The following is a 144,179-nucleotide window of genomic DNA, read 5'->3' as shown; positions in this document are numbered from 1 at the left end:
GCATTGATTGGCCGAATTCTATACAGTGTACAGTGTATAGCATTCAGCAAATCAATGCTGGTTCTGTAGCAGGCTCGTCCTTGCTAGTCAGGAGAGCTGGCAGCTTACTGTTACGAGGGACCACATCAGTCTCCATTGTGTTCCGATCTTAGACTCTGCCTCCTCATAGACGAGCCTCCGACATATCCAGCGTTGATTGGCCGAATGCTGTACACTGGCCAATCAACGATGGTCAATGCATTCCTATGACAAAAAAGTCAGCTCCCTCGTAACAGCAAGCTGTCAGTTTTCCTGACTAGAAAGGATGAGCCTGCTGTAGAACCAGCGTTGATTTGCCACAGGCTCGTCTTTGCTAGTCGGGAGAGCTAGCAGCTTGCGGTTACGAGGGAGCTTTACTTTTTATCAGCGCAACTGCAAGCGCTGTGCAGTTAAAGCGCACGGACCCCATAGACAATAATGGGTCGGTGCACTTTAACTGCACAGCGCTCCTCCTAAACACTCTCCTCCTGCTACTCATGGACTTGGTGACTCTCCTTTAGTTGAATAGTGGTTTCCCCTGAAACGAGCATTTTTTCCCATAGACTATAATGGGATTCGATATTCGATTGAGTAGTCGAATATTGAGGCTTTACTCGAAACGAATATCGAATCTCGAATATTTCACTGTTCGCTCATCTCTAATTACCACTATACAAAGTAATGGGGTGGCCTTATCTATAATATGGGGTTCAGTTCAGGGCACTTTACTGCCCCATGACTGTTTGCATCCAATATCTTAAGGTAATTTTTGGTAAGGAATGGCAAGTGCCATGATAGGATAAAGTTTGATACCTATTTACCACTGGGAAAGTGTTTATGCAAGATTTTACACAGGAGGGTTCCTGAGGAATGTGTATTGTGGTGGTGGTGGTGGTGGTGGTGGTGGGGAGGGGGAGTGTATTCTAGGGAGTTCCCCATACACATTATAGTGTCCTCTAATTGCCCCCATATATTATTGTGCTCCTCCAGTTCCCACACTGTATTGTAACTTTTAGATCCCACACAGTAAAGTAACACACCCAGGTCCCATACAGGCTCTCATATGCTATAGTGTCCCCTAAGTTAACACACATAGTATAGTCCCCTCCAGGACCCACACAGTATAGTCCCACAAGTCATACACACAATAGCGGTAAGTTCAACAGATGTTACTATTCACAGCTCCCTTAACTCCTTGTTTTTTTTTTTTTTTTAATACCACTGATGTAATCCAGGGAGGGGGAATTGTAGGAGCGATAAGTGCTGAAAATTGCACTCACCTCTGATTCTTGGGCCAACCACAACCAGATCACTGCTCTCTGGTATCATCATTTAGGACAGAAGTGGACAATAGGGTTATCAGGGAGGTGGTTTTAGCATCAAACTTCCCTTTGCATATGTCCCAGCTGGTATGGGAAAATCCATGGTCATGGAGATAACATGCACAAGTTGCTGCTGCAATGTTGATACATTACTGTAACAATGTAGGGTCGGAGCCCATACAGACACTATATGAGAGACACTCTATCATTTTTGCAGGGAGTTTTCCTTTAGGAGATTGTTGAGGATGTATAATATTTATTCTATGAGCTTGCTGTATATTTCTATCCTTTGTGATGTTTGTTATCTCATTTAACGTTACACTCTACACATCTCACACTATTACAGCAGTTTAATTACAACATGGCTGCGAGAGTCACTAATATTGGGGGAGTTAGGATCTGGAAGCTTCTAAATGCTTACAAGCCTCCTTCAATTCACTTCACTAACAGGTAAATGTTGCCAGGTTCTGATGTTGCCCGAGGCAAAGTGACACGTGGAATCACTGAAGCAGGATCATTGTCTTCGTTCTCTTGTGTTACTGTAGAGTTACTGTTCTCATGTATTATTAAAATATATCTAAGTTTCAGCTGAGCCCGTGACTCTGTATTATTTTTGCAGATTTACAAAGTTTTTGGGAAGCATAGCCCTATATAAGCTATTTGTAAAAGTAGGTTGTGATCTTTGCAAGTGTATAAGAAATACCAAGGAAGCTTGGCAATATAGAAGTTGTGTAATTGGACTTAACATGGAGCATGGGATAGATAAAAATTAGATGAGCTCATATAAATACAATTAAAGTGACACTCCATTTCCTTTCCTGTAAAATCTCTGGCATGAATTTTTTAGAACTCTGCAACTCCTTCAACTTCTTTGCTCTTCTCTGTCTGACAGTAGATAAAATAATGCAGAATAAAGCTTGGACGAAGTATTCGATAAAGCATCGATATTTAATTGAGACATAAATTAAAAATCTGAAATCTTTTTGGGAAAGTTTTTTCCAATTTTAATTTGTCTGTTGGGGGTTAAAGCACATAAAATGGCTTGTGTTCAGTCCAATATAAGAACCACTTGCAGGTACAAGAGATGAAGGGATATTTATTTTAATTGTTACACAGATGTCACAAAGTTTAACTTGATACGTAAAGTGGAATATGGGAACATTGTCAGGTTGCTTGGGGTCACACAAACACACTGGTTCAGGAGGAAGATTTAGGGGAACTTTTGTTCCCTTATTCTCCTGATTGTGCACGGACTTACAAAAATTGTCACTGTGTATAGAAGTTAAAGGGATTTTATTATCTTAGGATTTCACCTACCATTTTGTCTTCTCTCCCCTGCACTTCCTGGTCTTCAGCTTGCATGGAGCACCTGCTTGCTCTAACTTGCCCAGTAATCCCTGGATTTACATTCACAGATAACAGAGATACTGCTAAAAAAATGTATCTAGCCCTTATCAGTAGTTAAAAGGTGAAAGTCATATGCAGTGAGAGTGACAGTAAAGAGAATGTATACGGCCACGAGTCATCAACCTGACCTGGAAGCAGGACTGTAGCCTAGGAAAACAGCTGTAAACAATGAGTTGAAATTTTTTTCTAGCAAATCCTGCCTTCCCTGACCTCGACTTGCTAAGATATCTCATCCCTGTGATTTGGTGTCATGTACCAAAGAGGGATCACTTAGACAATACTCTCTGGAGAAGCCTTAAGTCAAATTAATTCATTGACCCAGAGGGTTCTCATTAGAGATGAGAAAACTAGTTTGGATCAAACTGGACTCCACCTGTATTTTTCAAAAGTTTTGGTCTCAACCTAAACCTGAAACTTTATGGGGTTTGTTACCCACAAATCAGTATTATATTCTGTGGTCTCCAGAGGATACTAAGTGGAGGTCTAGTTGAGGTGCAGAAACATATTTAGTCAGTAATAATTAGTTATACTCCCATTGCATCACTTCTTCTAGGTTCTCTAGCAGTGCCCGACAGTCCTGCTTCCTCCTCTTCCAGGATCAGACAGCTTGGGATTACCACTAAAGCCCAATTACAGGCACAGAGATGGCATTGCGCTTGTGTCTAAGAATCCTGACATTGGGGTGTCCACGTGACCAACGAGGCCCGACATATGTAGAGAAATAGACAGATATAAGATACATAATACATGAATGTAGAGCAGTTGGAGAACTTTTAATTACATATTAATTAAGCCTCATTTTCATGAAAACCGAGCAACAAGCTTTTGTTCCGGAGAAGTAGGAACAGGTGGCCAAAAACTACTGACAAAAGAAAGAACCACAGGAAACCACCTTGAGCCTACGACCCCTCCTACACAGGTTTTTATCTTCATAGACAATGTTGGCTCCATTGATATTAAGAACACATAATGAAGGTTACAAGAACAAGTAAACAAATTTAAAAAAATAAATAAATAAATAAATTTGAAAAAAAATCAAATATCCAGTTGAGAGATCATTCTGTACTATGTAACAGTATCTGCAATTTTGGGGCCATTCTAAATAATACAACAAAAAGAAAAGAATTAAGAAAAGAAATCCATAAGCCACACTTATAAATCAAAGCTTTAATTTACCGCCTGTGACCAGCGTAGTAAACATCTGTGGAACAGCAGGATATGCATTCCATTAAGAGCTGACGGTTGTACGTAAAGCGCCTTCCCACAAACGCTCTCCTCTATCTCACAGAGCCATCTTTACAACACAGTAATGGAAAGAATTTTGTGCAATGTTGAAATTTTCCTTTGCTGACAAAGAAAGCAATTTGTACATAGCTGTTGTCTGTCACCCCGAGAGAGAGGTCAACGCATGTAATAACAGCCCTCGGAGAACACAACAATGCCTCTACTAATATGATGGCCGATTCCAAAGTAGCGATGCATGGAAGTCATTCATGGTTAAGTATAGTTCTATAAATAAACTCAATGCCACAAGTTTTAAATCTTTACCTTGATTTCTGGTTTAGAAAAATGGTGCACAACATGTGGTCAAGGTGTCTGTCTAGTCTAAAGAGGAAGCAATGATTGGTACAGAACTTGGATGGAGTTTCTGTATTATGTAGACAGTGGGCAGTTAAATACAAAAAGTTACTTTTGAAGACAACTTGTCCATACTGCACCACAAAATCGAGAAAAAAAAACAAAAAACATAAGCAAGGCTTGAGAACACAAGTATTTCATTTTCTCTATGTATGATTTAATATAAGATAATCCTTTAATAATCCCATCATGAGGAAGGTTCAGTGAGTTACATATGGGATTGTTTAGGATAAATGTCAAACCCAGAAGGGCCAAAGGTTGTGTAGAATTAAAAAAAAAAAAAAAAAAAAAAAAAAAGAGTGATACTTGCCTACCACTGATTCCCTGGTCAGAATGCCCACTATTCTCTTTGGTTCTACTGGCCTCAGAGGTCACATGTTGTTCCTAGTGACGTCACTAATGAGACATCACCGATACCCAACATATGACTGCAAAGGCCAGTGATTGGCCCCAGTGGTCACCTAAGCCTTTTTACTTATGGCTCAGCCAGTTCTTTCACCAGAGTCAATGGGGATACAACAACCAAATGGAGGATTGAAGGTAGGTGCAGATCACATTTTTTTTAATGTTACACCACCCCCGGCCCTCTGGGTTCATCATTTATTTCAGACAACTCCTTTAACACATTTTGGATACAGATGTATCCTATTCCTCTTGTCAAAACATATTTTTGTGTTTGAATTTGTGTTTATCCATGGACTAAAGATGAGAAAGTTTTTTTGAAAAATTCATGACGTTGCTTTGTTTTGAAAGAAACTTGATCAGTTGAAGTCTTTAGACCCCATAGACTATAATAGAAGGTCCAAGGGAGGTGTGGGAAAATAAACACTGATATTCATCTTACCTCACCTCTTCTGGGCTCCCTAATGGGTTCTGCTGTTCTTTACTGGGCATCCTCTCGCCTCTTGACTGACAACAGTTCTGAGGCCTGTGATTGGGCTTCAGTGATCACAAGGGGTGTGTCATGTCATGCCACTTATGTCAAAGCATCATGATCTTGGTGCACCCCACATGACTTCTGAGGACCAATTACAAGTCTTAGTGGTGAACCAGAGTACTAGAATGTGAGGAAATGCCCAGGAGTGTCCAGCACCATGGAATTAATATAATAATGTAGATCCCCATATAATTAATATAATAATGTACAGCACTATGGAATTAATATAATAATGTACATCTCTATGGAATTATTATAATAATGTACAGCACCATGGAATTAATATAATAATGTACAGCACCATGGAATTAATATAATAATATACAGCACCACATAATTAAATAATAATGTACAGCACCATGAAATTAATATAATAATGTACAGCACCATGGAATTAATATAATAATGTACAGCACCATGGAATTAATATAATAATGTAAAGCACCATAGAATTAATATAATAATATCAACACCATAGAATTAATGTAATAATGTACAGCACCATGGAATTAATATAATAATGTACAGCACCATGGAATTAATATAATAATGTAAAGCACCATAGAATTAATATAATAATGTACAGCACCATGGAATTAACATAATAATATACAGCACCATGAAATTAATATTATAATGTACAGCACCATGGAATTAACATAATAATATACAGCACCATGAAATTAATATTATAATGTACAGCACCATGGAATTAACATAATAAAGTACAGCACCATGGAATTAATATAATAATGTACAGCACCATGGAATTAATCTAATAATGTAAATCACCATAGAATTAATATAATAATGTACAGCACCATGGAAATAACATAATAAAGTACAGCACCATGGAATTAATATAATAATGTACAGCACCATGGAATTAATATAATAATGTAAAGCACCATAGAATTAATATAATAATGTACATCACTATGGAATTAATATAATAATGCACAGCACCATGGAATGAATATAATAATGTACAGCACCATGGAATTAACATAATAATGTACAGCACCCTGGAATTAATATAATAATGTACAGCACCATGGAATTAATATAATAATGTAAAGCACCATAGAATTAATATAATAATGTACATCACTATGGAATTAATATAATAATGCACAGCACCATGTAATCAATATAATAATGTACAGCACTGTGGAATTAATGGTGTTACATAAATAATAATAATAATAATAATAATAATAATAATAATAATAATAATAATAATAATAATAGTCTGTTTTTTTTTTATTTTTTTTATGTAGATTGTGAGTCCCACATAAAGCTCACAATGTACATTTTTTCCTGTCAGTATGTCTTTTTTTTTTTTTTTTTTGGAATATGGGCTGGAAATCCATGCAAACACGGGGAGAACATACAAACTCCTTGCAGATGACCCATGTTTCTTATGTGGTTGAATGGACTACAATGTTCCATCTGCTGCCTCACTACTGTAGCTCTAGCCCTCAGTATATTCCTGTACTTATCCCCCCGTATAATGATTATTTCCAGGCCATTATTGACAGATATAAATACTGCAGTATAAGTCATCTTCTTCTGAATCAGGTTTAATATTGCAGTTTTCCTGGTCAGACTAAGAGGTTGTGATTCTTAGTATAATATCAGTTCATTATAATAATTAGTTCCGTTGCATTCCATATATAGATTATGTGCCCTGACAGCTTGGGGCATACAGGGCTCGATCTCACACTCTATGTCTCTACACTTATAAATGGCTTTAAATGACTGGTAATACAAACAGTAGGGAAATATAAATCTGCCCTCCGGGGTTTTGCCAGCTGTGGTCACACACAGTGTAGATAATAAAACCCATTAAAAGATACCTTGGCTTATTGCTAAGAGAAGAGGCATTTATTATGTAACTTGGAGAATGATTCGGAAGTTGTTCTGTCTTTACATAGGGAGGTATGAAGGTAAGGAGGATGAATTGGATTTGTTGGCTTGCTGTTTACCTCGGGTGTTACATCATTACAATTTCACTCCAATATTAAAAATTGTGCTCTACATTATTAGTCTTCTTTTGTTTTAGCAATGCGAACAGCGCCAATATCATCTGGCAATAATAATCCAAGAAAGTAATAAAGAGAAGGTCCTCAAGGTTCTCATTCCTACAGCAACTATTAGTTCCAATGTAGCAAAGACCATCTTTTCAGTTTATTTCCTTTTGTCTCTTTGCACAATATCCTGTTTAGTTCCATGGACAGCACTGTAGTTCAACAACATGGATGGCACTCAAGTAGATTAGCACCATGGATAGCATGGTAGAATTTAGCACCATAGATAGCTCTGTAGTAGTTCAGTACCATGGATGGCACTATAATAGTTCAGCGCCACGGATAGGACTGTAGTAGTTCAGCACCATGGACAGGGATATAGGCACAGTAATTTGATTTAGGGCTTTGGACAGTGATGTAGTAGTTCAGTACTACCGTGTGTGCACTGTAAAAGTAGTTGAGCATGTGGACAGCTATGTAATGGTTCAGTTCAGGACGATGGACAATGATTTGGTAGTTCAGTGCTATGTACAGTGGAAAATAGTTCAGTGCTATGCACAATTATGTAGTAGTTCAGGACCATAGACAGGGGTGTAGTATGTCAGAACCAGTGGTTCAGCACAATGTGTACAACACTGTAACTGTCTAGACATGGACATTGTTGTAGTATTTTAAGCTCATGGACAACATTGCAGGACCATTTAGAAAGCTGTAGTAGTTTACAGCACATGTTTAGACATGGACCGCACTGTAGTAGTTCAGATCCATGGACAGTGATGTAGCTGTCTAGGATTATGGACTTTTTATTGTGGCCAGGTGAACCAAACTCAAATATATATATATATATATATATATATATATATATATATATATATATATATATATAAAAAACAATGATATAGACTGACCAGATTTTTCACATTCCTTAACCAGCTGTGACAGGTTGTTTACATGCCCTATATACACTATAATATTAATATAATCCTAACAATAAAACATGAAGAAAACTAATAAAGAATAATAAATAAATAATATAATGAATAATAAATAAACAATTCACGGAAGTTCCAAACTTATAAGAAAAGTAATAATAATAGTACATAAACATGTCAGTAAACAGTGTCTTAGGAGTAAAGCAGTCTAGCACAGTGTACGCTACTAAAGGGTCACTTATAACTGGTAAGTGTCATTCAGAGAACATAAATTTGTAGCTTTGCGTTTTGATTTACGCCTACACATTAAGACATTTCCTACAGGTTCAGATGTGCAGTATTTACACTTCTCGAGACTCCTCCGAGGCCATTCAAAGCTGCATAACAATATAGTAGATTGTCAAAGAAGAAAAATATAGAAACATAATAAAAGAATCCGTATAAACTTGTTGTTAAGGTTGTATGTCACCCACGCTTTGATGTATCTCACCTCACTATCATCTGATATTCAGTGTATACAGATACACAGATCACCAGAGCCCATAACAGAGAATTGTTGAATTCTAGTTTATATTTTGGTTTTAGGATTAAAGCCTCATTTCCTAAAATACACAGATACACAACTGATTTATAAACGTCGATCTCAACATTCCGAAGATTCAGACCCAATTAACTTAATAAGCCAGGAAAATGCCATTTCTGCAATAATATTCCACATTTGACATTGCATAGGGCTCCACTTTCTTGTCAGGGCAAAGAATGAGATGTAGATAGTAAAGTCCCCAGTGCAAAGATTCCATGGTCAGGGATGCACATCAATGCTCAAAAATTGGCCACAAAATCCTATTATCCTATTATCCTAAGTATGGAACCATGAATGTAGCAGAAACTAAAATAAAATTAGGTTTTCTTTCATTCCATGTGCTGTAGCATACGACACAGTTTATTGGGATCTTCTGGATGCATTAAAGGGGCTCCATCATTGGGAAAAGTCACTTTTAACTTAGCACATACTTGCATAGCTTTTAGAAAGTCTATATCACACGTACCTTTTGTATGTAAATCGCCTTAGTGGTTTTTGCACCCCGGAAGTCTCATTGTGCACCCTCTGCCTATTCTTTCCTATGTATGTGTACAGCACAGGCTGCTTCCTGCTTGCACACACACATAGGAGATAATAGCAGAGATGAGTGCTGCTGGGAACTTCCTGTGCTGGCTGGAAGCTAATTAGCATATGAATAAAAATGGGCTCATTCAAAAACAATTTACATACTAAAGGTACATGTAAAATAGCCTCTCTATAGGCTATACAAGGATGTGATTAGTTAAAAATGATTTTCCCAAAGATAGAGCCCCTTTAACAGGATATATTAATAGAGATAGATAGATAGATAGATAGATAGATAGATAGATAGATAGATAGGTCTTAGCACACTTTTTAATTAAATTATCTGCTATGACAAGCTAATTAGAGCTGAGAACATTTTTCAAAAATTTGATTCAGGATCTTTGCAGAATTTTCCTAAACAATTTGATCCAAATTCATTTACGGCGACTTGCGTTTAAAAGCATCTATTTCCTGGCTGCAGAGAGCCTGTATAGTGGTGTAGAGTACTGTGTCTTGCTGTGGTTTTTAGTGATGTCCCACTAGGGGACCTGAACCAGCATTACACTGATCACTGGCTTAGTACTATAGACTGTAATACACGTGTATTGCAGTCTATAGAGGAAGTCAGCCTATGGAGATGCATATGATGACTTCCTCACTTCTGGGCATGATCAACCCGGTACTGGGAGCTATTAGAAGCCCAGGGTCAATGGCCAGACCCCGAGCTGCAGAAGATGCATATCAGGGGGAGATCAGGCGGTGCCAAGAGGGACATATAGCATGGCTGAAATCCTTGGATGCCTTGGTCAAGTTTGATCATAGCATCAAAAGGGTTAAAAGCTGCAGAGGTTATGGAGCAGGGTGTTAGCTTTCAGTTACAGCTAACACCCACTCCCAATGCCATGGTTGACTGCAAACAGATTAAAGAGCTATGACATCACAGGGCTGGCTGGCTCTGATTGTCTACATGCAAGGCATTGGTGATGCTCCTGCATTCCCAAAGTTCCTTGCCCCATGTCCTAACATCTGCAGCAGCCATTTTAAAAAAAATGTGATTCCTTACGACAAAGCATGAGGAAATCCGGATTCAATGCAAATTTCCTGAACTTTGGATCAAATTCCACTTTGTCAGCTTCGATTCGCTCATCTCTAAAGCTAACCTCATTCACATGAGAACATACACTATACAGATATATCTCTCTTGGGCTTGGATCTAGGACTACAAAGTGAACTCAGGGCAAGAATCTGAATATACTGTATTCTAATTAAATTAGATGGGAGGAGTGTGAGTCCAACATGGAGATAACCACCCTACAGTTATATACATAGATAATGACTATAGTAGTAATGCAGGTTAAACTACATAATCTGACAGCTTGCATAGATAGATATTAAATAGAGATACATTAAGATATATAGATGGTTAAGGAGATATTAGATACAGAGATAGATGAGAGATAGATAGATAGATAGATAGATAGATAGATAGATAGATAGATAGATAGATGATAGATAGATGATAGATAGATAGATAGATAGATAGATAGATAGATAGATGATAGATAGGAGATAGATAGATAGATAGATAGATAGATAGATAGATAGGAGATAGATAGATAGATAGATAGATAGATAGATAGATAGATAGAAGATAGATAGATAGATAGATAGATAGATAGATAGATAGGAGATAGATAGATAGATAGATAGATAGATAGATAGATAGGAGATAGATAGATAGATAGATAGATAGATAGATAGATAGGAGATAGATAGATAGATAGATAGATAGATAGATAGATAGGAGATAGATAGATAGATAGATAGAGAGATAGATAGATAGATAGATAGATAGATAGATAGATAGATAGATAGGAGATGCTTGACTGTTCTAGAGAAGCCTGTGTCTGTATTCCCCCCTGGTGACTTATAGATGCACATCAGGTCTCTGGTACCCCTATATTAAACCCTATAATTTGCATTAGCCACAATCACCAGTAGTGTCAGAGTCATATATTTCCTCCATTAATATTTAAATATATGGACCCCACTCTGTACATCCGTAATGTAATAAAAGGTAATAAAGAATATTGTCCATACACCAGGCTATGAAACCTACTTTTCCCCAGCTTTCTTTGACCTCGAATGAGTCTATACATTATGAATGACTCCGAAGACCATAATTCAGTTTCTTAGAAACCAAAAATTTGTTATGTGATTTATGTGACTACATGTAGAACTGGAAAAAGCAATAAAATTACTATGGAAATACAAGCCGTATATGTTGGTTTCTTCCTAATAGTACAGATGGTGTTTGTCTATGAAAGGTCAGTGTAGTTTTCCATAGAAACGAGGCAACTGCTGCAATATGTGAGCCTGTGAGAGAAGACAACATATGCTGGTCAAACACCACCAGGATAATTAATAAACATTTACTTGACTACAGAAGTGAATATATGTTTCAGGAGCTGAAACATATGCAGAGGATTATGTGGTGTCCCTTTCCAATTGCTTATTTTTGTAGGATTTACATTGTGACTATACACTGGTCCATATTCTTGAGGCAGGTTGATGTATGTTTTGGTATAAACTGCCCTAATCTGCTACAGTGTAACAGCAACATCTGCAACAAGAAGTTCAGGACACATTCAACTTACAACATGGATTCAAATAAAATTGGGACTCTGTGTAAATGTCAAGAAAACAAGAACACAAAGATCTGGAAGTCACACAATAGTGTTTAGAGCACATAGCAGAAGGTGAAAGTCACACAATAGTGTTTAGAACACATATCAGAAAGTAAAAGTTACACAATAAAACATGGAACATATACCAGAGGGTAAAAGTTACACAATAGAACATAGAACACATATCAGAAGGTAAAAGTTACACAATAGAACACATATCAGAAGATAACAGTTACACAATAGAACATAGAACACATATCAGAGGGTAAAAGTTACACAATAGAACACAGAACACATATCAGAAGATAACAGTTACACAATAGAACATAGAGCACATATCAGAGGGTAAAAGTTACACAATAGAACATAGAACACATATCAGAGGGTAAAAGTTACACAATAGAACATAGAACACATATCAGAAGGTGAAAGTTGCACAATAGAACACATAAGTAGGGGAAACTTTACACCCCCATTGTTTGGCTCAGCTTCTAACAAAATTTTAGGGTCAATTTTGTTGCACAGTCTAAAATGTTGCCACATTGTCCCACATTGGCCTCACCCAGAAAAAACATATATAAAATAGAACATGTGCAAAAGCAGGCTATAACATTGTGGAGGGTCTGAAGCATAAAAGAGAGACTTTGAGGACTTAGAGTATATAGACTTGTATAACCTCGTGACTGAATTTTTTACATATGTTACAGGTATGAATAAGATTCTGGAGCAAATTATTTTGAATAGAAAACAAAACAAAACATGGCAATGGGAATTGAATGGGACACCACAACGACCTAACACAGATGGTGAAGAGCGTGCTACCTTAAAGGTTCTTAGTTTTGCTTTGGGGTCCCTGCCTTCTGTGTACACCTCTATGTCCTTCTACTGTATATTCTCCATCAGTAGACCTGAGTGATCTGAGGCAGAATGGTTCTTAGGGTTGTTCTGACTGACAACCCTGTGGAAAGGATAGAGGTTTTTATCACATATGTAACAACCTGTCAGACATGGGTCATCAGTTTGGTGAAAGGGGAGAAATAACATGACAGTGGTCACTACAGTATATCAATCTCCATTAGATACTGTATGTCTGTATTACACATGAGCACACACCGCCTCTGTACATAAGTGTTGACTCTTACTATTTGTATTTCTATATTTCTATGAAATGTTGCAACATTGTGTCCAATAATTCTGTGTCAGCTCGAAGCCATTGTCCATTACCACATGGATGAAGCTTCACCTCCTGTTTTAGAACTGGTTTGTAAAGTGTCACATCTGATTTACTATGCACCATGTACCTACAGGATCCTCTGAGTATTTTGCCTTTGTAGGGGCATATCTGCTAAACTCGTGGAAACATTTATTTGATAGATTTCTATGTTACTGTCACCTTTTATTGTAAAGCACCATACAGAGGAATAGTTTGATGCTCCCGGGTCTCCAATGCAAAATCTTTAACAGGGCCTGAAGTCTTTTGAGTTGTAAGAAGGAACGTTGGATCCCCTTAAGCACCAAACTGCTACCTCTGCACCACAATAGTACCTTATATTCTTAGTGCCATGACCTAGACCTAAATGCATGGTTTGGAAACATGTCAGGGAGCTGTAGGTTTTATGAATTCATGTCCACAAGGGTAACCACACTGTATGCATCTCAAGTCAAAGGTTGGGTAAAATGGTGTCCAGTGTGACTCTAGTTCTCAGGGGTATAACTAAAGGCTCAAGAACCCTGGTGCAAATGCTCAGCTTAGGTCCCCTGTCCAAGTTATCCAGCCAGCACTCAGCCATGTCTCGTCCATACAGTTTAGTAGCATTCCCTTCCTTTCTCCATAGTCACCATGAAGACCCCACAAAGACATGAAGACATATGAAGGGTTCCATGGCGGCTCTGTAGTTAGCACTTCAAACTTGGAGCACTGGAGTCCTGCCAAGGACAACATCTGCAAGGAGTCTGTATGTTTTCCCTGTGTTTACGCGAGTTCCCTCCGGGTACTCCAGTCTCCTCCAAAGACATACAAATCAGGAATGTAGATTGTGAACCCTATATGGGGCCATTGACTATCAATGTCTGTAAAGTGCTGCAAAATATGATGGTGTCATACAAGCACGCATAATAAATATGAAGACAGTACATGTCTGTGTACCTCATTGTTCCCATCACCTGGCAATGCACCTCTTGTAGAAATCTTTCCCCCTTCCCTGACTCCCCTTCCGAACCCTTCCTTGACTATATATTGTTGACCAGATGCTTTTTTTGCTAATAAAAGTTTATTTTTTTCTCTTCTCCCAGTAGAAGGAAGGAAGTATATACTTACTATATGCTGGGAGCTGAGGAGTATAATAATCTTTTGTGGCGAACCCAAGATTTTTGGAAAAGTCAATGCAGCCATATCATTAAGAATCGGTTTGCTCATCTCTACTGAAGAATAAATCCACCACTTCCTAGCACACTCTTATATCGTGCTTCATTCAGAGCCTTGTTTGTTAATGCATTTAGTAATTGAATTGGCTTCTATCAAGAAGAAAAAAATCTACATTTGACATCTAAAGCGAATCGAAAGAAAGCAACAATAGCCGAAGAATAATAAAAATAATAATAACAGCAATAATATAAAATATTCTAGATACAATCAAACCTCTTTAAGCCACATTTCAAATTCATGAATATTTTTTGTTGGAATTCATTACCCTTGATATATTTTTTTTCCTCTTTTGTTGGCATTATGCAGACTGTATTCAACCAGCACAAAAAAAAGCAGTATTCTTCATATAAAAGCAGAAATGAGTCAACCAGATTTCTCTATCCTGCTGACTGGGGCTGCAGAAATTCAGCTGGCTCATGAATTGTTTTGGCTTCAGATGCATTAGACACCAGCAGAGAGGCAATATGGGGCGAAAACTTATTAGTCAGGCAAGGCTTTCACGCTAACAGTTAATTTGAAATAAGGGGAAAAAAACAAGATTCCTTAATGTAACATGAGAAGTGAGAGCTCGGCCGGCTCGTACGCCGGTGTACGTCTGATGCCCATATTCTGCATGCAGCGGAGGAAACAAAGGAGCGGTGGGCTGAGTCCCTTTATGGAACAATTAATGTAGATCTCTCCAGCAATTGAGCAGCCAGCCTCTGTGTTAATTGGACAGCTTTAATTTACCGCCTGACGCTTGGCTGCCCTTGCCCCTGGTTACAGATGCCTCACAGCAGAAAACTTACACATTTCCATTCTTTCTCCGGCATTGTTTCCAAAAACAATATTTTCTCATTTTATTGTTTTATTTTTTTAAAAATTTGAATTTAGAATTTTTTTTATACTTTAGTCTTTGTTTTTGAAACAATAAACCGATGATGTAATGGCTTAATTAATAGGAATATTATTCGTTTCATTTGCATGAAATTTGCTGGCTAGACAACTTTCTCCCACCAGGTGCTCTGGTGTCCTCCATAGAGTGGAAAACATATGGATAGGTTAATGGGCTTTATACTGATTTGGATCGAGGGGTGGAAAAAGAACACGGTTACAATTTTCAGCATGGCATGGTAAGATAGGAACGTTATAATATAGATGAATACATGAAATTAGAAAAATTGGACGAAAAATAAAATTTTAGATTACTTAAACTTTTACTTGTATTACTTTAAATTGACATTGGACACTCAGTAAAGTTCATTACCAACTTTTTCAAAATTTCAGGATTGGTCAAACTTGAAATTTTTGGGTTTGTTTTGAATGAATCCACTAAGGTTTCTTAAGATCCTAAACTATAAGCGAAGGGCATAGAGGGTATGTAACAATGTAAAAACACTTGCTCACCTTTTCTGGGCTCCACCATGGCATCCTTCAATGTTCTAGTCTTCTTCATATCTCCCACCATGTCTTTGGAGGACTGCGATTGGGCTCCAAAGTCATATGGAGGTTGTTGCTGTATTGTCAAAACAATATATGTCTATGGTGATGCTATTCCACCATGTAACTGCTGAGACTCTATCTTAGACTTCAATGATGACCTGTGGTCTGGTAGTCATGGTGGACAATTCAAAGAAAACTGAAGCACCATAGGAGGCCATGGTGGAAATCTTAATGGAGGACTCCATCCATGCTCAAATTGGTCAGTGGAGCAGATGGCAAACTTTTTGGTCAGATCATATCCCAATGGGTGGCATGATAGTGTGGATGTAGCAACTATTCTCAGCCAAGTTGTCCAATGCTTGCTTCTCTGCAGTATCATATTGTAACTGTCATGACACAAGTAAAAATAAGATTAAAAAATTCTCCAAAAATTGTAGTCATGGCATTTTATTGAACATTACATCAGTATATTCACAGCAATGCAATATCTCCTCTAGAGTCAGCACTGGGCACCACATATGGACTTTGCTCATAACATACTGACTTGACTGTGAAAGATATGGATTCAACAATCATGACCCGTGGGGCCAAACCATCAGATCTCATAATTTTGAAACCAATCTTATCATGTTCTTCTGCAAGACGATTGTAGTAATGCCTCCAGTCATGCATTAGTATCGGCCATGTGTATCCATCCAGAGCGTTGTCCACACATCCATCACAAGATCTATCTCTCCTTCCCGTATCTATTACGAGTTACACGCTGCTCTCGTCTTGTCATGCCGGATTGTTTTCTTCAATTACTTAGTAATTAAATTTAATTGCTATGATGCAGTGCAGCAGATTGCGGGGCGGCAGGCATCGCTTGCTGATAAGAACCACTGAGGTCCATTTAGAAAAATTTATTGTGGATCTTTATCTATTCCTCCTTGGAGCAAACAATATCTCCATGTAATTAGCGATAAACAATCTAATTGTCCAGGGCGATTTGCATAAAATCCATTAACGAGCATGTATGTAAAATAATAGTAGTGTAATAACAATCTGTAGTGCATCCAGCGTGTGGACGTAGGGCAGTTTGTATATGGAAATGATATTCTTCCAGTAGCCCCACCCACATATGAACTATATAGAGCTTAACAAAATGCTTTAGGACTCACAGGGTCCATTACAAATTTTCCATAAATCTCGGAATTGGTGATTTTTGAGGTTCATCAACCTTGAGCCTTTAAAACATTATTATACCTTGGGGTCTTTTCAGACCTCAAAGTATAAAATGAGAGACTCAGGGGAGGTGTGAAAAACTTATAAGCACCTCCTTCGGACTCCTTTGCACCTTACAGCCTCTTCTGGCCTCTTGAGTGACATCAGCCTCCTTGGAGGATCAATGAATCATGCAGACTACACTGACACCATGAAGCTTGTATCAGAAGAGGAATGTGTCTATCTCATGGGAGGTTATGGACTGAGAGTGACATAGTGGAGGGATCAGGGTCCCCAGCAGCACAGAGTATTTCAGAAGAGAGATGTGGTAATCTTGTGGGAGATACTAAACTGAGCATTACAAGATCCTCAGCAGCCTAAGGTATTTCAGAAAGGGGTCCATCAATCTTATAGAAACTAATCCATTGAAAGTTACATAATGGAAGGAGCAAAGTCCACAGCAGCACAGATTACTTAAGGGGAGGAATGTTCTGATACTGTGGGGATACATAGTGGAAAGTGTAGGGTCTAAAGTTATTCAGTATATTCAGGACTATCCTTTATGTGATGTAAGGGGGGACTTTGGACTAGTAACCCCGGTAGTAACGATGTCCCAATAGGATTAGTAAGTTCAAATCAACACAAGGCTAGGTTCACACCAGAATTTCATTTACGTTCGGGTATTCCGTCCCCGAATCTTGCAAGCAGAAATTTCTCTTCTCATTTTTTGCCCAAAAATCAGGTGGAAACCCAACAGACCCCATTATAGTCTATGAGGTCTGTGGGTTTTTGCAGGTACCCACTTGGGTTTCCATTTTTCGGATCCCTAAATGGACCTAAAGAACAGAAACCCAAGTGCAGGTGTGAACTTAGCCTAGTAATAATAAAGTAGTAAAAAATAATTTAGTAAAATAATTACATAGAGACTCTGGCCACATTATTTGTTCCACACCTCTGCTATATTCTATATCTATATGTTTTCTTTCCTCTAGGAAAAAAAAAATGTCAGGACCCTTTGGCATTTTTAAAAGTTTCCGTTAAACCTCCCCTGGGCTGCGACCTTCACAGATTTTAACAGTAGGTTCTCTTGAAGTATCCTTGCCTTGAAGGATTTACGTGTTCAGATGTCCTTTGACCCATGAATTAATGCTCAATGGCTGGTCTAAAGGGGAAGAAAAGCTTTTCACATCCTTCCTATTAGTGCCAGATGCTGAACAAAGAGCGCATCAGGGAATTATGTGACAACCTTAAAGATACTTACTAACCCATAAAATACTGCAAGTGGGGATGGGCAGCTGGAAGATGTGCGCTTGGACAATCTTATTTTAAAGAGTATTTTAGCTGTGCGGAAAGAAAAAAAATAGCAATTAGTATGTGATAGAGGTGACATTAATCCAGAGCCATCGAATGAGTAACATAAATACAATTACAGATGATAGAGAATACATAGATGATAACACGGAGCAACTCTTGACCTATATAAGTATAAAGTGTGTTTGGTAAAGAATAGAGATGAGCGAACAGTAAAATGTTCGAGGTTTGATATTCGTTTTGAGTAGCCCCTCAGTATTCGACTACTCGAATCAAATATCGAACCCTATTATAGTCTATGGGGGGAAAATGCTCGTTTCAGGGGTAGGCAACGTTCGATCAAATTATACTTACCAAGTCCACGAGTGAGGGTCGGGCTGGAGTCTTCTCCTTGCAGCATCCCCGCGGCATTTTCCAGCTCTTCAGTCACTCTGCCAGGCATCGGGCCTGGGCAGAGCCGACTGCGCATGCCCACACTACAAGCGGACATGCGCAGTTAGCTCTACCCAGGCCCGATACCTGGCAGAGTGAATCAAGAGCCGGAAGACGCCGCGGGGAAGTTGCACGGAGAAAACTTCTAAAGGTAGGAGAAGAACCAGCGTTGATTGGCCGACTGTATAGCATCTCTAGTAGAGATGAGCGAACACTAAAATGTTCGAGGTTCGAAATTCGATTCGAACAGCCGCTCAATGTTCGTGTGTTCGAACGGGTTTCGAACCCCATTATAGTCTATGGGGAACAGATACTCGTTAAGGGGGAAACCCAAATCCGTGTCTGGAGGGTCACCAAGTCCACTATGACACCCCAGGAAATGATGCCAACACCTCTGGAATGACACTGGGACAGCAGGGGAAGCATGTCTGGGGGCATCTAACACACCAAAGACCCTCTATTACCCCAACATCACTGCCTAACAACTACACACTTTCCACATTCAAAAAAACCTCTATCAAAGTGGGAAAATACCTGGAAACCTTCTTTACTCCCCAAATGGATGGACACAAACCCCAATTTAAGCTCAACAAACAGTAACAACCACCCCTTTAAATCACGTTCCCCATGACAACCACAAATGGAATAGGCAATGGGAATTCCAAAAGCCCTCACCCTTAACTGTCATTTTGAGTGTGTGTGATATGTGGTAAGACCTTCCAAAATTCACTTTTCTAGCCCTTAACATGAGCCCTTCCAAACAAAGTTACATGACCTTAAGCTGAGCTACCAGCAGAGATTGAGGCCCTTGGCATGAGTAGAGCCTTGCACCAGCAGTGTTTTTGGCACTTAGGGTGAGTTGAGCCTTGTACCAGCGTGTGTCCCTTAACATCAGGCGGGCCCTAAGTTCTGCGCTTTGCACAAAAGTTCCACATTAACTAGGCTGAATGGTACAAAGATTAGTAGGCCCGAGAACCAGGAACAGGTCTTGCAATGGCTGTCGGATAACGCTTAAAGCACATTGTCCACCAGCCAGGCAGCCTCTACCTCCTCTTACCCAACAGTCTTGTCCTCCTTCCACCCAAAATTCCCAATCTTCCCAGAACAATAACCCCAACTGTCCCTGCTCCCCAGAGCTGTTCTCCCTTCCTTTGACTGTACCGCAACCTGCCCCTCCATTTCGCGATTCCACGGACCTAACAGACGAGTATCTGTGTCCAGATGCTCAAACACTAGAGTCTCCTCCATTCCATCTCCGGTCGATTTGGTGGCGGATGACCAGCAACCCACCCTCATCGACGACGATGAGACGCAGTTGCTGTCAGGGCAGCCAGTTGACATGCGCATTGTGCAGGAGGAGGAGGCGAGACAGGAGTTGGAAGAGGAGGTGGTGGACGACGAGGACACCGACCCCACCTGGACAAGGCAGATGTCAAGCTGGGAAAGTAGTGTGGATGTTGAGGCAGGTGCAGCACCAAAAAGGGTAGCTAGAGGCAGAGACATGTCCAGAGGCAGAGGTCAGCTGCTTTGCCGAAGCCAGGCCAGACCCGGAATGTCCGAAGATGTTCCCTTTGTACCCAGCCCAGAAAAACTCTCCCATCGAGGGCACGTTTCTTGAAGGTGTAGAGTTTTTTCAAGGAATGCGCCGAGGACAGATATAGTGTCGTCTACACAATTTGCCTCTCGAAATCGAGTAGGGGCCCTGAGAAGAGCAACCTGTCCACCACTTCAATGCACCGTCATTTGGAATCCAAGCAATGGAATCAGTGGCAGGCAGCAACGGCAGGACAAACGTCGCCCGCCGTTCATGCCACTGCCTCTGCTCACAGTGCTGGCGATGCACTCCAGAGGACGAGCCAGGACATCACTTCATCTGCCTCCGCCACTTTGTTGACTTCTCCCTCATCCTCCCCTGTTTCTGTCTTATCTCCTTCTCCTGCACCATCAAAGGCACCATCAGGCGCTTCTTTACAACAACCCACCATCTCTCAGACATTGGAGCGCCGGCAGAAATACACCGCTAACCACCCACCCACGCAAGCCTAGAACGCCAACATCGCTAAACTGCTGGCCCAGGAGAGGTTGGCGTTCCGGCTTGTTGAAACTCCCGCCTTCCCGGACCTGATGGCAACTGTGGCACCTCACTATGCCGTCCCTAGCCGTCTCAACTTCTCCCGGTGTGGCGTCCCCGCCTTGCACCAGCACGTGTCACTCAACATCAGGTGGGCCCTTAGTTCCGCGCTTTGCTGCAAGGTCCACTTGACCACCGACACTTGGACAAGCGCCTGTGGTCAGGGATGCTGCAGTGCTTATCTTTAATGACAGGCAGGGTGAATGTGGTGGAGTCTGTTCCCCGGGTGCAAACTGGGGTGGCCTATCTCCTCTCCCAGGCCAAAATTCATGGCAGGAGTAGACTGAAACCCTACGACGCTGCAACCTCCACCACAGCTACTAGCGGCAAACGCTAAAACACTGGTGTGGGGAGACGTCAGCAGGCGGTGCTGAAGCTCATCAGCTTGGGGGACAGACAGCACAGTGCCTCCGAGGTCAGGGATGCCATCCTGGCTGAGATGGCATTTTTTTTTCCCTGCTACACCTGGGGCCTGGCATTTTTACGCCTGTGATAATGGCTGGAACCTGGTAGCGGCTCTGGAGCTTGCCAGCCTCCAACACGTTCCATGTTTGGCCCACGTCTAACCTAGTGGTGCAAAGTTTTTTAAAAACATACCCAAATGTACCGAAGCTACTGTTGAAAATGCGGCGCTTGTGCGCCCACTTTTGCAAGTGCACAGGAGTCGCTGCTAGCCTAAAAACACTCTAGCAAGGCCTACATCTGTCCAAACACAGGCTGTTGTCCGTCATTCACACACGCTGAAACCCTACAATACCATATCTTGAGCAGGGTGTGTGAGCTGCACAGACCTTTGATGGAGTTCCATCTACAAAACCCAAGGGTTCCTCAAAGTCAGCAACCAAAGTTTCTGCACCATGAGTTTCCAGGGGTGGCAGAGTTATGGCTAGGGGAAGAGGCATGGATAGGGATGATGTCTAGGGGCAAAAGCAGTGTGGATGTGGAGGCAAGCTAAGCAGGAAAAACTGGGGGTACAAGCTAAGGCATGGACTGGGGTGATGTCTAGGGGCAAAAGCAGTGTGGATGTGGAGGCAAGCTAAGCAGGAAAAACTGGGGGTACAAGCTAAGGCATGGACTGGGGTGATGTCTAGGGGCAAAAGCAGTGTGGATGTGGAGGCAAGCTAAGCAGGAAAAACTGGGGGTACAAGCTAAGGCATGGACTGGGGTGATGTCTAGGGGCAAAAGCAGTGTGGATGTGGAGGCAAGCAAAGCAGGGAAAATGGTGGCTAGAGGCAAAGGGATGTCCATAGGCAGCAAGGGCAAAGATGCAAAACTCTCCCGTTTCAAGAATTTTCCTGACTTGTTTCCCCACAAAACATTCCTGGGAGGAGGGCTGAAACACCACCCTCCTCCTCCTCCGCTGTTAGATTGACCCCAGCTACGAGCTGAAAACGCTGCAACACTGGTGTGGGGAGACGTCAGCAGGCTGGGCTGAAGCTCATCAGCTTGGGAGACGGACAGCACACTGCCTCTGAGGTCAGGGATGCCATCCTGGATGAGATGGCAATTTGTTTATCCCCGCTGCCCCTGGGGCCAGGTTTTTTAGCTTGTTGGAGGGCTCTGGAGCTTGCCAGCCTCCAACACGTTCCATGCCTGGCCCACATGTTCAATGTAGTGGTGCAATGATTTTTAAAAACATACCCCAAATTAGCTGAGCTAAGGGTGAAAGTGCGGCACTTGGACACCCACTTTCCCAAGTCTACAGTACCTGGAGCTAGCCGCAATACACTCCAGCAAGGCCTACATCTGCCTGAAGCACCTACTGTTGTGCGAGGTCACCACACGCTCTAACCCTAGATACCGTATGTTCAGCAGGGTGTGTGAGCAGCAGAGACCTTTGATGGAGTACCAGCTACAAAACCCAAGGGTTCCTCAGAGTCAGCTCCCTCACTTTCTGCACCATGAGTTTCCATGGGTGGCAGACTTATGGCTAGAGGCACAGGCATGGATAGGGGTTATGTGTAGGGGCAAAAGCAGTGTGGATGTGGAGGCAAGCTAAGCAGCAAAAACTGGGGGTACAAGAAGCCGGTGACATCATCACTGACAAGCACAGCTGTCTGTCAGCTGACAGGCTGACTTTCACCAAAATGAACAGACAATGGATAGACTCATCATATACATGTCAGTTACATGACAAATTTAGTGCAATTTGCAAGTCCAAGATGGTTTGGAGATCTGCGGAGAGGAATCTCACCACCTCTTGCGGGTGCCATCATTTGGAAGGCAAGCCCTGGGCTCAGTGGGTGAGAGCAAGCGCAGGATAATCGTCGTTTGGCCTGGCGGCCACTGCCTCTTCCACTGTTGACAGGGCTGGCGCTGCAGTCCAGACCAGGAGCCAGGACACCTCCACATCTGCCTCTGACACTTTGGGGAGTTCACCCTTATCCTCACCTTTTCCTGCCATTTCTCCTTTTGCCCGCGCCATCATGCGCCTCTTCCCAGCAACTCCCCATCTCCCAAGCCTTTCATTTCATGCTAAAGTACAGCGCAACCCACCCACATGCCCAAGGCTTCAACGGCCTCATCTCAAGAAATCTGGCCCAGGAGATATTGGAATCCCGGCTGGGGGACACTCTGCCCTTTTTGGGCAGAGTGTCTACTGCGCCACCGCACTGTGCCGTCCACACCAGCACTTTCCCCCAAACATGAGGCGGTCCCTAAATTCAGCGCTTAGCCCTAAAGTTCCATGTGACCAGTTACGAATGGACAAGTGCATGCGGACAGGGACGCTACCTTTCAATTTGGGCACAGTGGTTGAATGTAGTTGAGGCGTGGACCGGGTCGCAAAATGTGGTGGCCTGACTTGTCTCCCCACACAACATTCCTGGGAGGAGGGCTGAAACACCACCCTCCTCCGCTGTTAAATTGATCCCAGCTACGAGCTGGAAACGCTGCAACACTGGTGTGGGGAGACGTCAGCGGGCCGTGCTGAAGCTCATCAGCTTGGGGGCCAGACAGCACACTGCCTACAAAGTGAGTCATGCCATCCTCGATGAGACGGCAATGTGGTTTTTGCCACTGCACCTGGGCCCAGGCATGTTGTCATGTGTGATAATGGCCGTAACCTGGGATTGGCTCTGTAGCTTGGCAGCCTGCAACATATTCCATGCCTGGGCCACGTTTTTAACTCATTGCTGCTAATCTTTTGAAAAAGGTACCCCAATGTTCCTGAGCTACTGGTGAAAGTGTGGCGCTTGTGCGGATAGTTTTTAAAGTGTATAGTTGCCGCTGCTAGCCTCTATGCACTCCTACAACGCCTGTACCTGCTGGAACAACGGCTGTTGTGCGACGTCTCCACACTGCTGGCACTAAACATATCATGTGTTGAGCAGAGTGTGTGAGCAGCACAGACCTTTGATGTAGTTCCAACTCCAAAACCCTCGGGTTCGTCAAAGTCAACTCCCTCAGTTGCTCAACCATGAGTGGCCATGGGTGGCAGACTTATGTGAAATCCCATCCCATCCATTGCACTGGACACGAAACATTAGCATGCGCTCAGCACAACTTCGGATATGGCAGATGCGTTAAGCAGGGTGCAGGGTACAACACAGACCAGGCCCGAGCACCAGGAACAGGTGTTAGAAATACTGCAGCATCTGCCATTTCCTTCCAATTTTGGGGTTTTGGACCCCCCACCGACTTGTCTGGACCTAAGTGGGGATCATGAGACACAGTTGCCATCAAGGCAAGCTGTGGTCATGTGCGGTTTGCAGTAAGGGGGCAGTGCGCAATTGGAAGAGGAGTTGGTGGATGACGAGGCCACCGACCCCACATGGACAGGGGTGATGTCTAGGGGCTAAAGCAGTGTAGATGTAGAGGGAAGCTAAATCAACAAAAAACCTGGGTAGAAGCAAAGGCATAAACTGGGGTGATGTTTAGGGGTGAAAGCAGAGTAGATGTGGAGGGAAGCTAAGCAGCAAAAACAGTGGGTAGAAGCAAAGGCATGCAAAACTCTACCCTGTTGGAAGACTTATTCCTAGGTCTGGAACACGTTAATGGCCCCCCTGGACAAATTACTGCCACTCAGGGGCCTAGTGTCACCAGGAGGGACAAGTATAGGCGCATGTTGTGGGAATACCTGGCCGACACCAGCTCTGTCCTCTCCGATCCCTCTGTGCTCTACAGCCTAAACTTATTTTCTCATCTTTGTTTCTGAACTGCACATCTCTTGCCTGCTTCCTTTGGGATCTTAGAAATGGTGGTCCACTTCCACAGATGGTAACTTCAATAGACAGTGTAACGGGAGTAGCTGAGGGATCGCTGTCTTAACCACTTTTTGGCACAAAATTAACTTCCAAAGCCAAATATGGTGCAAGTATATGATGGAAGGACACCTACACACCTATCTCTGACACATTGGGGAGTTCACCCTCATGCGCCCTTTTGGCCTGCACCATCATGCGCCTCTTCCCAGCCACTCCACATTTCCCAAGCTTTTCATTGCAGGCAGAAGTACAATACAACCCACCCCCATGCCCAAGCCTGTAACAGCCTCATCGATAAACTGCTGGCCCTGGAGATGTTGGTGTTTGTTTATGCTTCTGGAGACCCAGGCCTTCCGTCAGCAGATGGCAGCTGGGGCACCTCCCTATGCTGGGCCTAGCCGTTACTACTTCTCTTGGTGTGCTGTCTCTGCCTTGCGCCTGCATGTGTCCCATAACATCAGTCGGGCCCAGAGCTCTGCGCTTTGCTGCAAGGTCCACTTGACCACCGACACTTGGACAAGCGCCTGTGGTCAGGGATGCTGCAGTGCTTATCTTTAATGACAGGCAGGGTGAATGTGGTGGAGTCTGTTCCCCGGGTGCAAACTGGGGTGGCCTATCTCCTCTCCCAGGCCAAAATTCATGGCAGGAGTAGACTGAAACCCTACGAAGCTGCAACCTCCACCCCAGCTATTAGCGGAAAACACTGTAACACTGGCATGGGGAGATGTCAGCAGGCCGTGCTGAAACTGATCAGCTTGGGGGACAGACAGCACAGTGCCTCCGAGGTCAGGGATGCCATCCTGGCTGAGATGGCATTTTTTTTTCCCTGCTACACCTGGGGCCTGGCATTTTTGCGCCTGTGATAATGGCTGGAACCTGGTAGCAGATCTGGAGCTTGCCAGACTCAAACACGGTCCACGCATGGCCCACGTTTTCCAACTTGTTGGTGCCATGTTTCTTTGAAACCTACACCATTGTGCCTGATATACAGGTCAAAGTGGGGCCATTTTCGTAAGTGAGAACTAGCCTCTGCTAGGCAGAAAACATTCAGAGCACACTCCTCTCATCTTCGCACCGTTGGCTGGCGGAGGAAGACGAGGGGGTTGGAGTGGCATCTGATGTCCCTATCCCACACGAGGCTAGAGGGTGCACTTCAGTGCATCCCATTGCTTCACCACAAATGGTGTGAAGGGGAGTGGAAAATGGAGGAAATGGGGAGTGACCCTTACAGTTGGGGCCAGCAAAGGCATGCCAAGTAACACACTGGCACACATGGCTGACTTCATCTTGGGTTGCTTTTCAACACATATTTCACATCATGAAGAACAAATAATACTGGATTTTTTCAAGCCTCGAACCCCGGTCTAGGTCTAATGTCTGTTCCTTTCTTATATTAGGGGAGAGGGAAAAAAAATTACTTCAGTGATACGTTTAGCGTACATAGACTGACTATTAATGTGTATCCCACTTAGTGTTGTTAGGGTTACACACCGTCACAACCTGGCTAAAGCTTCTATAGCTGTTAATAAAGTCAACATAACTTTACGGTATCCAAAAAGACAGCTGGTACCGACAGAGAGCAAGACAAATGTCACCCAAAGCTGTGAGCTCTGAACACCCACAGTGACTTTGGCGTCATCATCATTATAAGGGAGTGGGTGGTAATAAATAACTTGGCAGTGCCTAAAACCCAAAAAGCTTATACAACTATATTTACATTAAGATACACAAATGAAACTTTTCAGTAGCATGTCATGAGACAAGCTGATAAGCTCTTCCTTTGTGCAGTGCTATTTGAAAGTTAAACGCTGCCATTATTTTAATTCTGGAGAAGGTGCAGACATTAGATTTAGAACATGTTGTCTTCATTGTCCAAATCCTCTATATAGGTAACGTGTTTTTCGGGCCGAGATGTCTGAGAACGAGCTGGTGCAGCACTGACAACCTGGGTGAATATGGCAAGAGCCTGAGATGTAGGGTGAATGAATCCCCAAATTATTTGTGGAATTCCCAGTGAGACAATGGCACTGTATACCAGTATTAAAAATTGTGGGTGCACATAACCCCCATATATTCTTTGAATTCCCAGTCAGACAATGGCACTGTATACCAGTAGTAAAAATTGTGGGTGCACATAACCCCCATATATTCTTTGAATTCCCAGTCAGACAATGGCACTGTATACCAGTAGTAAAAATTGTGGGTGCACATAACCCCCATATATTCTTTGAATTCCCAGTCAGACAATGGCACTCTATACCAGTAGTAAAAATTGTGGGTGCACATAACCCCAATATATTCTTTGAATTCCCAGTCAGACAATGGCACTGTACACCAGTAGTAAAAATTGTGGGTGCACATAACCCCCATATATTCTTTGAATTCCCAGTGAGACAATGGAACTGTATAGCAGTAGCAAAAATTGTGGATGCACGTAACCCCCATATATTCTTTGAATTCCCAGTCAGACAATGGCACTATATACCAGTAGTAAAAATTGTGGGTGCACATAACCCCAATATATTCTTTGAATTCCCAGTGAGACAATGGCACTGTATACCAGTAGTAAAAATTGTGGGTGCACATAACCCCCATATATTCTTTGAATTCCCAGTCAGACAATGGCACTGTATACCAGTATTAAAAATTGTGGGTGCACATAACCCCCATATATTCTTTGAATTCCCAGTCAGACAATGGCACTGTATACCAGTATTAAAAATTGTGGGTGCACATAACCCCCATATATTCTTTGAATTCCCAGTCAGACAATGGCACTGTATACCAGTATTAAAAATTGTGGGTGCACATAACCCCCATATATTCTTTGAATTCCCAGTGAGACAATGGAACTGTATAGCAGTAGCAAAAATTGTGGGTGCACGTAACCCCCATATATTCTTTGAATTCCCAGTCAGACAATGGCACTATATACCAGTAGTAAAAATTGTGGGTGCACATAACCCCAATATATTCTTTGAATTCCCAGTGAGACAATGGCACTGTATACCAGTAGTAAAAATTGTGGGTGCACATAACCCCAATATATTCTTTGAATTCCCAGTCAGACAATGGCACTGTATACCAGTATTAAAAATTGTGGGTGCACATAACCCCCATATATTCTTTGAATTCCCAGTCAGACAATGGCACTGTATACCAGTAGTAAAAATTGTGGGTGCACATAACCCCAATATATTCTTTGAATTCCCAGTCAGACAATGGCACTGTATACCAGTATTAAAAATTGTGGGTGCACATAACCCCCATATATTCTTTGAATTCCCAGTCAGACAATGGCACTGTATACCAGTAGTAAAAATTGTGGGTGCACATAACCCCCATATATTCTTTGAATTCCCAGTCAGACAATGGCACTATATACCAGTAGTAAAAATTGTGGGTGCACATAACCCCCATATATTCTTTGAATTCCCAGTCAGACAATGGCACTGTATACCAGTAGTAAAAATTGTGGGTGCACATAACCCCCATATATTCTTTGAATTCCCAGTCAGACAATGGCACTGTATACCAGTAGTAAAAATTGTGGGTGCACATAACCCCAATATATTCTTTGAATTCCCAGTCAGACAATGGCACTGTATACCAGTATTAAAAATTGTGGGTGCACATAACCCCCATATATTCTTTGAATTCCCAGTCAGACAATGGCACTGTATACCAGTATTAAAAATTGTGGGTGCACATAACCCCCATATATTCTTTGAATTCCCAGTGAGACAATGGCACTGTATACCAGTATTAAAAATTGTGGGTGCACATAACCCCCATATATTCTTTGAATTCCCAGTCAGACAATGGCACTATATACCAGTAGTAAAAATTGTGGGTGCACATAACCCCCATATATTCTTTGAATTCCCAGTCAGACAATGGCACTGTATACCAGTAGTAAAAATTGTGGGTGCACATAACCCCAATATATTCTTTGAATTCCCAGTCAGACAATGGCACTGTATACCAGTATTAAAAATTGTGGGTGCACATAACCCCCATATATTCTTTGAATTCCCAGTCAGACAATGGCACTGTATACCAGTATTAAAAATTGTGGGTGCACATAACCCCCATATATTCTTTGAATTCCCAGTGAGACAATGGCACTGTATACCAGTATTAAAAATTGTGGGTGCACATAACCCCCATATATTCTTTGAATTCCCAGTCAGACAATGGCACTATATACCAGTAGTAAAAATTGTGGGTGCACATAACCCCCATATATTCTTTGAATTCCCAGTGAGACAATGGCACTGTATACCAGTATTAAAAATTGTGGGTGCACATAACCCCCATATATTCTTTGAATTCCCAGTCAGACAATGGCACTGTATACCAGTAGTAAAAATTGTGGGTGCACATAACCCCAATATATTCTTTGAATTCCCAGTCAGACAATGGCACTGTATACCAGTATTAAAAATTGTGGGTGCACATAACCCCCATATATTCTTTGAATTCCCAGTCAGACAATGGCACTGTATACCAGTATTAAAAATTGTGGGGGCACATAACCCCCATATATTCTTTGAATTCCCAGTCAGACAATGGCACTATATACCAGTATTAAAAATTGTGGGTGCACATAACCCCCATATATTCTTTGAATTCCCAGTGAGATAATGGAACTGTATAGCAGTAGCAAAAATTGTGGGTGCACGTAACCCCCATATATTCTTTGAATTCCCAGTCAGACAATGGCACTATATACCAGTAGTAAAAATTGTGGGTGCACATAACCCCAATATATTCTTTGAATTCCCAGTGAGACAATGGCACTGTATACCAGTAGTAAAAATTGTGGGTGCACATAACCCCCATATATTCTTTGAATTCCCAGTCAGACAATGGCACTGTATACCAGTATTAAAAATTGTGGGTGCACATAACCCCCATATATTCTTTGAATTCCCAGTCAGACAATGGCACTGTATACCAGTATTAAAAATTGTGGGTGCACATAACCCCCATATATTCTTTGAATTCCCAGTCAGACAATGGCACTGTATACCAGTATTAAAAATTGTGGGTGCACATAACCCCCATATATTCTTTGAATTCCCAGTGAGACAATGGAACTGTATAGCAGTAGCAAAAATTGTGGGTGCACGTAACCCCCATATATTCTTTGAATTCCCAGTCAGACAATGGCACTATATACCAGTAGTAAAAATTGTGGGTGCACATAACCCCAATATATTCTTTGAATTCCCAGTGAGACAATGGCACTGTATACCAGTAGTAAAAATTGTGGGTGCACATAACCCCAATATATTCTTTGAATTCCCAGTCAGACAATGGCACTGTATACCAGTATTAAAAATTGTGGGTGCACATAACCCCCATATATTCTTTGAATTCCCAGTCAGACAATGGCACTGTATACCAGTAGTAAAAATTGTGGGTGCACATAACCCCAATATATTCTTTGAATTCCCAGTCAGACAATGGCACTGTATACCAGTATTAAAAATTGTGGGTGCACATAACCCCCATATATTCTTTGAATTCCCAGTCAGACAATGGCACTGTATACCAGTAGTAAAAATTGTGGGTGCACATAACCCCCATATATTCTTTGAATTCCCAGTCAGACAATGGCACTATATACCAGTAGTAAAAATTGTGGGTGCACATAACCCCCATATATTCTTTGAATTCCCAGTGAGACAATGGCACTGTATACCAGTAGTAAAAATTGTGGGTGCACATAACCCCCATATATTCTTTGAATTCCCAGTCAGACAATGGCACTGTATACCAGTAGTAAAAATTGTGGGTGCACATAACCCCAATATATTCTTTGAATTCCCAGTCAGACAATGGCACTGTATACCAGTATTAAAAATTGTGGGTGCACATAACCCCCATATATTCTTTGAATTCCCAGTCAGACAATGGCACTGTATACCAGTATTAAAAATTGTGGGTGCACATAACCCCCATATATTCTTTGAATTCCCAGTGAGACAATGGCACTGTATACCAGTATTAAAAATTGTGGGTGCACATAACCCCCATATATTCTTTGAATTCCCAGTCAGACAATGGCACTGTATACCAGTAGTAAAAATTGTGGGTGCACATAACCCCCATATATTCTTTGAATTCCCAGTCAGACAATGGCACTGTATACCAGTAGTAAAAATTGTGGGTGCACATAACCCCAATATATTCTTTGAATTCCCAGTCAGACAATGGCACTGTATACCAGTATTAAAAATTGTGGGTGCACATAACCCCCATATATTCTTTGAATTCCCAGTCAGACAATGGCACTGTATACCAGTATTAAAAATTGTGGGTGCACATAACCCCCATATATTCTTTGAATTCCCAGTGAGACAATGGCACTGTATACCAGTATTAAAAATTGTGGGTGCACATAACCCCCATATATTCTTTGAATTCCCAGTCAGACAATGGCACTATATACCAGTAGTAAAAATTGTGGGTGCACATAACCCCCATATATTCTTTGAATTCCCAGTGAGACAATGGCACTGTATACCAGTATTAAAAATTGTGGGTGCACATAACCCCCATATATTCTTTGAATTCCCAGTCAGACAATGGCACTGTATACCAGTAGTAAAAATTGTGGGTGCACATAACCCCAATATATTCTTTGAATTTCCAGTCAGACAATGGCACTGTATACCAGTATTAAAAATTGTGGGTGCACATAACCCCCATATATTCTTTGAATTCCCAGTCAGACAATGGCACTGTATACCAGTATTAAAAATTGTGGGTGCACATAACCCCCATATATTCTTTGAATTCCCAGTCAGACAATGGCACTATATACCAGTAGTAAAAATTGTGGGTGCACATAACCCCCATATATTCTTTGAATTCCCAGTGAGACAATGGCACTGTATACCAGTAGTAAAAATTGTGGGTGCACATAACCCCCATATATTCTTTGAATTCCCAGTCAGACAATGGCACTATATACCAGTAGTAAAAATTGTGGGTGCACATAACCCCCATATATTCTTTGAATTCCCAGTGAGACAATGGCACTGTATACCAGTATTAAAAATTGTGGGTGCACATAACCCCCATATATTCTTTGAATTCCCAGTCAGACAATGGCACTGTATACCAGTAGTAAAAATTGTGGGTGCACATAACCCCAATATATTCTTTGAATTCCCAGTCAGACAATGGCACTGTATACCAGTATTAAAAATTGTGGGTGCACATAACCCCCATATATTCTTTGAATTCCCAGTCAGACAATGGCACTGTATACCAGTATTAAAAATTGTGGGTGCACATAACCCCCATATATTCTTTGAATTCCCAGTCAGACAATGGCACTATATACCAGTATTAAAAATTGTGGGTGCACATAACCCCCATATATTCTTTGAATTCCCAGTCAGACAATGGCACTGTATACCAGTATTAAAAATTGTGGGTGCACATAACCCCCATATATTCTTTGAATTCCCAGTGAGACAATGGAACTGTATAGCAGTAGCAAAAATTGTGGGTGCACGTAACCCCCATATATTCTTTGAATTCCCAGTCAGACAATGGCACTATATACCAGTAGTAAAAATTGTGGGTGCACATAACCCCAATATATTCTTTGAATTCCCAGTGAGACAATGGCACTGTATACCAGTAGTAAAAATTGTGGGTGCACATAACCCCAATATATTCTTTGAATTCCCAGTCAGACAATGGCACTGTATACCAGTATTAAAAATTGTGGGTGCACATAACCCCCATATATTCTTTGAATTCCCAGTCAGACAATGGCACTGTATACCAGTAGTAAAAATTGTGGGTGCACATAACCCCAATATATTCTTTGAATTCCCAGTCAGACAATGGCACTGTATAGCAGTAGCAAAAATTGTGGGTGCACGTAACCCCCATATATTCTTTGAATTCCCAGTCAGACAATGGCACTATATACCAGTAGTAAAAATTGTGGGTGCACGTAACCCCAATATATTCTTTGAATTTCCAGTCAGACAATGGCACTGTATACCAGTATTAAAAATTGTGGGTGCACATAACCCCCATATATTCTTTGAATTCCCAGTCAGACAATGGCACTGTATACCAGTAGTAAAAATTGTGGGTGCACATAACCCCAATATATTCTTTGAATTCCCAGTCAGACAATGGCACTGTATACCAGTATTAAAAATTGTGGGTGCACATAACCCCCATATATTCTTTGAATTCCCAGTCAGACAATGGCACTGTATACCAGTATTAAAAATTGTGGGTGCACATAACCCCCATATATTCTTTGAATTCCCAGTGAGACAATGGCACTGTATACCAGTAGTAAAAATTGTGGGTGCACATAACCCCCGTATATTCTTTGAATTCCCAGTCAGACAATGGCACTGTATACCAGTAGTAAAAATTGTGGGTGCACATAACCCCAATATATTCTTTGAATTCCCAGTCAGACAATGGCACTGTATACCAGTATTAAAAATTGTGGGTGCACATAACCCCCATATATTCTTTGAATTCCCAGTCAGACAATGGCACTGTATACCAGTATTAAAAATTGTGGGTGCACATAACCCCCATATATTCTTTGAATTCCCAGTCAGACAATGGCACTGTATACCAGTAGTAAAAATTGTGGGTGCACATAACCCCCATATATTCTTTGAATTCCCAGTGAGACAATGGCACTGTATACCAGTAGTAAAAATTGTGGGTGCACATAACCCCCATATATTCTTTGAATTCCCAGTCAGACAATGGCACTGTATACCAGTAGTAAAAATTGTGGGTGCACATAACCCCAATATATTCTTTGAATTCCCAGTCAGACAATGGCACTGTATACCAGTATTAAAAATTGTGGGTGCACATAACCCCCATATATTCTTTGAATTCCCAGTCAGACAATGGCACTGTATACCAGTATTAAAAATTGTGGGTGCACATAACCCCCATATATTCTTTGAATTCCCAGTGAGACAATGGAACTGTATAGCAGTAGCAAAAATTGTGGGTGCACGTAACCCCCATATATTCTTTGAATTCCCAGTCAGACAATGGCACTATATACCAGTAGTAAAAATTGTGGGTGCACATAACCCCAATATATTCTTTGAATTCCCAGTCAGACAATGGCACTGTATACCAGTATTAAAAATTGTGGGTGCACATAACCCCCATATATTCTTTGAATTCCCAGTCAGACAATGGCACTGTATACCAGTAGTAAAAATTGTGGGTGCACATAACCCCAATATATTCTTTGAATTCCCAGTCAGACAATGGCACTGTATAGCAGTAGCAAAAATTGTGGGTGCACGTAACCCCCATATATTCTTTGAATTCCCAGTCAGACAATGGCACTATATACCAGTAGTAAAAATTGTGGGTGCACGTAACCCCAATATATTCTTTGAATTCCCAGTCAGACAATGGCACTGTATACCAGTATTAAAAATTGTGGGTGCACATAACCCCAATATATTCTTTGAATTCCCAGTCAGACAATGGCACTGTATACCAGTAGTAAAAATTGTGGGTGCACGTAACCCCAATATATTCTTTGAATTCCCAGTCAGACAATGGCACTGTATACCAGTAGTAAAAATTGTGGGTGCACGTAACCCCAATATATTCTTTGAATTCCCAGTCAGACAATGGCACTGTATACCAGTATTAAAAATTGTGGGTGCACATAACCCCAATATATTCTTTGAATTCCCAGTCAGACAATGGCACTGTATACCAGTAGTAAAAATTGTGGGTGCACATAACCCCAATATATTCTTTGAATTCCCAGTGAGACAATGGCACTGTATACCAGTATTAAAAATTGTGGGTGCACATAACCCCAATATATTCTTTGAATTCCCAGTCAGACAATGGCACTATATACCAGTAGTAAAAATTGTGGGTGCACATAACCCCAATATATTCTTTGAATTCCCAGTCAGACAATGGCACTGTATAGCAGTAGCAAAAATTGTGGGTGCACGTAACCCCCATATATTCTTTGAATTCCCAGTCAGACAATGGCACTGTATACCAGTAGTAAAAATTGTGGGTGCACATAACCCCAATATATTCTTTGAATTCCCAGTGAGACAATGGCACTGTATAGCAGTAGCAAAAATTGTGGGTGCACGTCACCCCAATATATTCTTTGAATTCCCAGTCAGACAATGGCACTATATACCAGTAGCAAAAATTGTGGGTGTATATAGCCCCAATTCTATTGCTAGGGGACTTGCAGGGTATTTCTGAGGTGAAGGTGGGGGGGCACACCGTTGGAACGGGGATTTGGGGTGTATATATGGGGTATACGGGAATACACTGTCAGTGTGTTCCATTCAGGATCCTGGGAAAGCTGGGTTGCGGCGATTGAGCCCGTCAGTGCCACGTTACACTGACAAGCTTCTCCCTGGAATTGAAGTTATATGTAAGCCCAATATATTCTTTGAATTCCCAGTGAGACAATGGCACTATATGGCAGTAGCAAAAATAGTGGGTGTATATAGCCCCAATCCTATTGCTAGGGGACTTGCAGGGTATTTCTGGGGTGAAGGTGGGGGGGCACACCGTTGGAACGGGTATCGGGGGTATATATCGGGTATACGGGAATACACTGACAGTGTATTCCATTCAGGATCCTGGGAAAGCTGGGTTGCGGCGATTGAGCCCGTCAGTGCCACGTTACACTGACAAGCTTCTCCCTGGAATTTAGCTCTTATAAGAGCTGTTGGTTGTCTTCTCCTTCCTATCCTAGCCTGTCCCTGCCTACCCAGAATCTAACCCCTAGCTAACTGGACGGAAACCTCCGTCCCCGGTGAATTGCAAGCTCAGAATGACGCGAACCTGGGCGTCGCTGTTCTTTTAAATTAGAGGTCACATGTTTTCGGCAGCCAATGGGTTTTGCCTACTTTTTTCAACGTCACCGGTGTCGTAGTTCCTGTCCCACCTACCCTGCGCTGTTATTGGAGCAAAAAAGGCGCCAGGGAAGGTGGGAGGGGAATCGAGTAATGGCGCACTTTACCACGCGGTGTTCGATTCGATTCGAACATGCCGAACAGCCTAATATCCGATCGAACATGAGTTCGATAGAACACTGTTCGCTCATCTCTAATCTCTAGTAAAGAAGTAAATATAGACATGTTCTAAAATCTTGTAGAAAGCCTTCCCAGGAGAGTGGAAGAAAGGGGGAACCAGTCCATATTGGTGCCTATGGATATAGCATAGGTTGTCATTAAATGTGGACATGTCTTTATATTTTCTCTGCATGCTATATATACTTGCCATGTGGAGAAAGTATAAGGACATGTCCACATTTTATGACAACCTATGCTATATCCATAGGCATCTATATGGACTGGTTCCCCCTTTCTTCCACTCTTCTGGGAAGGCTTTCTACAAGATTTTGGAATATGTCTAGATGTAATTTCATTCTCTATATTTGAAATAAAAATCAATAAACAAAAAAAACCAAAAACAAATTAAATATCCCCCATGTCCAAAAATACCCGGTTTACAACCATATATAAATATTTTTTCCATGCGGCAAACGCCATAGCAGGGGAAAAAATCAAGAGCCAAAATTATTTTGCCTCCACTAAAACAATTTCAGTAAAAAGCAATGAATACATGAGACATTCCCCCAAATAGTATAAATAAAGAGTACCTCTGTCTCCACAAAAAAAAAAAAAAACATTACCTTATGCATGGAAATATAAAAAAAAAAATTACAGGTGTTAGAATACAGCTCCAATAATTTTTTATTTATGTATTTTTTTTTTCAAAGCTTTGAATTTTTTTAAGGGGTAAAATATTTAAAAAATGATACATTTGGTACCCCTAGAACCATACTGACCCATAGAAAACACGTGCTATTTTGGCTGCACATTGAACACGTAAAAACAAAGACTGTAAGGACTTTGTACAAACACAGTTTTTTTCCAATTCCACTCCATTCAGAATTTTTTTCAGCTTCCCAGTACATCAAACAGAATATTAAACAATACCATTACATAGTACAGTTTGTCCTGAAGCATTAAGCCCTCATATGGCTCTATAAATGATAAAATAACAAAGTTTTAAGCTTTGGAAGGTCAAAAAACACAATTGAAAAAATATGGGTTGAAAATGTTTCTGCTGCTGACTTTCGCCTGAAAAACTTCTAAAGTTCTTAGCCAATAGGTTTCTCTCTTCCAGCTAATTTGTGGTTGACTCTTTTGTTACTAGGGACATATGTCCCTAGATTCATTACATGGGCAAGATGGATAGACAGTGAGGTGAAGGGGGTGGTTTCTTTCTTCACACATAGAATGCAGATGGGAGGGCCTGATTCTCCTCACAGCCGCACACATGTCTGAAAACGGCAAGGAATGAACAATCTCAGCATCTCACAGCTTATAATATGAGAAAAAAGTCTTTTATGTATTTGTATCTAATTCTGGCTGCTTGTGTAGTTACAGATGGGATAATGTTCACAGCCAGAGGCTAAGACTGTGAGAGGCTGTGCTCGTAGATTTTTTCCTTTGTCATGCATACATGGTAGGTGATAGACTGTAGTGAGTATCTTCATATATCTACTCTATTATATTTGTAGTTCATTGTTCCTGGATCCCTTATATAATGGTCCTGGGCTTTTCTCAGTAATTTGTTTACTGTTGTACAGTTACTCCTGGCAAAGTTGCATGTAAATAAACCAAACTAGTTACAATGGAGTAGGAAGGGGGCAGACTGATTCTATTTGTACATGCCTACAGCCTTAAAGTAAAATGTGAAACATAGGAGCATTAGGAACTGACACATTGATAGGACATCATGTATGAAGGCTTATACAGTCATAGGATGGACTGCCCACAAAGTCACTGCAAATATTTAAACTTTTCATGAAAACTCAGGTAACCTGTAAGTCATATAATGGCATATATGGCCTATAGGGCTGCATTTATCAAGATCAACATTTTCCACAACCCCATCATCAGGCTTGATAATCTCTGACCCACTGGAATTTATGCCTAGTATATGATGTGGTGCAGAACTGAAGACCTCCATAGAAGAGAGTGGTATATGGAGCGCAGAACTTAGATTTAAATAAATTTTGCACAAAAAATCTATATTGAGCAAAAAGTTTGCAACTTTTTATCATGGCTTGTAAACTATATTTATGGCTAAACATGTTTTTTTTTTTTTTTTTTTTTTTTGCAGTAGCCCTTTGTTTCAAAAACTTCAGTACACATGCCAAATGGCAATCTCTGGTAAATGGGATTCTAAGGATTATACTAAATGTAGCTTATATTGTGTACACAGAGCTTTAGTTTAGAGGGAATTTAAGCCCATGAGAGAACAGAAAAGATGAAAATGTCCAGACACCAAAAAGAGACGCTATGTGATCAGGATAAAAGGGAGAGGGGACCTTCAAGGGATGACAACAGATGTAAAAGAACAGTCTCAAGTGAACTATATTGTGCTGAGTTCCTTCATTCATACATGATTCCATCATTGGAAAGAAGAAAGGACGTCGTAAAAAGCTTCATTAGCATGTAATGGAACAGTCAATCAAGGGTTAAGTAAAGATGGAAAAAATACAGAATAAGGTCGAGAGTGGAGTAAAGAAAAGACAGAACAATTAAATGGGACAAGACGTAATACAAGAACCATTGAAGGAGATTTCATGTACGTAAAGAAACAGAAACACCGGCCGGTAAAATTACAGGTCAGGCAGAGAATTGGTCAATTCTGTGCACAAATGGTTCAATTTAGAGACTGAATGTTCTTTGTTTCGCCTGAAACACATTGGTTCATTTAAAAAAGTCAGGTCAATGACGTCCAGAATGAACAGATCTCCTAAAAACATCATTATGTGTGGGAAAGGTGAAAAAGTATTAGAATCAATTGGGGAAAACCGCAGAGTTTACAACCGAGCCATATCATTAGTTACATATGGAGTATGGATATAGCATTTTTTGGTGAATGGACATGAGCCATTCAACAAGTTCTTGGGTGAGGCTTGGGATGATGTGTTGCTTTACAGTAGAGTTGTCTGTATAGATGACCTTCTCTAAACCCTATGACTGTGACAGAGCTTTTTGAGAAATGCTCAGTTTGGAACCCAAGAAGGTTTTTCATGATTTGGCACATGGCTTCAAACTTGCATAAGGGTCAAAGCAACTTTCGATGAAGGTATGAAAAGATATAGAGGGAAACATTTATTGGGGCCACTCTGACAATGCAAATACCATCTGCAAATACTGTGTTACGCCAAAGGGTTGGGTAGAGTGGTTTTTAGGATGTCCCCTCCACCATAGATAGCAAAATCCTGCACATGTCCCAGCTATTATAACTATCACACCAGCTTTGTAAATTGAACATTAAGAAACAGATCGCACAAAGTTTGATGGAAAAGTTTTTGGAAGTGTGACACGATCGCAACTTTGAAACAAGTCTCTGCTTTGCACTTTTGCAATCCCGCATTGAAAGGTTATAAAGAGCAAACACCATAAGCCCAAGTCCTAATTGGCGACATAGTTCTCTGATTGTTCTCATGAAAATCCTCAGATTACTTAGACTTCTGCTTTGCGGACCATGTCAGACAAGAGAAGACAAGGGCAATAACGGAAGTTTTCCTTAATTAATCCAAATTATTTTCCTTCTGGTCAGTCACAGTGAAGTCGTAAAATAGAGGTAATTTAAATTACAATGATAGAACGGGAGGCGCAGCGCAGGAGATGGAAATCACAAAAGACCCCCAAGCAGATATTTTATCACAACCACTTTAATTACTGTTTTACTAATCATCTCTGTCTCAAGAAATCCTGATGTCGACAGGAGATAGAAATGAAAGAAACTTTCACATGAAGGCTGGCTGCAGTGACATGGAAAATTCAGAGAATTTCCAATTGAAGCCTTAGATCGGGTCAGGCCTTATCCACTGGGGTCCCATACCTGTGCACCTATACAATCAGTTACATTCAGCATTCACTGTGGTGGACCGTTGTCTACATGGAACATATTTTCATTTCCCTTAACTAATGATCTCTTTCTATTCTGTACAGACCACATTAATCCCCCCTTCCCTCCATTACTTCTTCAATGGTCCCCAATGTTATGGACATATTGAAAAAATTACAATTGATTTTATTGGGGCAAGCAATGATCAGTATTTTACCTGCAGTTGCTGAAGCAAATGTGGGTCTATCTATGTAACTAGTGAACAACTTAATATTGTTAGAATGTAACATGGAGTGTAACTAACCCCCCATATCACCAAAGGCACTGGTCGTACCTATGTGGATGGCATGTGAAGTATGAAAGTCTGAGGTGGATGAGAAGTTCCAGTAATAAAACCCAATCTGTTCCCGTGCTCAAGTCAGTTGGAACCCAGAAGACTGAGATACACAGAGTACCCATCAGGTGAAGAAGACAATGGAGGAGAATTCATAATGCAGAGCTATATGAAGCCTAAAGTAGAGTCCAAACCACCCACCCCACCTCCCATATAGCGGTCACCAACTAAGAGGAAGATGAGACTCCATGTACTGTTATACTCCAAATCAAACCCCCCCTCCCCCCATACCCACCACTCTCCCCCCCAACTCCAACTCCCCTCCCCACTTTACTAGCTTTGGCAATGCCAAATATCTATTCGGACATGCCAATAAAGCTTGTTTGATTTGATTTGAGTCCAAGATGGGGAGTGTGCACATCAATGCACTGGAAACTCATGAGCAGACATTGAGGTTTGACCGCAATGGTGTTGTCCCACATCATGCCTAAGCAAGAAGGGGGTCCCTATTATGTTGGAAGGGTAGAACAAGTACAGTAGAACAAGAGAAGAGTAAGAGTATGTTTATATTATGTTATCAATAAAACAACTGTTTCAAGAATTTTCCTTCCACTTCCATGTCACAATAAACAATCCAATTGAACACTATTTCGTTGTTATGGTGTCCATCATCTGCACATTACAAGAACAGAACCTTCTCTTCTAAAGAAGCTATCTGATTTGGCCTATGGGAGGGTCTAAATAGGACATTCCTTCTATAATGTCCATATTCTAATAAAACATGTACAGAGGACAGCTAAAGTACCATTAGTAGGACATTAACATCCGACCCATGAGACTCCCAATGATCACCACATATGTGAGACCACCACATCTAGCAACTCAATGATGATATTTGTCTGATCCCCAAAATATGACTGTGGATTTATGGATTCATGACATTAGACTGGAGAAGGAGGTGGAGAACATTCTGCAGATTATTTGACTTTTAGTATTTTCACTTCTCATCACATTGTTCGTCAAGAGGCAGATTAAGTCTTGTCTTCCAGAATGACTCTCTTCTATGTGATAAATAAGAGTCCAGCTTCTGATCTATCGTGTGAAAGGCTCGGCCCACTTGGCCGTCAATGATCATCAAACATTAACAAGAGGAATTCGCTACAATGTAATGATATTGTTGTCTAATGATACACTGTCTAAACATTAATTAAGAGGTCAGGAGGTGAACGCCGCACGCTATTCATGTGACTGAATCATTGCTAATTGTCCGGGCTGCTTTTGGAATGATTATTGTGAAAGATTTTGTAATTAGCGCTATCAGGGTAATTCTCTGCAAAGAATGAAGTGGCTTTGTATCTCAATGTTGAAAATCAGAAAGGAAATTAGGAAACGAGAATTCAAAGACTGCCTATCAACAAGTGGTCTGTGTTCATATTAAAGGAACCATTCAAGATCATAAAAGAATAGCTGCTTTTTTTTGTAAAAACAGCGCCCCATCAGATCACAGGCTGTGAGTGGTATTGTAACTCTCTCCTTTTTAATTTAACCGGTTAATAGAGCTGAGTTGCCAAATTAGACACAATCCATGGACAGGTGTGGTCATGTTTTTCTAATCCTGGATATTTTCTATTGACCAAGGTGATATTTTCCCAGTAGTGCATGGACACCGCCATTTTCCCATGGATTTTCAGTTCCAGGAGAGAGATATGGAGCTGGCGATTCAGTACTATAACAGTTGAGAGACTATTATAGGTCTCCTATTCATTTCTATTACAGGCTGCTTCATGTTGTTTTTTAATAAAATATATTAGTGATCAGTCCCCTGGGGTTATAATAATTGCATTATAACCAATTACATATATATATATATATATATATATATATATATATATATATATATATATATATATATATATATACACCGTATTTTCCAGCGTATAAGACGACTCTTTAACCCCCAAAACTTTTCTGAAAAGTTGGGGGTCGACCTGTACACCAGGTATACAGTGGGGCAGGGGGCGGAGGAGCGGGATCACAATGCTCTTGCAATGGCAAGAGTGGAGCAATGCTTCGCCCCGGCCTCCACGGCATCCCGCCGGGTATGTAAAGCTAATGGCGACCACTCTGCTGCATAGCAACCGGGTCTCTGCTGTACGCAGAGTTCCGAAGCTAATGCCCGCAATCAAAACACATTCTAATTGCAGGCATTAAAACTTAACACCCCCCTCCCTTCCCCACGAAAGTGCAAAAACACCCCCGGGGCCGGTCCCCCACTGGCACCATACCTTTAAAGTTGCAGACCGGCTCCTGTGCAGTGAGTTTGCAGGAGCCGACCTGTTCTTATGACAGCCCGGAGCATACTGAAGGCTCCCAGGCCTGTCATAGCTATATTACTATTGCGGCTGGTCTATGACCTGCCGCAATAGCAATGAACAGTATCTCCCATAGACAGCAATGCACTTGTATTGCCATCCTAGGGAAAGGAGACTGCTGGCAAGCCATCGCCTGTCCAGTTTCTTTGGGGTTTAGGACGGAAACCCCAGGCGGACAGCGGCGGTAGTGTGAAAAGTTGGTTCAGGACTGGAAAGCAAATAAAAAAACATTAAAGAGTATGGTAAGGGGTAAGTGTGCATTAAGAAGAGGTACCCCAGAAAGAGGTAGTCTTATACGGCAAGTATATCCCAAACTCTATATTTTAACTGCAAAAGTTGGGGGGGGGGGTTTGTCTTATACGCCGGAAAATACGGTATATATAAAATACGGTAAATATATCCAATATCTATGCAGGAAAGGTGGGACAGGAAGTCGATATTCGATCAAATAGTCGAATATTGAGGTCTACTCAAATCGAATTTTGAATTTTCGAATATTTCACTACTCGCCCATCTCTAATACTAACCTATTCAATGCAGGTGACATGTCATTTTGGCTTCATAGTGAACTCTACAAAAACAAAGCCCATAACATTTTTTAAAATGCAGTTTTTCGCCAATTCTTCCCCATTCTGAATTTTCTTCCAGCTTCTATATGGAGTATTAAATAGTATCATTACATAGTACGATTGGTTCCACAAACTTTAAGCCCTCTTACAACTCTTTGAAAGAAAAAAAAAGAAAAAGTTATGGGGTTTGGAGGTGGGGAATCAAAAACAAAAATAAAAAAATACCATTACTGGGAAGAGGGCAATGGGAACATGAAAGCCACCGGTCTACGCAGTCTTTAGTAAATGAATATCTGTTCAGGGACATGAGTCCATAAGTCCACTTCAGCACAATAGCAACATGTAGACATGCTTAGGGATTTGTACAAGTTTGTTGCAGTTTATGTAACACAGGATTAGTAATGGGCAATAGTTCACGACTATCTGCAAGGGTCACCGGTAAAATTTGTTTGACTGAACAAGAGGTGTAGGCAAAGTTAATTATTAGACTCTGGGCCTCGGAGTCCTGGGATGATGTGGAAATAAATAAATAAAAAACTACTTACGTTTCTTGACCTTGAACACGGCATCCTCTGGTGTTCCAGTCTTCTTTCTTCCCAATCCACTATACCAACCAGTCTATAGGTCACCACTGATTTGGGTCCCATTCACAGTCAACAATATCATCATGCTATAAAAATATGGTGTATGCATTTGTACTGTATTGTCAAACAGTGATGACCTTGATGGATCCACACAACTTTTGAGACTCAATTCCAGACTTTATCGGTGATCTGACACTCAACGAGGGAACCTCCCAAAATGTCTGGTTCAACAAAACCTGAAATATTTAGAATATTCGTAATGAACTAGTTTCATTACCAACCTGTTTAGCCATCGTTACACAAGATGTGTGGCCAATGCCAAAAGACAACCATATGTTGAGACACAACTAGAGCTAGTGCTTTTTGGTGCTAGCCGCGATGGGATGCCGATGCATCAGTATTCAGTCATGGCCAAATGAATGGGCCTAAACAGGAGCTGACTCAGCCACGTAATCGACAGCAAGATGGGGTATGTCGCTAGCTAGCGGGAAAAAAAAGCGAGTGGCTCTCATTGAAGTCAATGGGAGCCTTTTTTGCAGTCACATTTTGAGGCGAATTCCGCGTCAAAATCCGCCTGCAAAAAACTCTGTGTGACCATGATGGGTACAACCTTGCACAGTCACTGGCAGAAACTACTCCAGTATAAGGTACATAAACTATTCTTCCACTATCCTGTAGGCGACAGTGAAGACAGCAGGGGCAGAGTTCTGTTTTTCGTGACCCCCTCTATAGAACGTCCAATGCCCCGGTGCCTCCTATGTATGTGGGACACTGATATAAAGCATTAAGTATATGTATTAGGATGCATAATATCCTCCTTTGGTGTATTTTCCCTCTGAAATAATTTTGCCGTCTCCTCCTCACTTCGCTGCGGCACTTTATTTTGCTTTTTCATCTTTGTTCTTTTCTTTCTCACATATAAATAAAAGGCTTCACTGATTTCTGTGTGATGATCTGAGTGAAAAGCCATCCATAGGAATAAACAACTGAGACTAAAAAGAAATGAAGCCGCTCCGGAGCTGAGGCAGCATTGCAATCTCACAATACATCTTTCATCAGCCTCAGATGCAGGTAGCCAAGGACTTGAAAGGTTTAATTCTTCCCAAAAACAAGAAGAATATTTTAACTAATAAATTAAACAGCATTTACCATTGTCTGTCCTTGAGGGGGTCATTACCCAAAACGCCACAACTACCCGTCATAGAGCCAGCCGTGTCCGCCATATTTCCTCCATTAATCTCCCTAGACTTGGAGAATATCAAATCGAGATTTTATTCAAGCTGAAAAAAGTCAAATAAAATAATTGATCGGGTTAAATTAATAATATTGATCTATTTTCTGCTGTCACCTCATTTATCTTATAATGTCCGTGGATTCACGGATAAATGAAGCAACGATGTTTATCATTAATATCCATAGAAAAACTGAAAATATTCCAGTAAAGTAACATACTCCATCTATAAAAGACATCCACTAAATCTACAAGAGATGACAGGTGCCAGGTTATAAATTGTATCGGACAGAAAATTGTATCATTAGGTTTTAATAAGTGTCATAAAAAGTCAAATAGAAGAAGCATAGAGAATTCAAGATGGAAGATTGTGGAGAAACATTGTACTCAAAGAGAGGGGAAAAAAGAACTCTAAAAAGTATTACTAATACATTACTAATACTAGTGGTAACATTACTGCCATTACTGCTATCACTTCAAAGAAGTTGTAACACTGAGTCAAAATAATATATACATATATTAATGCCACCACTACTAGTCTAGTCTATTACTGGTACTACTATTACTGCCGCTACTACTCGTCTAGTCTATTACTGGTACTACTACTACTGCCACTACTACTAGTCCAGTATATTACTAGTAGTACTATTACTGCCACTACTACTATTCCAGTCTATTACTAGTAGTATTATTACTGCTAGAAATGAGCGAACACTAAAATGTTCGAGGTTCGAAATTCGATTCGAACAGCCGCTCACTGTTCGAGTGTTCGAATGGGTTTCGAACCCCATTATAGTCTATGGGGAACATAAACTCGTTAAGGGGGAAACCCAAATTCGTGTCTGGAGGGTCACCAAGTCCACTATGACACCCCAGGAAATGATACCAACACCCTGGAATGACACTGGGACAGCAGGGGAAGCATGTCTGGGGGCATAAAAGTCACTTTATTTCATGGAAATCCCTGTCAGTTTGCGATTTTCGCAAGCTAACTTTTCCCCATAGAAATGCATTGGCCAGCGCTGATTGGCCAGAGTACGGAACTCGACCAATCAGCGCTGGCTCTGCTGGAGGAGGCGGAGTCTAAGATCGCTCCACACCAGTCTCCATTCAGGTCCGACCTTAGACTCCGCCTCCTCCGGCAGAGCCAGCGCTGATTGGCCGAAGGCTGGCCAATGCATTCCTATACGAATGCAGAGACTTAGCAGTGCTGAGTCAGTTTTGCTCAACTACACATCTGATGCACACTCGGCACTGCTACATCAGATGTAGCAATCTGATGTAGCAGAGCCGAGGGTGCACTAGAACCCCTGTGCAAACTCAGTTCACGCTAATAGAATGCATTGGCCAGCGCTGATTGGCCAATGCATTCTATTAGCCCGATGAAGTAGAGCTGAATGTGTGTGCTAAGCACACACATTCAGCACTGCTTCATCACGACAATACAATGCAATAGTCAGTGCTGATTGGCCAGAGTACGGAATACGGCCAATCAGCGCTGGCTCTGCTGGAGGAGGCGGAGTCTAAGGTCGGACCTGAATGGAGACTGGTGTGGAGCGATCTTAGACTCCGCCTCCTCCAGCAGAGCCAGCGCTGATTGGTCGAGTTCCGTACTCTGGCCAATCAGCGCTGGCTAATGCATTCTATTAGCCCGATGAAGTAGAGCTGAATGTGTTTGCTTAGCACACACATTCAGCTCTACTTCATTGGGCTAATAGAATGCATTGGCCAATCAGCGCTGGCCAATGCATTCTATTAGCTTGATGAAGCAGAGTGTGCACAAGGGTTCAAGCGCACCCTCGGCTCTGATGTAGCAGAGCCGAGGCTGCACAAGGGTTCAAGCGCACCCTCGGCTCTGCTACATCAGAGCCGAGGGTGCGCTTGAACCCTTGTGCACACTCTGCTTCATCAAGCTAATAGAATGCATTGGCCAGCGCTGATTGGCCAATGCATTCTATTAGCCCGATGAAGTAGAGCTGAATGTGTGTGCTAAGCACACACATTCAGCACTGCTTCATCACGACAATACAATGCATTAGCCAGTGCTGATTGGCCAGAGTACGGAATTCGGCCAATCAGCGCTGGCTCTGCTGGAGGAGGCGGAGTCTAAGATCGCTCCACACCAGTCTCCATTCAGGTCCGACCTTAGACTCCGCCTCCTCCAGCAGAGCCAGCGCTGATTGGCCGAATTCCGTACTCTGGCCAATCAGCACTGGCTAATGCATTGTATTGTCGTGATGAAGCAGTGCTGAATGTGTGTGCTTAGCACACACATTCAGCTCTACTTCATCGGGCTAATAGAATGCATTGGCCAATCAGCGCTGGCCAATGCATTCTATTAGCGTGAACTGAGTTTGCACAGGGGTTCTAGTGCACCCTCGGCTCTGCTACATCAGATTGCTACATCTGATGTAGCAGTGCCGAGTGTGCATCAGATGTGTAGTTGAGCAAAACTGACTCAGCACTGCTAAGTCTCTGCATTCGTATAGGAATGCATTGGCCAGCCTTCGGCCAATCAGCGCTGGCTCTGCTGGAGGAGGCGGAGTCTAAGGTCGGACCTGAATGGAGACTGGTGTGGAGCGATCTTAGACTCCGCCTCCTCCAGCAGAGCCAGCGCTGATTGGTCGAGTTCCGTACTCTGGCCAATCAGCGCTGGCCAATGCATTCTATTAGCCCGATGAAGTAGAGCTGAATGTGTGTGCTTAGCACACACATTCAGCTCTACTTCATCGGGCTAATAGAATGCATTGGCCAATCAGCGCTGGCCAATGCATTCTATTAGCTTGATGAAGCAGAGTGTGCACAAGGGTTCAAGCGCACCCTCGGCTCTGATGTAGCAGAGCCGAGGCTGCACAAGGGTTCAAGCGCACCCTCGGCTCTGCTACATCAGAGCCGAGGGTGCGCTTGAACCCTTGTGCACACTCTGCTTCATCAAGCTAATAGAATGCATTGGCCAGCGCTGATTGGCCAATGCATTCTATTAGCCCGATGAAGTAGAGCTGAATGTGTGTGCTAAGCACACACATTCAGCACTGCTTCATCACGCCAATACAATGCATTAGCCAGTGCTGATTGGCCAGAGTACGGAATTCGGCCAATCAGGGCTGGCTCTGATGGAGGAGGCGGAGTCTAAGGTCGGACCTGAATGGAGACTGGTGTGGAGCGCTCTTAGACTCCGCCTCCTCCAGCAGAGCCAGCGCTGATTGGTCGAGTTCCGTACTCTGGCCAATCAGCGCTGGCCAATGCATCCCTATGGGAAAAAGTTTATCTCACAAAAATCACAATTACACACACGATAGAGCCCCAAAAAGTTATTTTTAATAACATTCCCCCCTAAATAAAGGTTATCCCTAGCTATCCCTGCCTGTACAGCTATCCCTGTCTCATAGTCACAAAGTTCACATTCTCATATGACCCGGATTTGAAATCCACTATTCGTCTAAAATGGAGGTCACCTGATTTCGGCAGCCAATGACTTTTTCCAATTTTTTTCAATGCCCCCGGTGTCGTAGTTCCTGTCCCACCTCCCCTGCGCTGTTATTGGTGCAAAAAAGGCGCCAGGGAAGGTGGGAGGGGAATCGAATTTTGGCGCACTTTACCACGCGGTGTTCGATTCGATTCGAACATGGCGAACACCCTGATATCCGATCGAACATGTGTTCGATAGAACACTGTTCGCTCATCTCTAATTACTGCCACTACTACTAGTCCAGTATATTACTAGTAGTACTATTACTGCCACTACTACTAGTCCAGTCTATTACTGGTACTATTATTACAACCGCTACTACTAGTCCAGTCTATTACTAGTAGTACTATTACTGCCACTACTACTAGTCCAGTCTATTACTAGTAGTACTATTACTGCCACTACTACTAGTCTAGTCTATTACTGGTACTACTATTACTGCCACTACTACTAGTCCAGTATATTACTAGTAGTACTATTACTGCCACTACTACTACTCTAGTCTATTACTAGTAGTACTATTACTGCCACTACTACTATTCCAGTCTATTACTAGTAGTACTATTACTGCCACTACTACTAGTCTAGTCTATTACTGGTACTACTATTACTGCCACTACTACTAGTCCAGTATATTACTAGTAGTACTATTACTGCCACTACTACTACTCTAGTCTATTACTAGTAGTACTATTACTGCCACTACTACTATTCCAGTCTATTACTAGTAGTACTATTACTGCCACTACTACTAGTCCAGTCTATTACTGGTACTATTATTACAACCACTACTACTAGTCCAGTCTATTACTAGTAGTACTATTACTGCCACTACTACTAGTCCAGTCTATTACTGGTACTATTATTACAACCACTACTACTAGTCCAGTCTATTACTAGTAGTAATATTACTGCCACTACTACTAGTCCAGTCTATTACTAGTAGTACTATTACTGCCACTACTACTAGTCCAGTCTATTACTGGTACTATTATTACAACCACTACTACTAGTCCAGTCTATTACTAGTAGTAATATTACTGCCACTACTACTAGTCTAGTCTATTACTGGTAGCACTATTAATGCCACTACTACTAGTCCAGTCTATTACTGGTACTACTATTACTGCCACTACTACTAGTCCAGTCTATTACTAGTAGTACTATTACTGCCACTACTACTAGTCCAGTCTATTACTAGTAGTACTATTACTGCCACTACTACTAGTCCAATCTATTACTGGTACTACTATTGCTGCCACTACTACTAGTCCAGTCTATTACTAATAGTACTATTACTGCCACTAATACTAGTCCAGTCTATTACTGGTACTACTATTACTGCCACTACTACTAGTGCAGTCTATTACTAGTACTACTACTACTGCCACTATTGCTACTTCTAGCACTGTTACTACTACTGTTACTACTACTACTACCATACTATTTTTGATATCATTACTTTGACTACTTTTATTGTTACTACTACTACTGTACTACTGTTAAAACATATACTATTTCTGTTACTGTTACTACTACTACTAATCGCCCGATCCAGATGGAATACACCCCCGAGTTCTGAGGGAATTAAGCATGGTCATAGATAGACCCTTGTATCTAATATTTAAGGATTCAGTAATGACTGGGTCTGTTCCACAGGATTGGCGAATAGCAAATGTGGTGTCAATTTTCAAAAAGGGGTGTAAAAGGGAACCTGGAAACTATAGGCCAGTAAGTTTAACTTCTGTGGTGGGAAAGATATTTGAGGGCTTTCTAAGAGATGCTATCCTGGGGTATCTCAATGTAAATAATCTTATAACACCAAATCAGCATGGGTTTATGAGGAATCGGTCCTGTCAGACTAATCTGATCAGCTTCTATGAGGAGGTAAGTTCAAGACTGGACATGCATAATGCAGTAGACGTGGTGTACCTGGACATGGGTAATGCAGTAGACGTGGTGTACCTGGACTTTTCAAAGGCTTTTGATACTGTTCCACATAAACGGTTGGTATGCAAAATGAGATTGCTGGGACTGGGGAAAACATATGCATTTGGGTTAGCAACTGGCTCACTGATAGGAAACAGAGGGTACTTGTTAATGGTAAATATTCAGACTGGGCCACAGTCACCAGTGGTGTGCCACAAGGGTCAGTATTAGGTCCTCTCTTGTTTAATATCTTTATTAATGACCTGGTAGAGGGTTTACAAAGCAGGGTGTCTATATTTGCAGATGATACTAAACTTTGTAGGGTAATCAATAATGAGGAGGATAGTAGAATATTACAAGGGGATCTAAGGAAGCTGGAAGCATGGGCAGAGACTTGGCAAATGAAGTTTAATGTTGACAAATGTAAAGTAATGCACTTTGGTCGACGTAATAAAATGTATGACTATGTACTAAATAGTAAATTACTGGGTAAGACTGTCAATGAAAAAGACTTAGGGTTTTTGGTGGACAGCAAGCTTACCTTTAATGACCAGTGTCAGGCAGCTGCTGCCAAGGCAAATAAAATTATGGGATGCATCAAAAGAGGTCTAGATTCTCATGACAAGGACATAGTTATGTCTCTATACAAATCACTGGTACGGCCACACTTAGAATATTGTGCGCAATTTTGGGCCCCGATATACAAGAAAGACATAAGTGAACTTGAAAAAGTGCAAAGACAGGCAACCAAAATGATTAGGGGAATGGGTGGACTGGAGTACAATGATAGATTAACAAACTTGGGGTTATTCAGTTTAGAGAAAAGACGTCTACGGGGATATCTAATAACAATGTACAAATACATGAAGGGACAATACAAAGAACTTTCTAAGGATATTTTTACTCCTAGGCCAGTGACAGTGACAAGAGGACATCCTCTACGTCTGGAGGAGAGAAGGTTTCACCATAAACATAGAAGGGGATTCTTCACAGTAAGAACAGTGAGGATATGGAACTCTCTGCCCCAGGAAGTGGTGATGGCGGATTCACTGAACAAGTTCAAAGTGGGCCTGGATGCCTTTCTTGAAGAGAAAAATATAATGGGTTATGGTCTCTAGATTTTAAGGACACGTTGATCCAGGGTTTTATACTGACTGCCAGATTTGGAGTCGGGAAGGAATTTTTTCCCCTGAAAGAGGGCAATTCGCATGAGCCTCATGGGGTTTTTTGCCTTCCCCTGGATCAACACTGTAGGGATTGAAGGGTTATAGGTTGGACTTGATGGACTAATGTCTTTATCCAACCTCATCTACTATGTAACTATGTAATTTTACAATTGGTTCTACTAATACTCTACTACTTCTACTATTCTACTATTACTTATACTACTATTATTACTTCTATTATTACTTATACTACTCTTACTACTATTACTTATACTATTACTACTACTATCACTGTTACTATTACTACCTTTATTATTAGTTCCACTACTACTACTACTACTACTACTACTACTACTACTACTACTGCTGCTGCTACAACTACTACTAGTATTAGCCTAATATTGCTACTACTTTTGATAATACTATTACTGCTATTACTACTGCTACTACTACTACTACAACTGTTACTGCTAACATTACTACTATTACATCGTATTACTATTATTACATCTTATACTACTAATACTGTTATATTTACAGGTAGTTATATCACTACTATTACTCTACTATTACTATTACTCCATTTATTATATATTCAAATAATAATGACTGCATATAAAAATCTGGCTATAATGATTTTTTTGAAATTTCTTTTGGTTTATTGTTTAGACATAATATTCTTCTGCTGCTTTAATGAAATATCATTTAGGAACATGTTAAAGGGGTATTGCCATGAACAGGATCATATCTATATTTTTAGATAATTAAAATTTAAACATTTTTGCAACTATAAGTAATTAAAAATTCTGCAAAGTTTTAAAGATTTTCTCTAACTTTCTTAGTGGTGAAAGTCTGTTGTTGTCATCGGTTGCCAATGGATATGACCACTAATGCAGAAACTTTCTATGGTCTGGGACTTGTCAGGAATCCAGCTATGATTTTCTTATTGTACCTGGGTTATCAGGGAGGGACACTACATGTATCAGAAGATATCCAGGCCACAATAAAGAAATCATGGCTGATTTTCTGACCTTAGAAAGTTCTTGCATTCATGGTCATATCCACTGGCATACAATCAAGACAAGACTGTGACCACAAGATATTTAGAGAATATCTTTAAAACTCTTCAAAATGTTTAATTACTTATTTTTTCCAAAAAATTAAACTTTTAATTATCTACAAATTTAACAATAACTATGTACATGGGAGACCCTTTAAACCATTGTGTTTTGGGACCGATCCTGTTTAAGATGTGCTACTTGTGTCCTATACATAGCCCGTGTATACTAAGATTTTCTAGGCTTGAGAATGGCCGTAGTTTTTTTTTTGCCACAATGTATTTTCATTTTACCCTTTGTCTATGTTTTTTTTTTTTTTTTGAAAGTCAATTGTATTTTGGCAGCGCTGGACCTTTTTTCCATTTTGATATATACTTCTATTCTACGACTACTACTATTACTACTACTCTATGACTACTACTATTATTACTACTACTACTCTATGACTACTGTTAATATTGCTATTCCTCTTCAACTACTACTATTATTACTGCTACTACTCCTTTATGATTAGTACTATTTTTACTATTACTCTATGATTACTATTATTATTATTGCTACTACTGCTCTATGACTACTAATATTATTCCTATTACTACTCTACAACTACTACTACCATCACTACTACTACTCTACAACTACTACTATTTTTACTACTAATACTATTATTATTACTACTACTACTCTACTAATATTACTATTACTTTTACTCTACTAATAATACTACTATTACTACTACTGTACAAATACTGCTATTATTACTACTACTCTATGAGCACTACTATTATTACTACTACTACTCTACGACTATTACTCCTACTTCATTACTACTACTCTATGACTACTTCTATCATTACTATTACTACTCTACAACTACTAATATTACTGCTAATACTTTATGACTACTACTATTATTCATACTAATACTCTATGGCTACTACTATTATTACTGCTTCTACTCTACGACTACTATTATTATTACTACTATTCTACAACTATTACTATAATTACTATTCCTACTCTATGACTACTACTATTATTATCAATTCTACTACTATCACTATTACTACTACTCTACGACTACTACTATTGTTGCTACTACTACTCTATAACTACTATTATTATTAATACTACTACTACTACTATAACTATTACTACTACTCTACAACTACTACTATAATTACTATTCCTACTCTACGACCACTACTATTATTACTAATACTACTGCTATTACTGTTACTACTACTCTATGACTACTACTATAATTGTTACTACTACTCTACAACTACTACTATAATAACTACTACTACTCTACTTTATTACTACTACTACTCTACAAGTACTATTATATTTAATACTACTACTCTATGGCTACTACTATTATTACTACTACTCTACAACTACTACTATTACTCTACTACTATTACTCTACTACTACTACTACTACTACTACTGTTACTGATACTAATAATAATTCTACCATTTCTATTACTTCTAATACTACTGCTACCACTACTGTTATTACTACTACTTCTACTACTAATACTTTTACTACTACTACTGCTAATACTACTAGTATTACTACTGCCCTTATCGTTATTACTACTACTACTTATTCCACTGCCTGAGTGAGCTGAGCACCTAGGAGTGATTTCTAAAGCAGAATTCCCCATTTCTAAATACAAAAAACCAAGTCTATCTTGGTCAGGAAGCAGTTAATAACATTAAACCTAACATTAAGCCTGCCTACCCAAAGACCAAAGTTTATGGGAAAAACTGATGTGACAAGGAAGTGAAAGCTTAGAAAATATGTCACCTTAGCCGTGTGAAGAAATCTTTGTGTTGTTGAAGTGGAGTCTTTGTAGTGCCTCCTGGTTTGATCAGCATGCAGAAAGGTGCGGATTACAATGGATCAATGCTAGTTTTGCTTTTCTACATGTGAAATTTTCCGGGGATTGTTATTGTTTGAACTGTAGGTAAAAACTAATTAAAAATGTTGATGGCGTGGAAAAATTCACAGGAAATGTCAATCTATAGAAGACTTCAAAGGCCGTAAACACATGTGGACAAGGAGATTGCAGAAGGAAGCCGAGCTCAACCTATTAATCAACCAGAGAACATTAGTCAGCCGTCTAGCTGCACATTCATGGAAACATTGAATCATATTTGTCCTGAATCCTATCCAGTAAAACATCTGACAGATGATATTATCATGTGCAATCTGTCTAAAGAACCTTCTGTACATCAGGGAAACAACATATGTATATGACACAACTGGTGAAAAGAGTCCTCAAGATGAGCAGCCTCACGTACTACTCGCCATTGTGTGACAAGCGTTCATGTCTTGTTTGTTCTCGATCATCCAAGTATCAGCTGGTGATCTGATAACCACCACGTGATCTACTGTATACTCCTTACTAGTGATAGGTGAACCTTGCAAGATACATTTCACAAATAGCTAAGTCTCCTTGCAATTTTCAATTTGCATAATGTTGGAGAAGACACTAGAAAGGTCTGCAAGACCAGATATCAGGAAAGAGGACCAAGTGATGAAAAGTGATGGAAAGTGGCCATCAATGTTTTATATTGTACACACCTTCCCTGGGCCTCTGCTTATTAATCTGTTTAATGCAATGATCTGCAAGTTACCTGTGGGGATATTGCAACGGAAAAGCATAAATCACAGTTTTACTCTATGATTAGGGTTGAGCGATCGGGATCGGCTGGAAAATGATCGGAAATCGGATTTTGAAATCTCAAGATCCGCTCAACCCTAAAAGTGACTTTTCCCATAGAAAAGCATTGACTAGGGTTGAGCCATTGGGATTGGGAAAGATTGGAAATCGGATTTTAAAATCGATCCCGAAATCTGAAGATCGGCTCAACCCTATCTATGATCCATTAGATACTTGGAGTGAATGAACTAATTTAGATAGGATTGGATACAAACAGTTTATTCCCAGCATCATGACATTGGTGTATCCCAAGTGACTGCTGAAGCCCAATCACAGGTCTCAGTGGTGGACCCATAAAGGCTGGAAGAGGCCTGAAGAAGATGCTAATGGATCATGAGATGACACAAGAATGCCCAGGAAAGGTGAGGCAGATGAGTATATCACTTTGATATTTTGATTCACCTCTCACAGGCAGAGCTGAATAGTAGTTTAGCATTGGCAGGCCTGGGAGGCTTGAGAAGGTACCTGGTTGCCATGCTACTGAACTACTGAGAATTCCCCACCAGAGAGCTTGCCAGAACAAAAACTAAAAGTCAAAGTAACCGCTCAGATTCCTTGGTCACATATGGCCATGGCCTCTGAGAGGTTAAATGTCTGTGATCAGAGACATCTTTGATGGTGGTCACTGCTAGAGGGTCCATATTGAGTAAAACAGTGGAAGCTTGGTGGCTATGGAACCCGCTCAACTCCTGAGTGAGCATCATATTAAAACTCTGAGGTTTTTTTTTTTTTTTTTTTTTTTTAAATTCAAATGGTTTTTATTGGAATTTTTTCAAAATTAAACAGCAATACAATATGTAAAATGAGCAAGTACATAGATCATATATCCAAATGGATTCGTAATACATGGGAACAAAAGATACAAGCGAGAGAAAACATCAAATATAGGAACTAAATGAAACAATAAGAATATGAATTAAAGTTTAGAAGATAGAAAACTTAATGTAAAAAAACTGGATTCTGAACTGTATTAAGCAATATAAACATAATTTCTGTAAGTTGAGTTGTTTTTGTTTTATATCCCTTTAAAACCGGTTCATACCTTTTGCCCCACCCTGTATTTAGATATACACAACTAAGACAAGCCAGCCTAGATGTAATGGTGATGGACGCAGAGGTGGAGAATAACCAAACTAACAATAGCAAATAATTAAAGGGATCCTATCATTAGAATCCCTTTTTTTCTAACTAACATTTAGAAATAGCCTTAAGAAAATCTATTCTTCTCCTACCTTTAGACGTCTTCTCCGTGCCGCCGTTCGGTAGATATTCAGTTTTCCATCTTCATGTAAATGAGTTATCTCACAGCACTGGGGGCAGGCCCCAGCACTCAAACAGCACTGGTGGTGTCCCCAGTGCTGCGAGAGAACTCTCCAGTGCCACCTCCATCTTCTTCAGGAATCAGCCTCTACACGTCGTCTTCCAGACTGGCTTCCAATCTTCTACATCTGCGTGCGGCCATATTTTTTTTGGCCGCTTACGTGAGCTCTAGTAGTAAAGAAAAAAAATGGCCGCATGCAGGTGAAGTCGGCTCTACCCGTGGGCCTCTGGCAGAGCTGATCGTGCATGCATAGAAGATTGAAAGCCAGAAGACGACGCGTAGAGGCCGGTTCCTGAAGAAGATGGAGTTATCTCACAGCATTGGGGACACCCCCAGTGCTGTTTGAGCACTGGGGCCTGCCCCCAGTTCTGCAAGAGAACTCCTTTGCATAAAGACAGAAAACTGAATATCTACCAAATGGCGGCGCAGAGAAGACATCTAAAGGTAGGAGAAGAATAGCCTTTCTTAAGGCTATTCCTATGTGTTAGGAAAAAAAGGATTCCAATGATAGGAGGGACCGTATTCCAAAACTTTACAACCCCCCCTCTTGATATAATTGTAATCCCTCTACAGAGGGGCGCCCTTGGGTTCGTGGATTGGGCTCTCTTCTTTGTCTAATTTCCCCATCATATTGCAAGGCTTGTGTCAATGTGACATGACCATCAACGGGGTCGCTAGCTGCCTAAAAGTGCCAAGTCACAGTTTTCTTGCTCCTGTAGGTGAACGTTTTTGCACCTATTTCTTACAGAAGTCATTACTCCCTATAGACAAAAATCCAACCATCAAAAAACCCAGAAATCGAGAGAGAAATAGTGAATGTTTCCCCTCAGGGCAGCTACAATTATTTTTGCACCTGTTTACTTCAAACTGGCACATTGGAAAGTTTGAGAAATGAAATCCACAGTAAGAGGAAAGTCGGTGGGAGTCTGCGACTATCTGACAAAATTACATTAAGGACACAACATACTTCCTTGTCAGCGAGGAGTATAATAGAGAACATCATCACAAAATAAATTGTTTTAGATTGACCTCCGTATGGTGTCTAAATAGAAATGATGCAGGCAGATGACATTCATGCGGGATTTTAGATGAGCTCTGCCTAATCTATCACTTCATGAATTCAAAGTCAAAGAGAGAAATGATCACGTCTATGGGGTTTGTTATCCACTGTATACACTGTCATTGCATTACCTTAAACGCCGAGATACAACATCCTTTTCCTTCGAGAAAAACTCCATATACAGAGCGTTACATTTATCACCGCACCCCAGGAGACCAATGATGATCAGGTTGTAAAAATGAATTATTGAAACGTAGAAACTCTTTGTTTCACTTTAGTCTCCCCCGTGATACATCAATTTACACTAATATTTTATCTTTTAAAGGAACGCAACAGGAAAGCTCAAACCCTCCATTACGTTTAGTGCAAGGAGGAATCGAGGAACACAGGAGGTCAATGGCTTATAGAGGCAGTGTGGACCTATAAAAATAATAGACTTTATGTACTTACTAAGAGAAAGATACGGGCAAGAGAGGGTCCATATGGCAGACATGTTTCAGACATGTCTTTATGCTTCTCCCCCCATATAGACAAATATTGTAAATAAATAAAGATGAGCAAGTAGTGTTCGATCGAATATTGAAATTGAAATACTCGTACTCGATCGAACACTACTAGCTGTTTGAAGTTTAATGTTCGATGCAGAACCAGCGTTGATTGGCAGAATGCTATACATTCTGCCAATCAACACTGGTTCGTCTCTTACCTTTAGAAGACTTCTCTGTGCAGCGTCCCCACGGCGTCTTCCGGCTGGAATTCACTCTGCCTAGGCATCCGGCCTAGGCAGAGCCGACTGTGCATGCGCGGGCATGCCCTCGCTTGCGCAGTCGGCTCTGCTCAGGCGTCGGGCCGGGCAGAGCCGACTGCGCATGTCCAAGTATGACCGCGCATGCGCAGTCAGCTCTGCCTAGGCCCCGATGCCTAGGCAGAGTGAATTCCAGCCGGAAGAAGACGCGGGGGCGCTATGCCGGGAGAAGACTTCAAGGAGAATCCAGCCCAACCGTCACTCGTGGACTTGGTAAGTATAATTTTATAAAATTTTGCCTACCCCTGAAACGATCATTTCTCCCCATAGACTATAATGGGGTTCAAAATCCGTTCGAACAGTCGAACAGTGTGTGGCTGTTCGAATCGGATTTCGAACCTCAGACATTTTAGTGTTCGCTCATCTCTATAAATAAACTATGTACTTGCACATACACATGACTTACATATAAATGCTACACATATAGAAATATTACACACTCATACTCTATATAAAAACACATCCACATGACATATATACACATGACACATGCATATTACATATACAATATGCACATACACCTACACATTATACACTAAGTGTAAATGATAAAACGCATTGAGAAGACGATATTAGCAATTTGAGGTAGTAAGTGCAGAATAGTGTACTGTAGGGCATAGGACCAAGCAGTCTCTTGTGTCCTGTTGGTGTGGCGTTAGGTCAGTAACCTCAGGACATAAGGAGAAACGTTTATGTCTGGGTTACAATATTGATGGTCTAGAGCTGCCTATATAGTATATACTATAAAACTATCAATACTGCGTAAGCAGACATTTTCTTGTGGCCGGCGGGCATGCACAGTCAGCTTTGCCCTTAGCCTGAGGCCTAGAAGTTTGAAGCCAACCCCCAGAAGAAGACACGGTGAAGACCCCATTCCTGAAGAAGATGGAGGCGGCGCTGGAGAGTTATCTCACAGCATTGGGAACACCCCCAGTGCTGTTAGAGTGCTGGGGCCCGCCTCCAGAGCTGCAAGAGAACTTATTTGCATAAACGGGATTTTAACCGAACGGCAGGGCAGAGAAGACATCTAAAGGTAGGAGAAGAATAGCCTTTCTTAAGGCTATTCCGATGTGTTAGGGAGAAAAAAAAGGTTTATAATGGTAGAATTCCTTTAAAGCTGTTATCCAAGAGCCTAAATAACAACTCATTTCAGAAATGTCAGGGGACAAACCAATAGACCTCAATATATTGTCACGGATGCTAAAAAATAAGTAGTAAAACCATGTGGACTAAACATGACTCAGGCTGAGTTCACACTACCGTTGTTAATGTCCATTGCTGTCTTCTTCCATAGGATGCCAGTAACGGACATTAAACAGTTACAGAGAACTGACTGATTCTGTGTCAATTCCCATTGATACCAATGTAAACAACATGAGGGACTCTAGCTTCTGTCATGTCTGTTTAGGGTGAAGGGTCTGTTCACAACATACACCATATAAAATGCATTGCCTAGGAACAAAAGACCTAGAAAGTCTATAACCATGTCATCATATAGTAATGGTTATATACACAGCTGTTGCGTCCACCTACCTTCCCATATAGAAGACATGTCAGCAGGGTCATTCCTTCTTGTATCATGTTGGTCATCTATTTAGTTTAGTGAGTATTGCACTATATACGTGAACCCCTCCATAAATGTAAAGTGCCATGGAACTTATGGCGCCATATAAAGAATAATAAACAGAAGATGATGTGTTACAGTGATGTACTTGAGAATATATTATAGAATCTCAAGTAATTTCAGAATGTTGTCAGAATATCTAAAATTCTGACAAGTGTAAAGCCTGCATTCCTACTTTTTTGTATAACATTTTTTTTTGTCTTTTCACATCCAGGCAATGCATTTTATATGGTGTATGTTGAGTAGAAACCCTTGACCCTCTGTCCTTGTTTCCACCACCATATTCCTGTTTTTTTTTTTGTGTATGTGTGTTAGTTTTACTTTGTATTGTATGCACTTGAGAAGAGCCTTGTTGTGTAAATTGTTAGAACACGGACTTACCTGACCCAGTGGCTGCGATTGATCCTCTGCAGGATACAGATTTGTTTTACATGAGGGGGCTGGATGGTAAAGGCACCGCTCTCCAAGCAATGGCAAGGGTCCAGCACCAGGAAAATCTTGGCTTGTATGGGTTTATGGTTGAATAGATGTGCCCAAGCACATGGTGGTATACAGTGGAGCCATCAGTGTTTTACATACAGCCCAAGCGAGCCCTGCTAAAAAACTGCCCAAAACTCTAAGGCTAAGTTCACAGTTTTTTGGTCAGGATTTTGAGGACGTATCTACCTCAAAATCCTGACCAAAAAGATGGCTCCCATTGAAATCAATGGGAGACGGTCAGTTCTTTTTTCCAGGAGTTGGTTTGTTCCGGCTCCCGGAAAAAGAAGCAAGATGCTCACTCTTTCAGGCAAATTCGCCTCGCGACATCCACCTGAAGAAACTCCCTTCCAACTAGGCCCATTCATTTGGGCATAATTCGGAGCAGAGTGCATGACTGGATGTGGGTACACTGCACTGGCATCCAGTCGCAGCTACCCGTATTTTGAACCAGAACCTGAGGCGGCCTCTAACTTAAATTCCGGTCGCCCTTAGGGTAAGTTCACACAAAACTTTTTGGTCAGGGTTTTGAGGCTGTAATCGCCTCAAAAAGACAACTCCCATTGAAATCAATGGGAGACGCTCAGGAGCTTTATCCGGGAGCCTCGCGATTCAGCCTGAAGAAACTCCCTCCTCCGAATTGGGCCCATTCATTGGGCCTAATCCAAACTGGAGCCCGCGGCTGGATGCCGGTGCAGTACACCGGCTTTCAGTCGCGGCAACCTGGCTTTTGGATCGGAACCTGAGGCAGAGGGTGAGGCTATGGCTACTATGTGGGGGCCATTGAGAGCAGATGGGAGTGATGGGAAATTTGTGTGCCAAGATATGTTGTAAACAAGTCTACAGAGTGGCATGGACCATGATAAAAAAAGGAAGAGAAGAGTAAATGCTGCCAACATGTATAGATGGGACATGGATGATGGTAGTCAGAAGTTCTACGGGTCTCATCTTTTTTTTTTTTTTTTTTAATGTATAGTTTTCCCTATCAGTGTGTCTTTTTTTGGAATATGGGATGGAAACCCATGCAAACATGAGGAGAACATGCAAACTCCTTGCAGATGGTTTTTTGCCCTTGGCGGGATTTGAACACCAGCGCTGCAAGGCTACAGTGTTAACCACTGAGCCACCATGTGGCCCCAGGGTCTTATCTTTTGCACCAGGTCCCATGAGCCCTGTTTTCTTATGTGAGCTACTAGATTATCATGTACTCTGCCTCCCCCATCCATCGTTGGCAGATCCCATAGACTTGGCATTTTAGCTTTTCATTGTTGCAGACCTTTAAGTGTCTATGTCTCTTGGATTCTTTGTAAGCGTCTGATTATTTTTAGTGTTCAGCAATATGGTAATGCTATTTTCTGCAGCAATGATTCTCCGTTTGTAGAGCTTTGCAAATGTTTTAATTAGTTGCTTGCCAGACATTTTGCTGACATATTTCACCTTGTATCGCTAGTTGAATTCCAGGTGTACGGTTGTGACATTGATGGAATACTATGATTAAAGGTATAAGAGGTAACACCGAGCGCTCCTCACAACGTGAACACACTTCTCACACTTAAAGAAAATCTCCCACCCTCACTTACATTTCTGAAATCTCGGTTATTTTAAGGACCTAAAAACTTAAAATGGATCTGAAATTATGGGCAACATGGGGCACGGAGGGCGGAAAACTGGGCAATTGCCAGGCTCAATCTGTGTGTGTCAGGGACATAGCTTTTAAAGGGGTTGTCCAGAACAGTTTTTTTTTTTTTTTTAAAAGGCAACATTCATACAAAAAATGTAATCCCTCATTCCAGCACCACTACTGTCTGTCTTAAAGAGGTTGTCTGGACCAAAAAATGTATTTATTAATTAGGTTAGAGGAGGTAAAAAAAAAAAAAAAAAATTATATTCACCTGTCCTCAAAGGGTGCATTCACACTGAGTAAACGCTAGCTTATTTTGTAGAGTAAAATTACACTTGTAAATTTTGCTATCCCATTGACTTCAATGACATTTTACAGGCGTATTTATACAGGCGTATTTTTTACAGGCGTATTTTTTACAGGCGTATTTTTACACTTGTAAAAAAATATCATTGAAGTCAATGGGATAGCAAAATTTACAAGTGTAATTTTACTCTACAAAATAAGCTAGCGTTTACTCAGTGTGAATGCACCCTAAGGCTGAGTTCACACAGTTTTTTTGGTCTGGAATTTGGTCAGGAATCTGCCAGAGGGTAAGTTTACGCTGAGATTTTTGGTTAGGATCTTGAGGCCGTGTTTGCCTCAAAATCCTGACCAAAAAGACAGCTCACAGAAAAAGAAGTGAGGTGCTCATACTTCAGGCTGTTTCACCTCGCAATTTGGGCCTGAAGACGCTCCCTTTTCCTGACTAGGCCTATTCATTGGGCCTAATCCGGAGCAGAGTGCGTGAATGGATGCCATTGTAGTGCACCAGCATTCAGTCGCGGCTACCCGTTTTGTGGACCAGAACCTGAGGTGGCCTCCGCCTCAGGTTCCGGTCCAAAAAACCCTGTCTCAACTTGCTCTCAAAATCAGCCTCCAAAAAAAGCCTGCCAATAGAACTCTATTGGGAGGCTTTTTTTGATGGCTGATTTGAGGCAGATTCCTGACCAAAAAACTTTGTGTGAACTCAGCCTAAGGGAGCCTGCACACGGAGTTTACGCTCGCTCATTCTGAACGTAAAACTCGTTCAGAGTGAACGGCGTTAAAAACACATCCCATTGACTTGAATGGGTGCCGGGATACGCGCGCTCCCCATTGAAATCAATAGGAGGCTTTTTTACCTATTGCTTTCAATGTGATACGCGTGTATCACATTGAAAGCAAAAAAAGCCTCCCATTGATTTCAATGGTGAGCGCGCGTATCGCGGGCCCCATTCAAGTCAATGGGTTCTGTTTTTAACGCCGCTCACTCTGAACCAGTTTTACATTCAGAATGAGTGAGCGTAAACTCTGTGTGCAGACTCCCTTAGGGTAAGTTCAGACGGGGTTTTTTGGACTGGAAACTGAAGCGGAGGCCGCCTCAGGTTCCGGTGCAAAAGACGGGTAGCCACGACTGGATGCTGGTAACTGCACCGGCATCCAGTCGTGCACTCCGCTCTGGATAAGGCCCAATGAATAGTCAGAAGGCGGCTCCCGGAAAAAACACCTGACCGACTCCCATTGATTTCACTGGGATCCATCTTTTTGGTCAGGATTTTGAGGCAAATACAGACTCAAAATCCTGACCACAATACTCCGTGTGACCTTACCCTAACAGTCCTCTGCGGACTTTCTGCTTCTATTATACCTAATATGGAATATTTTGACGTTTCCGCAGATATATTGACAATTTACAAAAATGAAAACTTTTTTGACAACATAGCGTTCACGTTACAGATTGCTTCTGCAATGTGTGGATGGGATTAGCCAGAATCGCATCTGCTTTGCAGGTAATGTAAAACGCCTTGTTTTTTGCCGCAGTGTTTTCAAAACATGGGGCCCCAGTCTAAAGATTTTTATCATTTTAGTTTGCGATTTTCCTTAAGGCCGCAGATGTTTGGACTCTATGAATCTTTGGTGTTGCTGATTCATGAAAATAATTGCCCTTTCCTAAATGTTGGCACCAATATTGGATTCCTGGCCAGTACTTACAATACCAACCCCATACTACATTACCTTTTTTATTTGACTATCTTGGCCTCTCTCCTTCCCATAAGTGCTCCACTCCATTATGTGAGCTGTGACATCTTTTCTGTAATTACCGCAGATGATTCCACCTCTGCTATAATTAAGGAATGATTATGTTAAGTGAAATGAGCCAAGATCAACCCCTGTTCCCGGGAAGCCAAAGTGGAGTCTGTCAGGAATTATTGATGAAGTGTAGTGGACATTAAGCCGAACTACATAACATCATAGTACAGAGGAATAATGTTCTGTAACAGATTGTAATAATATCTCTATATTACAGCCATGAGTCCAGCGCTCCCCGGATTATTCCCACTACTGAAATCACAGTACATTCATCTATGAGCAACATGTTAAGAAATATATATATATATATATATATATATATATATATATATATATATATATTCAACATGAATAGTGAAATAACTGTCTATGTACATTACTTAACCTCTACTATACTCCAGAGCTGCACTCACTATTCTGCAGCTTACAGTCACTGTGTACATACATTACATTACTTATCCTGTACTGATCCTGAGTTACATCCTGTATTATACTCCAGAGCTGCGCTCACTATTCTGCTGGTGCAGTCACTGTGTACATATATTACATTACTTATCCTGTACTGATCCTGAGTTACATCCTGTATTATACTCCAGAGCTGTGCTCACTATTCTGCTGGTACAGTCACTGTGTACATACATTACATTACTTATCCTGTACTGATCCTGAGTTACATCCTGTATTATACTCCAGAGCTGCACTCACTATTCTGCTGGTGCAGTCACTGTGTACATACATTACATTACTTATCCTGTACTGATCCTGAGTTACATCCTGTATTATACTCCAAAGCCGCGCTCACTATTCTGCTGGTACAATCACTGTGTACATACATTACATTACTTATCCTGTACTGATCCTGAGTTACATCCTGTATTATACTCCAGAGCTGCGCTCACTATTCTGCTGGTGCAGTCACTGTATACATATATTACATTACTTATCCTGTACTGATCCTGAGTTACATCCTGTATTATACTCCAGAGCTGCGCTCACTATTCTGCTGGTACAGTCACTGTGTACATACATTACATTACTTATCCTGTACTGATCCTGAGTTACATCCTGTATTATACTTCAGAGCTGCACTCACTATTCTGCTGGTACAGTCACTGTGTACATACATTACATTACTTATCCTGTACTGATCCTGAGTTACATCCTGTATTATACTCCGGAGCTGCGCTCACTATTCTGCTGGTACAGTCACTGTGTACATACATTACATTACTTATCCTGTACTGATCCTGAGTTACATCCTGTATTATACTCCAGAGCTGCACCTGAAAACTTGAAAAAATTGGTAAAGTGGAAAATTCAGTACTACTGGAATTCATTTTAACGACTTGACTGGAGAATACAACTGCGATTTTTCTCTATAAATCTACTGTACGCTCATGTTCACTTGATATCTTATCATTTGTGATTGCTACCGCTTATTTTCTCCTAAAGAGACTTCATTTGTGCTTTTGAGACTATTAGCCGGGTATTATGTGGTGACTTTGACTCTTAAACCTCCTTCACTCATCTGTTTGCTACTGAGATAATCTTTCCCAGAGTTGAGGCGTGCTTCGAGCTCCACACGCCGACAGCAAGGCAAATCCTATAATTGCGGCACTTAGTGAACTTTTTAAGGATACAAAGAAGGTTACAGAAAAATCGAACAATGTGGAAAAAAATGATGCCCTATTCAATGCAAAATGTATGTCAACAAGTGTAGGCAAAACATGAACCTGGGGGCCCTTGGAGTGATTCCAGAGGGCCACAAGACACTAGTCATTGTGAATGTAGGGCCTGAGTTGTGTGGACGAGACGTGCCGGTGTATATCGTCATAAAGAAAACTATCGAAAAGTTCACCATACTGACCTGTCTGAACTCAGCCTAAACATTTATTCACACTTTATGGGAACATCTTGCTTTTGGAGGACTTGCACTGGCTTGGCTATTACTCTTAGATTAAGCCCTTAGATTTCTTTGAAAGCTATGTATTAATCAATAGGGAGCTCCTTCCAATAGATGGCGGTAGGAGTAAATTCCTCTTATTTACCAATGAGGTCTTATTTGCATATTCCTTACCCAGAATTCTTAGCAAGGCATATGTGGTCTAATAAGTCCCTGTATTACCATGGAGGACATATAGAGAAGAGCTGACCTGCACTGAAGTGAATAAAGTACCTGGGCTGTGATAGAAACTTTAAATGTAGCTTCAGATTCAGCCTAAGCCTCTGTCTTTCCTAGAGCTCCTTGTCTACCCCCTTTACTCTTCAGACTCCTAAAAAAATATATAATACCATATACGGGACCTGAAGTCCATCTTGACACAGATATAGTAGAGTTCTCAGAGTGAAAGTCAGTTTAGCAGGATAGAGAGAGTGAAGAAAACACTATGATAAGAGGAGAAAAAAGCATTTTACTCCGATATCAATTCCATATACTATTGAAATTTGTATGTAAAGTGGAATTAAAGTGATTCCTGATGTAAATATTATTTTTTTTCTTAAAATGTATCAATTTGGATGAGTTTGATTGCCCCTTGTACCCGAATATGGTAGAAATCTGCTACATCATAAGAGATAGGTGAGAGAGGTGAGCAGCAGTGATGTCAGTAGTCTATAACTACAGCTGCAGAATACTTACTGACAGCTGCTGCGGCCACCTCTGAAAGATAACAAAATAAAGGAAGATTTGACAAAAGTAGGACCATTGTATGGAAAAAAAAAAAAAATTTAGTTACATGAAATTATTTGCAAGTCAATGGATTGGCCGACATTTTCATGGAGTTTGTGCGCTCTCCCATATCCGTGTCGGTTTCCTCCAGTTTCCACCCACACTCCAGGGACACACTGATATGAAATTTGCAATGTGAATCCAATGCAGGACAATGAGTGATGGCAATGTCTGTAAAGCACTGTGAAATAAATACTTAATAAATAATGGAGAACGGATCAAGAAGAGGAGAAGCGGTATATTATGTGGGGAAGCCAACATGGCGGTAAGCTTTACTGTCCATTCTCCAGAAACTCCCAGAAGTAATGTGAACATTTAATCAAGTCTATTACTAAAGTAACAGCAGATTAATGGAGGAAAACCTCAAGTAAGAGTAAGTGACAGCCGCCCGGTGTTTAACAGCTTTCCTGATTCATAGGAAACTGTTCAATTGCCCCAGTGTCCTGTGGGATCTATTCATCACGTCCCTTCAGCTCCGACTGATACTCCAGCGGTGATTTAGAAAGTCTCTTAACACCAGAGATCAGAGACCTCGCCATTGATCTTTCTCCTATTGATAAGTGATATGAAGGACATGGATCAAAGAAACTGATTATTGGAACAATTCATCAATGTGTGTATATTAGATGTAACGTGTTAATGGTGCGAGGAAACTCAAAGTGAGAATCTCCAGACAGGATTATAAGTAGCTGAGACCAGACCATTTATCACAGAGCTCATCTTCTCTCCTCTATCATATAACCCTATATATCACAGAGCTCAGCTTCTCTCCTCTATCATATAACCCTATATATCGCAGAGCCCAGCTTCTCTCCTCTATCATATAACTCTATATATCACAGAGCTCAGCTTCTCTCCTCTATCATATAACCCTATATATCGCAGAGCCCAGCTTCTCTCCTCTATCATATAACCCTATATATCACAGAGCTCAGCTTCTCTCCACTATCATATAATCCTATATATCACAGAGCTCATCTTCTCTCCTCTATCATATAACCCTATATATCACAGAGCTCAGCTTCTCTCCTCTATCATATAACCCTATATATCGCAGAGCCCAGCTTCTCTCCTCTATCATATAACCCTATATATCACAGAGCTCAGCTTCTCTCCCTCTATCATATAACCCTATATATCACAGAGCTCAGCTTCTCTCCCTCTATCATATAACCTATATATCACAGAGCTCAGCTTCTCTCCTCTATCATATAACCCTATATATCACAGAGCTCAGCTTCTCTGCTCTATCAGATAACCCTATATATCACACAGCTCAGCTTCTCTCCTCTATCATATAACCCTATATACCACAGAGATCAGCTTCTCTCCTCTATCATATAACACTATATATCACAGAGCTCAGCTTCTCTCCTCTATCATATAACCCTATATATCACAGAGCTCAGCTTCTCTCCCTCTATCATATAACCCTATATATCACAGAGCTCAGCTTCTCTCCACTATGATAAACCTATATATCACAGAGCTCAGCTTCTCTCCTCTATCATATAACCCTATATATTACAGAGCTCAGCTTCTCTCCTCTATCATATAACCCTATATGTCATAGAGCTCAGCTTCTCTCCTCTATCATATAACCCTATATATCACAGAGCTCAGCTTCTCTCTTCATCATATAACCCTATATATATCACAGAGCTCAGCTTCTCTCCTCTATCATATAAACCTATATATCACAGATCTCAGCTTCTCTCCCTCTATCATATAAACCTTATAATGTAAAGAAGCGTTTGGGTCTCCTTAGGCTCCAGGACTGTTCAGCAATTGCTAAATCTGCACCCCATATAGCTAATATAGCTCAGCTTTTCTCCCCCTGTCATATAACCCTACATATCACACAGCTAGTCTTCTCTCCTTCTATCATATCCAGTTCTTGGATAGGGCAGCAGAAATTGCCTGACAGGTTCTCTTTAAGGGAATGGCTTAGACACTGAGGGTGAGGTCTGTTCTTTGTCCTGTATTATACAGAGGAGTCTTGAGAACACTGATGATTTTATGACATTGCTCTTCTATGCAGGGGTTATTGTGACATCTTTTTTTTACACTATTACATTTGCTAAGATACAAAGGTGCAAAAGCACCACAGTAAGGAGGACATGACATGTGTCAAATTTATTATCTTTTTAAGTGTTGAAAGCAGTGTAGATAAGGAATGACACAAATGCAACAAATTTAATAAAGTGAAAGGTTCTTGTTTACAGATTTACAGCAGATTTGGGTCAATATTCTCACTCATCCCACTTACTGCGGATGATAAATCACGCCTAATGTATTTGTCTTATGGAGACCACTCTCACTTTTCAGATTGCTCGCTGGCAAATATGAGAAAATTCATAAATTCTACGGCTAACATGTCACACATCGTCATCTACAACATTTAGAAAGGGTAAAATGTTTAATAAATGTGGATCATAGATTCAGGTCTCCTTCAACATTATAAAGTCCCCCCATGGACCTTTGCTCCACCACTGTCACATCCACACCTGAAAAACAATATAGTGATGGTTATACTCATGTAATGTATGAAAAATATTATCATCCTTAAAAGCTGAATGCTAGATATAGTTGCTTATGCTTGAAACTGCTATAATGTTATATGATAAGATGTTGCCTGCATCCAGGATGGGTACAAGAAAAAGAAATGCTTGGCTTGCTGCCAGAAGACAGCTCCCAAAGGTTACCACGCAGGACCAGGAGTAGCTGGCTATAGATGGAACTGCTTAAACTTTTTATGTTTGATTGAGATGTCCCATACCAATCAGTAGTGAATATGAAACTTACGTGGTTGTTATCTCTCTTCCTTTTTCTGCCCCACAATGTTTTAATAAAAGTGCATCAGTATTTCCTTCTTGGTTAAAAGTGGAACTAATACCAACATAGTGTGCCCGGTGTCATTTCCTTACTGCTGGCACAACAGTTACCCAGGATTATTGGTCAATTAGTCAGAAACATGGCTTTGACCTTATAAATATCAACCCCACACACCACCAAGACACTCTCAAAGTGAGTCTTAAGGGGTCTAACTTCTGGTCCACACATAAGATGCTGTAAGATTCAATGAAGCAGAGTTCTTATATTTCGTATGCCAGTTTCCTGGCATACAAGGCGCATTTTGTTCACCAAAGATGTGACACTTTTTTGTTTTTTTTTTCAGCACCCCCACAGGGCATAGCAAGGGTATGCAGAAACTTATTTTCATACTTCAGGTGGTTGGGCACACCATCGCCCAGCACAGGCATTGATAACATCAGTTTTCATAAATCTCCCCCAGTGAGTCTAAGTGCAGGTCATGTGGTGCAGCGAAGGACAGGAATGGAGCCTAATAGAGGCACTTGTAAGAAGATAAGACACATCGCTATCCCATCGCCTCCATGGCTAATGTACCAGACGATAAACTTTTTGAGGAATTCCTCATTTCTACGTCCAACGACATAATTTGCTTCTTCCACAACCCGGATCTGGCGAGGTTCTCGGGAACTGAAGGAGACATATCCAGCAGCCAGCGCTCTACATTATGAGCATCTCCTCCTCCAGCGACTCCACCGTTTCCGCTCTACTGTAGTTTTATGTTAAAATATAAGTTTCTATCTGACTTTCCTGTCTCAGGAATTACAATGAGTGAAATTTGTGCCTCTGGGCTACGAGTCTTTCACTGTGATTCAGAAACAAAACATATTTCATGGAAAGTATCTTCTCTGGTATTAACCCAGCTGCTCCGAAGCCTCCAGCAATGATTTAGTCAGAACAGCTGCTTGACTTAAAGTAAAAAAAAAAATAAAAAAAAAAAAAGAGACATTTGATTACTTCAGTTTGACTCTTTTTTGTATCTATTCAAGGTAAAATCTTTTTCTGCAAATTCTTCAGTACATATAGGTTTCTCCAATATTTGTGGAAGATGAGAATACAAGGTAAACTTTACAAGTAATTCTTATGATATACGTGACATGCAGAGTCTATTATTTAGTCTGTACCAATTTATGACAATCTAATGATTTTAATATGTATCTATAGTAGAGATGAGCAAGCACTATTCGGATCAGCCGATCCGAACAGCAGGCTCGCATAGAAATGAATGGACATAGCCGGCACGCGGGGGGTTAAGCAGCCGTCCGGCGTCAAAGCGGAAGTACCAGGTGCATCCATTCATTTCTATGGTGTGTGCTGTTCGGATCGGCTGATCCGAACAGTACTCGCTCATCTCTAATCTATAGCAATGATTGACAACCCATCAATCATGATCAACAGATCGATCACCAGCACGTGCCAACTAGATCACCGGTAATTCAGTCGGTACAGCAGAATAAAGTTGATACTATTGTAAGGAAATTGCTAGCTGTGCAATTCCCTAGTGCTGCTTCTGGAACAATGGAATAAGGGGAAGACAGAGAAAGTGAATCCTAAACTCGACCCAGCCATTGTCCCTTCCTACTTGCCAGACCTGCCCTAGGCAACAGATGACAACTGGGCGGCAATCCCTTCCTAGAAATAAGCGCCACAAGGAACAAAACAAGACAAAACAACACAGAAGTAAAGTAAAGAAGTACAACATTGTAATCCAAAAGAGTAGTCACAAGGGAAGCCAAAGGATAAAGGTCAGTAATACAATAGAAACAGCAAGTAGGAAGCTAGCGAGGACAAAGTCACAGGACAGAGTCACAATAGGGTGTATACATCAGACAATATTTCATTTTAAAAGAAGAAAAACACAGACACCGAGCAACCTTATAGTGTAGTATTACAGTGAAAACCAGTTTGGAATGGATAAGACCAAATAGCCTCTTACCTGTACCAGTTGTGAACCGTTCAAAGTGAACATGAACCAGTTGTGAACCTCTCTCTTTTTTGGAGTTTTGGCTGTCATCACTAAAGTTTCTTTGGGACTGTATAACTTTGTATTTTTTGTATTTTTTTGTATTGTATTCTTTACATTGACATAATACCAACTCTTGGTATATTAATGGTCTGTCTCAGTCTGATTTTTTGTTTGGCTGTCAACTTGTTTAACAGATCCGTTTTTATACATTCTTACACTCTTTTGTGATTATATGGATGTGTATTGTTACCTTGCATTGTAGAATACTGTTATACTTTATTTTGTATTTTTCTGGTTTTAATAGTTTTTCCGCACTTGAAAAAGGGCGTTTTGGCCCGAAACGCGGTTACTTGTTTTGCGTTGTGCTTACTTTTCAATAAACTTCAATGAACCAACATGTTCCTTTCCGATCTGTGAGTGCCACTTCCACTACTTCCCTATTGGTGCAATATTTTATTTTATGTATGTGAGCTTTATGTATTATCGCAATGCTGATTGGAAACAACACCCTAATGATAGAAATGGGTGAAAAAAATCAATTTAACAAATATTTGTAAGGATTATGTTCTTATTATATTCTAGGATCTCTTCAGACCCCAGATTATAATAGGTAGAGACCCTCCCAAACATGTACAATGCTGCTTTATTAGGAAGTCAGTGTCACTCTTATCTGTGGGCTCTATTTGTCATTGCTCCATTAAAGTGAGTAGGACCGAACTGCAATACAACACATAGACTGCAGAAGAAATATAGAAGAAAACAGCCATGTTTTTATATCCTATACAGGGAGGTCAGCATGCACTCCATTAGTTATGTAATGTACTGTATGGGGTCAAATAACATTCAGAGATTGGTGCTGAGTTTGAGCAAACCACATCTTCGTGTTTGGGGGCAGTATACACATACAAAGCTTTGCAGTAATGAGAATGACCAGAAGGACTTTTTTCATTGCTGTGGTTGCACCTGACAGAGTCCATACCATCATGTGATCAGTTGAGGTTTCCATTGTGGCCATTATTTGTGTCCACCAATATTAACTCTGTGGGTAATATGGTTTTGGGATATCGGATCTTGTACAATTCAATCGTGTGGGTCACAGTGATGTGGAAAACAGACACCGAACGGTGAGAAAGAAGGGAAATGTTGTGGTGAGCGATTGCCTGGCGGCTGCGCCTGCTTCACTGCTGAATAGATGGAGATGTTATGGGGCTACCTGCTGCCTCCAAAACACTTATATGATTAAACGACAATTAGCTGCCAATTTGCCCGTACATTAATTAGGCGGCACCAACTGCAGCACGCTTCCAAAGGCAGGACAATAATCTCATTACACTAACGGCATCTCCGGATAACACGCACCTAATATCCAAGAATATCAATTCAGACATTACTAAATGTGTTTCCTAAGGAAGTGACAAGTAAACAAGAGACGGGTAGAAGACTGAAGGACCAAGAGGAGGGAATGGAGGGAAGTGAAGAGTCTGGAACTAGTACTGGAAGGAGGAGTCCCACCTTAAGGCTAAAGTCCCAAGTTGCTGTAATGTAGCTTTTTTTTTGTGGTAGACTTGTTGCGTTTTTTTAAGCCAAAGCCAAGAATATCTACAAAAGGAATTTCTGCAACGTGAAGCTTCAGCCTAAATATGTTTAAGACATGCAATACATGGTTTAGGTCTCACTACTGGAACCTGCACTGACAAACGTGGCTTTCTTTACCTTTCTTCTTGACTTGTCCAGTATGATGGGCTTTTCAAAGCAATATGATTTTGCATTATTGTGCCACAAAGTGGTAGACTGTCTAAGTATCTGCAGCCATTTAGTGGTTGTGTTTAGAGATGAGCGAGTAGTACTCAATCGAGTAGGTATTCGATCGAATACTACGGTATTCGAAATACTTGTACTCGCTATTTGAATGTAAAAGTTCGATGCAGAACCAGCATTGATTGGCCAAATGCTATACAGTCGGCCAATCAACACTGGTTCTTCTCCTACCTTTAGAAGTCTTCTCCTTGCAGGGTCCCCGTGGCATCTTCCGGCTCTTCTGGCTCTTCATTCACTCTGCCAGGCATCGGGCCTGGGCAGAGCCGACTGCGCATGTCCGCTTGTAGTGCGGGCATGCGCAGTCGGCTCTGCCCAGGCCCGATGCCTGGCAGAGTGAATGAAGAGCCGGAAGAGCCGGAAGATGCCACGGGGACCCTGCAAGGAGAAGACTTCTCGGAGGATCCAGCCCGACCCTCACTCGTGGACTTGGTAAGTATAATTTGATCAAACGTTGACTACCCCTGAAACGAGCATTTTCCCCCCATAGACTATAATAGGGTTCGATATTCGATTCGAGTAATCGAATATTGAGGGGCTACTCGAAACGAATATTGAACCTCGGACATTTTACTGTTCGCTCATCTCTAGTTGTGTTGTGCATTGTAGCCTGTCAAGTGTTTCCTGAATAGATTTCAGCCATTTTCTTTATTCTTATGGAAGTTAATGAAAATAGCCATACAGATTAATGACCACTTCCATCCCCCTATTCATACTCATATGTATGTATCAGTAGGCTGTCATCTCACTAGGTAGGATAAGGATCTGTATCTACAGTAGGTTCATATCTCAGAGAGAAGACCACCATCTAGCAGGCATTGATGGAATATGCTATAGGTATATACCTTTAGATCTATCAAGGTCATTTTGGGATTGTTTTTGATTTTGTGTCTATTCTCACAGTCTGTCACTAGGTCTGTAGGTGTAGAAGACTGCATGCATGAGAAGACCTGGTCTCATATTGACAGTGTTTTCAGCTGTATCTGTGATAGCAACTTTTGTGACCATTTACTCCACTAGTGTCTAAAACCTTTCTAAGACCTTTTGCTACCTTATCTACTCTACCACCTACATAGACTCGTATGAGTGAACCAAGGAGACCAATCATAAAGAAATCATCTCTTAATTGTGATAAGGGGTGAAGGGTTACCCTCCTTGGAAACTAACTTTAAGCTAAGACTCTACATTGCAGAAATGAAGCATTTTTTTGTTGCAGATTTTTATGCAGCTTTTTGAGCCAAAGTCAGGAGTGGCTTGAAAAGGAATGGAAAATATAAAGGAAGTTTTCAGACTATTAAATCCACTACTGGTTTTGTTGGGTTTGCGCAATGTGGGGTCTTTGCCTAAGGGGAACCATAAATAGATATATGTCACTAATATCCCTAACCAAGGCTGGTTAGGATCCCCTTTGATATGTTGCAATAATTTTGTGGTTGTTTAGGGATATGTTGTATAATTGCTGGCTGTAAAGTGATTTGTGATGTGTTTCTTTGGCAGGTGAAATATGTGAGGACAAAATATTGGTCGCACCCAGGAGTTGTGCTAGGGAATAAGATCTTTGCATCACCTCCAGAACAGTTGTGACCATCAACTTTCATCAAGACGAGGGAGGAATGGGACTAGGAAGAACATTGTCCATGTGAAGAAGGTGAAGGGCAGAGGAAGGACTTCTGATCAGACATAGAGAGAGTTACTGATGTCCTGGAGAAAAGGAGGATTGTATGTCTTACATGTTATACTAGGCAGCCACAACTGCCTCAATAATCACAGCCAATGACCTGAGGTGACCTAAATTAGTATCACCAAAATAAGACAACCCCTTTAAGTAGAGACATCACTTAGAGCTCCTGGAGCCCCAATGCAAGATTGTTATGGGGCCTTTAGAGTATACCATTTTGAGTAGTGGTATATTTATGCTTCATTTGGGTCCTCTGAGAGTCCAGGGCTCAGTAAGGAATGCTTTCACTCTACCCCCTATAGCTATGCCACGTCTGTAAGTAGCATCATTGTTGTCAAAAGCATTGATCGGAAAGGGGTTGTCCAGGACGTGAATATGGGAATTCTTGCAAAATCCACTTAGATGAGTGGAACCATTGCAAAAATGTATGCAACAAAATCTGCTACATGAGAATTCATCCTAAAAAGCCCAACAGCCAGGCTATTCCCATACACATAGTCAGGATAGTCAGCTGAATGGAAGCCGTGAAAAACCCCATGAAAATGTATGAAAAAAAAGAGCCCAGTAGCTGTAAAGCATAATTGTACAATCCTGTCTGGTTTTGTATCCGGAGGCGCAGCTTATATAGAAACCCATAATTTTTGGTGCTTTTTGAGTAACCCCGTGTCCAGGAAGCGATGTCCAATATCAATCAGAATAATTGTTTACCGCCACATGAGAATGAAAAGAGCGGATCTGTGTTCACACACACTGAGAGGCAAACTGGCCAAGGGCAAACACATCAGCAATCTATTCCATCACACGAGGCGCGCGCCTCTCTGATAATGTGTCAGTGGGTGGCCGCCGCGCACTTTATCATTTGCAGCATATGTTTCATCAAGAAAATTCAAAGCTTTGTTTGATCTTACTTTTTTTAAGCTAAACGCTGAATTTCAGCCGAAAATGAAGCAAAGTAAGGACACGGCCATTCACAGATGTGGCAGAGCTGAGATGAACAGAGGCGGCAGAGCTAAGGCGTCAGACACAGCAGAGCTGAGCTAGTCTGATATACAGGATTGGGGGTGACCTGTTCAGACTTAGCACCATGATCAGGACAGCAGACATTCACTGACAGCAAGCAGAGATTGTGGAACTGCTGATGTAGTGAAATACAAAGTCTGCTATATTGTCATGCTTTATAATGCTGGTTATGGTGTGCGCACATCCCACAACTCCGGATGTCAGGTGTTCTATGACCCTTTATTTGTAGCGGTAAAGATAGCACTCTCACGCTATTTGCCTTTGACAAGAGAGGGCGCTATTCTTATTGGTTATCACCCATTGTCATCAGTGTAGCAAAAATCCTGCAAAATAACGGAACTCAATGAATTCCTGCAGCTCAGAGGAAATCAGATACTCAAGGGTTAATATTGTATAAACATTCAAGTCAAAAGTAACAATAAAAAGTTACAATGTGTCACATTTTGATCAGGAATCGGTCATTAGTCTGACCTTATAGGATGCTCATTGTGCTGTACTGGTCTAGAGTAGAGATGGAAAAACCTTGATGGAGTCACCATAAGGGTTTGCCCAGTTTAGCTTTGAAACTAAATTGTTGCGACCGAACCTGATCCCAAAGTATAATATTCAGAGGCACAAGTGAGGGGAAGTCACATAATAAACACTTTTCTAGGCTCAATTTCCAGTACTCCAATGTAGTCCTCTTCTGGACTTCAGGGTGACATCATGGGTCCCGACAGCCTGCTAAGGTCTGTGATTGGTCCTCAGCAGTCACAAGTTTTGACACAAGCATCATGATGTTGATACACCCAACTTAACGCCTAAGGCCCAATCACAGACCATTCAGCATCCATGATGTCACCCAGGAGACTAGAAGAACAAAACAATAAGACAATACATTAGCTATCAGAAAATTGTACGTTAAAAGGATTTTTCCACTGATGGTATTTATTGCCTATCCACAGGAGAGAGGATAAGTGTCTTATCCATGGGAGCCCAAGTGTTACAATGGTGGTCCCCTTGTGATAAGATCCGTAGTGTGCATGCTTGGCCAGCTCTCCATTTACTACGATTGGCTTCTCCAACAGTCCCATAGGACTGAAGTGAGAGTTGTCTGAGCGTGCACATCGCTACAACTTCATCTATGGCAAACCCCAATTCTCATAATCCTTAAGGGTTTCTAGTTCAGACCCCAAACCATCTTGTGGACAGAGGGTAAGTGTCTGTAGTGGAAAAAGTCTTTAGGGCATGTTCAGCCAAAGGAATTTGGAGCTGATTCTGAGCAGCGATCTGGGGACCAGAAGACATGGAGGATTGCACAGGAAAAAGACCAGAATGCCAGAGGATGCAGCAGCAGAGCCTAATAAAGGTTATATAAGGTAAAAGCTTAAATTTCAGGGTTGAATCCCACATTTTTGGAAAATTTCATAACAAATCTGGCTTATTAAGAAACTAGAACCAGATTCCTCCAAGATTTCTTGATTTCTCCAAGCTAGATTTGTTATGAATTTTCCAAAAAATTAGAAATCAATGCTGAAATCTAACCTTTAACCTTATATAACCTTTCTTGGGCTCTGCTGCTGCATCCTCTGGCATTCTGGTCTTCTTCCTGTGCAATCCTCCATGTCTTCTGGCCACCAGATCGCTGCTGAGGTCATCTGCATCATTACACTACAATGTCATCACGTACACTGTAGCAGCAACGCAAGAAGTTGATACCTCCCATGTGATCTCTGAGCCCTCTGATTCGAGAGTCAAAAGACATCAGAATTATGGGTAAATGTTTTTTTTTTTTTTGTGTTGCTTTTTCGTATGCACTTTCTATAGCCTTTAGTTATAGTGTAGACCCCACAGTATTATACTGAACTTTGTCCTGCACTTCAGGTTCGGACTGAGAAACATATTTTCTTGGCAAACCTCACAAATATTTAGGAGTTTGCCCATTACTTGTAACCTGCAACCCTGAGCTGTAAGCTGTCACATTCCCTCAGAGCATGCTGGGAGCTGTAGTTATCCTGCAGCTCAGTTACAAAATAGTGTTTTGTGGGTTTTATTGTGGTTAGATTTACTTATACTACTACTACTACTACTACTACTACTACTACTACACTACTACTACTACTACTACCACTACTACTAATAATAATAATATCTTACCGTCTACAATGAATATTATTATTGATAATAATAATAATAATAATAATAACAGAAGCAGTAATAATAATAATAATTAGAGATGCGCGAACAGTAAAATGTTCGAGATACAATATTCGTTTCGAGTAGCCCCTCAATATTTGACTACTCGAATCGAATATCGAATCCTATTATAGTCTATGGGGGGAAAATGTTCGTTTCAGGGGTAGGCAACGTTCGATCAAATTATACTTACCAAGTCCACGAGTGAGGGTCGGGCTGGATCCTCCGAGCAGTCTTCTCCTTGCAGCGTCCCCGCAGCATCTTCCGGCTCTGAATTCACTCTGCCAGGCATCGGGCCTGGGTAGAGCTGACTGCGCATGCCCGCACTACAAGCGGATATGCGCAGTCGGCTCTGCCCAGGTCCGATGCCTGGCAGAGTGAATGAAGAGCTGGAAGATGCCGCGGGGAAGCTGCACAGAGAAGACTTCTAAAGGTAGGAGAAGGACCAGCGTTGATTGGCTGACTGTATAGCATTCTGGCTGGTTCTGCATCAAACTTTTACATTCGAACAGTGAGTGGTACTTGATCGAGTACGAGTATTTTGAATACCGTAGTATTCGATCGAATACCTACTCAATCAAGTACTACTCGCTCATCTCTAATAATAATACACAGATGCCTACAATGAGTAATTATAACAGTAATAATAATAAACACTGCCAACAATAAATAATAATAATAATAATAATAATAATAAATAAATAAACTTTCAGCTATCAAAATATTTTATTTCATGGACCTATTGTTAGTCGAAGGGTTGTGAGTCACAGCCGGGGTCTCCTGTATACAGTAACTGTGTAAGTTGCGTTCGGCATCAGTAACATCTAGTAACACAATAAATCCTGACATGATGCCGCTGCACATTCTGTCTGTCAGAGATGTCTGAACTACTGTACAAACATTGCTGATATCTTCAGTTGGGGGGGGGGGGGATTATTGAAGGACCTACAGGGTCTAATATTGCTTCAGATTAAATATATTAAGGGCTGGGTAAGGATGCGCCGCTGCTGCCGCTGCTTCTGCCACAGGGGCTCCTTTTATTGTCTGCAATGTTCCACTTACTATATTTACTGCATTTATTTATATCTGATGTTGGGTTTTTCTCTGTTCAGAACGTTCTTGTGGTTTTTGTACAGTGCAAGACATTCTGACATATGTGATTTAATTCTGAACTTCTTAACAAAACATGGGACTTACTTTACCAGCACTTCAAGGGATGGTCCAGTAATGAAGTCAGGAGAGGTGGTTTTGTTTTGGACTGAACACGTTATTATAATACCCTGGGCTTCACTAGCAAAGGTCTAGTGGAGGCCTGCTGTACAATGTATTATGATGTCATTGTGTCCCATGTGACCACTGAGGTCCAATCACATGCCTCAGTGATCGTCCGAGGCCATCAATGACACCCAAGTGACCAGAAAATGGTGGGTGAAGAGCATCGGACACCACAAGGGAGCCCCAGAGAGGTGAGGAGGACTGAGTATGATTGTCTATTATTTTTTTTAAATACCCTTGGCACCCGGTTATTATACTCTGGGCTCCAAAGAGGTTGCAGAGTATAATACTGATCTCTGGGTACAAAACCCATATTTTTGCAAAATTTGTAACAAAACCAGTTTGGTATGAACCAGTTTGCTCATTTCCAGTCATGACAGATGCACCATACTTGCCAACTATCTGAGAATCTTTTGGACTATAGGCACTTTTGGACTATAGGCACTTTTGGACTGTAAGTACTTTTAGCCTGTAGGCACTTTTGGACTGTATGTGCTTATGGATTGTAGGTGCATTTGAACTGTAGGTGCATTTGGACTGTAGGCACTTTTGGACTGTAGACACTTTTGGACTGTAGACACTTTTAACCCATAGGCGCTTTTGGACTGTAGGCACTTTTGGACTGTAGGCACTTTTGGACTGTAGGCACTTTTGGACTGTAGACACTTTTAACCCGTAGGCACTTTTGGACTGTAGAAGCTTTTGGACTGTAGGCGTTATTGGACTGTAGGCATTATTGGACTGTAGGCACTTTTGGACTGTAGACGCTTTTAGACTGTTGGCGCTTTTGGACTGTAGGCACTTTTTGGACTGTAGGCACTTTCGGTTTGGACTGTAGGCACTTTTGGCAGTGCACAGAGCCACCGTGACCAGTCTGCTTCTTCGTGGTCTCATGCAAGGAATCTATAAATGCACAGAATTATTATTTATGATAGAAGTTGTGCAATATGGAATATAACAATGAATATAAAACAACAAAACAAATTGGAGCAGGAACAGACACGCTGCGGCAGTAATCTTACAGTGGGAGTTTTTCCACTTCACTTTAGGAAGTTCTCTAGACAATTCATCGGTCTGTGCTAAGCTTTTAATCAGTGCAGACATCTGTATCTGATAAGGCTCCACAAAGGAGAACGCGGCACAAAATATTGATGACTGTTTGCTAATGTTTGCACCTAAAGCAGAATAAGTTCAAGGTAATCAGCGTGTTGGCAGAACGCTCGGCAAATGATTTTTTTTTTTTTAATAAAAGTACAGGTGCTCACATAATAAAGATCACATTAACACCAAAGTTAACTGGAGTTAAATCAGCAGACAGATGAAAACCAAAATACCAGACATACGAAAATTTATATATATATATATATATATATATATATATATATATATATATATATGTATATATATATGCAATTATCTAGACTAGCAGGCATTATGGGGGCTCTCTGTGACCACTCCTGAGAATCCAACATCTTCTTTAAATACCAAGTACATTAAGTCAATGACAGAATGATTGATTATCGCAATACTCCCAAATTGGCCATGTAGCGTAAAACCGGGGAACGAGGCAGATGCTGTGAACGTTTCCAAACAGTTAGAGGACACATCGATGTGTAGCCATAAAAAAAAAAAAAAAAAAAAAATTCTTGATATGACTCTTGCATTTAGCCGTAGAATTAATCTAATGTGTCACAAAACTGTTGCAATTTTTACGAAGATTTAGAGTAGGAAATGGCGCATTTATGTAGGGGCAGATTATACAAATGTTTTCATGGGGCAATTTTATAATATGGGCACTAATACCAATAACTGGCATAGATGGGCTCAAAGATGCCAGAGAACATGTACTGGATGGCACGAGGGAGCCCCGAAGAGTTGGGGAAAGGTGATTAGGACCTAACAATGGCAGGCAAGTCACACATATATTTGTCCAATAAATCTCATGAGGTCGGCCTATTTCTTTTATTGAGGTTTTTGAGTAGATTGGCATTGGTCATAGTTAGGTTGACACTGCTATACTGTATGTACTATGTAAAACTTTTCCCTGATATAAATTATATTGATTTCTAAAATGACCTTGGGACCGATGAAATGATACACCCGCTTAAAAGGCGTTCATACTGTTCCATGGTGGACTGTTTTTCGTAAAATAAAACCATTTGACTTGGAACTATTGGAATAATATAGATAAAGACATAGTGTAGATATTAGGATAGTGGGTACAATTAGGACCAAAATACAAATGGTAAACATGGCGCCATGTGTCCAACACCCCCGGGGCTGCACCAACTCTAACCCCACAATGGTGTTCACCAGAGCCCCAGATGGTGGGGATGGACTTGGCTGCACTGCTGGGCAGAGTGGCACGGATCAGGAAACACCAAACACACAACGCACCACAAATCACTGTAAACCAGACACTGAGATTTCTTACCAGCAGATATTTTGGGTTGCAGTGTTGGTCAGGGATACAGAAGGCTGAGGTGGGTGGCTGTCAGTTGGCAGCAGAGAGGGAAGCGTAGTCATACAGTGTGGATCCTAATCAAGAGGGCAAAGCATTGCAGTTGGAAATTCAAAGGGAACATCAGGTAGGCCAAGTCAGTAACAGGAGCAGTAGCGTAGTACAAAACAATGTTTAGGAAGCAGAGAGCTAGAGGAAAACCAAGGTCGTACAGTAACAGGGAGAGTACGGAATCAGGAGGCAAAGGCAAGGTTAAAGTGCAAGGCAAAAGGGTAAAAAGCACAGACAATCAGAACAGGTAACGCTTACTACCAGGATATGGTGATCAAATGAATAGCCAGCGGCGGTCCAGAGCCAGAGCCCTCCTTAAATAGGCCCCAGCCCACCAATAGGTTGAAACCAGAATTCCCTTGTCCAGCTCAGGAGGCGATAGGCAAACCCTTCACAATGCTGCGGAGGTTCCGACTTGCCTCCCAAGACCCAGAAGCAGTGACTCCTGAGCCCAGTGGGGAGTGGGGCAGCAGTCTCCGCACAACACTCCAGATTCTCCGGTCCTCCTCATAACAGTAGATAATATGTGACCTATCAGGTCAAATTTTGATACAACTCTTCAAAAATGTCACTGTAGCTCTGGACTGCATAGATAAGACCATTATGTGTGGTTCACATTGTGAGTGCCCTGGTCACCAGTGAGGTGCAAGCACAGGCGTCAGCACTGAGCCCAGGCCAATTATGTCACAGAAGACACAAAGGAGGTAACAGAAGGTGAGGATGAATGCAGTGGTCATTTAAGTTCATCTGAGACAAATCTCTATTTGTCTGGTTTATTAAAAAAATTGGAATATTCTGGTTGAACCTGCCTAGGTAGAAACCAATGTGTTGATCTCTAATCTTTGTTAGACCTCAATGTCAAACTGCACCTGGTTACATCTGATCTACCCTTTGGATATTTGGACTGGTGAAGTCTACAAGAACCTTCTTATATCTCACTGCTGAGAAAAATAAGTATCTGTATGTTTGACAACAAGGAACAAAGGAGGAGTTGGTGCCGGAAATGCTGGCTCAATAATAATCATGGATAGGTAATGGACTCTCTTGCCCATGTCCAGCTGCAGTCCCGCCCATGTTAGATATTGATACATTATATAAACCAGACAAGTCCATTGTACAATATGTAATACCATTTTACCTCAATTCCTGGTAGAACTGTCAAAGTCACAACAGTCGTGTTCACTGCCACGGAGAGTCTGGTGTGGGTTCTAGGCTCTCATGCTCAGTGGTGTCTCATCCTCAGTAGAGTACTTCCATAACTCCTGAGGTGGCCCATCTTATGGTGCTTACCATCAATCTAATGACAAGGAGTCTTAGTCTAAAAGGTCAGAAGTTTTAAAAGTGAGCACTGGAGATGTCATAGTTGTACAGTCTTGGAGAATCAATGGAATATCTTTGGATTGAAGCCAAGGTAATGAAATATTTCCCTTCCCCACTGTTCCTAGCCATCAGATGAGTACAGTCTAAAGCCCATATACATCTTACATTTCCAGTATATTAGACGACACACTGAAGGCCTTCACCTTATGATGGCTCCCAAGTATCTTGACTTTATGATGGTCCATCTCCTTTTGATGCTGTTGTACTTCTTCATTCAAGACATATTACTCTTCTCATCTCATGTCGTCTATCAAAACTTGTTCTCCTCCTGCTTCTATATCTTCTAGCAGAAAGTGTTGTTCTTCTTATGTTCCTACAACAGCATGGTCCATATCACTATATACAAGAAGATACATAACTTATACCAGCTGTACATATATAACTATACACAGTATATACCCAGGGTATACCAGCATGGTCCATATCACTATATACAAGAAGATATATAACTTATAGCATCTATAGATTCAATACAGAAGTTACCCAAGTGAAAGCAGCATGGCCATATCACATAATGCAGTTGCCAACTTCACATTTGTTGTGCTGTTCTTACCTCTATGATTTTTAGTTCACTGTGAGTACACAGATCTGGCCAGGGCGAGTTCTGGGTTCAGGCAGGATGATTTTTCTGGTTGACAGAGAGCTGGCAGAGAAAATTCCCAGACGGCCGGTGCCCTGTCAAATTCATTTGTAACTGGTTTGCACAACACTACAACAAAGCAAGCATCACCCAGCGCTGCTGACAAGACATAAATACGGAATAATAGGGAATCAACATTCACAATGACCCCTGACCTCCGCACCACTGCTATATTGTGTTATAATAGCTAAAAACAAGCCACAAAACTCTTCAGAAACACTGTGAGTATATGAGGGTGAAAAAAAACAAAAAAAAAACCCTCTACTTAAATCCACAAACTGGTTTAGGTTCCAAACTTTTATTTTCACTTAAATTAAAGGCACATTACAACTTTTAATACATTTTATATTTGTACAAAATAAAAATAATAATTATATACAACTATGTACATACATTACATTACTTATCCTGTACTGATCCTGAGTTACACCCTGTATTATACTCCAGAGCTGCACTCACTATTCTGCTGGTGCAGTCACTGTGTACATACATTACATTACTTATGCTGTACTGATCCTGAGTTACATCCTGTATTATACTCCAGAGCTGCACTCACTATTCTGCTGGTACAGTCACTGTGTACATACATTACATTACTTATCCTGTACTGATCCTGAGTTACATCCTGTATTATACTTCAGAGCTGCACTCACTATTCTGCTGGCACAGTCACTGTGTACATACATTACTTATCCTGTACTGATCCTGAGTTACATCCTGTATTATACTCCAGAGCTGTGCTCACTATTCTGCTGGTACAGACAATGTGTACATACATTACATTACTTATCCTGTACTGATCCTGAGTTACATCCTGTATTATACTCCAGAGCTGCGCTCACTATTCTGCTGGTGCAGTCACTGGGTACATACATTACATTACTTATGCTGTACTGATCCTGAGTTACATCCTGTATTATACTCCAGAGCTGCACTCACTATTCTGCTGGTACAGTCACTGTGTACATACAATACTTATCCTGTACTGATCCTGAGTTACATCCTGTATTATACTCCAGAGCTGCACTCACTATTCTGCTGGTACAGTTACTGTGTACATACATTACGTTACTTATCCTGTACTGATCCTGAGTTACATCCTGTATTATACTCCAGAGCTGCACTCACTATTCTGCTGGTGCAGTCACTGTGTACATACATTACATTACTTATCCTGTACTGATCCTGAGTTACATCCTGTATTATACTCCAGAGCTGCACTCACTATTCTGCTGGTACAGTTACTACGTACGTACATACATTACATTACTTATCCTGTACTGATCCTGAGTTACATCCTGTATTATACTCCAGAGCTGCACTCACTATTCTGCTGGTACAGTCACTGTGTACATACATTACATTACTTATCCTGTACTGATCCTGAGTTACATCCTGTATTATACTCCAGAGCTGCACTCACTATTCTGCTGGTACAGTCACTGTGTACATACATTACATTACTTATCCTGTACTGATCCTGAGTTACATCCTGTATTATACTCCAGAGCTGCACTCACTATTCTGCTGGTGCAGTCACTGTGTACATACATTACATTACTTATCCTGTACTGATCCTGAGTTACATCCTGTATTATACTCCAGAGCTGCACTCACTATTCTGCTGGTACAGTCACTGTGTACATACATTACATTACTTATCCTGTACTGATCCTGAGTTACATCCTGTATTATACTCCAGAGCTGCACTCACTATTCTGCTGGTACAGTCACTGTGTACATACATTACATTACTTATCCTGTAATGATCCTGAGTTACATCCTGTATTATACTCCAGAGCTGCACTCACTATTCTGCTGGTGCAGTCACTGTGTACATACATTACATTACTTATCCTGTACTGATCCTGAGTTACATCCTGTATTATACTTCAGAGCTGCACTCACTATTCTGCTGGCACAGTCACTGTGTACATACATTACTTATCCTGTACTGATCCTGAGTTACATCCTGTATTATACTCCAGAGCTGTGCTCACTATTCTGCTGGTACAGACAATGTGTACATACATTACATTACTTATCCTGTACTGATCCTGAGTTACATCCTGTATTATACTCCAGAGCTGCGCTCACTATTCTGCTGGTGCAGTCACTGTGTACATACATTACATTACTTATGCTGTACTGATCCTGAGTTACATCCTGTATTATACTCCAGAGCTGCACTCACTATTCTGCTGGTACAGTCACTGTGTACATACATTACATTACTTATCCTGTACTGATCCTGAGTTACATCCTGTATTATACTCCAGAGCTGCACTCACTATTCTGCTGGTACAGTTACTGTGTACATACATTACATTACTTATCCTGTACTGATCCTGAGTTACATCCTGTATTATACTCCAGAGCTGCACTCACTATTCTGCTGGTGCAGTCACTGTGTACATACATTACATTACTTATCCTGTACTGATCCTGAGTTACATCCTGTATTATACTCCAGAGCTGCACTCACTATTCTGCTGGTACAGTCACTGTGTACATACATTACATTACTTATCCTGTACTGATCCTGAGTTACATCCTGTATTATACTCCAGAGCTGCACTCACTATTCTGCTGGCACAGTCACTGTGTACATACATTACATTACTTATCCTGTACTGATCCTGAGTTACATCCTGTATTATACTCCAGAGCTGCACTTACTATTCTGCTGGTACAGTCACCGTGTACATACATTACATTGCTTATCCTGTACTGATCCTGAGTTACATCCTGTATTATACTCCAGAGCTGCGCTCACTATTCTGCTGGTGCAGTCACTGTGTACATACATTACATTACTTATCCTGTACTGATCCTGAGTTACATCCTGTATTATACTCCAGAGCTGCACTCACTATTCTGCTGGTACAGTCACTGTGTACATACATTACATTACTTATCCTGTACTGATCCTGAGTTACATCCTGTATTATACTCCAGAGCTGCACTTACTATTCTGCTGGTACAGTCACCGTGTACATACATTACATTGCTTATCCTGTACTGATCCTGAGTTACATCCTGTATTATACTCCAGAGCTGCGCTCACTATTCTGCTGGTGCAGTCACTGTGTACATACATTACATTACTTATCCTGTACTGATCCTGAGTTACATCCTGTATTATACTCCAGAGCTGCGCTCACTATTCTGCTGGTGCAGTCACTGTGTACATACATTACATTACTTATCCTGTACTGATCCTGAGTTACATCCTGTATTATACTCCAGAGCTGCACTCACTATTCTGCTGGTACAGTCACTGTGTACATACATTACATTACTTATCCTGTACTGATCCTGAGTTACATCCTGTATTATACTCCAGAGTTGCACTCACTATTCTGCTGGTGCAGTCACGGTGTACATACATTACATTACTTATCCTGTACTGATCCTCAGTTACATCCTGTATTATACTCCAGAGCTGCACTCACTATTCTGCTGGTGCAGTCACTGTGCACATACATTACATTACTTATCCTGTACTGATCCTGAGTTACATCCTGTATTATACTCTAGAGCTGCGCTCACTATTCTGCTGGTACAGTCACTGTGTACATACATTACATTACTTATCCTGTACTGATCCTGAGTTACCTCCTGTATTATACTCTAGAGCTGCGCACACTATTCTGCTGGTACAGTCACTGTGTACATACATTACATTACTTATCCTGTACTGATCCTGAGTTACCTCCTGTATTATACTCTAGAGCTGCGCTCACTATTCTGCAGGTGCAGTCACTGTGTACATACATTACATTACTTATCCTGTACTGATCCTGAGTTACCTCCTGTATTATACTCCAGAGCTGCGCTCACTATTCTGCTGGTGCAGTCACTGTGTACATACATTACATTACTTATCCTGTACTGATCCTGAGTTACATCCTGTATTATACTCCAGAGCTGCGCTCACTATACTGCTGGTACTGCTGGTACTGCAGTCACTGTGTACATACATTACATTACTGAGTTTTGTCTTGTATTGTATCCTTGCTGGCCCTGTTATTAACCGCCCTATGTCACTAGATATACTGCAATCCTCTATGGTCAGCCGGCCTGGTATATGATACTATAGTAGAATTTAGAGCTGCTTATGTCCGAGCATTTGGAAAGTTCACTTTTTATTTAGTAACATCATGTGTGGCACAGCCCCCAGAGCTTTCCTCTTTGAATCAGAGAACGTTGTATTTTAATGAGATAAACGCTCATTTATTGCCAATTTTCCTCCATGACCACATGTTTTTGAGTCTGTTTCCAGAGTCGCGGAACCATCCTGTGTCCTTGAATAAATGTCAGGAGTCAATTGTAGCTTTTATCCCAGAGATTGGCCACAGCAACATTTTGCCGAGTGCTATCCATTTGCAAAAATTCCCTGCCAGGGCGGTATGTAAACACCAGTTAAATTTTCATTATTAGACGTCGCCACGCTGAGCTGCAATGAGGTTCCCTGCAAATAATGACACTACCTGGTGGCTCGTTCCACACACATCTACTAATTGCATAAGACTCGATGGCAATGAGAAACATTCGACAGTGCATGTTTAACAACAGCCTCACATCAACCGACGCATGCTTAACAGTTTGCTCTCATTACCCAGGGTGCAAATTAACCATTTTCCATTTACACGAAAAAAGAGACTTCACAAAAAAATTGTCATAGATAGGCAGTCTCACAGCAGGACACGCTACACGGGGTCATGGGGGTCTCATGTGATGCTTAGTTATGAGAACTTATGAGACAGAGTCCTAGATATGACTACATAGATCTAGTGCAATGCACTTACATATAGAGAATGGATCAGTGATATATATATATATATATATATATATATATATATATACATGCATATATAGGCATAATACCTGGGAAACTGTTTTAAATTTGCAGACACTGAAGTAACTACACCAGCAGAATAGTGACTGCAGCTCTGGAGTATAATACAGGATGTAACTCAGGATCAGTACAGGATAAGTAATGTAATGTATGTACACAGTGATTGTACCAGCAGAATAGTGAGTGCAGCTCTGGAGTATAATACAGGATGTAACTCAGGATCAGTACAGGATAAGTAATGTAATGTATGTACACAGTGACTGCACCAGCAGAATAGTGAGTGCAGCTCTGGAGTATAATACAGGATGTAACTCAGGATCAGTACAGGATAAGTAATGTAATGTACATACACAGTGACTGTACCAGATTAATAGTGAGTGCAGCTCTGGAGTATAATACAGGATGTAACTCAGGATCAGTACAGGATAAGTAATGTAATGTATGTACACAGTGACTGTACCAGCAGAATAGTGAGCGCAGCTCTGGAGTATAATACAGGATGTAACTCAGGATCAGTACAGGATAAGTAATGTATGTACACAGTGACTGTACCAGCAGTATAGTGAGTGCATCTCTGGGGTATAATACAGGATGTAACTCAGGATCAGTACAGGATAAGTAATGTAATGTATGTACACAGTGACTGCACCAGCAGAATAGTGAGTGCAGCTCTGGGGTATAATACTGGATGTAACTCAGGATCAGTACAGATAAGTAATGTAATGTATGTACACAGTGACTGCACCAGCAGAATAGTGAGTGCAGCTCTGGAGTATAATACAGGATGTAACTCAGGATCAGTACAGGATAAGTAATGTAATGTATGTAGACAGTGACTATACCATCAAAATAGTGAGTGCAGCTCTGGAGTATAATACAGCATGTAACTCAGGATCAGTACAGGATAAGTAATGTAATGTATGTACACAGTGACTGTACCAGCAGAATAGTGAGTGCAGCTCTGGAGTATAATACAGGATGTAACTCTGGATCAGTACAGGATAAGTAATGTAATGTATGTACACAGTGACTGTACCAGCAGAATAGTGAGCGCAGCTCTGGAGTATAATACAGGATGTAACTCAGGATCAGTACAGGATAAGTAATGTAATGTATGTACACAGTGACTGTACCAGCAGAATAGTGAGCACAGCTCTGGAGTATAATACAGGATGTAACTCAGGATCAGTACAGGATAAGTAATGTAATGTATATACACAGTGACTGTACCAGCAGAATAGTGAGTGAAGTTCTGGAATGTAATACAGGATCAGTACAGGATACATAACGCAGCGGCCCCTCCACACAGTATAACGTCCCACTGTGGCCCCTGTATACACAATATTATGCCCCATAGTTTCCTCTGCATACACTATTATGCGCCATTGTGGACCACTCACGAACAATTATTATATTTTTCAGACCTTAGAGTATAATTATCGGTGACCCAGGGTAGAATTCAAACATAGAAAAACACTTTTACTTACCTCTCCCTCGCTCTGGAAAGTGCATGCTGCTTCCAGCCCTCTTTAATGTTGATACAGACGACAGTGGTTTTTATGTTTACTCACCTTCCTGGGCCTCCAATCTGAGGTCTGAAAAGACCCCAGAGTATAATGATAACAATGTTTGTTGAGGTGCACAAGTCTGTGGCCTCAGTTGCCCATCCTTGCTCCTTACCAGGCATCCGTGAGAAGGTGCAAGGATCAGTAAGTAAATAGGGTCCATTACCTGCTCTGGGTTTACTCTAGCAGGTAATAGCCTATTAAATAAAAAATAGCGTGGGCCCACTAATGTCCGGGACCCCGTGGCAGCCACTACTGCTGCTACCCAGTATTTATGCCACTGTAACTAAGATAAAGCACATTTTGGCTGTTTATGCCATAAGGGCTGCACAGTCCATATACATATTATTACTTTTATTCTCTGTTGTCCCTCCTTTGTTGTAATGCATCCTTAATGATGTATCTATGTAACGTTAAGCACTTTATCTCATAACATTGCTATTCAGTTCAATGTTTGTGTTTTTTTGTGTTTTTTTTTATAAATTTATTTAAAAAAATAGAAAGTGACAAAAATGAAACAAGAGAAAAGTAATAAAAAACAAAAAAAACCAAACGAATCTCACAACGTATAAGTGCGGCTGATGCTGTAAATAATTATAGAACCGTCTGCTTTCTTTCTGCTCACTCCTGTTAGATTGATTTGTTATGCAATGCCGGCTATTCAGCCTTACAGGGTGAAACCTTCACCTATCCTTCAACTGCCACAGTAAGCGCTACAAGATTGCCGGCTATTATACCTGCCCAAACAATTATTGTGTTTACTTATTGCATTGTCCTTGTGCCAAAATCTTTGTTGTAAGATCAGAGGGCCGCTGCAAAAAGGAAAAAAAAAAAAAAAAAAGTTCCCTGGAGCATAAAATGAAAGCCCTGTGATGTGGACTTGAGAAATGGCCGCAAAGGATGCGGGAAATAATGGAGGCGCTTTATAGAAAACAAGGAGGAGATGCTGTGACGGCGAATATTGTATATTCAGAGTCTGTGTATGGTGGAGGGAAGTAGGATTATTGCTGCAAGTGATGTATAGTGATATACACTCACCGGCCACTTTATTAGGTACACCATGCTAGTAACGGGTTGGACCCCCTTTTGCCTTCAGAACTGCCTCAATTCTTCGTGGCATAGATTCAACAAGGTGCTGGAAGCATTCCTCAGAGATTTTGGTCCATATTGACATGATGGCATCACACAGTTGCCGCAGATTTGTCGGCTGCACATCCATGATGCGAATCTCCCGTTCCACCACATCCCAAAGATGCTCTATTGGATTGAGATCTGGTGACTGTGGAGGCCATTGGAGTACAGTGAACTCATTGTCATGTTCAAGAAACCAGTCTGAGATGATTCCAGCTTTATGACATGGCGCATTATCCTGCTGAAAGTAGCCTTCAGATGTTGGGTACATTGTGGTCATAAAGGGATGGACATGGTCAGCAACAATACTCAGGTAGGCTTTGGCGTTGCAACGATGCTCAATTGGTACCAAGGGGCCCAAAGAGTGCCAAGAAAATATTCCCCACACCATGACACCACCACCACCAGCCTGAACCGTTGATACAAGGCAGGATGGATCCATGCTTTCATGTTGTTGACGCCAAATTCTGACCCTACCATCCGAATGTCGCAGCAGAAATCGAGACTCATCAGACCAGGCAACGTTTTTCCAATCTTCAATTGTCCAATTTCGATGAGCTTGTGCAAATTGTAGCCTCAGTTTCCTGTTCTTAGCTGAAAGGAGTGGCACCCGGTGTGGTCTTCTGCTGCTGTAGCCCATCTGCCTCAAAGTTCGACGTACTGTGCGTTCAGAGATGCTCTTCTGGCTACCTTGGTTGTAACGGGTGGCTATTTGAGTCACTGTTGCCTTTCTATCAGCTCGAACCAGTCTGGCCATTCTCCTCTGACCTCTGGCATCAACAACGCATTTCCGCCCACAGAACTGCCGCTCACTGGATGTTTTTTCTTTTTCGGACCATTCTCTGTAAACCCTAGAGATGGTTGTGCGTGAAAATCCCAGTAGATCAGCAGTTTCTGAAATACTCAGACCAGCCCTTCTGGCACCAACAACCATGCCACGTTCAAAGGCACTCAAATCACCTTTCTTCCCCATACTGATGCTCGGTTTGAACTGCAGGAGATTGTCTTGACCATGTCTACATGCCTAAATGCACTGAGTTGCCGCCATGTGATTGGCTGATTAGAAATTAAGTGTTAACGAGCAGTTGGACAGGTGTACCCAATAAAGTGGCCGGTGAGTGTATATATATATATATATATATATATATATATATATATATATATATACACAGTCATGGCCGTAAGTGTTGGCACCCCTGAAATGTTTCCAGAAAATCAAGTATTTATCCCAGCAAATTGTTGCAAATTGTTGGAACCACAAAAAAATCCCAAAATAATATAATTTCATAACCTCAAAAATTGGCCAAACAAAATTATTGGCACCCTCAAATTTATATTTGGTTGAACACCCTTTGGAAAAATAACTGAACTCAAGCCCTTCCTATAACCATCCACAAGCTTCTTACACCTATCACCTGGAATTTTGGACCCCTCTTCTATAGCAAACTTCTCCAGGTCTCTCAAATTTGGCGGCGCCTTCTCTTCTCCCGACAGAGTAACAGTACTGGCCGTGAGCTCAGCTCGGCTCACCTCCGGAGTAGCTGAGCTGAGCACACGGCCAATACTGCTACATCTCCGGTGTAGCAGTGCTGGCCGTGCGCTCAACTTGGCTCATCTCCGGAGTAGCCGATCTGAGCGCACGACCAGCACTGCTACATCTCCGGTGTAACAGTACTGGCCGTGAGCTCAGCTCGGGTCATCCCAGGAGTAGCCGAGCTGAGCGCACGGCCAGCACTGCTACATCTCGGCATAGGAATGCATTGACCAGCGTTGATTGGCCGAATGCCATACAGAGTACAGCATTCGGCTAATCAACGCTGATTCTTCCGGAGGAGGTGGAGTCTAAGATCGGTCCACAGCAATCTCCATTCTGGTCCGATCTTAGACTCCGCCTCCTCACAGACAAGCCTCCAGCAGAACCGCAATTCCTAATGCATTCAATGCATTCCTATGGGAAAAAGTCAGCTTGCGCATATCGCAAGCTGACAGGGATCCCGATGTAATACAGTGACTTGGGCATGTTAGATGCCCCCAGGCATGCTTCCCCTGCTGTCCTAGTTGCATTCCAGGGTATTGGCTTCATTTCCTGGGGTGTCATAGACTTGGGGAGGGACTTGGTGACCCTCCTGAGTCGAACAGTGGTTTCCCCCTAAACGAGTATTAATTCCCCATAGGCTATAATGGGGATTGATGTTCGATCGAACAGTCGAGTATTGAGCAGCTACTCGAATCGAACATCAAACTTCAAACATTTCACTGTTCGCTCATCTCTAATAATAACATCTCTATGGGACACCAACAAACGGCATCCCATAGAGACCTGATTCCCATTACAGCAGGGACAGAATGGTTGTCAGTCACCTGTCCCGGACCCTTTATATACCTTCACCTATCTGAGTCAGACCCTAGAGATACAATAAATCTGCTCAAATTTACTAAAGCAAATTCCCTGGACATTTGGTGGAATTATTGAGTACAAGGGAGAATCATTAGAATACATGATTATCTGATGAGAGTTACAGTCATTTACATAAAGGCTCTTCTAACTGCAGCGAGCGTTGACAACCGGCTCGGCTCCGACCTCTTCTCGGCTCCTTTAAATCAAATCTGTCCATTAAGCTCTGATAATTTTGGCGAGTGAACATATGGAGAAGGACGCGGTGATAAAAGGCTACGCTGGTCCCTTACAATGGATCACAGCGTCTTGTCTTAAATGACTTTGTAACATACTTCTGGGCAGATGGCTCAAGTTGTTCAACTTCTAAACCCCATTTGTTATGTTTGTCAGAGAAACCAGAGTCAGGCCGTTTCCTGCAAGACGAGATGGTTAAGGCGGCAATATGGCGCTACCTGTCCTCTGCTACCTGCTGCTAGGTGACCTCATCTCAGGACACAGTCATGGGTACCGGGACTTAAAAACACCATTAACCAAGATTTTGGTTTTTTTTAAGTTCATTCATTTTTAATTTTTTTTTTTTTTTTTGATCTGGATTATTTAAAATATTTTTGTGTCTTTTTTGATGATACGTGGAGCTTTATTTATTTATTTATTAATTTATTTAGTGTCTTTTTCTTTCTTTTTTTTTTTTTTTACTTTCTTCTTGACCTTACATTGACTTAACATCCAGGCAGTCAACTATTAAAGTAGTTGTGTGTCTCGCTTTTTTTTTTTGTTTGTTTGTTTTTTGATTATAGGGCTACTATGGAATGGATTTTTTTAATATAGAACTTTTAAAACATTTAGGACGATATTTTTACATATTTTTTCAAAATTACAGCACTTCCTTAATCACAGGTTCTTGCCCTGTCCCATCAACACAAAACTCCTCCTGAAATTCCTGTACTTCTGATCCACGAGGGAGCAACATGATAGCAACTTCCGTCAGATACACAACTTGCAACTTCTGAGTTCCGCTGCAAAATCTGTATGGGACTTGTCATCTGTGATCTCTACTTGCCATGTGCTGTCTCTGCTTACCATGTGCGATCTCTACTTACCATGTGCTACCTCTGCTTACCATGTGCTATCTATACTTATCATATGCTATCTCTGCTTACCATGTGCTATCTCTCCTTAAAATGTGCTATCTCTGCTTATCATATGCTATCTCTCCTTACCATGTGCTATCTCTCTTTAACATGTGCTATCTCTGCTTACCATATGCTATCTCTCCTTACCATGTGCTATCTCTGCTTATCATATGCTATCTCTACTTACCATGTGCTATCTATACTTATCATATGCTATCTCTACTTACCATGTGCTATCTCTCCTTACCATGTGCTATCTCTCCTTATTATGTGTTGTCTCTGCTTACCATATACTATCTCTCCTTATCATATGCTATCTCTCCTTACCATGTGCTATCTCTGCTTATCATATGCTATCTCTACTTACCATGTGCTATCTCTCCTTACCATGTGCTATCTCTCCTTATTATGTGTTGTCTCTGCTTACCATATACTATCTCTCCTTATCATATGCTATCTCTCCTTACCATGTGCTATCTCTGCTTATCATATGCTATCTCTACTTACCATATGCTATCTCTGCTTATCATATGCTATCTCTCCTTACCATGTGCTATCTCTGCTTATCATATGCTATCTCTACTTACCATGTGCTATCTATACTTATCATATGCTATCTCTACTTACCATGTGCTATCTCTGCTTATCATATGCTATCTCTACTTACCATGTGCTATCTCTGCTTATCATATGCTATCTCTACTTACCATGTGCTATCTCTCCTTACCATGTGCTATCTCTCCTTATTATGTGTTGTCTCTGCTTACCATGTGCTATCTCTCCTTAGTATGTGTTGTCTCTCCTTACCATATACTATCTCTCCTTACCATGTGCTACCTCTGCTTACCATGTGCTACCTCTGCTTACCATGTGCTATCTCTGCTTACCATGTGCTACCTCTCCTTATTATGTGTTGTCTCTGATTACCATGTACTATCTCTACTTATCATGTGCTACCTCTGCTTACCATGTGCTATCTCTCCTTACCATGTGCTACCTCTGCTTACCATGTGCTATCTCTCCTTACCATGTGCTTCCTCTGCTTACCATGTGCTATCTCTCCTTACCATGTGCTATCTCTCCTTACCATGTGCTACCTCTGCTTACCATGTGCTATCTCTCCTTACCATGTGCTTCCTCTGCTTACCATGTGCTATCTCTCCTTACCATGTGCTATCTCTGCTTACCATGTGCTATCTCTCCTTACCATGTGCTATCTCTCCTTACCATGTGCTTCCTCTGCTTACCATGTGCTATCTCTCCTTACCATGTGCTATCTCTGCTTACCATGTGCTATCTCTGCTTACCATGTGCTATCTCTACTCATCATGTACTATCTCTACTCATCATGTACTATATCTAATAATGGCATCTTCCTATGTTGTCGCGAGCCCTAGGACCCCCTCAGGATCCAGGACCTTCTAGTGATTGGTACCTCTGCACCCCTTATTGCTATGCCTCTGTCTTTGATAGCTGTTTCCATACTGCTCAATAAGCACGGACAGTAACAACACCTCCGCCTTCTCTTTGGGGGGTCCAGTTGTCACTGACAGCCGACTCCCCGCTCCTGCTAATCATGCAAGGACGTATATGACTAGATATAGATGTATATAGTTCATAGGGTGGTGTTGGCGAGAGGTTCAAGTACCTCATGTTATTTTCTGCATTTTCCATCTGTTATGATTTACATGAACCTGGAAACTTCATCCAATAGATATTTCAGGGGGGATGGGGGGGGGGCTTAGTGCGTGCAACTGCCCCCCAGAGGTTATCAGGACAACTTACTGATCCCCTATATTGATGGGTTCTCACTTGGTGACAGGTTTTCTCCAAAAAACATTGCATCTTGTGATACAGGAGAATGATTCTGCCTGGGCGTCCGGCGCTTGTTTTCGGGAAGACAGAACGTTCTCCATATATTTCATAGACGACTGCGCAGGAGTCCCACAGCTGCTCTCCGAATAAACCGATCTGAATAATTCATCAAAGTCGGAATGAAATAAAAACAAAGCAACAAAAGTAACAAGCTAATCTGGAAATGGAATCACAACACGTTGGCTTCTTCCTTAAGAAGTGGAAGAACTCACCGAACAGGAAACATCTGCACAGGGCAGAAAGCTAAACGTACTGAATAATACTTAGGCTCTGTTCACATGACGCTTTGTACAGTTGGCATATACACTGGAAAGCTCCTACCAAAAGTATCCTTAATTCTCCAAGCACCCAGATTATGGCAAAAGGAGGAAATACTGAAATTGAGGGGGGTCTTAGATGAATGTTAAATAGGGAAACAACAGCACAGAGCACTTCAGGAGAAATAGGCCAAAGAATGAGAGTGATTTAAGAGGTCTTGCAGAAGTTTGCTGGTTGCACAGAGAGTAGTGTAGTGGAATAAGGATTGTCTTCAGCAGTACAGAGCATTTCAGGAGAAGAGTTTTTACTATATATTAGTATCATTAGGTGAAGACAGATAGAGAGATAGATAGATAGATAGATAGATAGATAGATAGATAGATAGATGCAGTGATGTAACTAAAGTCTAGTGAACCCGGGTGCAAACTTCTGTCCAGGACCTCTACCCCCTTCCTAAAGCAAATTCTTGATAGTGATGGTTACGGGAGCTGAAGTGATATCTCAGGTACTTGAAATGGGTACAGTTTTAGCACCCACAACTGCAGTTATCAAGAATATGGTGAGTAAGCAGCACAGCGTCCGGCATGTAAATAATACTGGGACAGATTACATGCTCCACAGTGGACCCCACACAGTATTATGTGCTCCACATTGATCCCCACACAGTATTATGTGCTCCACATTGATCCCCACACAGTATTATGTGCTCCACATTGATCCCCACACAGTATTATGTGCACACAGTATTATGTGCTCCACATTGATCCCCACACAGTATTATGTGCTCCACATTGATCCCCACACAGTATTATGTGCTCCACATTGCTCCCACACAGTATTTAATGCTCCATAGTGGCCCCCACATAGTATTATAAGCTCCATAGTTGCCCCCACACAGTATTATGTGCTAACAGTGCCATCCTCCTCTTGCTCACACACGTTCTCTTCTTCCTTACCTTCCATCAGTGTTGTTCCTTGCAGCTTGCGCACTGTCCTGTACAATCCAGATAGCTCCACTCACACACATTATTATATCCCAGTGGGCTAAAGGACCTTTGATGACATCATGATGTCCAACTAGGATTTAGCATCTACCGCAAGAAGAGCCCTGGAGCGGATATTCTTTATACACCTCCCCTGGGCTGGCATTTAACTGAAAGGGGCCCAGTCATTAACCATATGGAAAGCGTTTAGGGAACAAGGCTTTCCCCGACCTCTGTGGTCTGGGCCCTGGCCATTTCCAGCTCCTCCGGGCCCGATCACACTCCCTGCAACCACGATTGTTACGCCACTGGATAGATGGATAGGTAGATAGATAGTGTCAGGATTCGGGGACACCACGGCCTTCCTGCTATGCGGGGGCGTGTCAGAGACTCCTCTGGCTGTATTTAGTACAGCAAGGGGTTAAGTTGTCTCCTTGGTGTCGGTTTGACTGGCAGTTTGTCTGGCCAGTCATTCCTATCTGTGATGGGTGAGGTTGTGTCTCAGTTCCTATTTTAGTCGCCCCCCCCCCCCCCCATGTTCATGTGCCTGGTATAGCATTCAGTTTCTGTTTGCAAACTTCCAGGTTCTCTATAACCTTATCTGTACACTTGCTACAGTCCTTTAGCTTTGCTTTTCCTTACCCTTCCTGTTCCTTGCCTGTTTAGTTTCCTTGTTTATGTTTGTATTCTATTTCTTACCTATATCCACCACTGGTCTAGCCTGACTACTCTTAACAGCTATTGTTCTCTGTTACCTGCCACCACTAGTAATACTCGGTTTGTTCATATTAACATCTCAGCCCACTGTTAGGGTAACTATTAGAGATGAGCGAACAGTGTTCTATCGAACTCATGTTCGATCGGATATTAGGCTGTTCGGCATGTTCGAATCGAATCGAACACCGCGTGGTAAAGTGCGCCATTACTCGATTCCCCTCCCACCTACCCTGCGCTGTTATTGGAGCAAAAAAGGCGCCAGGGACAGGAACTACGACACCGGTGACGTTGAAAAAAGTAGGCAAAACCCATTGGCTGCCGAAAACATGTGACCTCTAATTTAAAAGAACAGCGACGCCCAGCTTCGCGTCATTCTGAGCTTGCAATTCACCGGGGACGGAGGTTTCCGTCCAGTTAGCTAGGGGTTAGATTCTGGGTAGGCAGGGACAGGCTAGATAGGAAGGAGAAGACAACCAACAGCTCTTGTAAGAGCTAAATTCCAGGGAGAAGCTTGTCAGTGTAACGTGGCACTGACGGGCTCAATCGCCGCAACCCAGCTTTCCCAGGATCCTGAATGGAATACACTGTCAGTGTATTCCCGTATACCCGATATATACCCCCGATACCCGTTCCAACGGTGTGCCCCCCCACCTTCACCCCAGAAATACCCTGCAAGTCCCCTAGCAATAGAATTGGGGCTATATACACCCACTATTTTTGCTACTGCCATATAGTGCCAGTTTCTGACTGGTAATTCAAAGAATATATTGGGGTTATAAATACCCTCATTTCTTGCTACTGGTATATAGTGCCATTGTCTGACTGGGAATTCAAAGAATATATTGGGGTTACGTGCACCCACAATTTTTACTACTGGTATACAGTGCCATTGTCTGACTGGGAATTCAAAGAATATATTGGGGTTATAAATACCCTCATTTCTTGCTACTGCCATATAGTGCCATTGTCTGACTGGGAATTCAAAGAATATATTGGGGTTACGTGCACCCACAATTTTTACTACTGGTATACAGTGCCATTGTCTGACTGGGAATTCAAAGAATATATTGGGAATACAAATACCCTCATTTCTTGCTACTGCCATATAGTGCCAGTTTCTGACTGGTAATTCAAAGAATATATTGGGGTTACGTGCACCCACAATTTTTACTACTGGTATACAGTGCCATTGTCTGACTGGGAATTCAAAGAATATATTGGGAATACAAATACCCTCATTTCTTGCTACTGCCATATAGTGCCAGTTTCTGACTGGTAATTCAAAGAATATATTGGGGTTACGTGCACCCACAATTTTTACTACTGGTATACAGTGCCATTCTCTGACTGGGAATTCAAAGAATATATTGGGGTTATAAATACCCTCATTTCTTGCTACTGGTATATAGTGCCATTGTCTGACTGGGAATTCAAAGAATATATTGGGGTTACGTGCACCCACAATTTTTACTACTGGTATACAGTGCCATTGTCTGACTGGGAATTCAAAGAATATATTGGGGTTATAAATACCCTCATTTCTTGCTACTGCCATATAGTGCCAGTTTCTGACTGGTAATTCAAAGAATATATTGGGGTTACGTGCACCCACAATTTTTACTACTGGTATACAGTGCCATTGTCTGACTGGGAATTCAAAGAATATATTGGGGTTATAAATACCCTCATTTCTTGCTACTGCCATATAGTGCCATTGTCTGACTGGGAATTCAAAGAATATATTGGGGTTACGTGCACCCACAATTTTTACTACTGGTATACAGTGCCATTGTCTGACTGGGAATTCAAAGAATATATTGGGGTTATAAATACCCTCATTTCTTGCTACTGCCATATAGTGCCAGTTTCTGACTGGTAATTCAAAGAATATATTGGGGTTACGTGCACCCACAATTTTTACTACTGGTATACAGTGCCATTGTCTGACTGGGAATTCAAAGAATATATTAAGAATACAAATACCCTCATTTCTTGCTACTGCCATATAGTGCCAGTTTCTGACTGGTAATTCAAAGAATATATTGGGGTTACGTGCACCCACAATTTTTACTACTGGTATACAGTGCCATTGTCTGACTGGGAATTCAAAGAATATATTGGGAATACAAATACCCTCATTTCTTGCTACTGCCATATAGTGCCAGTTTCTGACTGGTAATTCAAAGAATATATTGGGGTTACGTGCACCCACAATTTTTACTACTGGTATACAGTGCCATTGTCTGACTGGGAATTCAAAGAATATATTGGGGTTATAAATACCCTCATTTCTTGCTACTGCCATATAGTGCCAGTTTCTGACTGGTAATTCAAAGAATATATTGGGGTTACGTGCACCCACAATTTTTACTACTGGTATACAGTGCCATTGTCTGACTGGGAATTCAAAGAATATATTGGGAATACAAATACCCTCATTTCTTGCTACTGCCATATAGTGCCAGTTTCTGACTGGTAATTCAAAGAATATATTGGGGTTACGTGCACCCACAATTTTTACTACTGGTATAGAGTGCCATTGTCTGACTGGGAATTCAAAGAATATATTGGGGTTATAAATACCCTCATTTCTTGCTACTGGTATATAGTGCCATTGTCTGACTGGGAATTCAAAGAATATATTGGGGTTACGTGCACCCACAATTTTTACTACTGGTATACAGTGCCATTGTCTGACTGGGAATTCAAAGAATATATTGGGGTTATAAATACCCTCATTTCTTGCTACTGCCATATAGTGCCAGTTTCTGACTGGTAATTCAAAGAATATATTGGGGTTACGTGCACCCACAATTTTTACTACTGGTATACAGTGCCATTCTCTGACTGGGAATTCAAAGAATATATTGGGGTTATAAATACCCTCATTTCTTGCTACTGGTATATAGTGCCATTGTCTGACTGGGAATTCAAAGAATATATTGGGGTTACGTGCACCCACAATTTTTACTACTGGTATACAGTGCCATTGTCTGACTGGGAATTCAAAGAATATATTGGGGTTATAAATACCCTCATTTCTTGCTACTGCCATATAGTGCCAGTTTCTGACTGGTAATTCAAAGAATATATTGGGGTTACGTGCACCCACAATTTTTACTACTGGTATACAGTGCCATTGTCTGACTGGGAATTCAAAGAATATATTGGGGTTATAAATAACCTCATTTCTTGCTACTGGTATAGTGCCATTGTCTGACTGGGAATTCAAAGAATATATTGGGGTTATAAATACCCTCATTTCTTGCTACTGGTATATAGTGCCATTGTCTGACTGGGAATTCAAAGAATATATTGGGGTTACGTGCACCCACAATTTTTACTACTGGTATACAGTGCCAATTTCTAACTAGGAATTCAAAATGCGCAAGGCTCCCGGAAAGGGACGTGGACGAGGCCGTGGGCGAGGTCGGGGGAATGGTTCTGGGGAGCAAGGTAGCAGTGAAGCCACAGGGCGTCCCGTGCCTACTCCTGTGGGGCAGCAAGCATTGCGCCACTCCACAGTGCCAGGGTTGCTTGCCACATTAACTAAACTGCAGGGTACAAACCTTAGTAGGCCCGAGAACCAGGAACAGGTCTTGCAATGGCTGTCAGAGAACGCTTACAGCACATTGTCCAGCAGCCAGTCAGACTCTGCCTCCTCTCCTCCTATTACCCAACAGTCTTGTCTTCCTTCCTTTACAGAACAATAACCCAAACTGTCCCTGCTCCCCAGAGCTGTTCTCCGCTCCTTTCATTGTCCCTCAACCTGCCTCTCCACGTCACGATTCCACGAACCTAACAGAGGAGCATCTGTGTCCAGATGCTCAAACACTAGAGTCTCCTCCATCTCCGTTCGATTTGGTGGTGGATGACCAGCAACCCACCCTCATCGACGATGATGTGACGCAGTTGCCGTCAGGGCATCCAGTTGACCGGCGCATTGTGCGGGAGGAGGAGATGAGACAGGAGTTGGAAGAGGAAGTGGTGGATGATGAGGACACTGACCCGACCTGGACAGGGGGGATGTCAAGCGGGGAAAGTAGTGTGGATGTTGAGGCAGGTGCAGCACCAAAAAGGGTAGCTAGAGGCAGAGGCAGAGGTCAGCAGCTTAGGCGAAGCCAGGCCACACCCGGAATCTCCCAAGATGTTCCAGTTCGTACCCAGCCCCGAAAAACTCCCACCTCGAGGGCACGTTTCTCGAAGGTGTGGAGTTTTTTCAAGGAATGCGCCGAGGACAGATATAGTGTTGTCTGCACAATTTGCCTCTCGAAATTGATTAGGGGCTCTGAGAAGAGCAACCTGTCCACCACTTCAATGCGCTGTCATTTGGAATCCAAGCACTGGAATCAGTGGCAGGCAGCAACGGCAGGACAAAGGCCGCCTGCCGTTCACGCCACTGCCACTGCCTCTGCCACTGCCTCTGCCTCTGCCACTGCCACTGCTGACTGTGCTGGCGATGCACTCCTGAGGACGAGCCAGGACACCACTTCATCTGCCTCCGCCACTTTGTTGACTTCTCCCTCATCCACCCCTGTTCCTGTCTTATCTCCTTCTCCTGCACCATCAAAGGCACCATCAGGCGCTTCTTTACAACAACCCACCATCTCTCAGACATTGGAGCGGCGGCAGAAATACACTGCTAACCACCCACACGCGCAAGCCTTGAACGCCAACATCGCTAAACTGCTGGCCCAGGAGATGTTGGCGTTCCGGCTTGTTGAAACTCCCGCCTTCCTGGACCTGATGGCAACTGCGGCACCTCGCTATGCCGTCCCTAGCCGTCACTACTTCTCCCGGTGTGCCGTCCCCGCCTTGCACCAGCACGTGTCACTCAACATCAGGCGGGCCCTTAGTTCCGCGCTTTGCACAAAGGTCCACTTGACCACCGACGCGTGGACAAGTGCATGCGGACAGGGACGCTACATTTCACTGACGGCACACTGGGTGAATGTAGTTGAGGCTGGGACTGCTTCCCAAACTGGCCCGGTGTACCTCGTCTCCCCGCCTAACATTCCTGGCAGGGACACGAGAAGAACACCCCCCTCCTCCTCCTCCTCTACCGCCTCCTCCTCCGCCACCGCCTCCTCCTCCGCTGTTAGATTGACCCCAGCTACGAGTTGGAAACGTTGCAGCACTGGCGTTGGTAGACGTCAGCAGGCTGTGCTGAAGCTGATCAGCTTGGGGGACAGACAGCACACTGCCTCCGAGGTGAGGGATGCCCTCCTCGATGAGACGGCAATATGGTTTGAGCCGCTGCACCTGGGCCCAGGCATGGTCGTTTGTGATAACGGCCGGAACCTGGTAGCAGCTCTGGAGCTTGCCGGACTCCAACATGTTCCATGCCTGGCCCACATCTTCAACCTAGTGGTGCAACGTTTCCTAAAGAGCTACCCCAATGTTCCAGAGCTACTGGTGAAAGTGCGGCGCATGTGCGCCCACTTTCGCAAGTCGACAGTAGCCGCTGCTAGCTTAAAATCTCTCCAGCAACGCCTGCATGTGCCACAACACCGGCTTTTGTGCGACGTCCCCACACGCTGGAACTCAACGTTTCAGATGTTGAATAGAGTGGTTGAGCAGCAGAGACCTTTGATGGAATACCAGCTACAAAACCCTAGGGTGCCACAAAGTCAGCTGCCTCAGTTTCACATCCATGAGTGGCCATGGATGAGAGACCTTTGTGACATCCTACGGGTCTTTGAGGAGTCCACAAGGAGGGTGAGCTCTGAGGATGCGATGGTGAGCCTTACAATCCCGCTCTTGTGTGTTCTGAGAGAATCCCTGATTGACATCAGGGATAACTCAGATCACACAGAGGAGTTAGGGATAGCATCCGATCCGTCACAGCTGGAGAGTAGGTCCACACATCTGTCCGCTTCACTGCGTTTAATGGAGGAGGAGGAGGAGGAGGAGGAGGAAGAAGAGTTGTCCGATGATGTGATGGTGATACAGGAGGCTTCCGGGCAACTTCGAATCGTCCCATTGTTGCAGCGCGGATGGGTAGACATGGAGGATGAGGAGGAAATGGAGATTGAACTTTCCGGTGGGGCCAGAGGAGTCATGCCAACTAACACTGTGGCAGACATGGCTGAGTTCATGTTGGGGTGCTTTACAACCGACAAGCGTATTGTCAAAATCATGGAGGACAACCAGTACTGGATCTTTGCTATCCTTGACCCCCGGTATAAAAACAACATCTCGTCTTTTATTCCGGTAGAGGGGAGGGCCAATCGCATCAATGCTTGCCACAGGCAATTGGTGCAGAATATGATGGAGATGTTTCCAGCATGTGACGTTGGCGGCAGGGAGGGCAGTTCCTCCAGTAGGCAACCAAGTTCTCACCGGTCCACACAAACGAGGGGCACACTGTCTAAGGTCTGGGACACCTTGATGGCACCCCCTCGCCAAAGTGCCGCCACGGAGGGTCCTAGTGTCACCAGGCGTGAGAAGTATAGGCGCATGTTGCGGGAATACCTTTCCGACCACAGCCCTGTCCTCTCCGACCCCTCTGCACCCTACACGTATTGGGTGTCGAAGTTGGACCTGTGGCTTGAACTTGCCCTATATGCCTTGGAGGTGCTGTCCTGTCCTGCCGCCAGCGTCCTATCTGAGAGGGTGTTCAGTGCAGCCGGTGGCATCATCACTGACAAGCGCACCCGTCTGTCAGCTGAGAGTGCCGACCGGCTCACTTTGATAAAAATGAACCACCACTGGGTAGAGCCGTCATTTTTGTGCCCACCTGTGTAAAGCATCCCAACATGAAACTCCATGTCTGTACTCAACCTCTCCAATTCCTCCGCATCCTCATACTCATCCACCATAAGCGTTGCACAATTCTACTAATACTAGGCTCCCTCCACCCTGATTTCCCCCAACTCTGCTGGTTAGAGGCTCCCTCCACCCTGATTTCCACCAACTCTGCTGGTTAGAGGCTCCCTCCACCATGAATTTGCCCAAACTGGGCTGTTTAGAGGCTCCCTCCACCATGAATTTGCCCAAACTGGGCTGGTTAGAGGCTCCCTCCACCATGAATTGGTCCAAACTGGGTTTTTTAGAGGCTCCCTCCACCATGAATTGGTCCAAACTTGGCTGTTTAGAGGCTCCCTCCACCATTAATTGGTCCAAACTGGGCTGGTTAGAGGCTCCCTCCACCATGAATTTGCCCAAACTGGGCTGTTTAGAGGCTCCCTCCACCATGAATTGGTCCAAACTGGGTTTTTTAGAGGCTCCCTCCACCATGAATTGGTCCAAACTGGGCTGGTTAGAGGCTCCCTCCACCATGAATTTCCCAAAACTTGTCTGTTTAGAGGCTCCCTCCACCATTAATTGGTCCAAACTGGGCTGGTTAGAGGCTCCCTCCACCATGAATTTGCCCAAACTGGGCTGTTTAGAGGCTCCCTCCACCATGAATTTCCTAAAACTTGGCTGTTTAGAGGCTCCCTCCACCATTAATTGGTCCAAACTGGGCTGTTTAGAGGCTCCCTCCACCATGAATTGGTCCAAACTGGGCTGTTTAGAGGCTCCCTCCACCATGAATTTGCCCAAACTGGGCTGTTTAGAGGCTCCCTCCACCATGAATTTGCCCAAACTGGGCTGGTTAGAGGCTCCCTCCACCATGAATTGGTCCAAACTGGGTTTTTTAGAGGCTCCCTCCACCATGAATTTGCCCAAACTGGGCTGGTTAGAGGCTCCCTCCACCATGAATTGGTCCAAACTGGGCTGGTTAGAGGCTCCCTCCACCATGAATTTCCCAAAACTTGGCTGTTTAGAGGCTCCCTCCACCATTAATTGGTCCAAACTGGGCTGGTTAGAGGATCCCTCCACCATGAATTTGCCCAAACTGGGCTGTTTAGAGGCTCCCTCCACCATGAATTTGCCCAAACTGGGCTGGTTAAAGGCTCCCTCCACCATGAATTGGTCAAAACTGGGTTTTTTAGAGGCTCCCTCCACCATGAATTGGTCCAAACTTGGCTGTTTAGAGGCTCCCTCCACCATTAATTGGTCCAAACTGGGCTGGTTAGAGGCTCCCTCCACCATGAATTTGCCCAAACTGGGCTGTTTAGAGGCTCCCTCCACCATGAATTGGTCCAAACTGGGTTTTTTAGAGGCTCCCTCCACCATGAATTGGTCCAAACTGGGTTTTTTAGAGGCTCCCTCCACCATGAATTGGTCCAAACTGGGTTTTTTAGAGGCTCCCTCCACCATGAATTGGTCCAAACTGGGCTGGTTAGAGGCTCCCTCCACCATGAATTTCCCAAAACTTGGCTGTTTAGAGGCTCCCTCCACCATTAATTGGTCCAAACTGGGCTGGTTAGAGGCTCCCTCCACCATGAATTTGCCCAAACTGGGCTGTTTAGAGGCTCCCTCCACCATGAATTTGCCCAAACTGGGCTGGTTAGAGGCTCCCTCCACCATGAATTGGTCCAAACTGGGTTTTTTAGAGGCTCCCTCCACCATGAATTGGTCCAAACTTGGCTGTTTAGAGGCTCCCTCCACCATTAATTGGTCCAAACTGGGCTGGTTAGAGGCTCCCTCCACCATGAATTTGCCCAAACTGGGCTGTTTAGAGGCTCCCTCCACCATGAATTGGTCCAAACTGGGTTTTTTAGAGGCTCCCTCCACCATGAATTGGTCCAAACTGGGCTGGTTAGAGGCTCCCTCCACCATGAATTGGTCCAAACTGGGTTTTTTAGAGGCTCCCTCCACCATGAATTTGCCCAAACTGGGCTGGTTAGAGGCTCCCTCCACCATGAATTGGTCCAAACTGGGTTTTTTAGAGGCTCCCTCCACCATGAATTTGCCCACACTGGGCTGGTTAGAGGCTCCCTCCACCATGAATTTCCCAAAACTTGGCTGTTTAGAGGCTCCCTCCACCATTAATTGGTCCAAACTGGGCTGGTTAGAGGCTCCCTCCACCATGAATTTGCCCAAACTGGGCTGTTTAGAGGCTCCCTCCACCATGAATTTGCCCAAACTGGGCTGGTTAAAGGCTCCCTCCACCATGAATTGGTCCAAACTGGGTTTTTTAGAGGCTCCCTCCACCATGAATTGGTCCAAACTTGGCTGTTTAGAGGCTCCCTCCACCATTAATTGGTCCAAACTGGGCTGGTTAGAGGCTCCCTCCACCATGAATTTGCCCAAACTGGGCTGTTTAGAGGCTCCCTCCACCATGAATTGGTCCAAACTGGGTTTTTTAGAGGCTCCCTCCACCATGAATTGGTCCAAACTGGGTTTTTTAGAGGCTCCCTCCACCATGAATTGGTCCAAACTGGGTTTTTTAGAGGCTCCCACCACCATGAATTGGTCCAAACTGGGCTGGTTAGAGGCTCCCTCCACCATGAATTGGTCCAAACTTGGCTGTTTAGAGGCTCCCTCCACCATTAATTGGTCCAAACTGGGCTGGTTAGAGGCTCCCTCCACCATGAATTTGCCCAAACTGGGCTGTTTAGAGGCTCCCTCCACCATGAATTGGTCCAAACTGGGTTTTTTAGAGGCTCCCTCCACCATGAATTGGTCCAAACTGGGTTTTTTAGAGGCTCCCTCCACCATGAATTGGTCCAAACTGGGTTTTTTAGAGGCTCCCTCCACCATGAATTGGTCCAAACTGGGTTTTTTAGAGGCTCCCACCACCATGAATTGGTCCAAACTGGGCTGGTTAGAGGCTCCCTCCACCATGAATTTCCCAAAACTTGGCTGTTTAGAGGCTCCCTCCACCATTAATTGGTCCAAACTGGGCTGTTTAGAGGCTCCCTCCACCATGTATTTGCCCAAACTGGGCTGGTTAGAGGCTCCCTCCACCATGAATTGGTCCAAACTGGGTTTTTTAGAGGCTCCCTCCACCATGAATTGGTCCAAACTTGGCTGTTTAGAGGCTCCCTCCACCATTAATTGGTCCAAACTGGGCTGGTTAGAGGCTCCCTCCACCATGAATTTGCCCAAACTGGGCTGTTTAGAGGCTCCCTCCACCATGAATTGGTCCAAACTGGGTTTTTTAGAGGCTCCCTCCACCATGAATTGGTCCAAACTGGGCTGGTTAGAGGCTCCCTCCACCATGAATTTCCCAAAACTTGGCTGTTTAGAGGCTCCCTCCACCATTAATTGGTCCAAACTGGGCTGGTTAGAGGCTCCCTCCACCATGAATTTGCCCAAACTGGGCTGGTTAGAGGCTCCCTCCACCATGAATTGGTCCAAACTGGGGTTTTTAGAAGCTCCCTCCACCATGAATTTGCCCAAACTGGGGTGTTTAGAGGCTCCCTCCACCATGAATTTGCCCAAACTCTGCTGGTTAGAGGCTCAATCCACCCTGATTTTCAAAACAAATGTTGGTGCCAACCTCAACTTACTACAAGGGCCAAATTCACTGCTCGTGACAAGCTCTCCTCACTGCAAGTGCCAAATACACATGTTTCAAGGTGTTTTCCTACTGTCAGAGAGGTGGTATTGAGTGTGTAAAGTGTGTAGTTGTTAGGCTGTGATGTTGGGGTAATAGAGGGTCTTTGGTGTGTTAGATGCCCCCAGACATGCTTCCCCTGCTGTCCCAGTGTCATTCCAGAGGTGTTGGCATCATTTCCTGGGGTGTCATAGTGGACTTGGTGACCCTCCAGACACGGATTTGGGTTTCCCCCTTAACGAGTATCTGTTCCCCATAGACTATAATGGGGTTCGAAACCCGTTCGAACACACGAACATTGAGCGGCTGTTCGAATCGAATTTCGAACCTCGAACATTTTAGTGTTCGCTCATCTCTAGTAACTATAGGGAATCTATTTTAGGTTCCTGTGAGGGGCGTCCTTTTAAGGATGTTACTCTGAGGTTATGGAAAGTTCCCCAATCTGTTTTTGCCCACGTTCCTGGATTTGCACCCAACCATAACCAATCTAGGTCAGAGGTTGCAGGGACGTCGGGGACTCTCCTTGGCCATGGATTTCTGGGAGCTCCAGGTCAGTGCCTTACAGATAGATAGATGATAGATAGGCGATCGATCTAGGGAAATACATATATTTAGAGATATATACTTTCATGTGTGAAATTTCTTTCTGTTTGGCTCACTAAGGTTATGAGTTTGAAGGTATTTTGGTCAAGCAGCGGAAAGCGAGCTGTCAGGCATGAAAAATCCAAGACTTGTAAGAACTGACAAAGGTTTCAAGATCACATCTGAGGAGTTTTGGGGTCACAGGTGAAGTAAAGAGAACGAATATCTGAGTGAAGAGTCTGATTCTGTAACAAGAACATCAAACACAGCTGATTCTCCCAGATGAAGGAGCTGCACATGGAAAGGTTATAGGTCCAGACATTGTATATAATAAAACATTGTATCCGTCCTCAGTCAGGGGAATACTAATTATTAAGGGGCTTATGTAAAAAGATGTTATGTAAGACCAACAATTACTGGGGTCGGTGGGGGGCGTCACTGGGACCAACACCAATCTAGAGTATGGGACAGTCTGGGGGAGAGCACGGTGCAAGTGTGAGGTCAACCTCAACTAAAACTACATTTTGTAATACGGTATATCAAGCTTTGCAGGACCTTAGAGATGGATCACTCATACACATCCTACTCTTCACAGACCAAAATTGCCCCAATATCAAAGTCCAATGAGAGTCCTGGTGATTTATGACGTGTCCACTTGACATGATGAGTTACAGTATTTTAAAGGAAAACTCCACCTGAACTCTCACATTGTCTTATTATTTCCCTGGCAAACTCCTCTGGTTATGTCATCATGTTCATGTCAGGTCCTACAATTTACTGTACAACATTTTGGAAAATTCTCACTGTGAATAGAGTACTACATCCTCTACATTGGGTAACCAAAAAGCGCTGCCGGAAAAACCGTGGCAGAAATGCATTGCAGCTTTCCCATAGACTAATTGAAAAAAATCAAAAAATCTGCCGGGGTATGTAAACTTTTTAGTACAATTGTATAAATAAAAGGCAAAATGTTGACCTGTAATGAGACCATCATTTAAAGTGACAGGTCCCTTACAGTGGCGTAACTAGGCGGGGCCCTGTGGCGAACTTTTGACATGCCCCCCCACACACACACACCAACACCGACGCCGAAGACCTCGACCGGCCCCTTCCTCCGCATTCCTGCGCGCTCTATTAAGTCCCTTAGTGGCCCCTGCACAGTATTGTGTCCCTTAGTGGCCCCTGCACACAGTATTATCCCCCATAGTGGCCCCTGCACACAGTATTATGTCCCTCAGTGGCCCCTGCACACAGTATTATGTCCCTTAGTGGCCCCTGCACACAGTATTGTACCCCATAGTGACCCCTGCACACAGTATTATTTCCTTCAGTGGCCCCTGCACACAGTATTATGCCCCACTGTGGACACCCATAAATAATGATTATACTCTGGGGTCTTTTCCGACCCCAGAGTATAATAATCAGAGACCCGGGGGAATAAAAACATAAAAAACTACAGTTTCTTACATGTCCCCCGGCTCCTATGCTGTCGGCATCCACTGTCAATGACGTCGGACGTCACATGACCTGACACGCAGGCCGGGGTCATGGGACGTCAGAGACATCAGACAACTAGGCCTGAGCTGAGGCCTGCCCGGGGTAAGTAACAGTGTTTTTTATGTTTCTTACCTCTCTCCGGCCTCCAATCATTATACTCAGGGTTCTGCAAGGATCGCAAGGTTCACCCACAAATTTCAGTTCAGGCTGAAGTGCCTTTATTAAACTCTAGGACTTTGTCAGACCCCAGAGTATAATAAACATAGGAGTAGAAAAATAATAATACAAGTTCTTGGAATTTTTGGAAAACTCTTAGCGCACTTGACTTATTTTAAGACGGGTTGCTCATTCCTAGGTAATGGAGTAGATCACTGCATTAGCTTTATGGAAGTATTTTTTTGTTCTTAGACATTTTTGTCACTAGCTGTCTCTCCGTGTTCTTTGTGCTTCTTGTGTCTGCGATGTCTTGTTTCTTCTACTGACAAGATACAATCATTGAGATATCACTTACATCCTGGCAGCGTCATAACCCGTCTGTCATAATTATCCCCTTGTTCATTCAATTTATGCTGGAACAATTGCTTTTCCTTATTTGCCCGCATCCTCCACCGTCACAGACTATTTGTTTTTGTGCCAGTCGCCCCTCATATTTATGATTACATAAAGCTTCAGCGCATTTGAAGCCATTGTTTTATGTAAAGCATCATCTTTTTCCCTTCCTTCCAGCGTCTGCCTAGTTTATGCCTCCGTATTTGTCTGTTGTGGTTTTATGTAGAATTTTGTTTATACATCAATTGATCTTAGGTGTTTTATGTCGGCTATCAACAGCATCAGACTCCTTGTGACTTGTCTCCAGACCTTGAACCCGCAGACGATCCGCACAAGAAGAATTGAAGTCATTTCACGCTTCTCTTTACGGGAATATTGCCGTCTGGCTTTGATAAATATATCTCTAACAAGCCAAATCTGGCTGGCGATTTAACACCCCAAAGTGTTATTAAACTCCAGCGAGCACGCAATGGTGGCTACAGTGACAACCGCAGACGAGTGATTGACTGAACTGCTCGACTGATAAAGACGATCACAAAGGAGCCAATGGAGAGGAAACGGCCCAATATCATTCCTGGTGAAACGGTCATATTCAGTGAAGAGAAGTAAGAAGAATCAGTTATCCTGCCGGAGAGCGGTGGGGGGGATCAGTGCAGGAAATTACAATGCCTCCATCTATATATCACTATTGGCAAGTACAGTAAAGGCAATACTGCAATATTTAAAGTTGTTTTATGGGCTAGCGTATTGATAGTTACCAGTATCTTATCAGGGGATAATCATACACATTAGGGAGAGTGTGTGCCTACATAGGCGTAAGGAGACTTACAAGTCATTCCTGCTCCGCTAGGGATTCTGGGTAAAAAATATGCAAATCTATTCTCCAGGATGTAATTAGGAGAACAGTGCCTCTGTACACCGCCCTCTAGAGGACAGCCCCCTTAACATCATGCATGACTCAGTTAATAAGCCTACTAACATGATGCGGAGTTTATTGCCAAATTGGTATTTCTATTCCAAAAGGAACAGATTCCCAGCTATGGACAGTGCTGTTTTGGTCTTTTGGACCTCCTCAGAATAGCGCAGGGATATTGATTTGGCAGTGTGAGAGACTATAGACCAGGGTCAGGGGATAATCATACACATTAGGGAGATTGTGTTTGTTCTTTCTAATTACATCCTGGAGAATAGATTTTCATATTTTTTACCCAGTATCTTATCAGTGAGAGTCCAACTCCCGCCACCCTGTCGAAATAGCTGAATAAAAGGTTTTCAATGACTACGGGGCTTTAGTTGTGCCTGGTATTGGAGCTCAGTCCCATTCATGTAAAGACCTGACACAGTCACATAAAATATGAAGCTGTTCCTGACAATGAAAGGATGAGGATCTCAATATAGGACTCTATTGTCAACATGACTAACTAGTGACAGTTTTACATATCTTCATCAGGTCTTGATACTGACTTGCTGTCTCCTTGTTACTCTTACAATTTGGATTTCTTTTTGATCACGCCTGCTTTTGACACCATCTTTGGTCCTGACTACCTTCTAGCTTAACGTTTAGTGGCCATGCTTGGTATTTGTAGATTTACTCCTGGTCCTGACTGGTGGTTATTTCCATCTCAATGTTATGCCTTGTATCTTTGGTGTTACTCCTGTTCCAGATATCTAAATTTCCTTGTATAATCCTTAGACCTGTTGTATCCTGTTTGCTATCTTGGTGGCCACCCTTGGATCTGTTTCTGACCATGACTTGTTCTAAGCATTTCCACGGCTTATATGTCAGGAGACCATGACATGGAAATCTTGCTTTAGCAAAAACCTTGTGGGGCTTGAGGGCGAAGACCAGAGTATCTTTGAAAGAGGACCTTTCATGTCTTTCATATATCACTGAAATCGATGCACTTTTGGTTTTGCATGCATTAAAGATATCGGTGATGTTAATTTCAGCTCCTGAAACTGTACTATCAAAGGGTCTGGCCTCAATGCTGGGTGGTGAGGAACACTTTGTGTTTTTGTTCTGTGAAGGGGAACATTACTCCCACCCCTTACCCAGCGATGACACCGAGCTGTGAAGCTGGCTCCCTTCATAGTGCAGTGATATCAGTAACAATGGTACCAGTATTGGGGAAGATACCTGCAAACAGTGTGCACCATGGCCTATCTTAGAGAAATATCAAAAACAAAAACGGAGAAATACCAAAAGTCAACGTCAGACCTAATCCAGAAGTGCAAGATAAAGTCAGATCTGCAAGTGAGCCAGGAAAAGAAGCCGAAAGAAGTAAACCATTGGGAATGGCAATTGTTATGACAGACTTGTTATTATTTGGGAGACAGATTTGTGGCTGTGAGCCTTGTTGAAAGGGAAAAAAATATTCCCTTCATGGGAGCAGATGTAAAATCAGAATGGTTTTTGTTTCTTTGATGCAACACTGTAGCAATGGCACAAATATTGTGCCACAGTGGGATGTGATGAAGGATCAGGCTGATGGACATATCTGCCTGACTGGTGGCAATGGTGGTGGCTGTGGTAGCATGTGTAGCAATGCGGCGGGACTTAATATGATGGACCAGGTTGCAGGACATGTCTGGCAGAGTGTTGGTAGTCAGACTCACACTGCATAGTTATTCTCCCTCACTCCTAAGATTTATATAACTGCCTGTAAATCTGACTAAACTTTGTTCTGCTTCTCCTACTTCTATGATTCTTTAGCTGTATCACAGGCTTTGCTGCAGTCAGTGCTATGTATTGCTAATGGAAATGGAGTATTTGCTCTGTATCACGCAGTGATGAATAACACATCCATCCCCTACTTCCACCATCACTTCAACGCCTCAAGTTCCAGCCCACACACCCTTATATACCATATATGACATCAGAATTGTAACGTGTCCCATGACCACTGACTATTGGCTTAGAAGCTGTCAGGTGATGACTGGTGCCACCAGAACATCACAGTGACTAACAGTGGCATTCTTCCGTATTTGCATTGCTCAATTCGTACTTGTGAAAAAAAAAAAGCCATTTATTCAAATTTGTTTAAAAATTGAACAATTTGAAACATTTGGGTCGAACCTGACTTGGAACAAATCGTAGCGCCAATCTCTAGTATTAAAGTACTACTTTTCATTGAAAACCCAGTATGTGTGCGCGGTATTTGTCTCTCACTATAGATATACTTTATATATATATATATACCTTTCCTGCTGCCAATTCTTCTTTAACTAAACGTATCTCAATTGCTGGGACTTTGAAAGCTGCAATGCAATTACCGGTTGCCAGGGAGATGTAGAAAAATGCAGATTTCCTATCTGGGTAAAACTCACAAGATAGATTTGGAAATTAAAATTCATTTTATCAACCCTTGGAAGAGGAGCTGCCGCACTCCAAATATGTTTACTCCTCTTTGTCAAAACAGCGGAGACACAGTTTGCATGTAAATCTGCGGTTGTTAGCGCAGGTTAGGGAGCGGTGACAGCTGACGTCCTGAGCTGTTGTGACATCCGCGCTTTACTAGGGCGATTTTCTGCTAAGTGACATGTCTGACGCAAGGCGACCGGATCGTGCTGAGGGCTCTTTATTAAAGACGAGACTGGGAACATTAGCAAGGATGTGACCTTGTGGTGGATGTAGGACTACAAACCCCAGCCTGAATCACCAATATGGCCCCTTAATGCAGTATTGATGGGGGCCCCGGGGGACAGACCTCCACCGATCATAATGTCATGCCATTCCATTGGCTTGCCTATTGATGACCTACTCTTAGGTCAAGTGATCAATATATGATGGTCCAATACCTGGGACCCTCGCTGATCAGTTGTTTAAAAAGGTTGTTCAGAAAAGCCACAATCTCTTCCCTGTGCTGTTGACATCATGCTTTTTGGTCACATGGTACAGCAGCAGCTCAGTCCTATTCTAGTGAATGGGACTGAGCTGCAATATCAAGCAAAACTATGTACAGTTCTGATGATCAATGTAAGACCAGTGGGGGTCTTTTCTAGGGATTAGAGATGAGCGAACACTGTTCGGATCAGCCAATCCGAACAGCACGCACCCATAGAAATGAATGGAAGCACCTGTGACGCCGGCCGGCTGCCGGCAAAGTCAGCGTCACAGGTTCTTCCATTCATTTCTATGGGTGCTTGCTGTTCGGATCGGCTGATCCAAACAGTGTTTGTTCATCTCTACTAGGGATCATTGAACCATCTCCTACTAACTGTGTGGTCCTAGTTGTTGGACTTTCATTGATCCCTATTATAGGGATAGGTCATCAATATTTAAAGGGGTTGTCCAGGATTAAAAGTATACATGAGGTCAGGAGGGAAGGGCTATAAAATAATATACATTTATACCTACCTGCATCCTCCCTTGATTCTTTTAATCCTAGACAATCCCTTTAAGTCCCAGAAAACCCTTTTAAATAAGGCAGACCTGCAGTGTAAAGTTTCCATAGACTCCGGCATGGTAAAATGATCTTATTAGACATCTATGTATCACCTGATCTTCTATCTCTGCAGGATTGTAGGAAAGCAGAGTCATCACTCCTTGATGTAATGAAAGTCACATTGTCCGTAACTCAGCTTTCATAGAAGACAACGCCAAAAATCTTATTTATTGGGAGAATCTTAGGATTTTTGGAAGTTCGGACACATTACTATTTCACCATCTCCTCAGTTCTGGATGGCAGCAAATGAAGGACAGAGGGAAAATAATGAAGAATTCTTAGTAAGCCGATGAGTTTTTGGTTTAATAAAGACAAATGCGGCCCAATCAATGAAATGTAATCAGAGGTTAATTGCGGCTCCACCAACAAACAATACGTCTTCATTCTGTGCCCAAGACGTACCTGTCAAAGGGCAAGTGATCAAATCAATGCCAGGAGACCTTTACCAGTCACCAGGCAGAACAAAATCCAGCCCATAAAGCACATTTGTTGTATTTTTGGAAGACTTAAAGGGATCGTCTACCATTAAGCAACAACTACCTGTCATTTATAGTAGTCGAATATCTTGGTCTCCCATATGGGTGGAGACATGGCCACTAATGGCATCTATTATTGGATCACCCTACATATTTAAGATTGGGTCGTATCCATTACTATGCTAAGTTACATCCTATACTCATCCCCTTTTACTATTCTGCTTTCATATGTGCCAGTTTTGTCTGTCGTTTTTGCATTCTATTCATGATCCAATACTCAGCTGTATGTCCTATGAGTTAGGTGTATGATGGAAGAACACTGAACTGATCCTTCACTTGTCTTCAATGGTTAATATATTGTTCTGTTACCTTCTGCTGTTGATAGAGTCATCCACTATTTGATAATGGAATATTCTTTTGTCTTCTGTTGTTGATAGATTCTTCCATTGTCTACTTGAGCTTGTTTTGTGTCTCGGTGGATGCGAGCTCAGGTGTGTGTTATTGTCATCAACCTATCAGATCATTCCGGAGTCTGTATCAGGCTGACTTCAGTCTTCGCCAGATTTCGTGGTTACCAGCTAGGATTCTTAGCCCAGTCTAGAAGGAGAGTTTAATTGGAGTTGTACGGCTTCTGGAGCTGAATTGGAAGTGGTGTGAGTTGTGTTCTGAGTGAGAGTCTGCATTCTTACTCAACCCCTGTCCTGCATTCCTGGCGGCCTGTCACTGTTTGGTATAAGGGAGTTTTTGTTTTGGGTTCCAGGTTTGTTTTGCCCCTGTCCTGGGGTACCTTGCCTCACCACTCCACTCCTCCTCTCCTCAATTCTTGTTGTGCGTTTAGTGGTCTTGCTGCAGTCACTCTCCAGAACGTCCCATCCTAACTTGTACTGTTTGCTTATCCTTTCCCTAGAGGTGACCGCCTCTAGGTTCCCAGTCCCTAGTCACTTTCATCTCTCATCCTACCTGTCTGTAGGTCTTCACGTTTAGAGAGCCCGTAGTTGTCGAGGCCGAGCTTAGCTTGGGAACAGCTGACCAACAAAACTCAGGCAGGGCCTAGTCAGCCATCGTAGTGTTAGGGACAGCTTACCTACCCTGTTTCCCTACTAGTGCAAGCACCATTCAGTACCACGGTTGTCGGGCATCTACACAACCATGACAATCTTCTGTTGTCTCTATTACTTTTGTCATCTTCTGTGGTCTTCCATTGTTGATGGATTCTTTTATTAGCTCCAATTGTTGATTGGATCTTCCTTAGTCTTCCCTTGTTGACTGAATTTTCCATTATCCTCCTAAGTTGATGGAGTCTTTCATTGACTTCTATTGTTGATTGAATCTTCCATTGTCTACCATTGTCAATGTAAATTTCTGTTGTCTTTCATAGTTGATGGATTTTTCTATTGTTTTCCATTGTTGAGTAAATCTTCCATTATATTCCATTTTTCCTTTGTCTTCCATTGTATTCCATTGATGATGGTATCTTCCATTGTCTTCTTCTCTTAATATAATCTCCCGTTTTGACTTCTACCATTGAGATTTTCTGTTGACTTCTATTTTTCATGGAATGCTCCATTGTGGATGCATTCTTGCATTGCTGGTGGTTTTGGGGCATGACGCAGGGATTAAATAAAATCAACAAAAAACACAAACCCCCTTCTCTGCTCCTTCCTCATTTTTTTATGCATCCAGTGTAAAAGTTTTGTTTTGTTTTTCTTCATTAATTTATTCCCTTATTACACCCCCCTTACTTCATCTGGACATGTGAGGTTTGTATTGATACATTGTGAATTACAGTCTATACGTTGTATCGCTGTGTTTTCATGTTTCACTCTTCTAAGAGCAGCTTTTATCAGGACAATGAGCTATTGACTTTGTTTTTATTAGACGCTCTTACGGTTTGACAGCGCTTTTATCTGGAAATGCTTTTAACTACTGCGCGTCTTCATTTGTTTACATCAATCGCTATGGTAACTGTTTGGAATTCTCCGCCAGTTAAGGGCTCATTGTGGTGTCAATTATTTGATCACTCTCTCTGCAGTTGTTACAAATATTTGTTCACTTCTTTACATATTTTATTTATTTTTTATTCCCCTCGGCAATGAGATGTTAAGCAATATTCCCAACAATTTGTTTAACGTTTCTCGTAAATATCTATCTGTTTTTAGAAATGGCAATTTACTGTATAGATAGAGGCTGTTTCCTTCCAGCAGAGATCTGGAAAATAGTGAGGAATTGAAACACAAAGTCTATCAGAAAGTAATAGAACTTTGTATTATAGAAAGCAATAACTGAAACGGGAAAGACGTCTTAAAATCTTCTCCGTCTTGGACCAGCCATACTTATTAGAGAGGAGCGAGCCGGTTCATAATGAGTTGGATTCATTACTAGTTTTCTAAAAATCTCGGTTTCACTCATAAATCACTATCAGAGGTTCACGTATAATAAGTGTAGGCTGCGGGGACATGCAGAAATATAATATAAACTGATATTCACCTTTTTATCCTCTGGGATCTCAAGAAACCCAGCAGTACACTGTCTACCAATAAGTATTTGGACACCTGTGGTCCGAGCGGCACGAGCGGCAATTACAGCCTCAACCCTCAGGGGCTTTCCACAAGTCCTTGTATGATGGCTAGTGGTATTTTATTCCATTCGGCTTGTAGAAGACAGGTAAGTTCTTTCATCGATTTTGGTCGGCTGCTGCACCCCTTAGTTTGTCGATCCAACTCATCCCAGAGGTGCTCGATAGGGTTCAAGTCTGGGCTCTGGGCAGGCCAGTCCAGTCCAGTTGGTTAACCTGATTGTCTCTGTACCAAGCCATGGTAGACCTCGCTACATGACAGCTGGCGTTGTCATCCTGGAAATAACATTGGTCCGACCCATAGAACCGCCATAATGTAGGAAGCACCCTGTTATCTAAAATAGTGCAAGAGGCATTGGCGTTAAGTTTATCATGCACTGGGAACAAGAGTCCCAGTCCATACTAGGAGAAACACCCCCAGACCATAACTCTACCTCCATAGAACTTTACTGGGTTTCCAAATACTTATTGCTGTACAGTGTATAATAAAACCAGTCTGAGACTAAACTGGAGCGTAAACCTTGCAAATATTCATGAAACAAGTCTTGTGAGGTTTGTACTAGAGATGAGCGAACACTAAAATGTCCGAGGTTCGAAATCCGATTCGAACAGCCGCACACTCTTCGATTGTTCGAACGGATTTTGAACCCCATTATAGTCTATGGGGGGGAAATACTCGTTTCATGGATACGCAAAATTCGATAACATTATACTTACCAAGTCCACGAGTGACGGTCGGGCTGGATTCTCCTTGAAGTCTTCTCCCGACGCAGCGTCCCCGCGGCATCTTCCGGCTGGAATTCACTCTGCTTAGGCATTGGGGCCTAGGCAGAGCCGACTGCGCATGCACAGTCGGCTCTGCCTAGGCCGGATGCCTAGGCAGAGTGAATTCCAGCCGGAAGACGCCGCGGGGACGCTGCATGAAGAAGACTTCTAAAGGTAAGAGAAGAACCAGCGTTGATTGGCAGAATGTATAGCATTCTGCCAATCAACGCTGGTTCTGCATCGAACCTTAAACTTCGAACAGCTAGTAGTGTTTGATCGAGTACGAGTATTTCGAGTACCGTAGTATTCGATTGAACACCTACTCAATCGAACACTACTCGCTCATCTCTAGTTTGTACATCTCTACTACTGGGACACCAGTGAATGGAACAGCGGGTTGTACAGATGCATTTCTACTTCTATATTAAAGAGTCCTAAGTGACATGAATGAATTGGCAATGCCCCTGTGTGACCTAATATGCCGTTCAGGTCACAGGTCAGACTCCCACCATTTACCAATCTATCATCTATTCTGCTAATAACTTGCTAAACCTTTAACAATGAAGGTGTAAGACATACTATGTGTCATTCAGGGTCTATAAAAAGTCTTAAGAATTTTTTGCAACTGTCAGTGGTTGTCAGCCAGAATTTGTTGTCGGTTGAGCAATTTGCACAAGGTGCTGCGTCTGGCACCTATCTCTGTCCACTGTCAGAAAGGAAGTCCTGGCAGTCTAGCTGGGCTGTGTGCAATGCTCCCGATGGTATTCATCCATAGACTAGTAGTGGGGGGCCGTTCTTCACAGCTTAGCATCATCGAAGGGTGGTAAGGCACACCCCCTCTAACAGAACAGAACTACAGATGTGTACTGTTGGGTAGTGGTGGTGGTGGTGGTGGTGGTGGTGGGGGGGGGGCATTCCTGACAGCCCAGCAGGACAGTCAAAAACACACTTCTGACAGTGGACAGACAATGGTGACAGTGCTGATATCTCTAGCCTGGGGGCAAATAATGGGAAAACTGCATGTACAGGAGGACATGAAAGGTCCTCATTAATATTGAATGTTTGCTCTTCACCAGGGCTCAGGTGCTGAAGCAAGTTAAGTTATACTTTGCTACATCTAAACTGTAGCTGTTACTTGTGTTTTAGGTCATTCTGCAACTTTTCTGATTCCCAGTATGTAGCAGGTGATGTGTATTTTAGCCACAGTTGATAGTAAAGTAAAGGGTGGGGAATGGTTTGGGGAGAACCATTTGTGATCCCTATCTACAGTATGAACAAAATAAAGAGGCACTGACCCAGTAACGTTTGTTGGACCAGAGGCCTAACTTGAAGCTCAAGGGCCCCAATGCAAAATATTTCATAGGGCCCCAGTGGCCTACTTTATACAGCAGAGGGATGTTTGGGGCTAAGTCCTGGTACCAACTGGTACTGTTGCACTCCCTATAACTGTACACTTGGTTGCAACCTGTGTTGTGCCTTTAAAATAAAGAAGAGATTTGCAGACGGAGAAAAATCGATCTTATAAGACAGATATGCAAAGTTTAAATGTAAAATGACGGCGGTACAGAACACACGGCGTCTGTAATTGTAACCAAAGATTGCATCCATCTAACCGACTGTGCAGAGACAAAGCAGCGCTTTGCATTCTAATTGCTGCGGATCATTACATGACCAGATATTAACACACGCTGCGCTGCAGATTAAAGCCTTAGGAGCCCGGGCAAAATTGTCTTTGAAGAAACAACAAAACATTATCATTTCACACAGTTACTGGAATAAGACGGGAGATCTGACCACTCTGATTACTGCAGTCTACAGGAACCAGCACTATGGAAGTCTGGAAGAGAGAAATAATAGTCTACTGCAAAGAGGAGGGGACGGGGTGGTCCCAAGGATTTACAGTATCGGAGCATGGTGAGTCTACCAGCAGAACAGTGAGTGCAGCTCTGGAGTGTAATACAGGATGTAACTCAGGATCAGTACAGGATAAGTAATGTAATGTATGTACACAGTGACTGTATCAGCAGAATAGTGAGCGCAGCTCTGGAGTATAATACAGGATGTAACTCAGGATCAGTACAGGATAAGTAATGTAATGTATGTACACAGTGACTGCACCAGCAGAATAGTGAGTGCAGCTCTGGAGTATAATACAGGATGTAACTCAGGATCAGTACAGGATAAGTAATGTAATGTATGTACACAGTGACTGCACCAGTAGAATAGTGAGTGCAGCTCTGGAGGTATAATACAGGATATAACTCAGGATCAGTACAGGATAAGTAATATAATGTATGTACACAGTGACTGCACCAGCAGAATAGTGAGCGCAGCTCTGGAGTTTAATACAGGATGTAACTCACACAGTGGCTCACGTTACAATTGTGGTTGTGACTAGTCGTTAGTATAAACGTGGCACATCTTTGATATATCTTTCGCACACATCATAGTCCATCTAGTTTTCAGTAACTATTAGTACATCTGGGTTAGTGACTCCTTTATTTCTGTAGATTCTTTCTTTATACATACCATATAATGAGGATAAGCTTAATGGACATATTTTTATGGTGTTTGTCTAAGATCAGATGACTCCTTAGTGTTATAAAATAAAACATATAAAAGATTTCTTACATAATATTATTTCTCCATCATCTCCTCTGCGGGTTTCCAGCTGATATACATTTTATGATATTTTCCCTTTAATTGAATCATTAATTACATATCAGTACTTGCATTAGGCAGATGGAGACCATATTTATATTCCAGCTTCTGCTGCCAATTTTCCATAGAATGTGGGTATCTATCCATGGATACATCTGCCTGTTTTTTTTTTTTTTTTCCATTTGGCATACCCTATTTATTTGTGTTGCCACAGTTTCAAGGTCACTGTGACCTACATGAAGCGTTCATTATATACAGAGCAAAAGTGATGCTGGCTCTAGGAGGACAGGGCTCCATAGATTTACTGACCAGAAATCGCCCATACAAGGATACAAATCCTCAGCAAATGTTATACGTTTGACATCTTCTATTTCCAAGTGTTTAAAATGCTTCTATGCCGTCTTATATCTGTTTCTGAGAGGTTTGAGTGTAAACCATACAGGTCTGGGGTCTTTTTTTAAGGGTGGGGTCTGTATTTTTAAGAGAATGTGACATTATTTACTGAAGGGGTTTTGTCCAGGGTCTGTATTTATTTCTGAGGTCCAGTCTGCAAATTTATCTGTTATTTATCTAACGGGTTTGATCTAGGGTCTCTCCTTATTTAGAGGGAATCTAGTCTGGCAATGGTGTTTAGTTGGTTTGGTGTGACATCTTTATTAATATAGACGGAGTGAGGTCCATATTTCTTAAGGAAATCTGCTGTCTGTATGTGGGGGGGGGGGGGGTGATTTCATGTCTATATTAGGATAAGTGTTATGGTTTGCATTAGCTTAGAGGTTTAAGATTTAAGGTCTATTAGTTGAGGAGGTCCAGTCTGGAGGCTGTATTAGTTTAGTGGTTCTGATCCGGGGTCTGTATTAGTTTAGGGGTCTGGTCTGTGGTCTGTAATAGTTTAGTGATTCTGGTCTGGGGGTCTGTATTTGTTTAGGGGTCTGGTCTCAGGTGTATATTAGTTTAGTGATTCTGGACTAAGTTCTGTATTAGTTTAGTGGTTCTGGTCTGGGGTCTGTAAAACATTAGTGGTTCTGGTCTAAGATCTGTATTAGTTTAGTGGTTCTGGTCTGGGGTCTGTATTAGTTTAGGTGTCTGGTCCCAGGTCTATAGTAGTTTAGTGGTTCTGGTCTGGGTTTTATGCTTCTTTAGTGGTTCTGGTCTGGGGTCTGTACTAGTTTAGTGGTTCTGGTCTGGGGTCTGTATTAGTTTAGGTGTATGGTCCCAGGTCTATATTAGCTTAGTGGTTCTGGTCTGGGATTTATACTTCTTTAGTGGTTCTGGTCTGGGGTCTGTACTAGTTTAGTGGGTTTGGTCTTGGGTCTGTATTAGTTTAGGGGTCTGGTCTGGGGTCTGTAATAGTTTAATGATTCTGGTCTGGGGTCTGTAGTTGTTTAGGGGTCTGGTCTGGGATCTATATTTTTAGCGGTTCTGGTCTAGGTTCCGTATTAGTTTAGTGATTCTGGTCTGGGGTCTGCATTAGTTTAGTGATTCTGGTCTGGGGTCTGTAAAACATTAGTGGTTCTGGTCTAGGATCTGTATTAGTTTGGTGGTTCTGGTCTGGGGTCTGTATTATTTTAGGTGTCTGGTGTCAGGTCTATATTAGTTTAGTGGTTCTGGTCTGGGTTCTATATTACTTTAGTGGTTCTGGTCTGGGGTCTGTATTAGTTTAGTGGTTTTGGTCTGGGGTCTGTAAAACATTAGTAGTTCTGGTCTGGGGTCTGTATTACTTTAGGGGTTCTGGTCTATAATGACACGGTTAGGAAAGTTTGTTTTGTCTGGCTGCCTGACCTCAACCCCATCCAGCACCCAAGGGGTGAACTAGAATGGAGATGGTGAGCCAAGACCTGCCTAGTCTGACCTCACAAATGTTCTTCTGGATGAATGAACAACAATTTCTACTGATACCTCCAAAATCTTATAGAAAGCGGAAGTCTCTGTATTTACAACGAGAGGACAGAAAAGCTCCTGGAGATAGAATGTGGAGGGGGCACATACTTTTCTCCATATAGTGTGTATAGCCACTACAAACCCATATGAGCGAGCTGGAGAGTAAAGTATGGGGGAGAGACAGAACAACTTCTCCAATGATGAGACCGATGGTGGATTTGTCTATCCCAAGTGATGCAGCTAACTTGGATTCACAAATGATAGTTGTGTCAGAACTGCAGTGTTAAGCATGGTGGATGACAGATCGGTAGCCTTAGATGTATTTCGGAGTTCAGACTATTCCAGACTATGGTACAATGCAGACAAACTAAATTCTCTCATCATAGCTTTACCCTAATGGAGCAGAGCTAAAGAACAGCAAAGCGGCCAACACTACAGAAAGTAAATAGCGGGTAAGCATCGGCGGCGACCATTAGCTAGAAATAGCAAAAAATTTAAAGATACAAAAAACAAGGAGAAAAACATAAAATAAGGCGACTCGGGCCATTGATCACCATCTGCATATAACAGTAATCAAGGCATTTATCCACAATGGTAGCTGGGGATTTCACGCCTCATTTCCATCGCCGTCCTGGAAGCGTTTTGCAGCCATTTTCAGAGCCGTATAATTCAGTTCAGACAAAAGGAAAAACAACACAGAATTATAAAATAGATGCCGATATACATTGCAAACAGCAGGATCGTTCTTCAGTGACATCGCGGAGAAGCAATTACAGTCTTAGCTGCAATCTTTACTTGCCTGTTTTGTAAAGAAAGAGATTGTCACACGAGCGGAGTCTTGTTGTTCCATGTCTGCAGATGGGTATGTGCGAAGAAGAAGAAGAAGCTGTAGAAACAAGGCCAAGACTAACATCTCACATCACGTCTGTAAAATTATAGGGAAAGATGGACGTTGGGTTCATGTGTGCCCTGTGTCATCTGTCACCGAGAGGTGAGCGAATATTATTCGAAACTCTAGTTTCAAATACCTCATTCCCATAGGAATGAATGGCAGCTGGTGATCTGCAAGGGGTTAAGTGCTGGCCGTAACCACCGACCAGTGCGTGGCCACTCCCATTCATTCCTATGGAGCGAGGTATTCGAAACTGCAGTTTCGAATACTATTCGCTCATCTCTACGAAGTGTCGCCCAAGCCAGTCGTAGTTTAGGAAATGATCACAACTAGAAAGGAGTCTCTTCAAAACCCAAAGTATAATAAGTGGAGGCTCAGTGAGGATGGATACATAACTAACAGATATATGGACCTTATCTCACCTGTCCAATGGAATGTTGGATACCAAGAGGATGCCCAGAATTGGTAGAGGGAGGTGTTATGTTTTTACAACTCCCCTGAGTCTCCACTCATTACACCCTGAGGTCTGAAGAGACCCTAAAGTATCACTTCACTTCTAGCTACCAATTTATGAAGCCCCAAATTTTTTGGTTTAGGTTGAACCCAAAACTTTTTGAAAACTCCAGTTAAATACGGCTTGATCCAAACCACTTCACACATCTCTAGACACAACTATGGACGGGCATGCCTCACAAGTTTTGTCTCAAGAATGCTCCTAAGTTTCAGTTCCCGTAAGTTCTATTACCATACTATTCGGGCTTTTCAGACTAAGTCGACTTATCTCACCCCCATTTTCACCATATCTTCTTGCCTACTGGATTACATCAGGGGTTCTGGGGAATTGCTGAGACAGAAACTCCAGAGTGGGTGGCAAACTGAACAATCTCAGGTTAGGCCCAAGTCAATTTTTTTGAAAAATTTGCAACCAACCCATCTCATTACCAGTTGGTTTGTTCATCCCCAGTCACAATACACATGAAGTTATTTGTATGTGGTTGTTCATTTTTTGCTATTCTTTGTGATATCTAAATAAAAATCAGGACAGGGTACAACTTTCAACATATTGAGTAAAATGAATTTGCAAAAAGTTGAATTAACCTGAATTTTTTTGTCATGTAGTTCTCCAGCTCTTGTGGAGCTTTCTAATGCAGGTTGAAGATTCCTGCCCCAAGTTTCAGACCCACAGCGTGAGTCTTCATATAGATGGAGTGTAGACAAGCAATGTTAGAATGGCTCCTGCAATTTTTAGCCACCATTATGTGGACAGTCCCTTGACACCGATAACTTGCAACAAAAGAGCAATTAAAAAAGTCCAATTAAAGGGGTTGTACCAGTATAACAACATATCCTCTACCTACAGGGGTAGTGTCCTCCACAAGAACCACCACTATGTCTATGGGGCTGATGGAGATGTAAAGATCTTCTACACTAAAGTCTTGGACCAAGTTATATTTATTGACTTCTACAATCTATATGTTGACCTAAGTGTTATGCATCCATTCTATGACATGTTAATGGTTCTACGTTATTCATGTGCATAAGATTTGCTGCAGAAATTTCTAAGCTATACATCTGAATCGGGTTGTTTTGGTGTCAAACACATGGATTTATGCAAAACCCATTCAGATGAAGCGCCGAGCTGCACAGACAGGCTGTTGATAAGGATTCTTCTGTTTGGCCTGAGGTTCACAATAAAAAGTTACTTCTGTTAAATTTCCTATAATAAAATATCTAGACTCTGGTGAGGTTCACATTGATATATGAAAGAAGAGATCGGGTGCCCATTGATTCCTTCTATGTGTTTCAGAAACATCTTCATTACTTATGCACATTCTTAATTAAATCAATCAAGTTTTCCTTTTATGAGTTTATAAATGGGAAGACAATGTGGGGAAAAGTTAAAGGGACATTTCTACTATAAATGCTGATCTGAACCTAATGAAAGTAATCCAGAAGACTAAAGAATATTCCATCCATACTGTAATGTGCCCATCTATCAGCCATAGCAGTCTACACGTTCTTGTGGCACAATTTGATGAGTGATTTGAGAGATGAGTGAATTTTTTAAAAAAAAATTGATTTGGCAGATTTGACGAATTTTCCAGTACGATTCGATTAAATCCAAATTAATTGTAGGTGAATTGCATTAAAAACCCTCAACTATTTCCTAGCTGAAGAGAGCCTGTAGAGTGGTGTAGAACACTGTGCCTTGTAGTGGTTTTTAGTGATGTCCCACTAGGGGATCTGAACCAGTGGTGCGCTGATCGCTGGCTCAGCACTATAGATTGCAATACTTGTGTATTGCAGTCTATAGAGGAAGACAGTCTATGCAGAGGCATAGGCTGACTTCCTCACTTTTTGCCATAATTAACCAGGTACTTGGAGCTACGAGCAGCCTGGCGCCACTGGCCAGACCCAAGGGGTGGGGACAAGGGAGACCTGTAGCATGGCGGAACCTCTTGGATGCCGTAATCATGTTTGACCACCGCATCCAAGGAGTTAAAACCTCTGATCGGAGCTGTGCCCTGGCCGGGGGTTATGGAGCAGGGTAATAGCTGTCAGTTAAAGGGGTTAAAGGGCTCAGGGTCAGTGATTGGCTGCACGCATGGCATTGTGGGTGATCCTTCATTCCAAGAGTTCCTTGCCCCATGTCCTAACATCTGCAGCTACAATTTTAGGAAAAATGAGATTCATTACCACAAACTTTGAGGAAATCCAGAACCGATGCAAATCAAATAGTTCCTGAAATTTGGATCGAATTCTACTTTGTCAGCTTTGATTCGCTCATCTCTATTCACTACCATTTTGGGGCCATGAATGGGGGAGCTTGGTATATACAATGTTAAGGTAGGTGATATGAGTGCCAGCAACGTCCACATGATGCCATCACTGAAGATGTAGGTCATCACATTGCCTCGGCCGGAGTCTTCTTCCCATTGTGCATCCTGGTACCATCTCTTCCCCAGGTAAGTGACATACACAAACCAACCATCCCCATGATGTAATACATGATTCCTTAGACCAGGTGTCTTCTTCCATTGTTCTGTGATTTAGTTCTGGTGCTCATGTGTCCATGGTAGACATTGGGATAAGCATATGTTCTCTGATTAGTCACCAGTGACATAGCTACATACATAGGAAAAAAAATGAAAATTCAGACAGCACATCCTAATGTGAACAGGTGCAAGCTGCTATATCAGTAATACAAATACAGACATAGCAGCAAGACTTATAAAAATAGAGCTGAAAATACAAAACTGCTATTACCTATTATCTACCTTTATAAGGACTTCTTAGTTTTACATGTTTAATCAAACAGTGAGAGCCCCAACAAGACGATCTCATTCAGATGGGACACTACACTAAAGCAAAGCTACAATGGGATACTCTAAAAAGACTCCAGAGTATAATAGAGATTCATGGGTGGCAAACCCCCAAAATTTCAGGTTAGGCAAAACTTTAATTTTTTGGGGTTAAATTTGTAATGAACCTGGCTTGTTACAAACCTGTTCACTTATCTCTAGCCACCTAGCACCCTCAGCGATCAGCTGTGCAAGAGGCCATGACACTTTGGGAGCACAACTTCATCTTCATGGACGAGTAGCATCACATACATCAGTTACATGGCCTCTTTTAAGTGAATGGTGCTGAACTGCAATACCAAGCACAGACACTATATAACAGGAGTAGGGAACGTACGGCTCTCCAGCTGTTGGAAAACTACCATTCCCAGCATGCATACCTGCTCTGCTGTTCTCGGAACTCCCATGGAAGTGAATGGAGCATGATGGGAGTTGTAGGTTCACAGCAGCTGGAGAGCCAAAGGTTCCCTACCCCTGCTATACAATATGCGGTGCTGTGCTCGGCATTTAGTCATGCAAAGTCTCCCATCAATGTAATATTTATCAACATGACGGAGTGATAGTAGTGGAAGCTCCTTTAAGACATTCCCATAATCTCTGTATTTCATTGGCTGGTATAGGTTTGCTCTTCCATTGTTGCATAGAAAATTAGATATAGATATTATGGCCAGTTCTGTCTCCGACCATCAGCACAGAGTTCATCTGCTGTATATGACAAGATGAGGTGGCAGGTTACAGTCTATCATGGTGTCCAGAATAAAGCTATATTGAAGCCCTACTCTTTGTGTGATAACAAGATGATGGTCTGCATCACACGTTCCCTGAGATAACCAGACAACTGTCCTCATCATTCACACTCCTGTAATGAAAACCAGACAATGGTCCACATCACCCACTGCTCTTGTGATCCAGAAAATGATCCACATGACCCACTGCACTTGTGATATGCAGACAATGGTCCACACATTCATGGCTCTCTTGATATCCAGACAATGGTCCACATCACCCACTGCTCTTGTGATCCAGAAAATGATCCACATTGTCTGCACTTGTGATATGCAGACAATGGTCCACTTCATTCATGGCTCTTGTAATATCCAGACAATGGTCCACATAATTCATTGCTCTTGTGATATCCAGACAATGGTCCACATTATTCATTGCTCTTGTGATATCCAGACAATGGTCCACATTATCCACTCCCCTGTGATAATAATGAGATAATGCTTCATGTTACCCACTCCTCCTCTGATAACCAGACAATAGACCCCATCACATATCACAAATTCTTTCCCTTTTCTATGAAAATTAGATGTTGGTTCACATTACCCTCATCTCCTATGATTTCCCCTGTGCCCCTGTGATGGTTCCTTCACTCATTCCCCCTGTGATTTCCAGGCAAAGGTCCATATTTTTGACTCCCCTGTGATAATAACCGGACCATTGTCCCATCCACAATTCCCCTTGTTATAACCAGACAATGATCCCGTCACCCACTCCACATGAGGCCATCATCAGAGCAGAAGGGACATTTGCAATGATCTTCTCATTCTCAGGTTTAATCAAATCTAATTGTTCCAGCATTTATCTTATTTTGCGATTCACAAACATTCGCTCCGTTGCTGGCACACAGTTTTATTGTTTATTTTCCGTCCCCAATGATGCAGATTGCCAAACCAAATCCCTTTTAGAATTTCTCTCTGAATAAGATATGGGGGAGGGCTGGAAAAAGTCCAAATGAATCTGCCAACAGCGGTAATCCATGGCTGCTTGGAATGCATGACTAGCTTATAGCTTTAAGGGATGCCGAGCTGCATAGCAAACACAAGGAAAAAGAAGTCGCTGTGGCTAGGGTTTAAAGTGACATTTGTGCACAATCCAATGGCTGCAAAGCATTATGGGAAACGTTTATGGATGGACCAGAGAACCTCCATGTTGCTTCTTTTCCCTATAGATCATCTCTAGATATACTTTGAGTATCGTACCGCAATGTCCTATGGTGTAGAGCACCGCTCTATTAGTAAGTATATTGCAAGGCGGCACTATGCAAATAGCACAAAATGCCATAGTGAAATACTCAAATAGAGTAATGCACTATCCAGATAGATGTACACATCTGTACAAACACATTAGAATAGGCCATCACTGTGTCCCAAGACCTAACACACACACACACACACACACACACACAGCAGAATTACTACAGAATGAATCCCTGCAGTATAAGCCATGGGGACAGTGTCATGCACTATGTTTTATAGATAGGTTCCTAGGAGCCCTGACAGTGTCATACACTATGTTTTATAGATATGTTCCTAGGCGCCCTGACAGTGTCATACACTATGTTTTATAGATTGGTTCCTAGGAGCCCTGACAGTGTTCTACACTATGTTTTATAGATATATAGTCCTAGGAGCCCTGATAGTATTCTACATTGTTTTATAGTTGGGTTCCTAGGAGCTTTGACAGTGTTTTATAGATATATAGTCCTAGATATATAGTCCTTGGAGCCCTGACAGTGTCATACACTATGTTTAATATATAGGTTCCTTGGAGCTCTGACAATGTTCTAAATTGTGTTTTATTGATAGGTTCCTAGGAGCCCTCACAGTGATTTGATATGTAGTACTTGGAGCCCTGACACTGACAAACACTGTTTTATAGATAGGTTCGTAGGAGCCCTGACAGTGTTATACACTATGTATTATAGATAGGTTCCTAGGAGCTCTGACAGTGTTATACACTACGTTTTATAGATCCCTCCCTAGGAGCCCTGACAGTGTCATACACTATGTATTATAGATAGGTTCCTAGGAGCTCTGACAGTATCATACACTATGTTTTATAGATCCCTCCCTAGGAGCCCTGACAGTGTCATACACTATGTATTATAGATAGGTTCCTAGGAGCCCTGACAGTGTCATACACTATGTATTATAGATAGGTTCCTAGGAGCTCTGACAGTGTCATACACTATGTTTTATAGATAGGTTCCTAGGAGCCCTGACAGTGTCATACACTATGTTTTATAGATAGGTTCCTAGGAGCCCTGACAGTGTCATACACTATGTATTATAGATAGGTTCCTAGGAGCTCTGACAGTGTCATACACTATGTTTTATAAATCCCTCCCTAGGAGCCCTGACAGTGTCATACACTATGTTTTATAGATAGGTTCCTAGGAGCCCTGACAGTGTCATACACTATGTATTATAGATAGGTTCCTAGGAGCTCTGACAGTGTCATACACTATGTTTTATAGATAGGTTCCTGGGAGCCCTGACAGTGTTCTATCTTGCGCTTTATAGCTAGGTTCTCAGGAGTCCTGACAGTGTCATACACTATGTTTTATGACAGTTTAAGTTGTGGTTAATAGCAAACTTATTCAACCTGAAACAAATCAGGGACCTGAGCCACCCAAACCGGAAACAAATCTTAAGATCCCCACTCATCTCCACTCATTACCAAATCCTTAACTATTAGATATAAGGGGCTGTCTATCATCATGCATAATTCCCTCAGAACTTGGAGAACACCATTGAACTAAATGTTTTTATGTGTTTTTGCTTCTCTTCACTCAGCTCCTTCCACCCCCTCTTATCCTTAGACTTTTAATGGATAGATTTGATTTCATAGACTTACTTACTCTTTGACAGCCTATCTTGGGGGACCAGGATGAATTCGGCAGATAATTCAGAGTGAGTGAAGAGTTTATGTTGATGTTTTAAGACCAAGCAATTTGGTGTTTTAGGGGTGGGAAATAATATTTTTTGCTACATAAGTTTTAACTTTTTTCAAAAAGTTAACACTTTTTATTGTATGTTGTGTTATTTATTCTCTCCATTATTTTACAGTAATGTAAGGAAGTATCATGCCTACGTATGGTGCATTTCTAGTCCTGTGCGACTTCCACTGAAATCGGAGTTGAGTTTCAAAACTAGGACTCGGAGTCATTATAACAATAACCATAAAATATCTGTGAAAATCCTTCAGAGGCGACTGACCAGCTGCACCGACAATTTTGTTTTACTTCAGATGTTCCCATAACTGGCACATTGGAAAGAAAATACATTTTAGCATCTTTTCTTTTCTATTCATAAGGGATTAAAAACAGCTATTTCCACAGATATTTATTCCCACAATTATGGATGTCAAGGGATTTACCCATTCGCAAAGTGAAAATGTTTGATGCTCAAAGTGTCTAAAAAAAGGAGAAAAAAAAAAAAAAAAAAAAAAAACATACACAGACCAAAAAAAGCTCTGACATCCCAAATCTATTCAGAAACCTCCAAAGACTGATGGTTTGGAAAATATTTAATACTTCTAATTCCCCAGTCATGCAATTATTTTTAATTGGTTTATAAAAATCCATATTCTATCCATTTCCGACAGTAGCGGAAAAAAAGGGGTAACAGCAGCATTTAGTGGGTGTTAGTTCCCGGAGGTATTTTGTCTACATGACTTGCACAATTTGGTTAAAGAGGAGAAAAAAACATGATTTAAGAAGTATTATCTTACATTGACGATATATTGTATTTATATTTTCAGAAAATATTTAGTTTGCTTTACAATTAAATATGTCTATTGATGCAAATAATGTGATACAAAGTGTGGAGAATAAGAAAAATGCATGGGGGGACAACAAGAGCAAAAAGGGGCAAAGGGGAATAAGATCAAGAAGGGGCAGAGGGGAATAAGATCAAGAAGAGGCAAAGGGGAATAAGAGCAAGAAGGGGCAAAGGGGAATAAGAGTAAGAAGGGGCAAAGGGGAATAAGAGCAAGAAGGGGCAAAGGGGAATAAGAGCAAGAAGGGGCAAAGGGGAATAAGAGCAAGAAGGGGCAAAGGGGAATAAGAGCAAGAAGGGGCAAAGGGGAATAAGAGCAAGAAGGGCTAAAGGGGAATAAGATCAAGAAGGGCTAAAGGGGAATAAGAACAAAAAGGGGCAAAGGGGAATAAGATCAAGAAGGGGCAAAGGGGAATAAGAGCAAGAAGGGGCAAAGGGGAATAAGAGCAAGAAGGGGCAAAGAGGAATAAGAGCAAGAAGGGGCAAAGGGGAATAAGATCAAGAAGGGGCAAAGGGGAATAAGAGCAAGAAGGAGCAAATGGTAATATAATCAAGAAGGGGCAAATGGGGATAAGATCAAGAAGGGGCAGAGGGGAATAAGATCAAGAAGAGGCAAAGGGGAATAAGAGCAAGAAGGGGCAAAGGGGAATAAGAGTAAGAAGGGGCAAAGGGGAATAAGAGCAAGAAGGGGCAAAGGGGAATAAGAGCAAGAAGGGGCAAAGGGGAATAAGAGCAAGAAGGGGCAAAGGGGAATAAGAGCAAGAAGGGGCAAAGGGGAATAAGAGCAAGAAGGGCTAAAGGGGAATAAGATCAAGAAGGGCTAAAGGGGAATAAGAACAAAAAGGGGCAAAGGGGAATAAGATCAAGAAGGGGCAAAGGGGAATAAGAGCAAGAAGGGGCAAAGGGGAATAAGAGCAAGAAGGGGCAAAGAGGAATAAGAGCAAGAAGGGGCAAAGGGGAATAAGATCAAGAAGGGGCAAAGGGGAATAAGAGCAAGAAGGGGCAAAGGGGAATAAGAGCAAGAAGGAGCAAATGGTAATATAATCAAGAAGGGGCAAAGGGGGATAAGAGCAAGAAGGAGCAAATGGTAATATGATCAAGAAGGGGCAAAGGGGAATAAGATCAAGACGGGGGCTAAGAGGAATACGATCAAGAAGGGGCAAAGGGGAATAAGAGCAAGAAGAGGCAAAGGGGAATAAGATCAAGAAGGGGCAAAGGGGAATAAGAGCAAGAAGGAGCAAATGGTAATATGATCAAGAAGGGGCAAAGGGGAATAAGATCAAGAAGGGGCAAAGAGGAATACGATCAAGAAGGGGCAAAGGGGAATAAGAGCAAGAAGGGGTAAAGGGGAATAAGAGCAAGAAGAGGCAAAGGGGAATAAGATCAAGAAGGGGCAAAGGGGAATAAGATCAAGAAGGGGCAAAGAGAAATAAGATCAAGAAGGGGCAAAGGGGAATAAGATCAAGAAGGGACAAAGAGAAATAAGATCAAGAAGGGGCAAAGGGGAATATGAACAAGAAAGGCAAAGGGGAATTCAATCAAGAAGGGAAAAGGGAGAAAATAAGAGAAGAAGAAGAAGAAGAAGAAGAAGAAGAAGAAGAAGAAGAAGAAGAAGAAGAAGAAGAAGAAGAAGAAGAAGAAGAAGAAGAAGAAGAAGATTGAGTAGGGGTAAATGAGAAGGACTAAAGATGAGTAGAGATTATGGAGATTAAAAACTTTTTAGATAAATGAAAATATAAAACATATGATTTTATAATATGAAGCTCTAGGAAAAAAGACATGTAGGGAAAGCATTAGAGAAACCAATAAGAGCGGGTGTTATAGCACTGGATAAATGGTGAATCCCCCATTGGGTTTTAGGCTGATTGGGTATGGCACATCCATGGTACTTTTGTGCTCGACTTTTGTGAATGGTCACACAATGGACAGATAAGCTTAGAGAGCCTGCACTACATGTTCATAATCCTCTCTTGATGGGAAATTTAGTTTCCATACATTTCTACACTTCTGACATGATACGGATTCTCACGCCCAGCAGACATGTGACAGTGATTGTTGGCTTGTGGGGATTTTCATTTGTGGTTGTTGGGGCTTGAAAAAGATGTAACATTGTAGTTATCAGTATAGAAACGTAGCAGTGGCACATTTGTCTAAGTGATCATTGCTACGTGCTACCATTGGTTTTTCCATATGACTGCACTTAAATATTCTTGTATAAAACTAGAATGAAATGAAAAGTTTCAGTTTCCATAGAAACAAATCAGATGGCTGCTTTTATTTTATTAAGGCCCTTTAATAAAGATGCAAGCATGACTGTAAATGGTTGGTGAAAGCCTCTGCTGTTATTTTAGGGGCAAACTAACTAATACACAAAGACGACAGTATTTATTTTGTTACTTATAGCGCTATCATATTCTGCATCACTGTACAATGTCAGTCTCTGTCCCATATGTCTTAGAGGCCATCAGTTTGGGTATTAGCGCCGGGTCTCCACTGTATAACACAGCTCCCGAGCAGCCTCCATATATAAATACCTGACATGCGCCATACTAATACAAAGGATGTCGGGGTTATTGGTACATAACAGAGTACAGCATTCGGCCAATTAACGCAGGTTCTACCAGAGGCTCGTCTGTGAGGAGGCAGAGTCTAAGATTGGACCAGAATGGAGACTGCTGAGGACCGATATTAGACTCCGCCTCCTCCGGCAGAACCAGCATTGATTGGCCAAATGCTCTACACTGTATGGCATTCGGCCAATCAACGCTGGTCAATGCATTCCTATGCTGAGATGTAGCAGTGCTGGCCATGCACTCAGTTCGGCTACACCGGAGATGCTGCCGAGTTGAGTGCACGGCCAGCACTGCTACACCTAAATAAAGGTAATCCCTAGCTAACCCTGCCTGTACATCTATCCCTGTCTCACAGTCACATAGTTCACAGTCTCAAATTAACTGAATGTTAAATCCACCATTCGTATAAATTGGAGGTCACCTGATTTAGCCAGTCAATTACTTTTTCCCATTTTTTTTCGATGCCTCCATTGTCGTAGTTCCTGTCCCACCTCCCCTGCACAGATATTGGTGCAAAAAAGCACCAGGGAAGGTGGGAGGGGATACACATTTTTAGTGCATTTGCCTCGTGGTATTCGATTGGAATTGAATACCTCGAATGGCCTGATATTCGATCGAATATATCGAACAGTGTTCGCTCATCTCTAATTAGTAATAATATCAGTACTAGTACTATATGTTTATGCTATTGTTAACAGTAAAAATAGAAGTAATTATTATTATTATTTCTAGTAGTATTTCTAGTATATTATTCATTTGTATTGTTATTATTACAAATATTTATGTAATTATGTTGACTCTCCTATCTATGTGATTTGTCAGCTCATCATAATAATTGTCTGTCTTCTTCCCCTGCGGTGTTCTCTTCCAGGTCAGTTAGCAGAACACAAATTACAGTCACACACAGTGAGGCCTCCTCTCTCTCTCTCTCTCTCTCTCTCTCTCTCTCTCTCTCTCTCTCTCTCTCTCCTCTCTCTCTCCCTCTCTCTCCCTCTCTCTCTCCCTCTGTCTCTCTCTCTTTCTCCCTTCCTTTGTCATATATTTGATTTCTATTACAGGTTTGTTATTTATTTACATTTTATAACAATATTTTCTTACTACACTCTAAACATTTGCAACAATGCAGCAGACAGTAAAGTTTTTGTATCCCTGTAACTACATTATATTTCATCTCTGTGCTTCGTAGACTTTGTCGTCTCTTGTGGCTTTTGTCCCAATTTTCTGGCTCTTGGATTTTTATATTTTACCAGAAATGTAATATTTTGCAGCCTTCTTTCCTGGTATCGTCTATAGCTGGCAGATTTTATTTCATGTCTGAATCCAATTTGCCAAATTATTAATATATTCAAAATGATCTCTAACAATAAATAACTAAAATACGTTTGAGCCGCTCGGTTTACAAGATGAGAATTGACAGGAGCCCAAAGAGGATCCAAGGACAGCCATGAAAAGGGTCTGAATGACAATGCCAGACGAGGGACCAATTCATGCAGAAAATGGCTTAGAAAATCCCAGTAAATTTGTAACATCTTAAAAGATCTTTCTAGACCACAGGGGAAATGTTGGATTTTACCAAGCGGCGGCTTATTAACTCTTTGTGATTGTTTGTCTTATTTTTAGAAGAGATTATTGCATTTATCATGAAATCAATTGAAAGTCTTTTGGAATGTTTTCAATGTTTTTTTTTGTTGTTTTTTTTTCCAATAAAATACCAATTCTAAAATCCTAGATTCCCTAGAAATAAAGGAAATCTATCAGCAGCAGAAATGACTTGGAACATGTTCCTTGTATATTCAATTATTTACTACAAACCAGCATTACCTTGCTCTCCTCATTAAACAAATTCCTTTGCTGTCCCAAGCACACCTGTAGTGAATACCTGCTATAGATGGAAAAGACCTTGCGCACCAATCAGTCTCCTAGTGGTGACAACAGGTAGTAATATAGCATGTTTAGGGGGAGGTGAGTAACTTTATAACCTGCTGCCTTTACATAAGATTCCATGTCCAAAATCATAGTTTGGAGGGGCAACATGGTGGCTCAGTGCAGCCTTACAGAACTGGAAACCTGGGTTCAAATCCCGCTAGGAACATCTGCAAAGAGTTTGTATGTTCTCCCCGTGTTTGCGTGGCTTTCCTCCCATTCTACAAAGACATACTGATAGGAAAAAAAATGCACATTGTGATCCCTATATGGGTCTCACAATCTACATTAATAAAAAATGAAAAATCATGGTTTGAAGGAAATGTAATTACATATTTTTAATACTTTTTTTGTGATTTTTTATAATTTTCCATATTACTGCCTGTATATTTTTAACTACATATTCCTGCAAGTTTTAAACTGGTCCATAAGCTTAATAACTTCTCATCATTGGACATCAGTCACTCACATATAGGATTACAATAGAGGATAACACCTCAATACCATTAACCATTCATTGCTTCTGCTACTAACAATAGATGATGTCACGGCTTATCTAGTCTACCTCATTTGCACAGAGCATATGTAAGGGAATTGCAATAGGAGCAATTCCCCAGTAGCTGGGTGAACCCTGTTTGAAAGGGCATGACAAGATAGTGTGCCCTAAGCTGAAACCACCTACTGTCCCGTCCTATCCTAAGCAATAGGGGACAGCTGTCGACAAGCCCTACCTATATATATATATATATATATATATATATATATATATATATATATATATGTGATGATACAGAACACAGACAAAACAAACAACAACAAAGAGAGGTCAGCTAGCTAAGGGTCCAGTAACAGTCAAGCAATGCAGTACAAAATCGTAAACCAAGAGAATAGTCACAAGGGAAGCCAAGGGTCAGAGATCAGTAATATAATATTAGCAGAAAGAGGAGCTTAGCAGGGAGAAAGATGGCCTGTATATAGGAAGCCAAAGACTAGACTTGATTGGTAGACAGCTGTCAACCACAAAGGCAAGACTAGAATTAACTATTTCATGAACAGAAGCAAACAATGTGCAGGAGATGGGTGTGGTGGAAACTCAACCACAGAAAATAGACAATAAAGCAATATTCACGCAGTGCAATGAAAAACTCTAAGCAAAGAAGCAAACTGTATATGCCTCTTGTGCCACAGCATGCGTGTGGAGGGTGGCGCAGAGACCCGAACGGGCAGAGACATTACAGCATATCTAGAAAACTCTCCCATAGATGTCATTGAGTTGCCTCACCCTCTATAGCAGCATGCGGTCATGAGACTGCTGTAAAGCAGATCACTAAATGCTGTTAACAGTACAGATGTTCTCAGGCCAGATGGCTGCCCCTATAATCATATACAGAAAATAATACAATCCTAAAATAAAAATAAATCTGAAAAAAGTAATATATTTCACCATCTGGTTTAAATAAATACCATAAAAATATAAGATATTCCTGGGAAGAAAATAGCTGTGGCAGAACTGCATAAAACTGTTTATTGAACATTGATACATTTTTGCAATGTTTTCTAAAATAATAGGAAACGTATTAGGAAACATTTAAAAAAATGTATCAATGTACAATACACAGTTTTAGGCAATTTTGCTGTCCCAGCTGGGCACCTTCTGCCGTCTTCTCATCTATCCCAAATAGTGCAGAACTATCATGTGACAGATGTTTCATCTGCTTACTGCAGTCCCCTGTTTCCTGGTTGCCTAGGGTCCGTCAGTAGAAATCATTTTGGGGATTCATTGCTCAGCCACAAATGTATCAGTCCACAAATGTTTGTATGCGTCGAACTGAATGGCAACCCACTATGCAATTTGTGTAAGAGTAATATTTCCTGACTACCTTCATAAATTCCCAGCCATTACACTCTCCATAGACTTTGTTGTAAAAAATTGCTGTATTTTTGCGTGTTATATGTCCACACAACAGGAGATTCAATGCAGTAATTTATATATACGTAGACCCGTTGTGGGTTTGTAAAAAGCCACACACAGGCTGCAGAATTAATTCGTTTAAAGGGGTTCTCCCATCTCAGTGTTTCAGGTAGGCTGACTGCTATGTCTGCTTCTCACTTCTTGTATATCTCCTCTCTCTCCCCTTCCCATGCTGAATGGGACAAGCAATTCTTTTGCAGATCAGATAATATGCAGATGCTTGTACAGAAAGGACTCAGTGTTATCTGTGTGTTTACATAGAGAGATAACAGACCAGGCTTTATTTGCAAAGTGCAATTAGCTGAACAATTGTCCTGCTGGCATTGAGTAAGTGACACCACTTGTCCTATCTCCCAGGTCCCTGGTTATAGAAACGAAATGTAAACAATGGAAGGAATAAGGTCATATAACAGGCAAACAAAGCAGAGTTTCTAAAGCATTATATTTAGGAAATGTCTTCAATTTACATGCACTACTAGTATAGATAGGATCCTTGAGATGGGACAACTCCTTTAAGTAGTAGGACATTATTTTTAATCATAACTACGTTGCCATGTGTGAACAGGCTGTTAATACAGGAATCAATTACTGAGCTGTCCTATGTCTGTCCATCCCTGTTTGTATAAGGAGTGATTTCAGGAATATATTCCTTTGTGCACAGTCGCAAAGATTCACTAATGGTAAAATGTCCCTTTAAATGACCTGAAATACAATATTTCAATTATTATTGATTCTAACAGTTAAGTAGTAGTGTATTCTAAGGGGTGCACCATCCAGCTGCTTTCTACACCCCCACATCAGGATACTACATGTTAGGGGTACTGGACTTACAACACCCCCATCCCTCCATCGTTAATCAGATTCTGACACTAGAGATATATTTAGATTTGCACTGAAGGAATTTAATTAGATCTGTAACAACTATGTGAACTGTGTTATGGCCGAGTCCTGATATTTTTAGATAAGACGTGAAATTACGTGTTAGCAAGTGAGCAGTGCAACCGTTGACTTACTGGGATTAAACTTAATGATACATTGCAGATATAGTATACCTGGATGGATACAATGATACATAATTACATATGAAAAAACTTGTAACATTCATAAGGCAAATATATATTCTGTGCATAGAGACGTCTCGACATGGAAACTGTAACACCAAGAAGGAAAAGTCTTGGAATTATAGAAATCCCAGGATGGATAGAGATGTTAATGATATGCGGTTGTACTTGGGCACCCAAATTATCAAGATTGGCTCCTGGAGGCTCCCTTTGCAATCGTCGACCATTCACATCCTAGAGGTGCCCCAATAATAGACAAGTTCAGAGACACTGCAGACTATAGTAGCATATTTAGACCACGTAGACCACTCACAGTAGTACATGTAACATGTGGCCTGGCATGGCCTTCTTAACCCCTTCCCATTGCAGACATTTTTTAATTTTTGACTTCCCGTCTTCCAAACCCCATAACTTTGTTATTTTTCCATTAACTAAGCCAAATGAGAGCTTAATACTTGTGGGAAAAACTGTACTTTGGAATGGTATCATTTAATATTCCATAAAATTTACTTGGAAGCTGAAAAAAAAAATCAGAATGGGGTGTAACTGAAGAAAAACTGCATTTGTTCGACTTTATCACAGGCTTTGTTCATATGGCGTTCATTGACCAGCTAAAATTCTATGGGTCAGTTCGATTTCCAAATGTACACAGTTTATGTTTTGATACCTTTAAAAAAAATCCAAAATTCTAATGTTTTGCTTGATTTTTATTAAAGTTTTTCCTGCAAAGCAAAATGGCAAAAATGCGGTGATTTGGCTCTTTTTTTTCTGGTACAGCGTTTGCCATATGGGAAAAAAAATTGTATATGTTTGTAGATCAGGAGATGTAAAAAATTGTATGTTTTTTTTTTATATATTTTTTTGAAAGGGGTGAATTTTTTAAAATAACTTTTTATTATTTTATTAGACCTCCCCTAGAGGACTTGAGCCTGTAATTTTTTGATCGCAAGTCCCATAGACTGCGTACAACTGCACTGCAGACTATGGGATTTTCACTGACTAGTCTCAACAGTTATATTCCTATAGCAGGCCTGAGAGCCTTCAGTAGTCTCCCAGGTGCCATAGAAAAAAGTCCCTTGATCTTCTCAACTGGGAGCCGTCCTCCAACATGAAAGGTACGGGGAGGCAGCAACCGGCCCCGGAGGGTAATGGCCATACCACTGGTTCTTGTTACATAGTTACCAATCTGTTTTCTCTCATTGAACAGAGTAAAATATCTCCAGAACAATGTGTTATGAATGATTCTGTAGAGAACAAAAAAATCAACCTCAGTATGAAATAAGAGGATCACAGAAGTCCAATATGGCCCCACACCTCTCTATGCCATAATCCACACTTAGCTCTGCTATGTCATTGCACCAATGTCTTCTTGTGCTCAGTGTCCTTGAATTATAACATAGATTTATTGCAGAACAAACACCATGTTAAAGGCGATCTGAAAATCGTTTGTTGTTCATGATCAATAATTGAAAGGATCAATGCGGGACAATAAGCGTCAGTACACTGAGATGTAAGTAACATGGCCGAGCTGCAATACAATCACTGCTAATACATGTGTAGGCCTAAAGGGTATATTTCACTTTTATCCTCTGTTACTTTATTGTATTTTAGAGCTGTAACTATATGGGCCAAATATACGCCCTAGGGCTCCTCTGCCTTGTAGAGACTGTACATGGCAGATGATGGGTGCTAGTAGGGGTATTTTGTTCTACACCTCCAGGACTTTCAAAATGGCATTCCTATGTTGGCATGCATGGTTATATATGCCATAAATGCTTGACAGATTCATGTACCAGCTCTGGGACACACATATGGCTGATAACCTTGCATTGGTTGACAATAGCCAATAATGTCTGCTCTACTATTTTCGGAAGTCTTGTACAAGTGAATGGAGAGATTCCCCCATGTAGAGCAGTGGGCACTGAACCTATAGTATACAGGGTAACTTGCTCCACAAAATACCAATCTGTGTTATATACAGAATTTGGCTGAGCTGTAGTCAAGCCTATAGCAGAAAAATTCTTTGCAAATAGTCTTAACTAGAAGACCATCAATTAACCATCGCTGTGTTTACTGGCCTGAGCTTCTCGCCAGGAGTGGGACTCCAAGCTGTATAGTTCTCTATGATTTCTGGAGTTCCTGTTCCCGAGCATTGTACTGTGCCAAACAGGTTCTATATACATGAACTATAGGTTGTGTCCTATTGTTGTCTGTACATTCCATGCACTCAAATGTAGGGGGAATCTATAAAAACGGTGGCCCCTTGAGTGCAAGACAGCTGGGAAAATTGGATGACACCTTAGTTGTCTGAATATAGTCTTAGCCTGGAGTTGCTGCACTTTACAGTCCCTGCATAATGGATTCCAGTGAATCCCATCTGCACATTGCAG

The sequence above is a fragment of the Leptodactylus fuscus genome, chromosome 11 (genome assembly GCF_031893055.1).
Source record: "Leptodactylus fuscus isolate aLepFus1 chromosome 11, aLepFus1.hap2, whole genome shotgun sequence".
Classification (NCBI taxonomy): Eukaryota; Metazoa; Chordata; class Amphibia; order Anura; family Leptodactylidae; genus Leptodactylus; species Leptodactylus fuscus.
The sequence above is the reverse complement of the archived record's forward strand: the minus strand, read 5'-3'. Positions refer to the sequence as shown.